This window comes from Rhineura floridana, chromosome 3 (assembly GCF_030035675.1).
Source record: "Rhineura floridana isolate rRhiFlo1 chromosome 3, rRhiFlo1.hap2, whole genome shotgun sequence".
Lineage (NCBI taxonomy): Eukaryota > Metazoa > Chordata > Lepidosauria > Squamata > Rhineuridae > Rhineura > Rhineura floridana.
In genome coordinates, this window is record NC_084482.1 from 204,998,447 (window position 1) to 205,117,930 (window position 119,484).

A 119,484-nucleotide genomic window follows, 5' to 3' on the forward strand; every position below is an offset into this window, starting at 1 on the left:
CTCTTTATTCAGAATCATAAGGACTGGAATATTGCCTTTTCGGAGGGGGGGGTACAGAAGGACCATAGCTCAGAGGTAAAGGACATGCTGGGCATGCAGAAAGTCCCAGGTTCAATCAAAAGCAGCTCTGTGTAGTGCTGGGAAAGACATCTGTGATGCGTCCTTCCCTGGCTCTCCCTGTCAGGTTCCTACCTGCTCGTAGTTACTGCCTGTCTCTAGGCACCACCAGGGACTCCACCAGTCCGGACCGCACTCTCTTATGGTTTACCTATCCGCTCTAGCACAGATCTCAACAGATCCCCCTGCTAGGCAACCACCAGTAACGTCCCAATACTAGTATTCCCAGAGACTCTGAATACTGGTATTGTTATTCTCTTCACCGCTGCCACCATTTGTTACAGTTCCCCTTCAGCCTTGGTCATTACCTTACCCTCCCTTCTGGTCTGTGAAACCCCAGCCAAGGATCAGGCTTTTGGTAAACCAAATTAAGTATTTATTACAGATAACAAAGCTAACAAGATTAACAAGATTTCTTCTTAAGGCACATAAGCATATGGTTTTACTCAATACTAATCCGAACTCCACCTCCCTCCTTCTTCACTCTCTCCTGACAAACAACTCTCTCAAACCCCACCAAGCAATCCACTCTTTCTCTTCTCCCCCCAGATTCCACAATTCACCACCTCACATTCACCCAGATTTACCTGTCATCCTTTCATTTATACTGTCAGCCATTTTAAACATTCAGCCAATCATCAAGCATTCTATTGCCCATTCACTCCCCCTCCTCTTTCACTACTTACCATGTATACTCTAAACAACCAGCACTTACCATATATACACTAATATATAGGAACATCACAACATCCTATCTGAAATCTCGGAGAGCTGCTGCCAGTCAGTGAGGGCAACCTGGATGGCCCAGAGGTTGAACTAGGTGTCCTACATTCCTCGGTCTTCACTCAATATTCTAGCTGGTAAGTTCCCACAACACACTCACATACAGACACACCTAAGGATCTGCTGCCTCCATTCACGTAAACTTCGATCGTTACCTGCGAGTCTGCTCCTATCTGCCCTACTCCTCCTGGCTATCAGATGTGTGGTTAGTGGATGGCCCCCAGGCAATGGAAAACCCTCCTGAAAGAGGCTTCCCAGCCACAGCTCAGTGACGGAGTACAGGTTTTGCAGGCGTAAGGGCCCAGGTTTGACCTCCTGGCGTCTCCAGCTTAAAGGATCTAAGGTGACAGTGGCTGGATAGGAAGGGGAGGGGGTGATGGGAGCTAGAGTCCATCAACATCTGGAAGGCCAAAGATTTCCCCACCTGCCAATCTACAGTCAAAGGGATCCTTACCCAGAGAGGCCACCATCCCATAATTCTTCAGCATGACCTCCCTGTACAAGGCTCTCTGGCCTGGATCCAGCAGGGCCCACTCCTCCTCCGTGAAACGCATAGACACCTCCTCAAAAGTCACTGGGCCCTGAAAGAGATAAACACTCAGACAAGAATGCAAAAGTTGCCCTGCTTTCATCGCACCCAAAATGGAGACAATAAAATAGTGGGGAGGGGTTCTCCCTCTCCCTCTCTCTCTGACTAGCAGGGACAGGGGAACCTGTATGGCCCTCCAGTTATTGTTGGACTCCAACTCTCATCTGCCCCAGCCAGCAGAGCCAATGGCCAGGGATGATGGGAGTTGCAATTCAGAAACACCTGGAAGTTCCCCAACCCTGCGGCAAAAGCTTCCTATTGCCAAAAGTGGTTGAACTCTTTCCTTGTTGGTGGCTTTGATGACCTTGAACGGGGATGGGGATCCTCACGCCCAGAGGCCAAATGCAGCCCTCCAGGCCTCACCGTCCGACCCTCGGGACTCTCCCCAGGCCGTACCAATCACCACCCCTGCTTTGCATCCTCCTCGAGTGTTTTTAACTGGCCGGTATGAACTCTGATAATGTCTCCTGCGTACCTGGATGAAGGACGGAGAGGTGTGTGTGCATGCATGTACAAATTAGCCTATTGTACAAAGGTAAAATTAACATTTCTTGCTCCACCCATTTTTCCTCTACCCCCGCCCACCGATGGCATGCGGCCCTTGGAAGGCTGTCCAGAAGAGAATGTGGCCCTCAGGCTAAAAATGGTCCCCCATCCCTGATCTTGAAAAATCAAAAAGGGAGGGAGGGAGAGGGGGAGATTCTTCTTGTGAACAGTGATAATCACAGTAATAATAACAGAAATAGCAGCAGCAGCAGCAGTGGTAGTAATGATAATGATAATAAGATTCTGTAGGGAATTTTGATTATTTATTTTGCTTGTATATCGCCGAAGAAGTCAAGGGATATAAAAGGTGTCACCCCAGTTGTCCCTAGCATGTCTCCCCGATGATCTTTCTCCTACCTGAGCTGGCTGGCTGGCAGCTTTTTCCCCTCCAACAGAAAAAGGAGAGGATTCAGAATGTCCCTCTGATGCCATTTCACTGCCTGTGAATGAGACAGAGGAGTGAGAAGCCTAGGATCAGCATCCTAGCCAATCAGGGTTTATTTTTTAATTAGCTTCCTAGCCTTGCATCCGTACATTTTCCCCAGTTAAAAACAAGGGTTTATTTTTTAATTAGCTTCCTAGCCTTGCATCCGTACATTTTCCCCAGTTAAAAACAAAACACAAGACCGTGTTATGAACTGCTGCCCCCTGCTGACTCATATTCAGTTTGTGATCCACTACGACAGCTAGATCTTTATCACGTGTACTGCTGCCAAGCCAAGCCTTCCTACACCACCACACTCCCACTCCCTGCACCACACTTGCGCCAGTGATACTTTGTACCTAAGTGCAGGACTTTACATTTATTTCTGTTGAATTTCATAGCTCCGGTTTCGGCCCAGTGTTCCAGCCCGTCAAGGTCGTTCAACAGAGTTTTCTTTGCCTCAGAGAAATTATCGGTCACCTCTATGACTGGCTCTTGCACCTAAAACAGGAGAGAGGATATTAGGCCGTACGAAGAGCTCTGCTGGATCAGGCCCAGGGCCCTTCTAGTCCAGCACTCTGTCTTCCCAGTAGCCAGCTAGAGTGCATTCCCCGGCAACTGCTATCTAGAGCCATACTGCCACCGACAGAGAAGCAGGACATGGCCATCGTGGCTAGTAGCCATTGACAGGCTTACTCTCCATGAATTTGTAATTACAGTGCTAAGATGGGAAGCCCAAAAGCAGGACCAGAGCACAACAGCACTCCTCACACTTGCGATTCCCAGCAACTGGCATTCAGAGACATTCTGTCTCTGACACAGAGATGAGGGAAAAAATCATTTAAAAATGTTCCCCCATTTTTTCACTTTTTTCCTTGAAAAAATGAAAAACAAATGGACCCCCACTCCCAATTCCCCTCCCCCCAAAATTTCCAGTTTGATTATCTCCCCTCCAACAGTGAAGGCAGAGCATAGCCATTGTGGAGAGTAGACACTGATAGCTGTGCCCTCCATGAATTTATCTAATCTTTCAAAGTCACTGAAGTTGGTGACCTTCACTACCACCTTCTGGGAGCAAATCCCACCGTTTATCTCTGTGCTGTATGAAGACATCCGTCTGTCCTTCTGTCCTACCCTGAATCTTTCTACATTCAACTCCACCAGATGACCCTGATTTCTAGTAGTGTTCGATGGCAGGGAGAAAAACATCTCTCAATCCGCTTTCTCCACTCCATGCAAACATTTTTACACTTCTGTCATGTCCCCCTCACTCGCCTTATTTTTCCCTAAACCAAAACTCCCCAAATATTGTAGCGTTCCCACATTGATTACCTATTGGTATTTCGTGACTGTATTTCCTTTGCATTCCTGTGAATTTGGGTTGGGATTGATGACAATTTCTTGAGCTCCTCAGAGGAATCATTGAGCTCAGAGTTCTGAGAAACCCTGGTCTACACTGAGGCTCTGCCGGGTTTCAGGCAGGGAACATTCCCACCCGGAACTAGAGGTGCCAGGGATTGATCCCGGGACCTTCTGCATGCAAAGCAGATGCTCTTCCACTGGGCTGCAGCCTCTTTCCAAAGGACTAGGACAGTGGTGGGGAATCTTTGACCCCCTGGATGTTGCTGTCAGCCCTAACAAGCATGGCCAGGGATGATGGGAACTGCAGTTCAGGCAAATCAGGAGGGCCAAAGGTTCCCCACATCTGGACTACGAACCTTCTTTATATTATTAATTATTATTATTATTATTATTATTAGATTTATATCCTGTCCTTCCTCCCGGCAGGAGCCCAGGGAGGCAAACAAAAGCACTAAAAACTTGAAAACATCAAAAAAAAAAAACCACTTGAAAACACATTAAAACAAAACAGCTTTAAAAACGTTTCTTAAAAAAGCTTTCAAAACATCTTCTAAGATTAAAAACATTTTTAAAAAGAAGGTTTAAGAACATATTAAAAAGCAATTCCAACACATAGAGTCAGACAGAGTCAGATCGGAACGATAAGGAGATTGCAGAGAAGCTAAATGAATTCTTTGCATCTGTCTTCACAGTGGAAGATATAGGGCACATCCCTGAACCTGAACTAACATTTGCAGGAAGGGATTCTGAGGAACTGAGACAAATAGTGGTAACGAGAGAGGAAGTTCTAAGCTTAATGGACAATATAAAAACTGACAAATCACCGGGCCCGGATGGCATCCACCCGAGAGTTCTCAAAGAACTCAAAGGTGAAATTGCTGATCTGCTAACTAAAATATGTCACTTGTCCCTCGGGTCCTCCTCCGTGCCTGAGGACTGGAAAGTGGCAAATGTAACGCCAATCTTCAAAAAGGGATCCAGAGGGGAGCCCGGAAATTACAGGCCAGTTAGCTTAGCTTCTGTCCCTGGAAAACTGGTAGAAAGTATTATTAAAGCTAGATTAACTAAGCACATAGAAGAACAAGCCTTGCTGAAGCAGAGCCAGCATCGCTTCTGCAAGGGAAAGTCCTGTCTCAGTAACCTATTAGAATTCTTTGAGAGTGTCAACAAGCATATAGATAGAGGTGATCCAGTGGACATAGTGTACTTAGACTTTCAAAAAGCGTTTGACAAGGTACCTCACCAAAGGCTTCTGAGGAAGTTTAGCAGTCATGGAATAAGAGGAGAGGTCCTCTTGTGGATAAGGAATTGGTTAAGAAGCAGAAAGCAGAGAGTAGGAATCAACGGACAGTTCTCCCAATGGAGGGCTGTAGAAAGTGGAGTCCCTCAAGGATCGGTATTGGGACCTGTACTTTTCAACTTGTTCATTAATGACCTAGAATTAGGACTGAGCAGTGAAGTGGCCAAGTTTGCTGACGACACTAAATTGTTCAGGGTTGTTAAAACAAAAAGGGATTGCGAAGAGCTCCAAAAAGATCTCTCCAAACTGAGTGAATGGGCGGAAAAATGGCAAATGTAATTCAATATAAACAAGTGTAAAATTATGCATATTGGAGCAAAAAATCTGAATTTCACATATACGCTCATGGGGTCTGAACTGGCGGTGACCGACCAGGAGAGAGACCTCGGGGTTGTGGTGGACAGCACGATGAAAATGTCGACCCAGTGTGCGGCAGCTGTGAAAAAGGCAAATTCCATGCTAGCGATAATTAGGAAAGGTATTGAAAATAAAACAGCCGATATCATAATGCCGTTGTATAAATCTATGGTGCGGCCGCATTTGGAATACTGTGTACAGTTCTGGTCGCCTCATCTCAAAAAGGATATTATAGAGTTGGAAAAGGTTCAGAAGAGGGCAACCAGAATGATCAAGGGGATGGAGCGACTCCCTTACGAAGAAAGGTTGCAGCATTTGGGGCTTTTTAGTTTAGAGAAAAGGCGGGTCAGAGGAGACATGATAGAAGTGTATAAAATTATGCATGGCATTGAGAAAGTGGATAGAGAAAAGTTCTTCTCCCTCTCTCATAATACTAGAACTCGTGGACATTCAAAGAAGCTGAATGTTGGAAGATTCAGGACAGACAAAAGGAAGTACTTCTTTACTCAGCGCATAGTTAAACTATGGAATTTGCTCCCACAAGATGCAGTAATGGCCACCAGCTTGGATGGCTTTAAAAGAAGATTAGACAAATTCATGGAGGACAGGGCTATCAATGGCTACTAGCCGTGATGGCTGTGCTCTGCCACCCTAGTCAGAGGCAGCATGCTTCTGAAAACCAGTTGCCGGAAGCCTCAGGAGGGGAGAGTGTTCTTGCACTCGGGTCCTACTTGCGGGCTTCCCCCAGGCACCTGGTTGGCCACTGTGAGAACAGGATGCTGGACTAGATGGGCCACTGGCCTGATCCAGCAGGCTCTTCTTATGTTCTTATGTTCTTATCATTGGTCCATCTGGTTCAGTAATGCCCACACTGACTGGCAGAGACTCTCCAGGGTTTCAGGCAAAGGGCATTCCCATTCCTACCTGGAGATTCCGAGGATTGAACCTGGAACCTTCTGCATGCAAAGCATGTGCTCTACTCCTTGGTCCTTTCCCTAAAAAAAAAATATCCCAGTCCTCATGATTCTGAATAAAGGGGTGATTTAATAGGAACGTAGGGTAGCTACTGAGTCAGGCTACTGGTCCATCAGGCTCAGTGTTGTCTACTCTGACTGGCAGAGGCTCTCTGGGATTTCAAGTAGGGGACATTTCTAGCCCGAACTAGAGATGCCAGTGATTGAAATGGGACCTTCTGCAATCAAAGCAGATTCTCTTGGCACCGAGTTATGGCCCTTCCCCTTTTCTGCTCCTTTCCCAGCTCTGTGAGAACCATTTTGGGGTTTTTTTCCCCCTGATGAGTGGCCAAAAAAACAAGCTGCAAAATAATTTCCTTGGAGAGGGGGAAAAAAAAGGTAAGCCAGGCTACTGGGTAGTGAAAATGTTGGAACAGAGCAGAGATGGCTCCTTCCAGATATTGCTGGACTACAACTCCCCTCACCCCGACCACTGGCTGTGCTGACCAGGGCCGATCTGAGCTGGCATCCAACAGCATCTGGAGGGCCACAGCTTCCCTGTCTCTGGCCCAGAATTTCCTTGCGCACACAGCTGATCCCCTTGGAACCAGCAAGATGTAACTTGCTCACCAGCAATAACCGCATCCTGTCCTCTTGCTGTTTCAGCAGAAAATCTTCAGCTAGGGTTACAGCCTGGACGCAGCTCCCCGGGCCACCTCTCCTGACCCAGGTCTCCATCTCCGGGGGCAGGACAGTCAGAAACTGCTCCAGAATCACCAGCTCCAGGATCTGCTCCTTGGTGTGCTTCTCCGGCTTCAGCCACTGACAGCAAAGGTCCCAGAGTCGGCTGCAAACCTTGCGGGGGGCCCTGGCCTCCTGGTACCTGAAACGCCTGAACCGCTGGCCTCCCACGCCTGAATTTACAGGGTCTTGATATGGGATCTCGGGCACCATTTTTCTCCAGGCTTCTCTGCCACGCACAGCCTGGCTAGCCTGAGCACTTTCCCCTGCCCTCCTCTTTGCTTCGCCTGCCGCATCTTGCTGTCCCAATCTCTCTTCCTGCTCTAGCGTAGCCTCGAACTCGAGACCCAGGGCCAAAAGATCGGCTTGCTCTGCTGCATCCATGTTCTCTCTCAGGACTGGAAACGGGGCTACCTCTCAGTACCACGATTCAATGGCTTTCGCTCTGAGCCGCAGCTTAAAGCCCTCCAGTTAAGGAAAGACTTGACAAACAAAATCGGGCTATATCTCGCTCAGGAGAGGAGATTCTCCCTGCAAAAGAGAAAAGCCACATTCTGATGTTCTCTTCAAATTGAGAAACTGCAGGCATGCGCACTGGAAAGTGAGAGGAAGAGGAGATGAGCCCTCCTAAAAATTATGAAAGACCCAAACCTTCATGCAGGTTGACAGGCACAAGACAAAGCACCCTTGTCTCTGCTATCTCCTCTGGAAATCCGGGGAAGGAGTGTAGCTCAGTGATAGAGCATCTGCTCTGCGTGCAGAAGGTCCCAGGTTCAATCCCTGGCATCTCCAGGTAAAGCTGGGAACCTCCCCTGCCTGAAACCGTGGAGAGCCACTGCCAGTGGGTAGACAATACTGAGCCAGATAGACCAATGGTCTGGCTCAGTATAAGGCAACTTCCTCCGGTTCCTAACTCTGCAAATACGTTTTCTGTTCTCCACGGAGCTTTCTCTCATAGCCAGCTCATTCGCATACATCTGGAGAAAACAGCAGTTCTTTGGGCCGCCACCTTCACCTCAGTGTGCAATCGCACTTTGCACAGTTGTTTCAAAGTTGCTTTGAAAGGCAGCTGGATTCAAAGTGGGTTTGGAAGCTGGGTCCCCAAGTGGGTAGCTTGGGCTGGTAGGCTATTCCTGGACAGGGAGGACTTTACCACAGAGGCGCAGGCCTTGGCCATCTCTGGACTGGACTACTGCAGCACACTCTACACACTTCACATAAGTAGATCCTGACTGCTGGATCAGACCCCAAGGCCCATCTAGACCAGCATCCTGTTCTCACAGGGGCCAACCGGATGCCCCAATGGGAAGCCCCCAAGCAGGACTTGAGCACAACAGCACCCTCCCCACTTGCGATTCCCAGCAGTTGGCACCCACAGAAATAACCTCCCTCCGACAATGGTAGTGCCACAGCAGTACATTACACTGGTGCTGAAAGCTCTATGCTGGCTGCCAGTACATGACTGAGCTTGGTTCAAGATATTCTTGTTAGTGGATAAACCCCTAAACGGCCTAAGACCAGGTTATGCAGAAGAGCATCAATCAATCCCTCTTCCCTGGGGAAATCTGGGAATTGTAGCTCTGTGAGGGGAATAGGGGGATCTCCTAACAACTCTCAGCACGCTTCACAAACTACAATTCCCAGGATGCTTTGTTGGAAGCTATGACTAACAGTGGTATAATAAAATGTAAATGTACTGCCTTCAAGTCGATTCCGACTTATGGTGACCCTATAAATAGGGTTTTCAAGGTAAGCAGTATTCAGAGGTGGTTTACCATTGCCTTTTCCTGAGGCTGAGAGGCAGTGACTGGCCCAAGGTAACCCAGTGAGTGAGGATTTTAGCTCTGGTCTCCCAGGTTGTAGTCCAACACCTTAACCACTACACCACACTGGCTCTCGTGTGGTATAATAATGCTGTAAATATAAGCTGCAGATGTGACCTCACCCAGTCACCCAACAAAGCTCATGGCTAAGTGAGGGGCTTCGAACCTGGGTCTGACTTGTCCCACTCCAACACTCTAACCACCACACCACACTCCCCTCTCAGTTTTAATATCTGGATGCTTGTCATCCTGAGTTCTGTAAAAACTCAAAAGCTTGCTGGCTGATTGGTGACCTTCACAGCGCAATCCTCCTAGCATGTCTACTCAGAAGTCCCAAAGCATCAATGAGATTTTATTCCCAACTAAGTGCATATAGGACTACAGCCTATAACAAAGGTGCCTTTATTATATTTTCCTCCCACCCCTCAACAGACCAACCTGAAATTTCTGTCGCTTCTCTTTGTGACAGTCCTTCCTAGGTCTCCTGAATCTGGGCTGCAGTGCCTCTTGATCGCCATTGGACCCTTTTCATCCCCAGCACGTTTTGCACTCACTAGATCTCTCTCTTTTTCCCTGGAGAAATTTTAAAGGCCCTAAAGGGGGTGGGCGGGAAGGGAGAGGCAAAGTTGGCAGGAAGCGCCTCGAGCAACGCATCCACCCCTTTTCCTGCGGGGACCCTCTAGGAATGCAGCACTCGGTAACATTAACCCGTAACATGGAAGAAAAGGAAAGGGGAAAAAAACTAGGGAAGGGACAAGCAACGGGCAAAAGGCAGATTTAAAAGAAAACAGAACAGAAACCGTTTAGAGCACACATGTAACACAACGGGAGAGAGGATGTCAAGAAGTCAGTGAGGGAGGGGACAGCTTAGCAAACTGCTGGATGTGAGGCAAAAAGAGTAAACAGCCCCAGACGGTTCGGGGAATAGAGCGGATAGAGGGGAAGGCTTAGGGTGCAATCCAGTACATGTCTACTCAGAAGCAAGCTCCACTGGGTTCAATGGGACTTACTCCCAGGTGGGTCTGTATTGGATTGCAGCCTTAATGTTTCGGAGCTTTGCTGTCAAGCAATAGCATAGTGCCAAATTCAGCAGTGCAGGGCCTCTTCATGATAGGCCACCCTCAGAGCCACGCCCCATCGCTCACTCACTTGCCCTCCGTTGTCATCACCACACGCCTCAGTTCTTCCCACCTGCAACTTCTGCCGCCACAACGGTTGTCCCTAGGAGCCAATCAGCGTGAAAGGGGAGTGTGTTGGAGAGTGTTAGCTACTGAGAAGAGTCTTCCCAGTGGCTGACTCACCTCCTTTCGCTCTGATTGGCTCCAGTCAGCAGAGAAGGACAAGGAAGCACGTCAGAAGTCTCTTCTCAGTGGCCAACACACTCCTCTTTCATGCTGATTGGCTCATAGGACGCTGGAGACAGGGGGACCCTGCTGGGACCTTGCTCCCTAAAACGTAAACGGTCTAAGACCCTATGAGACCCTGGACCGCCCTGCTGTCGAGTGTGTAGAAACTAGAAAGATCACTGGAATCGCACCAGATCACGTAACAGTGCAATTCTTTGTGTGAAGCGGAATGATTCAGGCCCGACAAAACAAAGTACTTTCTCGCAGAGCACGTTGTTAAGCAAACTTGGAGCACAGGAAGCTGCTTCATACTGAGTCAGACCATTGTTCCAACTAGCTCAGTATTGTCTACACTGAATGGCAGGGGCTCTCCCGATTTTCATGATGAGATGGGTCTCTCGAAGTGGGAGATGCCAGAGATTGGACCTGGGACCCCCCTGCATGCAGGATAAATATTCCACCACTGACCCTCTTAAATAGAAAGATAGGAAGCTGCCTGTTTTAAGTCAGATACCTGAGTCCATCTAGCTCAGTGTTATCTGCACTCACTGGCAGCTCTCTAGGGTTTCAGATGGGGAATCAACTCAGCCCTATCTGGAGATGCCAGGGGTTGAACCGGAGACCTTCTGCATGCAAAGCAGGTGCTCTACCGTGGAGTAACGGCCCTTCCCAAGCCAGCATGGCCAATGGTCAGGGATGATGGGAACTATAGTTCAGCAGCATCTGGAGGGCGGCAGGTTCTCCAGCCCTGGTGGGACCCAAGACATACCTACTAGGACCAGCCCTACCTGGAGATGCCATTGGAGACTGAACCTGGGACCTTCTGCATTCAAGGCAAGTGTCCTGCCACCGAGCTGTGGCCCTTTACCAATTCATCATATTTTGTCAATGTTATTATGCCTACTTCCTTTCAAGTTTGTGGATTTGACTGGTATATCCTTATGTACATTTTATATCAACCTTTTAGAGCGGTGTGTTTTCATTATGAAGCGTTAGATCCACCTTCTGAAATAAAAAATAAAAATTGCTACAAGACGCAGTTCTGGCTACCAGTCTGAATGGCTTTGAAAGGGGTTTAAACTAATTGAAGGCAGATAAGGCTATCAGTGGCTGTGTTCTACTTCCACTGTCGGAGGCAGTATGCCTTTGAATACCCGCTGCTGGGAATCACAAATGGGGGGAAAGTGCTGTTAAGCTTGGTCCTGCTTGTAGGCTCAGTTGCTTCACTCTCCCTAGCGGTAGGGCTGGCATTAAGGTCAAACTATTCATACGCTCGCCTAGAGAGGACCAGTTCCCAGCGGGGTTGGGGAAGTCAGCAACATGCCTTGGTGCCCACCCTTCTTCTCATCCTCTAGGCAGCACAGTCAGTCTTCTCCCCCATGCCACCAGGAGAAGGGGGCAAACAAGCAAGCAGAGGTAGTTGGTTACACACCCTCCCTCTCTGGGCAATTTTACACATGCTCCCTTTGTGGGCCATATGGGAGGAGGATCAGACCAAATGATACGCACGTCTGTGACTTTTTGTCAATGTGTAACCGGCCAGCCAAATGTGCAAAGCTGAAATGAAGAAGATGAAGCCTCTGAGTACGTGCAGAGTGCTTAACCGGATTTCTTTTGATTTTTTTCTTCTGCAGTACTATCCAATGCCAGCTGCGGTGTGTGCCTAAGCCACACCTGTGGCCCTCCTGATGACTGAGGGACTCTAACTCCCAACAGGCCCCATCCAGCATGGCCTAGGATCAGAGGATGATGGGAGTTGTAGGCCAGCAACCTCCAGAGGGCCACAGCCCTTTCCCATTCCGGGGGAAACCCACTGGACTCAAGTGCACAGGTACACCTACCTCTAGAAAGGATCACACTTTTAATTTCATCGTAGCTGTTTATTGAGAGGCTTCAAAGCTTCTGTGCAGGATTTAAAAAACCAACAACCACCTGAAGTCAACATAGTTTATTGAAGTGGAGCCTCAGAACCTCATTTTTAACATCAGGATTCATATCTCCCCCACATCTTGCGTTTCCATTTTTTCTTTTCTGACTGACACTCAACACTGGCAATATTCACACATCACGCTAAGTCAAACCGTGACTTAGTGTGAACACGCTGGCTCTGGAGAAGACCTCAGCTACTTTGCTTCTCTACTGGCTTTTTAAGGGAAGGGCCGTAGTAGCTCAATGGGAGAGCATCTGCCTTGCATGCAGAAGGTCCCAGGTTCAATCCCTGGTATATCCAGGTAGGGCTGGGAGAGACTCCCTGTCTGAAATCCTGAAGAGCCACTGCCAGTCAGTGTCGACAGTACTGAGCTAGATAGACCAACGGCTGACTCAGTATAAGGTAACTTCCTATGTTCCTAGGTCAGCACAGTGCGGCAGCAAAGTGACGCTTTGGCTTGGTGTGTCATCCAAACCGGGGATTGTGGTTAAGTCACTCCTCATTAAGGACAACATACTGCTAAGTCAAACCTTGGCTGAGCTGTCGTTCCGCACTGACCTAAAAAGCCCCGGGAGGAGCAAAACGGGTGGGAGTTCACACTGTCCCGGTAAGCCATAATGGGCGAATGAGGCCATTTAGTGGCTACCGACCATGCAACAACACTCGGCTGTTTTTGTGGATATTAATACTGTTAGGTTAATACGGTTAGGCTCCTTCTTTTAACTGTACTACAAACCTCTCTGTGTTCTGCAGAGCACACTGTTACTTACCTTTTTGTATCTCGCTAGTCATATTCTGTCAGTACTCACCACCCGCGTTCAGTCTTGGAAGGAATGTTTTTTTCAAATTGTATTTTAATTTTTTTTAATGCATACAACAGAAATAGGGCAGAAACCATTGCCCCATATACAAAACAATAATGTAATAAATTGGTCTCTTTGCAATCTAGGGAATGTGTCCTAAAGTCGCCATTCAGAAGGATCAACAAAAACAAAAAAAGGGGGGGAGGAAGGAGAGAGCATCATCAGTAGAGTCCATGAGATAAGTGATGGTCAACAAAGGAAGCCTCTCCAGACTCCCTGTGACAGTCCTCTCATGGATTGGCAATCACTCGTGGTCGAATAAGATTGTCTTCCAAGATAAGGTCTTTAACAGTGGGTCTGTAAGTGACTCTGGAGGCCAATCCTGGATCCACACAGCTTCCCACAGTGAGGACATAGGTTTCCAGATGGAAGATGGTCGCAGTGAGGATTTGTTTGACATGCCTTCCACTTAGCTCATTTGTCCCGTTCGCCCTGTACTTGTGCTTCTTCGAAGTCCATAGCACCTTTGATAATAGCCGACCTCCATTTGGGACGTTAATGGGCCAAGACTTCCCAGTTCTCAATGTTCGCGTTACATTTTTTTAGATTCGCTTTAAGAACATTTGTAAACCTCTTTTGCTGTTCACCGATGTTCTGTTTTCCATCCTTAAGTTGGGAGCGCAGTAGCTGCTTTGGAAGACAGTGATCAGGCATTCGAACAACATGGCCGGCCCAGCGAAGTTGATGTTGAAGGATCATTGTTTCAACACTGGTAGTCTTTGCTTCTTCCCAAAAGCTAACATTAGTCCATCTGTCTTCCCAAGTAATTTGCAGAATTTTCCAGAGGCGGCGTTGGTAGAATCTTTCAAGAAGTTGGGAGTGGCGTTTATATATGTTCCATGTTTCACAGGCATACAGTAAGGTCGGTAGTACAATGGCTTTGTAAATAAGCATTTTGATCTCCCTGCGAATATCCCGATCCTCGAACACTCTATGCTTCATTCGGGAGAATGCGGCACTCGCAGAGCTCAGACGATGTTGAATTTCAGCGTTGATGTCAGCTTTTACAGAGAGATGGCTGCCAAGGTAGGGGAAGTGATCAACGTTGTCCAATGTCACACCATTAAGCTGGATCGATGGTGCTACAGAGAGACTAGTTCGTACCTGTTGAAGGACTGTGGTTTTTTTTAATATTGAGAGCCCAAGCTTTCCATATGCTTCTGCGAAGACATTTAGGATAGTTTGAAGATCTTTCTCTGAATGTGCGGAGACTACATTATCATTGGCATATTGAAGTTCTACGACAGAGGTTGACATTACCTTACTTTTTGCTTTCAGCTTACTGAGATTAAAAAGCTTTCCATCTGTTCGATATATAATTTCCACACCAGTGGGAAGTTTCGCCTCAATAAGGTGTAGAATCATAGCAATGAAGATAGCAAATAAGGTCAGAGCAACGACGGATCCCTGTTTTATGCCTGATCCGACTCTGAATGGATCGCTCTGAAAGCAATTGGAGAAGGGAAACCATATATGTTCAAAGGGGCTTGGTTTAGGATGGCCCCTAGCTCCTCTCACCGAGTCAATTTTTCCAATAATGCAAGTGACCATATGCGAGCGAACCAATTCTCAATCGTGAGGTCCAAGGACATTTTCCTGGCCCCTGCTGTAGTCTTAGAAGCAGCAGTTGATAGAGAAACAATAAGGTCCATATGGACCACATTCAGTCCTGGCTATAAAAATAGCGCTAAGGTAGGGGATTTGGGTACCACCTTGTGCATAATTTTTGAAAGTATCCCAGAAAAACAGCATCCCAGATATTGGCATTGCCACCAAATGTGCAAAAGGGTGTCCTATGTCCCACACCCCCTCAAGCAACTGAGAGACATGGATGGATTCGTATAGCTCAGCATGGCTATCTATGTACCATCTTGAAGGTGGCTTCCCTTACCACTGGCAAAAAAGTCTTGAAAGACGGTTGTGCCCACTGCCCTTTCTGGGCAGTCACCGGTATCTTTCCACCCAGGTCTCCTTCCCATATTGCACACAAGCCAACCCCTGGAGCAGATTTTTGAAGGTGCATGGAGGGTTGTAGAGTAGAGGAAGGGGAAGCTGTGCAAGTCTGTTCTACACGCTGAACAATAGTACTGGATACACCCGAGTCTCTCACTGTTTATATGCCTCCTCAAAGCATTGTTGCCGAAAATGTAGCTGCATGTTGCTCTTTGGGGGCATTTTATAAAGAACCTTAGGATGGGCATGTCTCTCACACAAAGCCAGATTAGAAAAATGGGGACCCAGCAGGAATTTCCCCTGAACTATTTTGTTAACTCTCACTAGGGAAAGCGAGAGGGTGGGGGAGGGAGACATACACTGAAAAACAGAGCATAGCAAGCAAAGACCACAAGATCAGCTATTGTGCAGATAGTGTAACTTTATTTAGTCAGCGATCCAAAATAATCTCTTACCAATATACAAAAATAGTTACAAGCATTTGGAGCAGTGTCTATGTTTAAAGAACATGACTACAAAGCAGTTTTTTTTAAGTCAAATCAAACAAGGGCTGGCAAATTTGCTGCTAGAAGTGGTTCAAACTGGAATTGAGCAGGGGAGGTGGAGCAACTAGTAGCTGCATATAAACTGATTAAATGGTTTCCAGTTAAACGAGAGCCCTCTTTGGGCTTTAAATCCCCCCATGCGATTAACATCACCTAAGGGAGAATGTGCTGGCAAGCCACACACCCCTCTGCTGCACCCCCGGCACCTCAGTCCTGAGCCCTGCGGCCCTCCAGGTGTTGGGGGTGAACACTTGCAGCAGAAATGTCTGCCGAACTCAATCGAAGACTGCATATGCACTACACATTTAAAGAATTCTTATGCCACTTTAACAGTCATGGCTTCCCCTGCACGGAATCCTGGGAACTGTAGAGTTAAGGGTGCTGAGAGCTGTTAGGAGACCCCTATTCCCCACACAGAGCTACATTTCTCAGAGCAGTTTAACAATCAATCCCTTTTTCCAGGAAACTCTGGGAATTGCAGCTCTGTGAGGAGAAATAAGGGATTTCCTAACAACTAGCAGCACCCTTAACAAACTACAGTCCCAGGGTTCTTTGGGGGAAGCCATGGCTGTTTAAAGTAGTATAATAACGTTTTCTGTGTTTAGTGCAGATGGGGCCTACATCATGCAGGCAGCCTCCACAGTGGAGAAGGAACACAACTGAAGGGGCAGAGCTAGCCAACTCTTCCCACCTTTCCTCCCTCATTGTGTAAGGAATAGAGCTTATAAAAAGGTGAGATATGCCAAGATAATTCTCTCTGGTGTAGTTACACAACCAGGGCAAAGAGGTTCTGCAGTATGAGATGCAGTGGGCTGCCATAAGACTGAGATGGGATCTCTTTCTGGAACCTTCTATGCAAGTAAGTTCATCAGGTGTCCTTCTACTGGCTTTCTGCAGGGGTGTGTGTGTGTGTGTGTGTATATATATATATATATTATATTTATATCTTACCCTTTTAAAGATGCTGAGGATATCCCTCTGCCCGCCCCCAATATTTTATCCTGACAGTAACTTTCACAAGGATAGTAAAGGTTGACAGACTGTGATGGCTAAGATCAACCAGCCGAGAACTATTTCATTCCAGAGAGCTTTTATTTAAATTATATTTTTCACTATTTTCCTCCCATTCTTGTTGGCATTTATCAATATACTGTTATATATTGCATTTTTTAAACGATTTTGGGGCTTAAAAAAACAAACCCACAAACCAAACCTGTACTTAACGATGAACCACTCACAGAGGGCTTTTGGCCATAGAGCAGTATAACAAAAACATAACACACATATGAATAAAGATGAATGTTCTGATGAATATTCCATTTTCAGGTTGACCATCTTGATTGTGGAACCTGCAAAAGAAAACGAACATCTATTCATTTCTAAGCTCAGGGCAACATACGTGATTTTTCTCCCTGCTCCCCATTTTATCCTCACAATGATTCTGTGAGGTAGGTTAGGCTGAGAGTGTGTCTGGCCCAAAATCACCCGGTGAGAATTCTTCCATGGATGAGTGGGGATTTGAACCAGTCTCACCTGTCCTAATCCGACACTCCAAGCACTTTTACCACACTGGCTCTCAATAATGGTAACAACCACAATTAACAACTTCAGAGGGAAAAAAACTCAAACTGGGGAATGAACAGGGTATTTGTGTCTGTCTCTTAACACAGCCTCAATACTTTGATGCAAGATACCCTCTGGGGCCTTTTTCAATTTAATCCAGCGTTCCCCAACCTGATGCCCTCCACATGTTTTGGACTACAGCTCCCATCAGCCCCTGTCAGAGCCAGGTTGAAGAAAGCTGGTTTAATCCATAGAGGTATGTAATGAAGGTGGCTTAGGCTGCAATCGGAGCCCTGATCTATCTGGTCCAGTGCTGACTCTGGGGATAACAGCTCTTGCAGGTTCTTGGGCAGAAAAGGGTATTTCCCAGTTCAGCGATCTTAAGCCCTTTAATGGGAGATGCTCAAGTCCGGGCCCGGGGCCTTCTGCATCCAAAGCAAGCCCTCTCACACCTGCTGACCTATGGATGCTCCTGATGAACTAAAGAACCTGCCTTATGTCAAGCAAGGCCGTGGGGGTCTGCCTAGGCAGCAAAGGTGGGATACAGGGAGCTACAATCCAGCCTTAGACACTGGAAATTTGATCCAGCATCCTCTGGACCACACTATTTGCCTCTAAGTTTGCTTCTCTTGGACATGGAGAGCTGACGCAAGTTTCCTCTGTGGAAGACTTGTCAATTTGTTTGGTTTCGTGATGATTTTATTGGTCAATTGTTTATTTGATGTATGGTTTGTTTTTATGTACACCACTTAGAAATGTGAATGATTAAGTACATAAATGTTTTCAATAAAAAGAAATATGATAAATAAACAGAACTCCCCACCCCCCATGTACACCTTGTCCTAATGGTGTGTGCATCGATAGTCTTAAAACATATATGCTAATAAATTTGAGGTGTTGACCTTCCACCTATCATGTGATTCTAGCAGCCATCTCAAAAGAACAAAAAACAAAAATAGATGCTACGGCTATCACTCAATTATTATTATTATTTAAAAAAACACAATGCTATGAATTTTAATTGAATCTGCACACATTCACACAAAGGCAAAAACAATGGGGTGTATTTGATTAATTTTTACTCAGAGTAGACCCACTGGAACAAATGGACGTAAGTAAAGCAAGTCCATTCATTTCAATGGGTGTACTGAGTAAAAGATAGTTGAATACAACTCAGTTAGTTGTATCCAGTGTTAGTCAGAGCAGACCCATTGAAATTAAAAGGCCTGCATTACTTATGTTCATTAAATTCAGTGGGTCTACAAATACAATTTAGCTGGATACATCCCAATATTTCTAAAGCACGCACCCTGTTTTCATTGTTTTTAAAATGATTTACAAGCAGATCACAGCAGGCATGATTTTAGAAAAGGCATTCCCTCCTTTACAGGAGAGAATTTGTAATGCCTTTTAAGACTGGGCGTGCCATTTGGAGGCTTTTTTTTAAAAAATAAGTACCTTAGTGGTTTAAACCAGGGGTTCCCAAACTATGGTTCTTAGGCCCCCAGTGGCCCACAAGTTTCATGCAGATGGTCTGCAGCATATACACATTAAATATTAATACTTTTAATTTTAATGGATTTTTATCCTAGTCTGCTTCTGTATTAGAATTGTTTTTAAGATGTTTTCAAAAATGTTTTGTTTGTATGATTTTTTAAAGGATGTTTTTAGTGTTTTATCACTTGTTTGCCACTCTGGGCTCCCTTTGGGAGGAAGGCAGGAAATAATGATAGTAATAATGATAGTAATAATGATAGTATTTTATTGCTTCTTTTATTTCTTATATTGTATTTTATTGTATTACAAATTGAATTCTATAGAAGGCAAATTGTAATACTACAAAATAAACTGTAAGAAATAAAGGAAGCGATAAAATTACAATTAAGAACCGTACGGCATCTAGCACAGCACATTACAAGTGCTGCAACAGGCAGAACAATCATTAAGTGGTGCATCAAGACCATCAACAATTTTCAAGCGGTTTGTGAACCCCTGGTTTAAATAAATAAATAAATCTGCAACAGCAGGCCCCTTTTACGTTAACGCTTTTTAAAAATTGATTAAACATTAACCTAATTATGGATACAATCTGTAATGGACAAGCCAAGAATATATTCAGAGAATCTAATTTCCAAAAGGATGATTTCATCTCACGTATTACTTCTATACAAGGAAAGTTCTGGAGTCATAGAGTGAGAGGGTAGTTGTCTTACCTAAGCTTAGTTCCCTGGTGGAGACGATCCAAATCTATGCAGTAGTTTGCACAAGATATAAATCACCATCTACGCTTATCTGGAATGAAAATTAGAATAAAGCACTCTGTCGTCTCCTGGAAAGAAGTGACAACTTAGGGAGCGCTAGCTTGTTTTACCATTCAGCAAACCAGTTACAGAGACTTGCCTTCGAACTGAACGGAGAACAAATGTTTGGAGGAGGAGCAGAATTGCATCAGCTCGTCCTGATGTCACATATTGGGTCAAATAAGAACAAGGAGATGATAGAGGTGCATAAAATTATGCATCGTGTGAGAAAGCACCATGTTTTTTTCTCTTTCTCATAACACTAGAACTCTGGGACCGCCAATGAAGTTGAACGCGGGAAGATTCAGGACAAACAAAAGGGAAGGACGTCTTCATGCAGATCACAGCTGAAATAATGGAATTTGCTCCTACAAGAGGCAGTGATTGCCACCAACTTGGATGACTTTAAAAGAGGTTTAGACAAATTCGTAGAGGAGACGGAAGAGGACAAGCCACAATGGCTATGATTTACCTCCACTGCTGGAGGCAGCATGCCTCTGAATACCAACTGCTGGGAACAACAAGTGGGAAGAGTTGTGTTGTGCTCATACCCCACTTGTGGGGTTCCCAAGATGCACCTGGTTGGCCAGTGTGAGAACATGATCCTGAACTAGATGGACCACTGGCCTGATCCAGCAGGTCTTTTCCCATGTTCAAAGAACATACACTACCAATGAACTAGGGTCTGTCCAACTTGACACAAGCAGGCCTAGTTTATATAACAGATTATGATCTTGACTGTGCAGAACAGCATCAGCAGCGCAAAAGGGGCTTTCCCCACATGAGGTGGGAGAGTCAAGCGGCAAAATCCCTGGAAAGATATTTTATGTCCCAGAGGGCACACTGCAGGCATGAACATCCCCATGAGCCAATGCGCATCTACTCATAAGCAACTCCCAAAGATTTCTTGCTTCCAGGAGTACATAGGAGCAGAGCATTAAATGTATTTTGTAGCATTACAATGACAATGAATTACAGTTCCCAAAAGGGACACAACATTGTTCCAGATATTAAACTCTAACTTCTAAGAACAGGTGCCTAAGTTTGTTTGTGTCTTCCCCCTCCTCCATCCTTTTGTGTCATGTCTTTTGAGATTGCAAGCCTGTTTTTTCCTTAATTGATCGGTAAACTGTTCTGGGACCTTTTTTCAGTTGAAGAGCAGCGTGAAGACGCCTTAAATAAAAAGAAATAATGGCAATCAAGATGAAGCTGGTGAAGAAATTGTATCAACAGACACATCCTTTCATGTTGCCATAAAGGTTGATGGGACTTCATCACAGTGAAAGAAGATAGCATCTTGTCTCTAGTGAGAGAAAAAGGAGAAAATAATGTCTTCCTTACCACAGCAGTGCTTATTGTTTCCACAGGAAATTCTGTAACTTCAGCAGGTTCAATCACCAACTCTGAAATGGACAAGGGTTTGATTTGTATGAAAACATGTACATCTAGACAGAAGTATGAAATGCCCAGAGATTGGCAGTTCCTAACCTAGGGTACGCAGTCCATCTGCCACTTCCCTCTGGGGTGATTTCAGGTGGTCCATGAGACCATGATAAAAACAGTTAGAGGACAAGTGACCTTCTCATTCAGGCAGGCATTTCACCTATTCAGTGTGCTCATGTTTATTATTATTATTATTATTGTATTGCACCTTTCCTTCAAGGAGCTCAAGCCAGCATCCATGGTTCTCTCCTTCCTCATTTTATCCTCACAACAACCCTGTAAGGTAGGTCAGGCTGAGAGACAGTGACTAGCCCAAGGTCACCAGTGAGCTTCATGGCTGAATGGGGATTTGAACCCTGGTCTCCAGGGACCTAGTCCTACACTCTAACCACCACACCACACTGGCTTTATCTGTTCTTGTGCAACTTTTAACTCTCGTCCACTGTTATTGATAGAGTATTTTATCTCCTTTTTTAATCCCACCCTTCCTCCAAGAGCTCAGGGCAGCAAGCACGGTTATCTTTCAAACAAAAAACGGTGATGGTAGAACAAGGATAGCCAACATGGTGCCCTCCGGATATTGGACTACCACTCCCAGCATTCCTGATCACTGGCTGTGCTTGCTGGGGCTGATGGGGGTGGTAGTTCAGTAACATCAGGAAGGCACCACGCTGGCGATACCTGAGTCAGAGTGTTGGACTAGGACAGGGATGTGCTGTTTTTTCTTTCAAGGGCCACATTGTCTTGTGGGGCTGCATGGCAGTGGTGGGTGGGGCCATACCATGTTCCCTTTCTGACATCCCCTTCTTCTGCATCCTCTTCCTCCCTGCCCAGCAGGCTGCCAGAAAAGGTGAAGTCTCTCTTGCTGGAAGTCTGAACAGATGGCTTCCAGAAGGCTTTCGAAATCAGCCAGAGGGCTGTGGGCTGCCCACCCCGACATAAGTGATCCAAATTCAAATCCCTGCTTGGTCATGACGCTACTCCCAATCTCTCATCTTAGCCTACCTCACACCCATCCCTGTCCTAATCCAAGATAACATTACCAAAACAAAAACTCAACCATTGAGGGAATCTCCTTCCCTTATACCATGTGCATGGGAACTTTGGCTCTGTTGAGGTTGCTGAACTACAACTCCCATCAGCCCCAGCAAGCATGGCCAGTGGCCTGGGATAATGGATGCTGTAGGTCAGCAACATCTAGAGGGCCAATGTTGCCCACACCTGCCTTACACATTCATGTCACTTCTCACCTGTCTGTGTCATGTGCGTCCTTTCATGCCTTCTAAGCTGGGAACGCCTAATAAAACTTTTCCCGCACTGTGAGCACTCGTAGGGTTTCTCCCCTGTGTGAGTTCTCTGGTGCACAAGGAGGGACACCTTCAATTTGAATGTTTTCCCACAATCCAAGCATGAGTACGGATTCTCTTTGCTGTGGGTGGCCTTGTGCGCGTCCAGGGAGGCTTTCTGATTGAAGGTTTTCCCACATTCAGGGCATGCGAACGGTTTCTCCCCTGTGTGGATTCTCTGGTGCCTTGCCAGGTTACTTTTGTTATGAAAGCGTTTCCCGCACTCGGTACACAAAGACGGCTTCTCTCCTGTATGGACTCTCTGGTGCGTATTGAGGGACGATTGTTGACTGAATCTTTTCCCACACTCTGAGCACTGATAAGGCTTCTCTCCTGTGTGGGTTCTCTGGTGCATAATGAGATGACATTCGGAATGGAAGCTTTTGCCGCACTCCAAGCATGGGTGGGATTTCTCTTTTGCAGGGGTTTTTGTGTCCATATTGAGAGGTTCTCCTCCATTAACACTCTTCTTGGGGCTTTCACGTGGTATATCCCCTCTATGCATTCTCGCATGCAAAAGGAAGCCTCTTTTTCGCTTGAACCTTTTCCCACACTCAGAGCAGACATAAGGTTTCTCTTTGCTGTGGGTTGGCTGGTGTTCAATAAGACATACCTTCTGAATAAAACTTTTCCCACATATGGGGCAGGTATATGGTTTCTCCCCTGTGTGGATTTTCATGTGTCGAATTAGGTTACCTTTGTTGGAGAACCTCCTCGCGCACACAGTACATAAATATCTTCTCTCTCCTGTATGGACTATACTGTGTTTACTAAGGGCCTGCTTATTAATGAACTTCTTCCCACACTCAGCACACTGATAGGGCCTCTCTCCTGTGTGGACTCTCTTGTGAACTATCAGGGACACTCGGCTCATGAAGCTTTTCCCACATTCTGGGCATTTATAGGGCTTCTCCCCCGTGTGGGCTCTCTCGTGCAAAATAAAGCTCCGTCGCCAGCGGAAGCTTTTGCCACAGATTGAGCACTGATAGGTCCTGTCTCCTGTCTGAATCGTCTCATGTGTGTTCCTTTTGTGCTTTGTCAAATTGTTTCTGTACCGGAAACTCTTCCCACACTCGGGGCATTGATACGGTCTCTCCCCGGTGTGGATTCTCTCATGTAAAATAAGGCGATGTTTCCAGTAGAAGCTTTTGTCGCAGTGCGAGCATTTATGGGGCTTCTCTCCTTTATGACGTTTCTCATGCCCAGTCAAGGCACATTTGGTTTTGAAGCTCTTGCCGCAGTCAGGGCACAGAAATGGTTTCTCTCCAGCATGGGTATTTTGGTGTACAACGAGGGCTGCTTTCCCATTGTAGCGCTTGCCACAGTCAGAGCATTCATAGGGTCTCTCATCTGTGTGCATCCTCTGATGTTCAATGAGAGAATATTTAAAAATGAAGGTTTTGTCGCAATGCACACATGCATGTGGTCTCTCTCGGGTGTGAGCCCTCACCCTGTGCGCATTCAGGTATTTTTCAAGAGTGAAGCTCTGGTCACAATCAGCGCATTTGTACAGCTTTTCAGCTGTATGAATTCTCTTGTGTATCCTCAGTAAAGACTTTTGATTAAAACTTTTCTCACAGACAGGACATGTGTAGGTCTCTCCCGCATGGATTTTCTGATGTACAGCAAGGGACGTTTTCCATGGGTAGCTTTTACCACATTCAAGGCATTCATATGGCTTCTCTCCGGTATGGGTCCTCTGATGTGTAACAAGGGACGCTTCCTGGCCAAAGGATTTCCCACAGTCAGGGCACTGATAGGGCTTGTCTCCCGTATGAGACCTCTCATGTGCAATGAGGCGCGCACGCTTATTGAACCTTTTTTCACATATGGAACATCCATATCGTGTATCTCCTGGATGAGATCTTCTGTGTTCAAGAAGCAACGATTTACAACTGAAGCTTTTTCCACACTTGGAACATCCATAAGGCTTCTCCCCTGGATGAGATCTCTCGTGTACAGTGAGGTTCGGACCCTGCCAACTGTTCCCTTCAGTGTCTTCTAGTGTCACTCCACTGCTGTCCGCTTGTTCAGGTCCTTCTGGCTGACAGCTTTTGTCTTCATTCTCCTGCGCTTGGACATTTCCTGCTGGATTAAATCAAAGAATTACAATAAGGATGGGATGTAATTAAGTTTTTATAAAAAAAAACAAATAGAAACACTGAAATCCTGTGCCCAAAAGTTCTCTAAAACTTCTATAAGGAGTTTGCCACCCATGTGCTATGACTATGAGAAATAATTGTTTCAAGTGAACATTCCCATTGACAGAAGCTACAGCTTGGCAAGTAAATTGTCCTCTTACAATTGTCAAAAAAAATACACAGAAGTGTAATAAAATAAATAAGGGATTTCTGTACAACAACATGAGGTTTTCAGGGCAGTTTACAAATATTGAACACTGTGGACTTCCCATCTGGTTGGCCACTAAGAGAACAAGGATATTGGACCAAATGGGCCTTTAGTCTGGCCAGCACAGCACTTCTTACATTCTTATGCTAACAAGTCAGTACAAATATAACGCCATTTGCCTGCTCCCCTCCTCAGCTGTCGTTTGTCAGCAGCTATTGTGGCTGGTAGCAGCAGAGGGTAAGAAGGGACATCATGGTCCACTCCACTGGCTCTGCTGAGAGACACGCTGCCTTTTGGCTCCTCCCCTACCTGGACTGTTTCCATTCCAGCTAGTCATTAAAATAGGGATGGGGAACTTTTTTCCACCCAAGGACCGCATTCCCTCCTAGGAAACGAACTGAAGGCCACATGGTGGTGGTGGGTGGGTCCAGAGGGAAAAGCCAGAGAAACAAAGAACATAAATGTTATTTTTGTACAGTAGGCTAATTTTTACCCAGAGTCACACACCCCTCTCTGTCCTCTATGTAAGCAAGCAAGAAGTGTTATCGGAGTTCAAGGACACATTCAAGCCAGGCAAAAACATTTGGGGTACAGTCTGGGGAGAGTTCTGAGGACCAGGCAGAGAAGCCTGGAGGGCTACATTTGGCCCCTGGGCCAAAGAGTTTCCATTCCTGATCTATTTATTATTTATTAAATCTATATCCCGCCCTTCCTCCCAGAAGGAGCCCAGGGTGGCAAGCAAAAACACTAAAAACATTCTAACATATCTGACAAACAAAAGACTTTAAAACATATTAAAACAAAACATCTTTAAAAACTTCTTAAAATACCTTTAAAAACATATTTTGTTTTTAAAAAAGCTTTAAAAGTATGTTAAAAAGCAATTCCAACACAGATGCAGACTAGGATAAGGATCTAGGGGAAGGGTAGTTCATGTGATGCAATCTATCGGCTCTAGTACAGAACCAAAAGTTGTATATAGTTCCTCATTCCCACACTTTGAAGCTGTCCAGCATCATTTATCTCAAGTCGTGGCTTACAAGCTAGATGAACTACATTTAGATGAAAGATCCTCCGTGGTGCAGAGTGGTAAGCAGCGGTAACGCAGCCGAAGCTCTGCTCACGGCCGGAGTTCGATTCCAACGGAAGGAGGAAGTCGAATCTCCGGTAAAAAGGGTCGAGGTCCACTCAGCCTTCCATCCATCCACGGTCGGTAAAATGAGTACCCGGCATATGCTGGGGGGCAAATAAAGGTCGGGGAAGGAACTGGCAAGCCCACCCCATATATACGGTCTGCCTAGTAAACGTCGCAAGACGTCACCCTAAGAGTCGGAAACGACTCGCACTACAAGTGCGGGGACACCTTTACCTTTACCTTTTTACTATCAGGAAAGAATTTTGCAAGACAGCTCTTTTATATTAAATAATAAAATGGAAGAGAGCAGCTTGGTTTGAAGATTATACCCTGCCTTTGCCTTGTCACCACTTTTATTTATTTATTTCAGATTTATCCTCCAAAGAGCTCAAGGTGGCATATATGGCTCTCTCGCTCACTCCCATTTTAACCGCACAGAGATCATTTAAGCTGGCCAGAGTTCATGGAGTTTCAGAATTTGAATCCATGCCCCAACCTGTCGTACTCTGACATTCTGGCAGTGTTTGCATGTCACTTTAAACCATAGCCAAGCTTAACTATGGTTTTAAATTGGATGCACAGTGTGCTAGCAAAAGGGGTGAAAATTGCAGGTGCTTCACTCCTCTTCTAGTCCTGCTGCTGCACTGCCAGGAGGCAAGCTATAGTTTGGCCTAACATTTCCCCTCAGAGAAACCATGAGTAGTGAGCCCAGAACTTGGTTACTGTCACTAATTTCTAATCAGTACCTGTCATTTCCTTGTTCCCTTTCTCAGTCACTTCTTTCTCTTCCATGTCTTCACCCTCACCTCTGCCTGGCAGGTCCTCACGCAGCTCCCCCTCATAGTTGCTCCCCAACATGTCACCTGCTAAAAATTTCCAAAGATGCATGAGGGAAGCTGAGCCTAAATTAATTTACGTTTTGCATTCATAACCGACCTTCCCCCTCCCCTGCTCCAAGGAACTCAAGGTGGCATACATTCACAACAACCCTGTCAGGTGGGTTAGGCTGAAATATAACGACTGTCCCAAAATTTAGCAATATTTAGCAAGCTCTTGTCATGATTGAGTTGGGATCTGAGCCAGGGCCTAGTCCAGATCTCTAACTGCATCACTGCATTGTCTTAAACCAAATTCACAGGTGTGGAGGATGTTGGAGCAGGGAAGAATTTCTGCCTGCTAATAAATGGATATTTTCAAGGGTGTGAACATTCATTCCCTTTGCCCAGGCAATCTATGGGGAAGCAACACTAGTATTAACTGATGGTCGTGGGGAATCTTCAGGTGCTGTTGATCTTGCTGCTGAGCCTCCTATTGAGCCACAACTATTTATTGATTATTTTATTTATTTAAAAGCATTTCTACACTGCTTAATTTTTTAAAAAAATCCTAAACAAAACCAACAACATAATTCCTTTCAACAAGCCTTCTAAATGGAAATATCATCCCAGTCAGTATACGTGTCGGATTTGAACTGACCTTATGTATGTGCTGTTGTTGTTTTAAAATTGTTTCTATACAGGCTGTTGTTTTAAATGTGGAATGTTTAATATATGTTTTTACTATATTGTAAATCGCTTTGGGATTTCTCATGGGAAGAAATTCATCAGTGAAATAAAAAATATAATAAAATGATAAGAACAGTTAAACAACATTCTAAAAACAGGAACTGGTAAAATAATAAGGTCCAATCTTATTGGTCAGGGTAAGCCTAGGCAATAATATCCGTCTTTGCAAGACATCTGAAGCAACTAATGGTTGGTGCTTCACATATGGCAGAGGGAAGAGCATTCCACAGTGCAGGGGGAATGGTGGAAAATGTTCATTTTCAGGTCACTGCCCTGTAAGATTCTCTGTCAGGTGCGGTGCCATGTGCAACATTTCCCCAGATGATCTATGCCATCTATTTCTCTGCAGTATGGATGAACACAAGGGATCTGCAGTTCTGTTCACCTATCTTTCCCTCACAGCAAAAGGCCTCTCCTTGGCTTCTTTCCTCTGCACAGCAGATGGGACTGGCCTGACTAATGAAAAGCGGCTAGAAGACCACATGGCTGAGGCAAAAATGTGCATGAAAACTGGATTTATTTGGCTCAACACATTCCAAGCTATACAATGTTTGGCAGATAAGGGGTATATAAAATAAGTAATAATAAATAAACAAACAAACTCTACTTCATGGGCAACTTATTTCAGCCCTCAAAGATATAATAAGACATTATAACTTAAGTTATTGCCATGATTTTGTAGTAAACACCAAATAAAATCACTCAGTACACTCTTCTCCCTTCAGATTTTTCCCCTCACTTTTACCTCAAGGAATTTTACACTTTCACCTATAGATATTAGGCAGGTGACTTCACTGTATTATTTTTGACACCTGCAAAAAAGTTTTGTTGTTTAAGCAAACCCACCCAGACACGTAAATTTGACATGCATTTTAACATGCAATTTTGTTTTTAAAACTGCTGATTTTATTTTGAAATATTTTTTGGTTAACTGGTTTTCTACATCTGATTTTAATCAGTCATTTTAATGTATATTTGATATTTTAGGTTAGTCGCTTACACATTTTGGTGAATAAGTGGTATAAATCCTGTTAAATAAATAAAATAAAACAAATCATGGAAGGAGGTAAAAGGTGGCACAATTTCAACTCAATGTCACTCAGTCCCTCCCAAGCCCTGACAGATGTCGGCCTAGCAGACAAGACCTACACAAAAGGGAACACCATCAGACCATTATTTAGCCTAGTGGTATTGTGAATACCAGTCCCCAAAACATTCTATGACAGAAATTTTAAAAAATATAGTCAGATACTAAACACTATACATATACACAAATATTAACAATGTATCTAAGCCTGCTACAGGCCTGGATGCAGTGAAACGTCTTCACTAACTGCTCAAATCTACACATGCCTCCTTAGAAGTATGCCCCACTGAGTTCAATGAAGCTTACTCTGAGGTAAGTAGGAAAAGGATTGCACCCGTAGGGCTATTACTGAAGAAAATGTGAAGTTCACAAAAATCATGGTATAACTTACACTGAGGCCCTGCCTCCCACACTTTTTTTTTTTTTGTTTTACACTGAGGCCTTTTTGGTTCATAGCTTAGCCCATAGACACTTAAAAAAAATGCTTTGCATTACATTTTTACCCCAGTTCTCTTTCAACAAGCTCAAATCAAACACACGTAGTTCTCTCCTCAACAGTTACTTTATCAACAGAACAACCCTGTGAAGCAGGTTAAATTGGCTCAAAAAATTCACCCAGTGATACTTCTTGGGTTAAGCAGGAATTTGAATTCGGGTCTCCCCAGTCACTCTTAACCCAGGGATGGGGAGCCTCCTGTGGCCTCTAGATCAGATGTTGCTGGCTCCCGTCACCCTCAGCCAGCAGCCAGGAACAATGGGAGTTGGAGTCCAGCAACATCTGGGAGACCATAGGTTTCCCCCACCCCTGCTCTAACCACTATACCACATGGGCTCTATTAGTGGAGCCCTCTTCTTTGGCTGCCCCCGCCCCTTTCTCCCAAATGTTCATAATGGATACCCACTTTCAGCAGCCTCAGCCACAGAGGAAACTTTCTCCTGAGATGCTACTACTACTGATGCAGGGACTTCCTCGTGGATGCTCTCTGCCTGGTTGTCTCCCACAGTCCCATCTTCTGGATAAAGAGCAAGAAAGAAAATTTTTAAATGAATTCTGAAATAACCAACAAACCTGTCATTCTTCCAGAAAAGATGTAAATAATTGATCAGGAAAAGGAGGATCTATTTATCTCTACCAACTGAGTATTTTCAAATGGCCTCTGAATAGATCTTTACATTTACCTGTGTATGTGAACATTTTAATAAATGGAGATTAGAGACAAGCATGTCCCTCACACAGGACTAGCAGCTTATGAAAGCTCAAAAATTTCAGCCTGGTGCGAGAAGAGCCGGAGATTAATCTCATGCTAGGAAACGCACAGCATCCCATAACGGAGGCACAAGACATTCTTACCCAGCGCTGTGGCCTCTCTGTCCTCCTTGGCAATTCTCCTGGTATGTGGCATACGTCGAGCACGTGAGGGAGCCTTCTTTGCCTCAGAGAAATCAGCTGCCCACTGGAAGACAAGCGTGAGAGGACAGCTCTGTATAGCCACAGCTATGCTCAGGACCAGCTGCAATCAATGGGGCAGGATGATAGGGGGGCAGTTATCTCCCCTTCTGCACTAATTAGCTAGAACAGTGTTTTTCAGACAGGAGCCACCAGTGGCCAAGAACTTTGGGCCACTTTCATGTGGGCCTCAGTGCCACAGCCTACCCAGCAGCCTCCTCACTTGCCTGCCCAACCCCCTAGCTGTGCCATAGCCATTTGGCTGGACCACTGCCAACACTGTCAACTGCTTGCCTGCTGAATAATGGTGGCCAGGAGACAGTAAAGCTGATGATCATCATCCTCGACAAGAAATAGAAAGGAAGGGGATAAGAGAGGAAAGCTGCTATAGGAGGAAGAAGTGAACGTAAAAGGACCAGGGAGGAGGAGTGAAAGAACCTGGCATTGGTGGTGGCGAGGGATGGAATAAGGTACAAGCAGAGTGTGAAAGGAGACTGGGAGAAAGAATTACAGGAGACAGATAGATGCTTTTTGAGAGGCATGTGGAAAAATATAAAATAAAGGGCCTTCTCCTCTTACAGCCCCTGGGTCAGCAAATTCTGCCTAAAATGAGGAAGCTGAGTCACAGTACAAACATCTGTACATATCCTGAGGAAAGCTGAGCTATGAAATTCCTTGCCACAGGGGGAAAAATTGTGGGGAAGCATTTAGCAATTTCCAAAGATGGATTGGACCTCAACAGAAAATGATGTCACTAGTTGCCAGCTGATTCTGACAAACTCTGCCTCTGCCTGCCACCATTTTGTGACTGGCTCTGCCCCTGCACCACCATATTGTAACTGGTGGGCCTCAGTAACTTTCCACCATCACAAATGGGTCCTGGGAGTTGAAAGTTTGAGAGCCCCTTATCCTGAAAGAGAGGAAAGAGCCTGAGTCTGAGATTCTGCAGCAGGGGTGAGGAACCTTTTGTTCTCCAGATGTTGTTGAACTACAGCTCCCATCAACCCCAGTAAGCATGGCCAGGGATGGTGGGAGATGTAGTTCAGCAACATATGGAGGGCCGCAGGTTCCCCACCCGTTCTACAATTTGAAAATCAGGAACATAGCTCAGTGGCAGAGCACAAGCTTTGCACGCAGAAGATTCCAGGCTCAGTCCCCACCACCTCCAGTTAAAATGCAGCTCTCTATCTGTGATCCTAGAGAGTTGCTGCTGTTTAGAGCAGACAGTGCTGTGCTAGGTCAACTGCCCAACAGATTCCTATATTCCTCCTAAAAAAAGATAGGACAGGCATCTGGCAGCAAGGCTTTATTTGTGATCAGTTAGAATTTTATCCTACTACCCTCCCCAAGGAACACAGGACAGTGTACATGGATCCTCTCACAATTTTATCCTCACAACAGCTCAGTTAGGCTGAAACCTACTGACTAAGTAACCTTCAGGGGATGTGGAGATTTGAACCGGGATCGCCCTAACTGCTGAACCTCGGCCAGGGGGCCAAGTGTGGCCTTTCTGAGTCCCCCTATACAGCCCTCAGCATCCTCCCTAGGCCATGCCCTCACCCCAGGCAGGCCACACTCCTCACTGGCTATACTCCACATTCTCCCCAAGGGATTTTGCTTGGACTCTTGCTTACCTGGGTGGAGGTGTCCATATGTGTGGAAACCCTCTGAGCTTTGCATGCCTGGAGCATAGCCTACTGTACAAATGTTCAGAAGTCACGTCCATCACTCTGCCCACTTTGGCCTCTGGCCTCCAGAAGGTTCCTGACTAGGGAATGCTGCCCTCACACTGAGAAAGGTTCAACACATCTGCACTGCAGCATCCTGGCTCTCTTCAGGACAGGGGAGGCCAACTTCAGGCTTGGGGGCCAAACATGGCCCTCCAGGCTTTTCCATCTGGCCTCTGGGACTCTTCCCAGGTCACACCTCTTCCAGGCTACACTTCTTCTAGGCCGCACACCTTACCAGCCCCACTCCACACCCTCCTCAACTGCCTGGCTGAAATAGGTCCTTGAACTGTGTTAATGCCTCTTGTTTGGAAGATGGAGACACAGATGTACAGAAAACTCCAATTTTTGCATGGCTGGACTGTAGCTAACTGTATGGATTTGTATTTTTAAAAATCTAGTTGCCTTGTTGTAAGTCACCCTGTGGCTTGTGCAGAGGGCAGTATATAAACAAGGTTATCTAAATAAAATGCACTGGAAGCACCAAGAAGAATCGACGGGCTCACCTCTGCCTCTTGCTGACTCTGGAGGAAATTCTCCGCTAGGACCACGGCCTCATCACAGTTTGTTGGCTTGTCTTCCCTCACGTAGCCCTGCATCTCCTGGGGCAGGATGGCCAAAAACTGCTCCAGGATGACCAGCTCAAGCATCTGCAGCTTGGTGTGTTTTCCTGGCTTCAGCCACTGGTGGCAGAGGTCCCAGAGCCGGTTGCAAAGCTCGCGGGGCCCCTTGGTCTCCTCGTAGCGGAACTGGCGGAAACGCTGGAGCTGGGCGTCCGAGTTGACGACGGGCTCCTCTGGGACGTTTTGCTCCGTCCTTTCCCTGCATTCCCTCCTAATCCTAGCCTGGAGGAGGCGAGGGCTTTTTCTTGCCTCGGGGTCTGCGGTGCCTTTGTCCCATATAGATGTCACCCGAAGATCCAAGGCGGAAGAGGCTGAAGGGACAAATTACCAATAATAATAATAATAATAAATTGGAGAGAGGAGTGAGTAGGGCAGTTCTCCAGACCAGAGCAAAAGCTACCCATTTTTAAAAATTCATTCATTCTTCTATATTTGCCCATCCACAAAAAGTTTGGAAGATGCCTTAAACTGAGCCAGACCATCAGGCCATCTAGCTCAGTACTGCCTGCACTGACCAGCAGTGGCTCTCCAGGGTTTCAGACAGGGACCCAAGGCAGCTTACATATGGTTCCCAGGTGGTCTCCCATCCAGGCACTGACCAGTCCTGACCCTGCTTGCTGGCCTCATGTGCCTTCAGACCATAGCTTGGGATCAACAGATGCCTACAGATGCCTACCTACAGATGCCAGGGACTAAACATGCGGATCTGCATGCAAAGCAGATGCTCTGCATGTTGAGCTACAGCCCTTCCCTCTGGATGGTTTACAAAATCATAAAATAGACAAAAATTAAATAGCACAATGGATATTAAAACCGTATCGAAAGAGCATAAAAGCAACATAAACCAGCAAACAACACACACACCATAAACCTAGCACAGCACCAGTATAAAATCCATATAGAACAATGGTGGGGAACTGCACAGGCCTGGGGGTCAAATGTGGCCCTCCATGACACTGTGCCTCAGACTTATCTAATCTGGTGCCCTCCAGATGTTGAGGACTTCAACTCCCAGCAGCCCCAGCTGGCCCACAACATCTGGAGGGCACTAGATATGGGAAGGGCCAAGTTACATGTACTTTGTTTTAGGCCACGTTCATACCATACATTTATTCCACTGTCATTCCACTTTAAACAGTCATGGCTTCCCCAAAAGCATCCTGGGAAGTGTAGTTTGTGAAGGGCACTGAGAGTTGTTAGGGACTCCTATTCTCCTCACAAAGCTATAATTCTGGGAAGAGGGACTGACTATTAAACTATTTGGGAACTGTAGCTCTGTGAGGAGAATAGGATCTCCCAACAACTAATAGGAATCTCCTAACAACTCTCAGCACCCTTCACCAACAACCTTTCCCAGGATTCTTTGGGAGTAGCCATGACTGTTTAAAGTGGAATAAGGGTGAAATAAATGTATGGTGTGAATGTGGCCCTAATTTCAGAAGGATACAAGGGCACTGGGGTTGTTCCAGAGTCTTCACAGGAAAAAACAATGGGCTTTGATCCATTCTCTCCCCTTCCCCCTGCCTCTCACAGCACCGGTCTGCTTAACACTACCCAGCTTAAGGCACAATATCCTTTACAGATGTCCGTCATTTATTATGAACCTTCATGGCATTGACGTGGTGTCTTTACCTGGGCTCACTGGTGCTGAGTAGGAATGTTCCAGTATGACAATGTCACTCTTGGAGGATGATGCTTCTACATCACTATCACCAACCGCCACTGGACTTCTTGGTTCAGGATCAGGGGGCTTAGACCAGACATGGCACCATCTCTTTTTAGCAAGCCCCTTTTTGGTGCCCTGCAGAAGGAAAGTAAAAATGTAGTTTTTTAATCTATTTTATTCAACAATTTTTTTTATCTGCTGCTCGATTGTAATAAAACCTAAGTGGTTTGCACAAAGAATAAAACATCAATAAAAGACACTTAAAAACAAGTATTAAAAACATTCAAAAATAATTATTAAAATCAACAGTAAGCTAAAAAGAGATTAAAACACATATGAACTTTCTACATGTCTGGGTAAGAATGCTTAAACAATAATGTTTTAAACAGGTGCTGAAAAAAGCACAGTGAAGGCTGTTGTCAATAGGCAAGAAGTTCCAAAATGTAGTTCCACACTAAAAGATTGATTTCTTTTTTGTAGACCTGTTATGAAGTATCCCTAAAACACCCACCCACAAAACACACCAATTTTTCTATGGTGGTCTGCAACAGAGGAAGGGAGCTTTGATTTTGGCCTGGAGAGGCCTCAAGACAGATTCCATTATAGGAAGCCAGGCACACACATTTGAGCAAGCAGATTTGCAGCACCTCCTGGTAAATCCATTGATTGTTCCCTTTACTGTAAAACTCTGCCATCCTCCCTGTTGTTGTTACGTGCCTTCAAGTCAATTTCAACTTATGGCGATCCTATGAATCAGTGACCTCCAATAGCATCTGTCATGAACCACCCCATTCAGATCATTTAAGTTCAGGTCTGTGGCTTCCTTTATGGAATCAATCCATCTCTTGCTTGGCCTTCCTCTTTTTTTACTCCCTTCTGTTATTCTAGCATTATTGTCTTTTCTAGTGAATCATGTCTTCTCATTATGTGTCCAAAGTATGATAACCTCAGTTTCATCATTTTAGCTTCTAGGGATAGTTCTTGTTTAATTTGTTCTAACACCAAATTATTTGTCTTTTTCACAGTCCATGGTATCTGCAAAGCTCTCCTACATAGGGTTGCCAGGTTCTTGGCCTGAGACTGATCCTGTATCTTTAGGAGAAGAGAAAGTCAGCCAAGTGCAGGTGTTCTTGCAACTCTGTAATGGGAAAACCCACAAGGTGGAATTCTCCCTCCCTCCTGCACAACTTTTAAAGATACAGGAGACCTCTTGGTTGCAGGTCAGGCCTCCAAGAGGTCTCCTGTATCTTTAAAAGTTGTGGAGGGGGAAGGGAGAATTCCACCTTGTGGGTTTTCCCATTACAGAGTTGCAAGAACACCTGCACTTGGCTGACTTTCTCTTCTCCTAAAGATACAGGATCAGTCTCAGGCCATGGACCTGGCAACCCTACTCCTACAACACCACATTTCAAATGAGTTGATCTTCCTCTTATCTGCTTTTTTCACTGTCCAACTTTCACATACATAGAGATCAGGAATACCATGGTCTGAATGATCCTGACTTTGGTGTGCAGTGATGCATCTTTGCATTTGAGGACCTTTTCTAGTTCTCTCATAGCTGCCCTTCCCAGTCCTAGCCGCCTTCTGATTTCTTGACTATTGTCTCCATGTTGGTTAATGACTGTGCCCAGGTATTGATAATACTTGACAAGTTCAATGTCCCCATTGTCAACTATAAAGTTGCATAAATCTTCTGTTGTCATTACTTTAGTCTTTTTGACGTTCAGCTGTAGTCCTGCCATCTTCCTTATCATTTGTAAATTTAAAACAATCAAAAGAGCATCAGAATCCTTCTGGAAGGGTTAAACCAAAATATGATCATTTAAATTTCAGTACCAACTTGAGCGTAAGTGGTGAAGCTTTTTTATCTTTGAGTAGATTTATGTAACTTTAAAGTTGCCAACAAGTGGTTTCCAAACTCTTCTCCTCACAGACCACGTGAGAATTGCTGATGGTCTTGGGGGACCACTTCATGATTTTTCTGCCTGTTATAGCAATTGTAATGCACTGTGCTAGATGCTGTATGATTTTTAATTATATTTTATTGCTTCTCTTATTTCTTGTATTGTTTTTGCAATCCATAGACTACAAATTGTAATACAATAACATAAAATACAATATAAGGAACAAAAGAAGCAATCAAATATTAAAATCAGTGTGGAGATTTAATGTGGACATGCTGTGGACCACCTGAATGAAGCTTGTGGACTACTGGTGGTCCATGGACCACAGTTTAGGAACTCTTGCCTTAGAGGTGAGGAATCTGCGCTGAGCAGGGGATTGGACTTGATGGCCTTATAGGCTCCTTTGAACTTTACTATTCCATGACTCTATGAATCTTTTGGATGCCCAAGTGACCACCTCTCTCTACCTAGGAACGTTTCTGTGGATTTCCTATGCACCCGCCCCTTCTTTTCCTTATCCCTTTGTTGCTGAAGAGACACCTTCACCCCCAACACTCCAAACCCCAGCCTCACAGAAATAAGGGCAGGTATTATTACATCTCTCTTTTCTTTCCCTCCCCTGGCAAGCCCATCAGCTGGCAAAACCCTCACTCTCTCCCCCTCATTCTCCTATCTTCTGTTTTTGACCCAATCTGGTCCTCTGGAGACTTACTCTCCTTCTCCCCCTTGCTATGCTCATTTCTTCCTCCTTGGCCATTTCACCTCACAAATCTCAGATCCTCCTTTCCTCACAATCCATAGACACCCACTGCAGAAATGGACCTTTGACTCTCAGGCCCCATCTGCACTACACATTTAAAGCACACTTATGCCACTTTCAACAGTCATAGATTCCCCCAAAGAATCCTGGGAACTGTAGTTTGTTAAAGGCTCTGATAGTTGTTAGGAGATCCCTATTCTGCTCACAGAGCTACAATTCTCAGACTTCCCTGGGAAGAGGGGACTGATTTATTAAACCACTCTTGAAATTGTATGTCTATAAAGGATTGGGTGATGAAGGGATTGATTGTTCAGGTTTACCTTTCTCGGTTGACGAAACACAGTCGGGATTGCTCCAGGTTTTAGGTCCCGTCGCCCAGAAGCCACATTGCCCCAAAAATCTGTTTTTCTAAAGTGTTCTGAACACACCACGTCATTGTAAGAGGGAGCGAAGTTCTGACGCCCAATGTTTACCAGCCACTTTTTTAACTGGTCTTCTTTTGTAAGAGGAAACCTGCAACAATTGTTTTGGTTTTTAAAAAGTGGATGCTCACATAGTCAGTTATGGAAAGGATGGGTTTTCTACTAGGAAAAAATGAATCAGTCCAAGGGTAAATCTGGGCCACAGTTGCACTGTACATTTAAAACAGTATCATTCACCCTAATCCTGTGAATGTAATGTGTTTGTTTTAATGGTTTTTAATACTGTATTTAAATTTCTGTACCACACCCTGAGGCTTAATGGAGAACAGCAGGCAAATAAATAAATAAATAAATAAATAAATCAGTCATTGCTTCCCCCTCCCCAAGAATCCTGGAAACTGTAGTTTGTTAAGGGTGCTGAGAGTTGTTAAGAGACCCCTATTTTCCTCACAGAGCTACAATTCCCAGAGTTCCCTGGGAGGAGGGATTGATTTATTAAACCACTCTGGGAATTGAAGGTCTATGAAGGGAATAGAGGTCTCTCATAACAGCTCTCAGCACCCTTAGCAAACTACAGTTTCCAGAATTTTTGGGGGGGAAGCCATGACTGTTGAAAGTTGTATGATACTGCTTTAAATGTATATTGCAGATGGGGCTTAGTTTAGCATCCTATCCCCCTGCAATGGTCAGCCAAATGCTTTGGGGAAGCTCACAAGCATGGCAAGAAGGCAACAGCTCTCCACTGGTGGCTGTCCCCAGTACATTTATTTATTTTTATTTAAGAGAATTTGTATACCTCTTATTTGTAAAAACCTCTAAACAGTTTACATAAAATATGCATTAAAATTATTGATAACAAGAGTCAGAAGTTCAAGACCAGATGACTTTTTCTAAAAAAACAAAATAAAAAAAAGTTCTTATATACAAAAAATACATATACATGTCTTCTTAACATATCTGTGTAGGCTTGCCTAAATAAAAAAGTTTTTAGGAGGCGCTGAAAAGTGTGTTATTTGCCTAATGTCAATGGGCAGGGAGTTCCATAGAGCAGGGGTTGCCACACTAAAAGATTGATTCCTTACAAGTGCAGAACAAACACTGTGTGGCACTTTTAAGAGTGCCAGTTCTACAGAGCGAAGTGGCTGAGTGGGCATATATGGGGTAAGGTGATCTTTCCAGTAAACTGGCCATAAGCAGTTAGTATACTGTATATACTAATAGTAGCGCCTTGAATTTGGCATACAATTTGCAGAGATACAAGTGAGCCCTGCGACAAAATGTTGCAGCATGGAATGCTTTGTTTAGGATTCCAGGCACGCTGCTCTACTCCGCTGCACCAGTAACTCTGATGAATGGGCTTTGGGTAAACAGCCTTTGGGGAAGGGCCACAGCTCAGAGCATCTGCTTTACAGGCAGATGGTTCCAGGTCCAGTCCCCAGTATCACTAGGTAGGGCTGAGAGAGAACCCTGCCTGAAACCTTGGGGAGCCTCTGCCAGTCAGTGTAGACAGTACTGAGCCAGATGGACCAATGGTCTGACTTGGTATAAGGCCGCTTCCTCTGTTCTAGCCGGTCAGCATTCCATGGCCACCAAGCATGCCCATTTCCCATTGGGCTGTTTTTGCCTGCCAATACCTCCTTCTTATGCACAGTTTCCTTGGAAGGACTGCCTGATCCCATATATGCCACTTTGGATCTGCAGAACTGGCACTTTTTTACATGCCACGCAATATGTGTTCTGCAGTTTTAAGAAACTGATCTTTCAGCGTGGCAGCATCTACACTCTAGAATTGACATTAAGGCAGGTGCCTACGCTGAGGTTCCCCAATTCTGCTCTAGAGCGTCACACAATTGCACTATTTTGCAGAGAACAGGGAGGGATTTCTCAGTAATTGCTTCCTACCACCACAATTCCTTCCAGGTGGCCCAGCCTGTTGACCGCTTACCTGTGAAACGTGACGTGAGCGCCACGCCAACGGCGGTTGTTGCAGTTGGGTACCGAGCAACAGCTCGCCATAGTTGCGTGTGGATTCCTTCCGTGGTGGATTGCAAGTTTACTCCTCTGGGTTAACTCCAGTTGTTAAGAGGGTACAGGTAAAAAAAAAAAAAGCCAGATCTAACCTAAAAAAAAAAAGCAAAGTAGAGCCTTTGTTCCACTCGTCCACCTTACAGGAAGCACGCCAGATCCGGGGTGATGCTCAGCCCACCTCAAACACGGTGGTTTTTTTCAGTTGGAAATGTGTTCGCTATGGTAAAGGGGTATATGGGAGCTTTGTCAATGACTGTCTAGGACTTTGACAGTTCACATCTTCGCTTCCTAGACAGCTCTCTAGGAATCTGGAGTTGGTGGCTTTAACCCTTTAGAGGGAACTTCAAGTGCAAGGAATGAGGGGGACGCCTCCTGCCAGGCCCTGGAAGAGAGAAGACAGAAGGGGCATTAAGCCAGATGTGCTTTTTCACACCTCAGTGCATCACTGTGGGTAAAAAATGTAAATGATTCCAACTTATGGCGACCCTATGAACAGAGCTTGGAAAAGTTACTTTTTTGAACTACGACTCCCATCAGCCCAATCCAGTGGTCAAGCTGGCTGGGGCTGATGGGAGTTGTAGTTTAAAAAAGTAACTTTTCCAAGCTCTGCCTATGAATAGGGTTTTCATGAGGCTGAGAGGCAGTGACTGGCCCAAGGTCACCCAGTGAGCTTCATGGCTATGTGGGGATTCAAACTCTGGTCTGTGGGTAGAGTAATAACAATACTTAGCATTTATAGAGATCTACAACAGAAGTGCGGAATCTTTTTCAGCACGAGGGCCACATTCCTTTCTGGACAACCTCCCAAGGGCCACATGCCACTTGTAAAAAGCAGGAGGAGCAACCAGTGTCGATTTTATCTTTTCACAGCAGGCTAGTTTCTACATACAGTCACACGCCCCTCTCTACCTAGGCAAGCAAGAGGCATGATCAGGGGTCAAGGGGACATTCTAGTCAGGCAAAAAACCCCAAGGAAGGTGTGAAGCAGGACTGGTGAGGCGTATGGCCTGTGGGGACGGGGTACAGCCCAGAGAGAGTCCAGGGACCAGACAGAGAGACCTGGAGGGTCGCATTTGGGCCCGAGCCTGAGTTTCCCCACCTCTAGATTGCAGCATTCAAAGCACTTCACAGACATTATCCCAGTAATCCTCGCAACAACTTTAGAATCAGTCAGTCTTCACTGTTTGGACTGTGAGTCACAACACAGGACAACAGCTTTGTAAGGTAGATTGGTACTGTTACGCCCATTTTACAGACTGGGGGCTGAATCCAAGAGAATGGCAGTAGAGGAGAGATTTGAAGCAGGGCCTTCCTGGCTCACAGTGAGTCTTGCAAAGCAATCCTGTGCAGAGCTTGCCATAGTTAAAGCCCTTTGAGGTCAGCCAGGAAGTCCAAAGGACCCAGCGAACCATAGCAGCTAACTCTGAGCAACTATTCAGGAAGCCCCTGGTTCAAATCTTGCCCCTCCCCTGAACTCACTCGGTGGCCTTTGGGAACCATAATGTCTCAGCCTCGTCGCACCCCTCCCAATACGGGGGAATAATAAACACTGACCTACCTTAGAGGGTTGTGGTAAGGCTCACATGCTACAGCTTGTAAGCATTTTGAACAAATCATATATATATGGAGGGGAGGAGCTGGCAGCCCTCCAGATGTTGTTGGAGCTCCAGCTCCCATCAGCCCCACTCAGCCACTCAGTTAATGACTCTGCCAAGGTATTGATAATCCTTGACAAGTTCAAAGTCCTCGTTGTCAACTTCAAAGTTACATAAATCTTCTGTTGTCATTACTTTAGTCTTCTTGACATTCAGCTGTAGTCCTGCTTTTGTGCTTTCTTTAACTTTCATCAGCATTCATTTCAAATCATTACTGGTTTCTATTAGTAGTATGGTATCGTCTTGATAATTTGTATTGATAATTTTAAATTTTTATTTTTATTGCTTCCTTCCCTCCCCCCCCCAATTGTAGTTTATTGTTTTACCATTTTAATTCCACAGAATTCTATAGAATTCAAATTGTGCAAGTCTTTTTCACAAACGTGCTGCAGACCACAGTTTGGGAACCCTTGCTATACCATCTACAAGTATCAATAAACCAGTATCCCCATTGTTAGGCTTGCAGGCTGACCATTCCTTCATTAGGGTGATTCAGGTTTAATAACGAAGGCTGCAATCCAATACGTGCTTACCTGGGAGTAAGTCCCATTGAACCCAATGGAGTCTACTTCTGAGTAGATGTGTATTGGATTGCAGCCCAAGAAAGCTCAGCAGATGGGAGTTAATATCATGGAAATAGCTGAAAATTCCTATATGTGTGCGTGTTTGAATGAGATGCCCCTCATAGGTACTCAGGAAAGGGGCAATCTTGTGGGTGCTTATTCTAAGTTTGCATCCTTCTTAGTTCAGGGGCCTGACTTCTGCCAAGAAAGCAGAAGCAGGAAGAGCAAATTGTCATAGTGGCTGTCCCTAGTAAACAGAGATAGGTGGAGCTATAGACATAAAATTGTAGAATGGTGCATGTTGCTCAGCTTATGGTTTGACCTGAAATTTTCATGTTACATCTTGCTGGGGGTCGGTAGGTGGAGTCCAGTGCAGTCTGCGTGCATATGAATAGAGCACAAGGCTTCTGTGGGTAATTCTGCACTGGATTTGTACAGAGGGTTGGAGGGGGAAATTTCAGTAGGTGTTCTGCATGTTTTTTTTGGGGGGGGGAAGGCGAAGAATCCTAATGAACCATTGACAGAAATAGATCAGTTTCAGGGAGTGGAAGGAGGCAGTAACAACTTGTACTACAATATTTTCAAACAAGACTTCGCCACCTGGTACCCTCTGGACCATAACTCCCAGGCTGTGCTGGTTGGGGCCATGTGAGTTGTGGCCCATCTGGAGGGCACCTTGGTAATGGCTGCTTTAAAAGTATGAAACAATCACTGAAGCTCAAACTACAGAGAGAGAGAGAGAGAGAGAGAGAGAGAGAGAGAGAGAGAGAGAGAGAGAGAGAGAGAGAGAGAGAGATGCAGTGTGTGATAGCAAAAGTGTTAGTGATTACTCCCTCTGCCTTCCCCCAAAACTGTTTTTGTTTGTTTATTTTCCAATTAAAATTGGCTCCTCCAAGGTAAAAATAGGTGACTCCCCTGGGTGGGAGGGCAGGTGTCGCAATTTTGATTGCAAAAATGCCCCCCCAACACATACACACAAAGAAAAAGTTAATCATCCCCTCACCCAAGAGCAGTGATGTGATCAGCTTCACAACCCCCACTCCTGTGACTTCATTTCCATTTAATCATTTCTGTTTACAACCCAGGAGACTGCTTACCATCACTGGGCAACACTGCAGGGTTGTCATATACTCCTTCCCTTCCCGCAATATGGGTGAGACAGACTCCACTGCACTCCTACTGTAAACCATTTCCGTGACCCCCCTCACAGGCACCCCTCCAACATTAATGTTAGACTACTCGCAGGTTGTTGTACACTCCTCACGACCCCTCACAACCCGCAGCAACAGGGACAATCCTATACATGTCTACACAGAAGTCAGTCCCACAGAGCTCAATGGAATGTTACTCTCAGGTAAGTGGGTACAGGATTGTTGTCCAAGAGTATAACAGCAGAGAACTCTGCTGCAAGGTTGGTGTAAACCGTTCTCTTAATCCCCCCACTATTAGAAGTGGGCAGTGTAGAAGATGGCAATCCCCTTTTCTAGATAACTGTTAAAGGTATCAGAACCCTGTCCTGTTTGTGCACCTGGGCTGCCCAGCAGGGTTGCTGTGAGCCACACTTCCCTGCTGCCCGAGCCCCAGCCTGCTACAACGGGGATAGTGATGAAAGTTTCATTTGGAACCTATGAAACTGCTTTATACTGTACTGAGTCCATCTAGTTCAACACGCACAGCTCAGTATTGTCCACACTGACTGGCAGCAGGTCTGCAGGATTTCACGTAGGGGTCTTTCCCAGCCCTACCTGGAAATGCCAAGGCCTCCTGGGACCGACTGCATCCAAGCCATCCCCTATGGCCCTTCCGCTGTAGCCTACCGCTAAATTTGCAATTAGTTGGGCAATCGTTCAAAACCAACACGTATACACATATATATTTTAAAAAAACATTTCCCATAAGAAATAAGACCTAAGTTAGAAAAAACACCTGTCTTATTCGTACCTTCCCCCCTGCCCACCAAACCATAACTCTGTTCAATCCTACATATGTATTCTCTATCTGTATTCTCTATCTGTTTTCTCCTAGGCAAAGCTCTGACTTCCGCGGAAACAAAATGGCTTCGCAAGCGACTGCGAAGTCTCCTCTGCGGACAAATGGGCTTCTCAGTCTAGCCTTTTTAATAAGTCTACGGTTGGAGCGCGCGCTTCCAAGACACCCAAAAATGCAAAGAGGCAACCCCGCCGCTCTAGATCGTTGTTGCATATTTAGAGGAAAGTAGAAAACAACAATAATACACAAACACACTCACTGCTCCTTTCCAATCCATGCAGCACCCTCTTTGCAAGGAAACTCACCAAAGCTTCTCTCTCTCTCTGTTTTCTCCTCTCTCCTTTTGCAGACGCGTAGTAGCTCAAAAGAAGTCGCGTTCACACGATTTCCATGGTGGGGGTGGGAAGGAAAAGCCCTCCTTTTTCCTTTCTAGGAATCCACCCTTTGCTGGTTTAGCTATTGAGGAAGTCGTCAGGTGAAGTCTGGTTTAGGCCTTGGTCTCTCCCTCTTTTCTCCCCCCCCTGGACCGGGGTGGTAAAATGGTCTGTCCCACTTCAGATTGGCCAGCGGGACATACCATTAAAAAAAAGCTCCTCAGATGAGAAAAAAATGAAATAAAACCAGTCCTTGAAAGTAGGAAACCAGCATAGCAGTGAGAAAGATTCCAGTCCACCTTTTTTTTCTGCAGTACTATATTTCGACTTGCGAGATTTTTTTCTTTAAAGGATTTAAAAAATATCTCCCCCCGTAGTCTGAAATGGTGCAATCTATTCTGCCACTGCTTCCCGCTTCGTGTAATAAGATCAACCCTAAAGAAAGGACGAGAAAAAAGGAGCGCGTTGTGGGTTGCTTATGCTTCCTGACCTAAACTACTGTACGTTAATTAATCACGCCTCTCTTTTTTTTGCAAATTAATTGCATTAATTTCTGTCCTCATCTGATACTTTTTCAAATTCACTTTTTTCTCAAAACGGGCGTGGCTTGATTGAACGGGTCTGCAGTTTCTGTGCATGTTTTCCAGGGAGTAAGTCGCATTTAACGCAATGACTCTCCCTCTACAGGACTTCATGCTCTAAGGCGTGGGGAGCCATAAGGGTGATGTTGGAAAGCATAGATACTTGCCCACTGCAGATATGAAATTGTAAGCTGCTTGAGGGCAGGGAACTGTGTTTTGGCTCAGACTAAAATGTCACAACAGCGTGGCAGGCTTTGTACCGGAGCCCTGGGCTCCTGCTGGGAGGAAGGGCGGGATATAAAACAAATAATAAATAAATAAACTCTTCATCAAGCAGGGCTTCTTTGGGAGAAAGGGCAGGATAAAAAAAATAACAAAGCAGAGGGATGGGGGGCAAGGAATTTTTCTTGTAAGTACAAAAATTAGGCTGGATGTAGTACCCATGAGGTCAGCTTTATCCAGAAATACTGTTATGTGCATGGGGGTTGGGATGGATGATTCCTGCGGGTCACCTTTCCAGCCTCAGATCTGGAATCCTGTGCCTTGGAATGAGGAACTCTGCTGGTCAAATGAGGCTTTTATTAACCAAATAGATTGGCCAGGTAAGATAATGGGCCGATCAATTGTCTAGCAATGGTGAATGGGCCAGGAAGACCCCTTTTGTCATTTAAACTCTGCAGGAGAGCCTCCCCCCCACTCCTGGCAGCAAGCAGAAGTTGTGCTTGTAATTTTTAGTGTGTCTAGAGAATTGCTGGGAACTGGAAGGCAGGCAGAGACTGGCTCTCCGCACCATGGCATTTGGGATGCCTCCTGCAACCCAGATGGAAAAGCTGGTTATTGGACTGCTGATGCAGGAACCCCTCCATCCTTGAGCTCAGGTTGGAATGTGTGTAAATAAATAAACCATATTTCATAAAGACACTGCAGTCTCCGCTGACCTTCTTCCCAAAGGAAACCAAACCCTGGAGGAGCGCAGGGATCCCTGGAAATCTCACAGCTCGGAGATTGGGAGAGGCGTGCAACAATACATTGCACTTTTATAGCACAACACTTTAAAAACGAGTGGGGCCTTCTAGATGTTGCTGAACTACAACTCCCATCAGCCCCAGACAATGACCAGGGATTATTGGACTTGGGTTTGGCATAGGGTTGCCAGACTCAGGGCCTGAGACTGGGAGAAGAGCAAGTCAGCAAAGTGAGATACAGGATCAGTCTCAGGCCCTGAACCTGGCAACCCTAGTTTGGCAACGTCTGGAGGACCAAAGTTAACACAACTCATGAATGCGGATAGTGTAATTTACAGTGTGCCTAGGTTTTTGTTGTTTCATATTTTTATTGATTTATTGTATTGTCCTTTTGAGTTTGTATTTGCTGTAATTTTCTTATGGGAGCCTTGGCAAAAAAAGTGGCACACAAGCCAATGGAGGCGGTATACCTTGGAATACCAGTTGCTGAGAATCACGAGGGGCGAATACTCTTGCGCTCCTGTCTTGCTGGTGGGCTTCCTATTGGGGCCCCTGGTTGGCCCCTGTGAAAACAGCATGCTGGACTATGATAGGCTATTGGCCAGATCCAGTGACCTGGTTCTAAGTGATTACTGTGAAGACTGACGGGGGTCCTCCTCCCACCTTTCACCATCCCAGGAGCCAATTCCCTACCCTGGCAAGATATCCTTCTCTGCCAAGGCTGTGCACGCTCACAACAGTCCTGCAGGGTAGATAGCTACCACCACCCTTTTATACTGGTTAACCACCCTGAGCCAAAGGGAAACTCAGAGCCCAGAAAACTTGCCAGAAATTCCAAAGGGCAAGAGCCAAGGAGACACTCCTTGTCCTGGAGCGTTAGGCAAACACTCCAATTTACACAGTAGCTGTGGTCAATGGCCAAGGTACCAGATTTAGAACCGACCTTCTCCTGAAATGAACACACACTGGCAAAGAGAAGTTTATTAAAGAATAAAAGAGGTGCACAGTTACAGCAGCAAAATGGTTCCTTAATATCCACACCCAAGAGGGGCAAGGTAAAACAGAGAGAGTCCAATCGCAATGGAAAAACAACAAAGACTGCTAGCCTAGTCTAATACTTACAAAAAGGCTTTAATAATAATAATACATTTATTATGGTCAAAGACCAGCATATAAATATACAACCTTAAAACAACAGGGTATAATTAAAATTCAAACATCCACAAAACTATACAGATTCTGATAAAAGGTAAAGCCTGTCTGTGATGTTGATTTGTCATTGCTCTCTGGCATATAAGGGCCGCTGCACAAAAACTGGCCACTTTAACTGTGACCTGAGGATTTCTGTCAGACAAAAGATACTCCAGATAAAATGCATCATCTCTATCAGGAATTTTTGGTAGAATCGGGGTAATGAGAGAATCAAAGGTCACGATAAAAGACACAATAAAGTAGAACATGGCCCACTGTCTCACTCGCTCACAGTAAGGGATTTTTTTGAATCTACCTTCCAAAAGTGCCGATGGTAAGACATTAAACTTGGCTAGTGTGAATGCTTTTCTAAATTTAGTAATGGTCAGATTAACCAAATAATGAACCGGAACAGAGTATCCAAAATGCAGCACGACAAGATCTGAGCAGGGTGGTTCATGACAGATGCCATTGGAGATCGCCGATTCACAGGGTCACCATAAGTTGTAGTCAACTTGAAGGCACATAACAAAAACAAATGCCCCTATGTTATCTCCAAAATCAGGGTGGGATGCTGCCAAACTTAAATGATTTTGGAGTTCAATATCCCGAATTCGCTGGACAATGCTCATTTTTGCTTTGGTGTAACCTAGCGTTAGAATAGTGCTGTGAGAAAACCCTAAACTTAGTAATTTCATATTTAGGGTCTTTTTCCATTTTGACCGGAAAGCATCGGTTAGCATGAGTGCAGCCAGTCCCACAAGTGAGAAGATAATTTTTAACCTGGACTTTAATTTTGCACATTCATATGTGAGCCTCTACTGAAATTAGCCCTGCCTCTAATTGTATGATTGCACTGGGGACACAGCTTAGAAATACCAAGTATTGATCTCAGAAATTTGGTTTGCACAGTTTCAAAGGAGGCATAGTTGTCATAAGCACATAGTTGTGAGCCATGCAGCATTTGAGCTACAACTTTAGCAATAAACACCTGAATGACAGATGGAATATGCTGCCCCCCTTTAGTGTAGAAAAAGGAGAGGAGAGCCTTTGTACTCCTCTGCACATTAGCAGTGGCATTTTTTGCTTGAGGACTCCATGTTCCTGATGAGTGAAATGTCACTCCTAAATACCTATAGATTGTTACTTGTTCGATTGGGTGATTATTTACCTGCTGTTGGTGCTTTACCCTCTTCCTGGTAAAAACCACAACCTTAGATTTGTCATAATTAATTACCAGTAGTTCTTTTTTTACAGTAACTATCTAGGGTGCTCAGCAAGTGCCTCAGTCCAATACTTGTCAAAGATAGGAGAACTGCGTCATCTGCATAAAGAAGAATATACAATCTAGGCTGGTGAGACCATACCAGCGCTAAACTTTTAACCAGGGAGTTAATGTAAAAGTTAAACAAAATGGGAGCTAGGATGCACCCCTGTTTAACTCCCTTGAAAGTGGGAATAGGCCTAGACAGATGGCCAGCACTGTTACATCTTACTCGCAATTGAGTATTTTCATACAGGCATCGTATGAGTGATAGCAAACGTCTATCAATATTAGTGGCCTCAACTTTTCCCCAAAGTCTATCTCTTGATATCAGGTCAAAAGCTGATTTAAAGTCAATAAAGCCTGCATTCAGACCATGGCTTTTCCGATCTCTATGTATGGATGTGAAAGTTGGACAGTGAAAAAAGCTGATAAGAGAAAAATCAACGCATTTGAAATGTGGTGTTGGAGAAGAGCTTTGCGGATACCATGGACTGCAAAAAAGACAAATAATTGGGTGTTAGAACAAATTAAACCAGAACTATCACTAGAAGCTAAAATGATGAAACTGAGGTTATCATACTTTGGACACATAATGAGAAGACATGATTCATTAGAAAAGATAATAATGCTTGGAAAAACAGCAGGGAGTAGAAAAAGAGCAAGGCCAAACAAGAGATGGATTGTTCCATAAAGGAAGCCACAGACCTGAACTTACAAGATCTGAACAGGGTGGTTCATGACAGATGCTCTTGGAGGTCATTGATTCATGGGGTCGCCATAAGTCGTAGTTGTCTTAGAGGCACATAACAACAACAACAAAGGCTGCATATAAGGCTCCCCCAGGGTTAGCTGTATATTTTTCCACAAGATGTTGTAATACAAGTCCATGATCCAATGTATACGCTCCCCCCTGAATCCAGCCTGCGCGTCTACCAAAATATTTTCTTGCTCCAACCAATTCTGCAATTTCTCATGTAGATGACTAGCATATAGCTTGCTAATAATGTTCAACAGGCTAATGGGTCTGTAATTAGCAGTATCGGATCTTTTACCTTTTTTATAAATTGGGATAATAATGGCAAGCCCTCAATCCTCTGGGATACATGGTGAGTGGTCGCTGCTCGTAAATAACGCTGCCAATACTAATGGTATTTGTTGACCTATGCAAATGCGCCTTTAAAAAAAGTGAAATACATGTTTTTTGACATATAATATTTGCACAAAATAACATTCAAACATTGAAAAACTATGTGTGTCGTTCCAAGCCAGGCAGTGATTTGGAGTCACTCGCGTAAAAAGCTACTGCTTCCTCTACCTGAAAGGGCACTGAACAGGGTGGTTCACAACAGATGCTGTTGGAGGTCACTGATTCATAGGGTCGCCATAAGTCGTGATCGACTTGAAGGCACATAACAACAAAAACAGCTGTTTTGTATAGAAGCTGTCAGCAAAAGATTAAAAAACATTACCACAAACATGCCTTCCAAAACAACTGGTGAAAGAAGGCAGGCTGCATCCTTTCCTTTGGGTTGATGGAAACAAAATGGAAATAGGGGGTGTGGCGTTCAGGGCCGGTTCTAAAGGGCAGCCAGGTTGGGCACTGGCCCGAGGGCCCCTGGAGCTACAGAGGGCCCTTTGCTCTCCTTCCGCGATCTGTGGAAGCAGGACAGGAGCCGTGGATCGCAGGACAAGAGCTTCCGAACCGCCCACCATCCCCCTGCTTCACTTACCTTTTTCTCTGCTGTTTTTTGCGGTTTGCCATCAATCAAGATGGTGGCCGAGGTTTCCCTAAGGGGCTGAAGCCTCTGCTGCCATCTTGGTTGATGGCACGCATGCGTGCTACATGCGCGCATTGCTGCCATCAACCAAGATGGCAGCAGAGGCTTCAGCCCCTTAGGGAAACCTCAGCTGCCATCTTGATTGATGGCAAACCTGTGCGCGCACTGCGCGCAGCCGCAAAAAAAGCAGAAAGGTAGGTGAAGTGGGGGGGATGGGATGGGACAGGACAGTGGGCGGCTCAGAATCTGCTGTCCTGCAATCCCTCCCGCAGCTGTTTCTGTGGATTGCGGAAGGGGAGCGGAGGGGCCCAGGGCACGCTGGTGCCCAAGGGCCCCATCATGCCTGGATCTGGCCCTGGTGGCATTAGATGGCACCCAGCAGAATACCATCACAGTTGCAGAAAAACCTACCAGCACAGTCCCTCCACAGTAGGTTAACATGTAATTTTCCATGGGATTTTTTTCCCCTATCAGGTTATCTGTGCATTGGGGAAATCTTAATTTCAGCCAGGAAGGGGGTGGGAGGTGTCACTTAGAGGAGCAGGTCATTGTGTTGATGACACACCCACAAAATAGACACAAGCAGCTTCAAGTCCACATTAAGTGCTTGCGTGGAGAAGTCTCACTTCAAGGCAAATCTTCAAAAATTCACCACAAGGAAGAAACCTATATATGACTCCAAAGAACTCTTCAGGGTATTTCTAGATCTCCCTGAGCTGGTAAAGCTATGTGTGGGCACTGACTTTTTGCCTAGGGGCTCATATGACTGATTATTCCTCTCTATTAACATAAATAAATATATCTTTATACACTCTTGTTGGTTGCTGATTTGTTACCAGGCCAAGTTCAAGCTAATACCCTGGACAACAGAAAATTCAAGGTGACGTTGATGGGCTGGGCTGAAAACAACAGAATTAAATTTAACAGGAATAAGTGCAATTTTCTACACCTAGGAAAAAGAAACTAAATGCACAGCTGTAAGATGGGGGATACTTGGCTCAGCAATACTGCATGCAGGAAGGATGTTGGAATTGTTGATCACAAGCTGAATATGAGCCAACAGTGCTATGTGGATGCAAAAAAAGGCAAATGCTATTTTAGGCTGCATTAATAGAACTAGTTTCTAAATTGTGTGAAATATTAGTTCCCCTCTATTTGGCACTGGTTAGGCCTCATCTTTAGTGCTATGTCCAATTCTGGACACCGCTCTTTAAGAAAGATGTAGACAAACTGGGACAGGTTTGGAGGAGGGCAATAAACATGATCAGGAGACTGGATACAAAGCCCTATGACAAGAGACTGAAAGAATTGAGCATGTTTAACCTTGAGAGGAGACGACTGAGGGGAGGTATGATAGCACTCTTCAAGTCCTTGAAAGGTTGTCACACAGAGGAGGGCCAGGGTCTCCTCGATCATTCCAGAGTGCAGGACACAGAACAATGGGCTTACAGGAAGCTAGGTTTCGACTAAACATCAGGAAAAACTTCCTAAATTGTACAACAATGGAACCAATTGCCTAGGGAGGTTGTGGGCACTCCAACACTGGAGGCCTTCAAGAGGCAGCTGGACAACCACCTGTCGGGTATGCTTTAATTTGGATTCCTGCATTGACCAGGGGGTTGGACTTGATGGCCTTATAGGTCCCTTTCAACTACTATTCTATGATTCTATGAAGTACCTGTGGGCACCATTACATCCTCAGACACCCCCCCTGCCCCTCCAAATATTGCTTTTTAAAGTGGGAGGAGGTGGTTCACGTTTGCTGCCTGTATTTTGAGTTGGTGGGTGTTTCTTGTGTGTGTCTGTTTTAATTCAGAGAGAGAGGTGTCTAGGCATTTGGTTTGCCTGTTTTGTTGGGGTGGGGTGGGGTTTGAGCATCACTAGAAATAGGTAATTTGTGGTGCCTACAATTCCTTAGATTTCCAAAAAAAATCTGAGGCGTTCCCGAGCTTGTTTAATAGTATCTATACGTCTATTTAATGGTGTCTATACATAGACAGACACACAATCTTTTGATTAAATATATAAAATGCTTGTGCTTTTGTGTGTGTGTGTTGTGTGTGTGTGTGTGATCCAGAAAAGAGGCTGCTGATAGTTTGCCATTTGGTCTTGTCACGGGTTAAGGCCACCAACAAACTTGGCTTTCCTAGAGAGGGAGGATATTTTGGAGGATCAGTCTGGCGCATGTGGGGGGAAGGAATAGCGGGTGCACCTTCCTGTCCCGCTTCTCTGCGGCAACGAGGGAAGTTGCATTTCCTTGGAGAGCAGCTGGAAGCTGGTTGCGTGGAGGGAGCAGCCAGGGAAAGGTGCAGTAATGGGGGATTTAAAAAAAAAGGTGGAGATGCAAGTTGCTGGGGATGGAGGTGGAAAGTACGTGGGGGGATTGGAAGGGTTTGCAACGGCTCTAAACCCTTGTGCTCTGACCCAGGAAGTCCCTGGTTCAAATGTGTGAACTAGGGACATAGGAAGCTGCCTTATACCAAGTCAGGCCGTTAGTCCATCTAGCTCAGTGTTGCCTACACTAAATGGCAGCTGCTGTCCAGGGTTTGAACCAGAGAGTCTCCCAGCCCTACCGGGAGATGCTGTTGGGGACTTAAGCCGCATGCAACACAGGTGCTCTTCCACTGAACTACAGCCCTTTCCCTAATGCAGGGGAGGGCATACTTAAGTCTCGTATGATCTACCTAGTTTGTTTGTTTATTATACTAGAACTCAGATCCACCACATGGTGGTGGTTGTTGTTATGTGCCTTCAAGTCGATTACGACTTATGGCGACCCTATGAATCAACGATCTCCAATAGCATCTGTCGTGAACCACCCTGTTCAGATCTTGTAAGTTCAGGTCTGTGGCTTCCTTTATTGAACCAATCCATCTCTTGTCTGGTCTTCCTCTTCTCCTAGTCCCTTCTGTTTTTCCCAGCATTATTGTCTTTTCTAGTGAATCATGTCTTCTCCTTATGTGTCCAAAGTATAATAGCCTCAGTTTCATCATTTTAGCTTCTAGTGATATTTCTGGTTTAATTTGTTCTAACACCCAATTATTTGTCTTTTTCACGGTCCATGGTATCCGCAAAGTTCTCCTGCAACACCACATTTCAAATGAGTTGATTTTTCTCTTATCAGCTTTTTTCACTGTCCAACTTTAACATTTGTACATAGAGATCAGGAATACCATGGTCTGAATGATCCTGATTTTAGTGTTCAGTGATACATCTTTGCATCTGAGGACCTTTTCTAGTTCTCTCACAGGTGCCCTCCCCAGTCCTAGTCTTCTTCTGATTTCTTGACTACTCTCTCCATTTTGGTTAATGACTGTGCCAAGGTACTCCTTGACAAGTTCATTATCCTCATTGTCGAGTTTAAAGTTACATAAATCTTCTGTTGTCATTACTTTAGTTTTTGACGTTCAACTGTAGTCCTGCTTTTGTTCTTTTCTCTTTAACTTTCATCAGCATTCATTTCAAATCATTACTGGTTTCTGCAAGTAGTATGGTATCCAGGGCCGGTTCTAAAGGGCGGCCAGGTGGGGCACTGGCCTGAGGGCCCCGGAGCTACAGGAACCCCTGAGGGGCCCTCCGCTCCCCTTTCACGATATCATCCACCTGCCCGCCATTCCCTTGCCTCACCTACCTGTCTCCTGCCTTTTAGCTTTGCCCTGAATGAAGATGGCGGCCACTGCTTCCCTAAGGTACTGAAGCTGCAGCTGCCATCTTAGTTGATGGCAGAGATGAGCGCGCATAGCATGCAAACATGCCTTCAACAAAGATGGCGGCAGAGGCTTCATCCCCTTAGGGAAACCGCGGCCGCCATCTTCATTAAGGGCAATGGTAAAAGACAGAAGACAGGTGGGTGTGGGTGTGGGGCCCCCGCGTGCAAGCCATGCATGTTTGTGCTCACGCACACATGCCGGGGCCCAGGGCAAGCTGATGCCCAAGGGCCCCAGGATGCCTGGAGCCGGCCCTGATGGTATCGTCTGCATAGCTTAAATTACTGATATTCCTTCCTCCAGTTTCCACACCTTCATCTTTGTTCAATCCCGCTTTCCATATGATATGTTCTGCGTATGGATTAAACAAATAGGGTGATAAAATACACCCCTGTCTCACACCCTTTCCGATTGGGAACCAATCGGTTTCTCCATATTCTGTCCTTACAGTAGCCTCTTCTCCAGAGTATAGGTTGCACATCAGGACAATCAGATGCTGTGGCACCCCCATTTCTTTTAAAGCATTCCATAGTTTTCCATGATCTACGCAGTCAAAGGCTTTGCTGTAATCTATAAAGCACAGGGTGATTTTCTTCTGAAATTCCTTGGTCCCTTCCATTATCCAACATATGTTTGCAATATGATCTCTGGTGCCTCTTCCCTTTCTAAATCCAGTTTGGACATCTGGCATTTCTCGCTCCATATATGGTAAGAGCCTTTGTTGTAGAATCTTGAGCATTACTTTACTTGCATGGGATATTCAGGCAATAGTTTGATAATTACTGCATTCCCTGGGATCCCCTTTCTTTGGAATTGGGATGTATATTGAACGCTTCCAGTCTGTGGGTCATTGTTTAGTTTTCCATATTTATTGACAATTTTTTGTCAAGATTTGGACAGATTCAGTCTCAGTAGCTTGGAGCTACTCTATTGGTCTGCCATCTGTTCCTGGTGGTTTGTTCCTTCCAAGTATTTTAAGAGCAGCTTTCACCTCACATTCTAAAATTTCTGGTTCTTCATCATATGGTTCCTCTGTGAATGAATCTGGCATCCTTGCATCTCTTTTATAGAGTTCTTCAGTGTATTGCTTCCATCTTCCTTTTATTTCATCTCGGTCAGTCCGTGTGTTCCCCTGTTGATTAGTCAACATCCCTATTCTTGGTTTAAATTTCCCTTTCATTTCTCTAATCTTTTGGAATAGGGCTCTTGTTCTTCCCTTTTTGTTGTCCTCTATTTCTATACAGTAACTATTGTAATAGTTCTCTTTGTCCCTACATACTAGTCGCTGTATTGTTGCATTTAGGGTTCTGACTGTGTTTCTATCTCCTTTTGCTTTTGCTTTCCTTCTCTCTTGAACCATTTTCTTCAGTCATCCATTGGGGTCTTTCTCTCTTTTTAACTAGAGGTATTGTCTTCTTGCATTCTTCCCTGATAATGTCTCTGACTTCACGCCATAATTCTTCTGGTTCTCTCTCAGCTAAGTTGAAACCCTCAAACCTGTTCTTTATTTGATCTTTTATTCTTCTGGGATGTTATTTAAATTGTATTTTGACATTATGATGGTTGTTCTTCTTTAGCTTTACTCTGATTTTCGATACTACCAGTTCATGATCTGTACCGCAGTCTGCTCCTCGTCTTGTTTTTGCAGATAGTATGGAGCTTCTCCATCTTCTGCTACCAATTATATAATCAATTTGATTCCTATATTGACCATTTGGTGATGTCCACGTGTACAGTCATCTTTTCGGTTGCTCAAAAAATGTGTTTGCAAGAAACAAATTATTGGCTTCACAGAGTTCAGTAAGTCTTTCTCCTGCTTCATTTCTGTCACCTAAGCCCCATTTCCCCACAATTCCTAGTTCTTCTTTGTTCCCTACTTTTGCATTCCAGTCCCCCATGATTATCAGCACATCTTGTTTGGGTGTGTGATCAGTTTTGTCCGGTACTTCTGCGTAAAATCTCTCCAATTCCTCTTCTTCTGCTTTTGCCACATGGAGCCTGGTGCAAACGACAGAATTAAAAGAGCAGGCTGCCTCTGAGCATCTGTTGAACATGGGGGGGGGGGTTGAGTGCCAGAACTGGGTCCTTCGACATGTAGGAAGCTGCCTTATACCACATGAGGCCGTTGGCCCATCTAGCTCAGTGCTGTCTACACAGACAGGCAGCTGCTCTCTGGAGTTTCAGGCAGGAAGCCTTTCCTCACCCTACTTGGAGGTGCCCTTGACGACTGAACCTGGGACTGTTTGCTTGTAAAACAGATGCTCTCCTGCGAAGCTACAACTACAGATAGATGCTCATCTGTATCAGCTACCATCTATCGTCATGTGTGTATGCAATATCAGGGATATGAAGTCCTTTGAGGACTGCTACAATTAAGGTTCATATAAACCTTTTTTTAAAAAATCTTATCCTTCCTGTCATCCAAGAAGCTTTTTTTGGTTGTTTTTAAGGATATCTCTGTAAATTGCTATGCAGGAGGTGATTCACAAATAACATAATAATGTATAGGTGGTGTCCCACTCTCCATCTTTCAGTACTTGCAATAATATTGTGGGCCTAGCAAAAGTAGGAAGGTATGAGGGATTTGGAGTGTGTCCTCCACCTCCCAAAAGCAACATGTGATGCCGGCAGCAGAGCCGTGTCAGTTGTGGAGCCATGTAGGCATGCTAGGGTGCTATTGATGTGTCGCTTGGTCATATGCCCCCACACACACACACCCGACTGTTAATTTTTTCTTTACCTGCTGATTTGATTTTTGTTTGTGTTGCATTTCATTATTTTCTTGGATGCACTTTGTACATTTTTGTAAACTGTGGAGAAATTTTGGATGAGCAGTACAGAAGTACTGGAGGACAGGGCTATCAATGGCTACTAGCCATGATGGCTGTGCTCTGCCACCCTAGTCAGAGGCAGCATGCTTCTGAAAACCAGTTGCCGGAAGCCTCAGGAGGGAATAGTGTTCTTGCACTCGGGTCCTGCTTGCGGGCTTCCCCCAGGCACCTGGTTGGCCACTGTGAGAACAGGATGCTGGACTAGATGGGCCACTGGCCTGATCCAGCAGGCTCTTCTTATGTTCTTATGTTCTTACTTTAAAATAATTCCCCACCAGCCAAATGCTTTACAAAAATACATCCAATGCAGAGGTTCCCAAATGTTTTTCCCCGTGGACCTCTTGAAAATTGATGTAGGTCTTGGCAGACCGCTTCAGGATTTTTCTGCCTGGTGTAGCAATCGTCATCCTCTGCGCTATGTGCTGTATGGTTTTCAATTACATCTTTATTGCTTCATTTATTTCTGTGGAATTCAAACTGTAATTCAGTGAAATACGATATAAGAAGTAAAAGTGGCAATAAAGATGCAATTTAAAAACCAACATGAATGTTTAATGCAATGGGTGTGCCATCTCCCATCTTCAACCACAGATCCACAACCATGCCACGGACCATCTGAATGAAGCTCGCGGGCCACAGTTCAAGAACCCCGACCTAATACAGTTAAATCACATATAAAGGTCTTGTGCATAAGGAAAGCAGAGATTATTCATGTTTGATAAGTGAGCACTATTAAGGTAAGTGCTATTAGAGATACTTTATATTTGCCAGAATGCCAGTAGTATATAATGCAAGATGATCTTTGTAAACTGTAGTCCGTATTATTAACCACTCTTTACCTATATCCCTTGCAGTTCTTTCATGGAATCTGTATCTCTGCAATCATGGTCAAATCATGCTGTGCAATTAACTGCAACAACAAATTTTTGCTTGGCAACAATATCTCATTTCACAGGTAAGCTGTTTAGTTTCCCGTTGGGGACTATCTAACATAAGACCTGGGGGCCCTGATGAAGCGTTTTGGCTTGAACAGAATTCTTCTCCGTATGAAGCCCTTTGGCTTGAATAGCATTCTTCTCCATATCAAATATATCCCAACCTCCACTGTCGGAGGCAGTATGCCTCTGAATACCACTTGTCGGGAATGACGAGTGGGAAGAGTTGCTGTCCCACTCAGGTCCTGCTTTTGGGCTCCCCACTGGGGCATCTGGTTAGCCATTGTGAGAAAAGGATGCTGGCCTAGATGCCCCTTAGGAAGAGCCTGCTGGATCAGGCCTCTGTTCGTATAATCCCTGGGTATAGAAAAGTAGTGCACAAGGGAGGGTGGGCAGTGAGCAGTCTGCATCTGATCTTTGGTCTGATCCAGCAGGGCTGTTCTTACATTAATATGTCAGGGAGGGTGGTTATAACTCAGTCTTCTCCCTGTGCAGGCAAGGTGGGAGCACATTCCATTGCATGAGCAACAAAATTATGTGAGCCCTTGTCATTTGAGGATCTTTTCTAGTTCTCTCATAGCTGCCCTTCCCAGTCCTAGCCTTCTTCTGATTTCTTGACTATTGTCTCCCTTTTGGTTAATGACTGTGCCAAAGTATTGATAATCCTTGACAAGTTTTACCTTACCTCAGATGGGGGAACCTTTGGCCCTCCAGATGTTGCTGAACTGCAAGACCTATCATCACTGCCTATTGACCATGCTCTCTGAGGCTGTTGGGACTTGTAGTTCAGCAACATCTGGAGGGCCAAAGGTTCTCCACACCTGCCTTACCTCCTTTTTCCTCATTTCTTAATTTTTTTAATATTACTGGCTATAGGTTTCCTCTAGGGAAAAAAGATCTGTTAAAAAAGTGGGTTTGGAACATCCGCCGCAAGAACTTCACTCCTACGCGACACCATGTGATCTGCTCAGAACATTTCCGTGAGGCAGACTACCTCGAAAATGTGGCTTCTGGGAGGCGGTACTTAAAGCCTGAAGCGATTCCAACAGTGTTTAATATACCTGAGCGGCAGAAGAAGGTAAATCTCATGGGCAGGCCCCTTCACCATCCTGTTTTTGGCACCTGCTGAAAGCTTTTTTGTTTAAGCAAGCCTACCCATACGCATGTACACTTGACATATAATAATGTGATTTAATTTTCTCTAGGTTTAAAACTGCTTATTTTATTTTGAAAAAAATTGGGGCCAGCTTCTTTTAAACATCTGGCTTTTATCAGTAATTTTAATGTATGTTTTATAATATATGTAAACCGCTTAGAGGTTTTGACGATTAAGCGGTATATAAATCCTATTAAATAAATACACTAAATAGACCACCAGATCTGAGGCTGAGGCTTCCAGTATCCTCTGGGCATCATTCAGAGGTGCTTGTTTCGAATCTCATCAGCCTGGGTCACCCACCATACCTTCCTTTGCCTGTGTAAAACCCACATTCTTTGAGAACTAAAAGAGGATTAGACAAACGGATGGAGGATAAGGCTGTGGCTGTGTCCTTCCTCCTCATAATGTCTCTGAATGCCAGTGGCTGGACACTGCAAGAGGGGAGAGCACTGTGGCACTCAGGTCCTGCTTGCGGGCTTGCCATTGATGCATCTGCTTTGTCACTGTGAGAACAGGATGCTGGACTAGATGGGCCACTGGCCTGATCCAGCAGGCTCTTCTTACGTTTTTAACTATATATGAAGAGGCCTGCTGGTTCAGACCAAAAGTCCATCTGATCCTGTATCCTACTGGGCAAATTATATCTGTCTTACCGCTCGTTCTATTTCTGGCTTTCAGCTGTGAGCGCTGTTGTTTATGTAGCCAAAACTGCACCAGCACAAGGAGTTATCAGCAGCGTTGGAGCCCTGGTGGAATCCAAAGTTTCCTATAGCACAAAAAAAACTGCCCAGGGGGAAAAAAAGCTCTAAGGGGGGACTTACCCCCCCCAAACAACCCAAGGAGGGTTGAGCTCAACTCCGCTATGAGGAGATGTTATAATTTTGGGGACTCTATAGTTTAGAGAAAGCAGAGTAAGGCATGATAGAGGTGTATAAAATTCTGCATGGTGTAGAGAAAGTGGATGTGGAGATGTTTTTCTCCCTCTCTTACAATCCACATTTAGTGAACCTGAATGTTGGAACATACAGGACAGGCCAAAGGAAGTCCTCCTTCACACACTGCATTATTAAACTATGGAATTTGCTCCCGCAAGAGTTAGTGATGGCCATCCTCTTGGATGGCTTTAAAAGAGGGCTAGACAAATTCACGGAGGATAAGGCGATCCACGGCTACTGTGTGTTATGTGCCTTCAAGTCGATTTCAACGTATGGTGACCCTATGAATCAGTGACCTCCAATAGCATCTGTCATGAACCACCCTGTTCAGATCTTGTAAGTTCAGGTCTGTGGCTTCCTTGATGGAATCAATCCATCTCTTGTTTGGCCTTCCTCTTTTTCTACTCCCTTCTGTTTTTCCCAGCATTATTGTCTTTTCCAGTGAATCATGTCTTCTCATTATGTGTCCAAAGTATGATAACCTCAGCTTCATCATTTTAGCTTCTAGTGACAGTTCAGGTTTAATTTGTTCTAACACCCTATTATTTGTCTTTTTTGCAGTCCACGGCATCCGCCAAAGCTCTCTTCCAACACCACATTTCTTTTAAAGCATTCCATAGTTTCCCATGATCTACGCAGTCAAAGTCTTTGCTGTAATCTATAAAGCACAGGGGGATTTTCTTCTGAAATTCCTTGGTCCGTTCCATTATCCAATGTATGTTTGCAATATCTAAATCCAGCCTGGACATCTGGCATTTCTCACTCCATATATCCCTTACATACTGTCTTATCCCTTACATACCCAGTCGATCACTGCGCTCTGCAGGTGCGGGCCTCCTGCAGATACCATCTTATCAGGAGGTTCATTCTGTACAATATAGGAAACGGACCTTTAGTGTGGCAGCACCTACCCTGTGGAATTCCCTCCCTTTGAATATTAGGCAGGCGCCATCTCTGCTATCTTTTCAGCGCCTTGTGAAGACTTTTCTTTTTCAACAAGCCTTTTAAGTTGAGACCTATCGCAGTCTGCGTCTGTGTCAGAATTGCTTAATATGTTTTTTAATAATGTTTTTAACCCTTTTTAAAAAGTTTTAAAAATGTTTTTAACGCTGTTTTATCTTAATGCATTTTAAGATTTGTTTTTATGATGTTTTAAAGTGTTTTTAGTGCCTTGTTTGCTGCCCTGGGCTCCTGCTGGGAGGAAGGGTGGGATACAAATTAAATAAATAATAATAATAATATATGGTAAGAGCGTTTGTTGTAAAATGTTGAGCATTACTTTACTTGCATGGGATACTGAGGCAATAGTTCAATAGTTATTCAACATCCCTACTCTTGGTTTGAATTTCCCTTTGATTTCTCTAATCTTTTGGAATAAGGCTCTTGTTCTACCTTTCTTATTATCTTCTATTTCTGTACAATAATTGTAGTAGTTCTCTTTGTCCCTACGTACTAGTTGCTGTATTATTGCATTTAGGGTTCTAACTGCTTCTGTCTCCCTTTTGCTTTTGCTTTCCTTCCATCTTTAACCATTTTAAGAGTTTCTTCAGTCATCCATTGAGATCTTTCTCTCTTTTTACTTTGCATTCTTCCCTGATAATGTCTCTGACTTCAGTCCATGGTTCTCTGGTGTGTGCTTTTCTGATTTTTTTTTTAAATGCAGGGTGCTAAAAAGAGGCGTCCCCTTGTCCGCCGCAAGCCACCTGATCCTCCACTGAGCCGTCCGTTGAAAGCCAAGGAAAGCAATGCAGAAGCCCCCTCTCCTGGGAGTGATGTTGTTGGGCTGGAACACTCATACTCTCTCCCGGCCAGTCCAGGTAGGCAAGCGAGTAAATTTCACAAACGGAGCTGCTGGAATACAAGTTTCTGTGAAAGTGACCAAGTGGATGAGTTTCAGTTTATTATTAAGTCAAGGAATTGATAGTCAGATGTCCAATCCTAGTTTTTATTTATATACTTTGGGTTTTTTTTAATGTATGCTCTGCTTTTCACACGTCTCAAAGTGCCTCACCAAAAATATTAAAACACAAACATATGGCTGACCATTAGTTACTGGGCCAAGTTCAAGGTTCTAGTTTTGGTGTACAAAGCCCTATACAGCTTGGGCCTGGGATACCTGAAAGACCGTCTTATATACGCAGTTGACCACTGCACTCTGCATGTGACGGCCTCCTGCAGATACCATCTTATCAGGAGGTCTGTTCCACACAACATAGGAAACAGACCTTTAGTGTGGTGGCACCTGCCCTTTGGAATTCCCTCCCCTTAAAAATTAGACAGGCGCCATCTCTGTTATCTTTTCAGCAGCTACTGGACTGCCTTCATGTCAATCCCGACATATGGCTACCCTATGAATAGCATGTTCATGGTAAGTGGTATTCAGAGGAGGTTTACCCCACTGAGGCTAGTCCTCCCCAGCTGGCTAGGGCCTGCTCAGCTTGCCAAAGCTGCACAAGCCAGCCCCTTCCTTGTCCGCAACTGCCAGCTGGGGGGCAACTGGGCTCATTGGGACTATGCAGCTTGCCCACGGCTGCACAGGTGGCAGGGCATGTAACCCCTGAGCCACTCACTGTGGGGGTGATTTTTAGCTGGCCCTTGACACCCAGGAGACACGAACAGGGATTTGAACTCACAGACTCTGGACTCCCAGCCAGGCTCTCCTGCCCACTGTGCTATACCAGCTACAAGCCTTTTAAGTAGAGATCTCAGTCTGCATCTGTGTTGGAATTGCTTTTTAATTTGTATTTAAACCTTTTTTAAAACAACATGTTTTTAAACCTTTTTTTAAAAAAGATGTTTTTTAAAGCTTTTAAAAAATGTTTTTATAGGTGTTTTGTTTTAATGTATTTTAGGGTCTGTTTTTATGATGTTTTAAAGTGTTTTTAGTGCTTCTGTTTGCCACCCTGGGCTCCTGCTGGGAGGAAGGGCGGGATACAAATAAAATAAATAAATAAATAAAGAGTTAAAATCCTAGAAGAGTAGAGTTGGAAGGGGCCTCTAAGGCCATCGAGTCCAACCCCCTGCTCAATGCAGGAATCCAGCTTAAAGCATCCCCGACAGGTGGCTGTCCAGCTGCCTCTTGAATGCCTCTGGTGTTGGAGAGCCCACCACCTCCGTAAGTCATTGGTTCCACTGTTGTACTGCTCTAACAGTCGAAATCTAGCTTCCTGTAACTTGAGCCCATTATTCCTTGTCCTGCACTCTGGCGCAATCGAGAAGAGATCCTGACCCTCCTCTGTGTGGCAACCTTTCAAGTACTTAAAAGAGTGGTATCCTATGTCTCCTCAGTCTTCTCTTCTCAAGGCTAAACATGCCCAATTCTTTCAGTCTTTTCTCACAGGGCTTTGTTTCCAGTCCCCTGGTTTCTTTTTCTATTACTTGGGTATATCTTTGCCAAACACCAACTATATAACATCTGTAGGTCTTTCTGTAATGATTAGGGTAATGATTAGGATTGCCTTTAGCCCACTTTGTTGTTGTTGTTTTTCCTCCTTTGATTATTAATTGTTAGGTTATTTTAATTGTTATTGGTGTCTATATTGATTTTCCTTTGGCCCCTTTTATTATAGGCTTTTATTAAACATTTTGTATGGTGCTTTGAATCCCTTTGATGGAAAAGTGGCACATAAATAATAACATTAACAGGAGGAAGAGTTGTATCCAGTGGTAGTCCTACTTAGAGTAGGCTCATTGAAACTATTCTATTTTTAATTATTTATTGATAACATTCATATCCTACCATTCCTCCAAGGCTCTCAGGGAGGGCTACGTGTTTCTCCTGCTCCCAATTTTATCCTCACAACAACCCTGTGAGGTAGGTTAGGGTGAGAGGCAGTGACTGGCCCCAAGGTCATCTCCAGTTAGCTTCATGGCCAAGTAGGGATTTGAACCCTGGTCTTCCCCAGGGCCTGGTCCAACATTTTAACCACTACACTACAGCTAATGAACCTAAGTTAGGCCCCATCTGCACTCTGCATTTAAAGCATTATGATACCACTTTAAACAGTCATGGCTTCCCCCAAAGAATCCTGGGCACTGTAATTTGTTAAGGGTGCTTGGCCCCGGCCAAGTCTGTTAGTCATCCTATCTTTATGACTATAAATGCTATGGAATTCAAATTCTGATAAAATACAATGATACGTACATGGAAAATGTGCAATAAACGTAGAATTACGAATCATTCAGCATTTAGCAAAGCACATTACAATTGCTACACCTTGCAGAAAAGTCATTAGGTGGTCTGCCAAGACCCTCAGCAATTTTCAAGTGGTCTTTCGGGGGAATAGTTTGGGAACCCATGTCATATCCTGTAAAACCAGGCAGACTGTGAGGAAGGAGTAATTAGAGGGCCTTGTCAGTTGTAGCTCCCCATCTGTGGGATACGCTCCCCAGTGAGATCCGCCTGGCTCCTTCATTGGCATCTTTTCGGTGCCAGGTACTTAGGTTTTCCCCCCAGGCATTTGACAGACTGAGATGATGTTGTTTTGTCATTAGCGTGCTGCCAAAGCTTCCTGTTGCTGTATGGGGGTTGATGGCCTTTTGTTTTTATGGTATGTTATATTTTTGTTTCTAACTATGTTGCAAGTTGCTTGAGGACCTCAGGTAACAAGCAACGAACAAATCTAATGATAATAATCAATGATAAAAATACCCCCCTCAAATATTTAGAAATTGATACTTTAGCTGATGTCAAAAGTATTGTAATCATTTCTATATCTGCTTCCTCTACTGATATCTCTGTGGTCTGTTTTGTATTATATACCTCCACTGATGGAGGCAGCACGTCTCCTAACACCAGTTTCTGGAAGCCGCAGAAGGGGAGTGTGGTCTTGTGCTCAGGGCCTGCTTGCAGGCTCCTAGAGGCATCTGACTGGCCATTGGGAGGACAGGATGCTGGGCTTTGCTGGGTAAATCATTGGCCTGATCCTGCAGGGCTGCTCTGACGTTATTTGAACTGCTGGTTTTATTTACAGTTTGGATTTTTTTTTAGGTCAACTTCTTAACTCCAGGCTTTTATCGATGATTTTAATGTCTATTTTATGTAAGCCGCGTGGAGGTTTTTTTACAGTTAAGTGGCATAAATATTTATTTAATAATAAATTTAATAAATGTTGTGTTATAGCTTGGGGAGGGGATTGTTGTTTCATCGTTCAATGTGATTTTTCTTTTTTTTAAGCGTGCAATAGGGGATGTTTTTGTATCAGGTGACAAATAAGTCGAATAACATTTAGAAACAATATCATTTGCTTCTTGCCTTTGGAAATGGTCAGCCCGGGATCTTCAGCTGGCATCTGCAAGGGAGCAAGCCCCAAGAAACCCAACCACAGGAAAAAGTCCTCTTCTCCTCCAGACGAGGATTAGGAGGGAACACAGGGAAAGGACGGGGCAAAACATCCCAGAGGAGCCTGTCATCAACTCAGACGCCCAGCGCCAGCATTTCCGCCAGTTCTGCTACGAGGAGACGGAGGGACCCCGTGAGCTTTGCAGCCGGCTTTGGGAACTTTGCCACCAGTGGCTGAAGCCGGGAAGGCACACCAAGCTTCAGATCCTGGAGCTGGTCATCCTGGAGCAGTTCTTGGCCATCCTGCCCCAGGAGATGCAGGGCTACGTCAGGGCAGAGGAACCAGCAAACTGTGACTGTGCTGTAACCCTGGCAGAGGATTTCCTACAGAGAGGGCGAGGGGAAGAGGTGGGTTCATTTCCACCCCCGTCCCCAACCCTGGTGGTTCCAGGTCACTGAGACCAGGAGCACAATCTGACAACACCCAATCTCAACAGAAGTAGCCATCTCAAAGGGAAAGGAGGCAAAGCTTGAGCACAGAGTCATGCAGAGCTGCAGTGGGCAGCCTCCTGTATGGGTGGTGTGCATACGAGGGTGTCCTGGCCTTTCCTTGAAATCTTAGAGCAGTTGTGGGGAACCTGCAGCCCTCGAGATGTTGTTGAAGCACAACTCCCATCAGCCCAGTGAGCATGGCCAATTGCCAGGGATGATGGGAGTTATAGCAACATCTGGGAGGGCCAGAGGCTTCCCCATGCCTGTCACAGTGAGAGAAGACTCTCTATCATAAGAATCCTGCTGGATCAGACTGAAGGCCTGTGGAGTCCAACATCCTGTTTCCACAGCGGCCAACCAGAAGCCTGTGCGATTCAGTCCCACAAGAGGTAGTGCTGGTCAGCAACTTGGATGACTTATAGGAGGATTACACCAGTTCTGGGAGGATAAGGGTATCAATGGATCGTAGCCATGATGGAAATATAGTGAAACCCACAGTTAAACTATGGAATTTGCTCCCACAGGAGGCAGTGATGGCCACCAGCTTGGACGGCTTTAAAAGTTTAGACAAATTCGAGGAGGAGGAGAGGGCTACCATTGGCTACTAGCCACGATGGCTATGTTCTACCTCCCCTGTCAGAGGTGGTATGCTGCGGAGTACCAGTTGCTGGAAATCACAAGTGGGGAGAGTGCTGTTGCGCTCAGGTCCTGCTTGGGGGGCTTCCCATTGGGGCATCTGGTCAGTCATTGTGAGAACAGGATGCTGGACTATGATGGGCCATTGGCCTGATCCAGCTGCCAGGCTCTTCTTATGCTCTTCATCCTGTGTCATTGATTGCAGCTGGCTTGCCACCAGGCGTAGAGCAAACCTGATAGAGCAGAATCCCCCCCCCTTCTTGGCTCTGCTGCTTTCTCCTTCATGCCTCCTCTCTCTTGTGTATAGTTGCCGAGGCCACTGGTTGAGACGGCGGCCGTTTTCCCAGAGTCAAAGACGACTCCTTCAGACACTCGGCGTTCACCCCGGTTCAGGAGGAGCACCAGGAAAGGGGATGGAAATGCTACTGTGCTGGGTAAGAATTTTTTGTGCTTCCTTTTTGGAAGCAGGCATGTGGGGAACCTTTGGCCCTCCAGATTGTGCTGAACTACGACACCCATCATTGGCTGTGCTGGCTGGGGCTGATGGGAGTTGTAGTTCAGCAACATCTGGAGGGCTAAAGGTTCCCCACACTTGCCTTACAGCATGCTCTGTGGTTCCTAGTAGAGATTGATTAAAATATTCCTATCCCACCCTTCTACCCTAAAATAGGGCACTCAGGGCGGCTTACCATAAAATCATACACAAACATAATAAAATTATACACAATAAAAACACAGAACATTACAGTGAATTAAAATACATAACGTACAATTAAAACACATAAAACACAATATGCATATATATACAGACAGAGCTATATACATGTATACATATGCATACATAAATGGGGGGGTGATACTAAAATGCGTCAGAAGATAAAAATTAAAAATAAAGAGCGTCAAAACAGTGTCAGGCTCACCCATCAGTCCCAAAGGCCTTCCGGAATAAGATAGTTTTCACAAGTTTCCGGAAAGGGAGGGGGCAAAGCGGGCTTCTTAAGGCAGGGAATTCCAAAGCCTGGGAGCCACAACTGAAAAGGCTCTCTCCCGCGTGCCTGTCAGATGCAACATCTTTCATTCCAGGCATGCAAAGTAGACCAGAGGCAGATGATCTTAAATCGAGGGCAGGAACATATGGGCGTAAGCGGTCCCTCAGGTACACTGGTCCAAGGCCATTTAGAGTTGTGAAGGCCTGGGGGGAAATTCGGGGGGGTGGGGAAAGGTTTTTCTCCCATTCTGGAAAAAACAACAACACTCCCCCCCCCCCGAGCCTTTACACCTCTAGTATTTCCTGAGAGAAGCTTTCTCTCTGGCTTCTCTTCTCTCATCTAGCTGACATTTTGAGGGCTGTTGTAATAATCCCCTAGTTCTGCGTGAGGAGAAATTCTTCTTCCCAGCCTCTGTCAGTTAATAATTCAGGGGCAACTGATGCCTAAGAAATTGAGCCCAGCAATTAGGCTGCTCAAGACAATGGCATGGTTTGAATGAGCCAAATCATGGCTTAGCATGACTATGTGAGCGTGCCGACTCCTGGCGAGGAGATAACTGCCCTGGTTTAGTTTAGTGTGTCATCCAAACCTGAACTCGCGGTTTAGTTCTCTCCAGACTAACCACATGCTGTAACCAAAGGTTGCCCTGTGGTTTATGACTCATGGTTTGAACAATCTTTAAATGCCTGTTCCCCAAGTTTTTCTGGACTCTTAAGTTTTTGTTTTGTACACTGCTCAGATTTATATGTGCTATACAGTTGCATTTTGTTTTTAATCTCATTTTTTTATCTCTAGGTTTTATGTGTTTTTATTTTTTCTTGTTCCTATGTAAATCGCTCAAGGGTTTTTATTAGGCAGTATAAAAACTGCTTTTTTTATACAGTGGGTTGTAGCTTAGTGGTAGAGCATCTGCAGATTATTGCTGGGAACGTTGCGGTTAAGGGAAGGGGCCACAGCTCAGTGGCAGACCAAGTGCTTTGCATGCAGAAGATCCCTGACTCAATCTCCGGCATATCCGGGTAGGGCTGAGCGTGCCCCTTGTCTGAAACCCTACAGAGTGTGGCTACTAGTCAGTGAAGGCAATACTGAGATGGACCCAATGGACTGATTCCACAGAAGGCAGCTTCCTTTGTTCCTATTTAAACAGCTCTTCATTTAGAACCTTGAGGACTGGGATCTTATCGTTAAGGAAAGGGACCAGAGCTCAGTGGTAGAACATCTGCTCTGCATGCAGAAAATCCCAGGTTCAATCCCTGGTGTCTCCAGACTGACCTGGGAGAGACCCCAGCCTGGAATCCCAGAGAGCCACTATCAGTCATTGCGGAAAATCGTGAGCCAGATGGGCCAGTGGTCTGATTGCGTACCAGGCATCTTCCTGTGTTCCCAACTAGCAGTGCAGTGGAAAATTCGGACGTGCAGGGTCTCCCTGCATGATAGTCACACCACACCCCCTTGCAGCCATGCTCCCAGGATACATTGCCTCTTCTGCAATTACAGGATAACACTTCTGTGTGCTTAGGCTCCCCGCCCCCACCCCAAATCTCTCTTTCTAGGGGCTGAATGTTGCCAGAAACCTTTTGATTTTAAGAATTCTGAAATAAAGCCAAGTGTGGAACTAGGACTGGAAGACCAAGGTATTTTGCCATGAAGCTCACTTCTCACCCTGGGAGCCAATCTGCACGAGAGGAGAGGCGTGTGTTAACTGTCGAGAAGAGTCTTCTCAGTCACTGACTCACCTCCTTTCACTCTGATTGGAGCTAATAAGCACGAGAAGACAAGGAATCATGTTGACAACCAAGTGAGAAGACTCTTCTCGGTGACTAACATGCTCCCCTTTCATGCTGATTGGCTTGTACACACGGACCCTTCTGGGATTGAAAGCCTGCCCCTGTTGAGAGTGAAAATTGGATACTTGAATGGTTTTTGTTCCTCAGTTCAGAGATGAGAGAAATGTCATTGCCTACTATGTTGGAAAAAGTGGTTTCTGTACCCCCGGGGTGAGAGTCTAGTAGGGATCGTTTCTGCCCCCTTGAGTGAGAGACAAGGGGGAGTGTTTGTTATGAATGTTTTATTTAGTGTGTATGTGTGCCTTATTTGGTTGTATGTATGTAGATTTGAAGGGTTCTAATGGTATAGATATGTGAGTGCTGTTTTTAGGATGTGAGGTTGAATTATGTGAGTGCTTGGAATGTTGATATGTTTGAACTCATGTTTGATACTCATTTTTCAACTGTAATTAGATGGTCTAAATAAGATCTTGCTCCCAAAAAAGTAAGTGATCTACAACTCCCGCAACCCCAGATGACTACACCCCTATCAAACTGTGCAGCCAGAATTTGAAATGGCTAATTTTTTAGGATATCTTAGTTTCCCTTTAAAGCAAACCAAATAGGGCACTGCCTGTCCTTTCGGTCTTTAAGTATTTTCTTCCTTTTGGGGAGGGTGACAAGTTTTTGTCTTCTTCAGAATTCTTTATTTTTCCTCTCTCCTTGTTTATCCTCCAGAAGACGGGACTGTGAGCCACAGCCAAGCAGAGAGCATCCAAGTGGAAGTCCCTGCGTCGAAAGAAATCGTATCTCAGGAGGAAGTTTCCTCTGTGACTGAGGCTGCGGAAAGTGGGTGCCCATTATTTATATTTGGCGGGGAGGGGGGAGCAGCCAGGAAAGAGGGTAAAATCTAGTCATGGGTGTCTGCAGGGCATGGGAGGCTCCTGGTACAGGGCAGGTTGTGCACCACCCATGTTTGTAATTTTTTTCTGAATGCCAAAACTCCCCCACAAAGTGTGGTCCTTTCTCTGTTCCTCATAATTATATCCAATACATTTCCTCACGTTTAGAGATATTCTAGACTCTGTTCTCTCCATCTCATGCGCTGACCAATCATCTCTGGACATCACAGCCAATCACAATCATCCTTATTTCTCCACCCTCATCTCCAGGGATATAAAAACATTGATAATCAATTGAAAACCATTCCAAGTAGGAGTGGTTTATTTGGGGGCGGGTGGCTTCAAATCTCCATTTTGATTTTATTTCCTCCTCCCCAACCTCCAGTTAAACACTAGCCAATCAGGAGTCCTGAAAAAATGCACCAAATGTTCCATAGAGTTTGGGTAGGATTATGAACCACCTCCCCAACCAATCAGATGCATACCTTTCACTCTGGGCCAAGCAGAGGAACGCATTTGCAATCCACGTCTGTTGGTCTTCTTTGAGGCTGTGCTCATGTTCCCTGTTTTTTTTGCAGGCAGCATGGCCTTTCCTCAATCCCAGCCAGATCTCTCTGAGTTCATTGTTCTACCGTTCTTCACTACTATTTATCTCTCTGTGTGTCTGTATGAGAATCTGCTTTTATTCTTGGCCCCTGGCCTCAGGGAAAGGCAAGGCTGGGAATGCATAAACCTGGGTTTCTGTTTTGTTTTGTTTCTGAGGCTCCAAGTCTCTCTCTCTCTCTCCCTCTCATCTTGATAGTTATGCCAGCCAGTGACAGGTGGCTGAGTGACGATGAGGCGGAGCTGTGCGAAGGGAGCGAGGGCGTAGAAGCTGAGATCATCTCTGGGAATCTGGATGGGACAAAGATGAGAGAGAGAAGCGAGACGGATGGGCCGAGAAGGAAGAAACTGGCAGGTAGCTGCTTAGACACGTTTGGCGGGACCTTTTATTGAAGCCCTTCCCCAAGCTTTGGTCTCTAGATGATGAAGTTGGACTGCAACCCCCATCATTCCTGGCAGCTTGCCACCTTGGCTGGGGAAGATGGGAGATGTAGTCTGACTCAGTGGGCGGGATGCTGACCCTGTGACTCCCCCATCCTCCTTTGTGTTAGTTCAGAAATGCTTTCCGCCTCCTTCCATTTTCCTTTTTTGAGATACCTGCAGAACAGAGTCTTTACAGGAGCAGAGGAAGAAAAGCTGTGGGAAGGGAAATGCCCCTTCTCTAGTAATATGCAGTCTCTGAAATGCCTACAAGCCAACATAATCCAGAAGGCAAAACAGGGACATCCATAAGGGGTTTTTTTGGGAGGGGGGAGGCAGGCAAAGGGTGGTATACAGTGCTAGTCTTACTTAGACATGACTAAGTTAGGTTCATTAATTTATTATTTGTTTATTACAGTTATATCCTGCCATTCTTTCATCATGGAACCTAAGGTGGCATACATGTGGGTGCAGGCAGTCTCCCATCCAGGCACTGACCAGACCCAGACCCGCTTAGCTTCAGGAAGAGGGTGGCCTCATGTGCCTTCAGACCATAGCCTGGGTCTGAGTAGGACTTAGTTGAATGCAACCCAAAGTAAAATGCTGAAAAAGGAGCAGGCTAGTTTCTCACCACACGCACAAAAAAGAGTACATTTTGTCTATCTCAGGTTCCACAAATGCTAGAAACCTACTCTTTTTTTAAAAAAAGAAGAAAAAGTGAAAGCTGGCAATCTGGGGGTTATGATTTCTCTGGGGAGTAGCTCCCCGCCCCACCCCACAGATGTCTATGACGAGGAGGAGCATGGCAGCAAATGTGTGAAATTAAAATCAAAGGGTTGCTGGTGAGATCGTAAGCTTGTGTCTGTGCCAATCTTTAGCCTGATTGGTGTCCAAAAGACTGAGCAGTAAGTAAAAAGACATCTTTTATTTTTTTAGGTAATGGGTGACATATCGCAAAATATGCAAGATTGGAGATACAGTTTGGGGAAGTAGCCAAAGCGCCCTCCTCCCTCCCTCCACTACAATTGTTCCTAGTTGGATAGATGTATGATACTAGAGAGCCGCAAAGGAGGTATATTCAAAGCCTAGTCACGATGGGCCCAGAAATGGATAAGAAATTAAGGAAGGAGCTGGCATTAGAGGTGCAGGGCATCAGCTTGACTTGGAGGGAGGCTTTAAAACGACCTGCTTTGCAGGGGAAGCAATCAAGAGAAAGGAGACGGTTGCGCAACCCCTTGATTCCCTTGGAGAATTCATGGTTGCATACGCAACCCAAATTGCTCTCCTGCAAGCCTAGATGTCACGGGAGGAACGGCAAGTACCGCAGACAGATCTGGGAATGAGGAAGGAAATGTTCCACTTGCTCCGGGGTGGCGCCTGCCAGGGCCGGCTTCTCTTGCCACTGGGCCCCACCCCTCAGTGTATTTTGTTCTTGCAGAGGCAAATGGAGAGCCCCATTGCCAACAGCTCGGTGAGGCTGACCCCTGCACAGACGCCAAGGATGGCGTGATAGTTCTCATGCAGCCAGTTCTGCATGGCTGCCGCACAGCCCTTCTTCCTCACCGGCCAGTCGTCAAACGTGTTGTTGGAAGAAGCGGCCAATGAGCAGAAGCCCATGTCTTTCGGGGAGCCAGTTGCGTTAACGCCACAAGAGCAAGGGTAGGACGTCCACTTGCTGTCCTGGAGGAAGGTGTTGTTTTTCCAGTTTTCCGGCCCAGTCCAGCCACAGCAAGACATCTGGGTCTGGAAAGAGTCCCAGGCAATCATCGCGGTCCTGTTGCTTTCGTGCCTCAGGTCGTAATTCTGGATGAGGTGGATGACGTACGTGGACGCTTCTTCCTTGAGTTTGTTTGCGCGGACGTAGATGAGCATGCCGGCGACTATCTGGGCTGTGAGAAGGAGCAGCAGGCCGGTGAAGTACAGTCCCAAGAAGCACCGGATCCCACTGAATGCCCCGATGCAGCCCAGGAGCCCCATCACCATTGTGATGGCCCCGACGCTGATGAGGACATAGGGCCCGGACCGGAAGGAGGACAGCGAGATCTGCTGGATTGAAATTAAGTTCTTTTTGTCGGCCAGAATCCATATGCCGCTGCCCAGGATCATGGCGCCCAAGACAAAGAAAAGGTGGTTGAAGAAGAAGAGGGAGTACGTGGTGGCTTTCCGCCAGTGCTGCTTCATCTTTTTACGGAGACGTCTGCTTCTGCTTCAGAACTTGGAACCCCCAGTTTTAAAAAAAATAACCGACAGAACTGCTGCACACAGGCATACATACACCCTCCCCCCCCAGTGGAACAGCTGAACAGTCTCCAGGTGTAGATGAGACTCGCATTTTCTGTTACCGTCCACATGGGTTGCTCTAGTCCTTCTGTGTGTGGGGTTTTTTTTCTTCCTCTTTGTAATGTCTCCTCCTCCATGTGTTTTCCCTCCCCTAACCCCACTTGGCAGTGGAGCGTTCAAAAGGGGCATTTCTCCCCTCCTCGTAGTGTGAAGTGGTACAATCCATTCTACCTCCTCAGTTCCTCTAACGTGGTGGATTCCAACTCCTAATGGCCAGCGGTCGAGTGATGGAAGTTGGAAGCGCAGCAACGTCTGCAAAAAAAAATGTTTTACAAAAATATATTTTAAAAAATCAATCTACCCCTTTAGATAAAGGATGGATGGATAGATTTTTTTAAAAACATAACAATTATTTCTACTTATAGCCCGCCTTTCACCAAATGGTCCTAGATGCATTACAAGAATATAACCATTAAAATAAATACTTTTGACTTTCACGTGTCTCTTGAAGACTTTTTTTTTATGCCAACAAAGCTATGAGGAGGTTTGAAAGTTTCTTGAGTAGCCAGTCGTTTTCATTGTGGTTCTGCCCTGCTTTTAAAGGTTGATTTTGTTGCTGTGCCTTGCGCTGATGTTTTTGTGAGGGCAGCATATAAATACTTTTATTGATAAATAAATTTAAAAAGAAAATTCCACCAAAAAACAACCATTATCAGACTAACCAAAGAGTAGCACAGGGCTGCCAAGATGAAATATCTCCTGGACTCTTTTAAATGTTAGGCCTTTTAACTTCTTGCCAATTGTTCAGAATTATCTGCTGGTGGTATTATGTGGTTTTATTGTGCTCTGACATTTTAATTGTGCAAACTGATCTTGGACCAATTTCAGTCAAGGTCAGCATCTAAATATTTTAAATAAGTGACATAGGCATAGCCTGGCTTGTACCCTAAGTCATTGCTTTTAAATTTGTATGTGAGCAAAAAGAATTGCTTTTGAACAAAATGCATTCTTTGTAGCTGAAGCGTGCATGTGTCTTAGAAGAGGTGTTCCCTCCTGGGTGAGTGAAGGAACGATGCCTCTTTCTGTGTGGAAAAGGAGGAGGAATGCTTCTTTTGAGATAGTTTTGAAAAAGGCATTCCTGTCTGTGTGTGAGGGAAGGGGGGATGTTGTCCTAAAGTGGTGCAGTTTTTCTATTACCTGTATTGAAAAAGGAGACATTTTAAAAAATCTGTATCCTTTTTAATCAGGGGACCTTTTTGGTTGATCTTTTTTAAAAAAAATAATAATCTAAGCGATTGTTTTGACATTAGTCCTAGTCATCATCATTTAATACATGCATCATATCTACTATCTACTAATAGCAATCTGAATGATCTAAGTAGTAGGTAGCCACAATGGCACCTCCCACACATAAGAAGAAGGTGTCAGTGGGCTTGGTGGAACCTCGAGGCTTGCAGAAGTACAAAAACTCTTTAGGGAAAAAAATCCCTAAGGTGGGAGGAATCTCCCCCCCAAAAAAGCCCAACAAGAACTTATCATTCTGTGCCCACTGATCATACTTGACTGTTGGGGGGGACAAAACCAGGTGGGAGAGGGAATGGAATGGAGTATCAAAGAACAAGGCATGGCTGGCTGGCTGAAATAGCGAACAGGACACTCCCCATTTTAATATTTTTGTTGCAGGGCCCACTTGTAATTCTCTCTTTGTTTTTTTTTTTCCCCCAGCAGGCAATGATGAAGTGCAGGGGAATCTAGAGGGGAGTCAGCTGGAAACAGCTGAGCAAGGAGGAGGAGAAACTTTGGGGAAAGTCGGTGGGAAATCTCTCCAAAGTCTTAAGGCTGAAGAGACGTCTGGAAGTCTGCAGGGTGCAAAACGCTCCCAGGAAACTTTTCAAGAGATACCAGCCAAAGAGAATCCATATAAATGTTCATACTGTGAGGAAAGTTTCCATAAGCGGTCTCAGCTGGTGATACACCAGAGAGGACATGCCGGAGAGAAACCTTATAGTTGCTCCCAGTGCGGCCAGTCTTTCTCTTCCCGCCCTGAACTTCTCGGCCATGAAACAAGCCACACAGGTGAGAAACCCTATCAGTGCTCAGACTGTGGGAAAAGCTTTCGTGAACAAGCGTATGTTCTCCAGCACAAGAGGATCCACACGGGGGAGAGGCCATATGCCTGCTCTGAGTGTGGGAAGAGCTACTTCCGCAGAGGGTCCCTTATTCTGCATGAGAGAATCCACACAGGAGAGAAGCTGTATAAGTGCCCAGACTGTGGTAAAAGCTTCAATCGGAAGCCACACCTTGCCGTGCACAGGAGGATCCACACAGGGGAGAAACCCTACGAATGCTCAGACTGTGGGAAGAACTTCACTGTGAAATCTGCTCTTAATGTGCACATGAGGACCCATTCTGAAGAGAAACCATACCAGTGCTCAGACTGCGGGAAAAGCTTCCGTGAGAAAGGCACCCTCAACATACACAAGCAGAGCCATACGGCGGAGAAACCATATCAGTGCTCTGAGTGTGGGAAATGCTTCCGTTACACAGCATCATTTAGGAGACATAAGAAAAGCCATTCGGTAGGATCAGTCTTGAAATCATACGAATGCCCCGAGTGTGGGAAAAGCTTTGGTCGCAAAGATTACCTTATCACACACCGGAGAATTCACACGGGAGAGAAGCCTTACATGTGCTCAGTGTGTGGGAAAAGTTTTAATCACGGTGCAACCCTTGTCACACATAAGAGGACCCATACAGGAGAGAAGCCATATGAGTGCTCTGAGTGTGAGAAAAGTTTCAAGCAGATTTCAGGCCTTATTACACACCGGAGAACCCACACAGGAGAGAAACCATACGAATGTTCTGACTGTGGCAAACGCTTCATCCTGAAATCATATCTTGATGTACATAAGAGAACTCACACTGGAGAAAGGCCATATCAGTGTTCACATTGTGGGAAAGGATTCTCATGCTCCTCTTATCTTTTGAGGCATGAGAAAACCCACACCGGGGAGCGATCACACACATGCTCTGACTGTGGCCAAAGCTTCCATTGGAAACGCTCCCTGATCATGCACATGAGAAAACACACAGGGGAGCAGAATCTACATGAATGTGCAGTCTGTGGCAAAAGCTTCAGTTGGTCATCAGCTCTTAATGTACACATGAGGAGCCACACAGGGGAGAAACCATACGTGTGCTCTGAGTGTGGGAAAAGTTTCAGTGGCAAATGGATCCTCATTCAGCACAAGAGAATCCACACAGGTGAGAAGCCATATGAATGCCCTGAGTGTGGGAAAAGCTTCCATGTGAAATCTTCCCTTCTTGCACACCAAAAGACCCACACAGGAGAGAAGCCGCATGAATGCTCCGAGTGCGGGAAAAGCTACAGCGTGAAAGCAAATTATGTTGCGCACCTGAGGACTCACACAGGGGAAAAGCCATACGAATGCTCTGAATGTGGGAAAAGCTTCTACAAGAAAGACCGTCTTATGACACATAAGAGAACCCACACGGGAGAGAAACCGTACCAGTGCTCTGAGTGTGGGAAAGGGTTCAACTGGAAAGTCGGTCTGATTAACCACATGAGAATCCACACGGGAGAGAAGCCCTACGCGTGTGCCTCGTGTGGGAAGTGCTTCCATAAAAAAGACCACCTTGCGAGGCATGAGATCATCCACACGGGAGAGAAGCCCTACGCCTGCTTCGACTGTGGGAAAAGCTTTAATCAGAAAGTTGCCCTCCTTGTGCACAAGAGGACTCATACGGGAGAGAAACCGTATAAATGCTCCGAGTGTGGGAAAAGCTTCAGTTGGAAAAAATCCCTGATTACTCACAAGGCAGCACACACTGGAAAGAAGCCGTATCAGTGCTCTGAGTGTACAGAAAGCTTCAGCAGACGATCCCACCTTGCCGAACACGAGAGGACCCACATAGGTGAGAAGCTGCAGGGAAAATGTGGCTTGTAAAATCAGAAGCCAGTCCCTTCCTGGTGCTAGCTGTTGGGGCCAGTAGCCTAGGGATGGGGCACCACCTTTCTAGGTTCTACCCTCGGCATCCCTGGTTTAAAAGGACCCCTGATAGCACGCCAAGGAAGGGCCGTAGCTTAGTGGAATAGTGCATGCTTTGTGTGGAAAACATCCCAGTTTGCATTTCAATCCCTAGAGCTTGCAGAACGCAACACTTTCTCTAGGTGCAAAATTTGGATTGCCTCGATGCAGAAATTTCACTGATGTTGTAGAGAATGCTATGGTTTAATTGTTATTGTGAACAAAGCTGATCTTCAGCGGCAGAGCACCTGTTTTGGTTGCTGAAGGTCCCAGGCTGAATCCTCGGCATCTCCAGGTAAGGCTGGGAATGTGCCCCGTCTAAAATTCTAAGAGAGCTGCTGCCAGTCAGTGTAGACAGTACTGATGTAGATACACTGCTGGCCTGATGCACAGCTTCCTATGTTCCTAGGAAGATCTCTTGGCTAAGACCTTGGATGTCTCAGGTAATACTGGGCTAGATAGACCAATGGTCCAATAATGAGATGGGAAACGAGTGGCTCTCCAGATGTTGCTGGACTCCCAACTTTCATCAGCCCCAACTAGCTTGGCCAATGGTAAGTATGAGGGGAGATGGAGTCCAACAGCATCTGGAGGGCCACAGGTTCCCTTTCCCTGTATTAGACCAAGCTAAATGCCCGTCTAGTCCAGCATCCTCTCCCCCACAGGGACCATCCGGATGCCCTTAGGAAGCCCACAAGCAGGGCACGGAGGAATCAGCCCTCTTTTTTGCCCTCCACCAAATTGTTATGCAGAGGTATACTGCCGCTATATGCCGAGGTTCCATATAACCGTCATGAATTGTAGCCATTGATAGCCGCCGCCTCCTTGAATTTGTCTGATCCCCCTTTTAAGTCATCTAGGCTACCACTCCATCTCGCAGCAACGATTCATTGTGTATTTATGTTTGCTTCTTTTGAACCGACCTTCTGTCAATTTCATTGGACCACCCAGAGTTGTATGGTAAAGTGCGAGTGGAAGTATAACTTTGCTTTGTCTGTTTTAACCACCACATAATGGGACTCCACCAGTCCGGACTGTCCTTTTTTATGGTTTGTCTCTCCGCTCTAGCACAGATCTCACTAGATCCCCCCGCTAGGCAGCACCACCAGTCACATTCTATAACCAATGTTCCCAGAGACCTTGCCTGAGTCTCTATCCGGTTACATTTGTGACTGCGTGCTTATGCTGTTCCCAACCCCTTGTATCAATGTAGATAACTCATATAACTCGGGGTTGCTCTGGATACTTGTAATGTTATTATTCTCCTCTTCACCGCTGCCACCATTTGTTACTGTTGCCCTTCAGCCTTGGTAATTACCTTACCCTCCCTTCTGGTCTGTGAAACCCCAGCCAAGGATCAGGCCTTCGGTAAACCAAAATAGTATTTATTAAATAACAGAAATAACAAGATTACTTTTCTAATGGTACTTAATAATGGTACCACATAATGTTATAAGCCTCCACCCTATATGTTGTCCCCTCTCCCCCATTAATATGCCCCACTGAATTATTTTTTGTCCATTTCAGGTTTTGTTGCGGAATCTTCAGAACTCACTGTGGAAGAAATCAGCACCGCCGTGGTAAGGAAGAACTCCGCTCGTCTTGCTTTGCTTACAGAAACTTTTAACGTGAAGTGTTGGTTTTCCTCTGTGACAGGGATGGGGGGAACCTTTGTTTGGAGCGAGGGCCGCGTTTCTTTCTGGACAGCCTTCCAAGGGCCGCATGCCTGTGTTGGGCAGGGCCACAAGCAAAAGTGGGCAGAGCAACGAATGTAAATTTTACCTTTGCACAGGGGGCAAGTTTTACACCTGCTCCCCCTCAACCTTCCATTGAGGCATGATCAGAGTTCAGCGACACGTTCCAGCCAGGCAAAACCACCCAGAGGGTACAAAGGAGGGCTGTGAAGTGGGGGGAGGGCTGAGGAAGGTGTGTGGCCTGGGGAAAGTTCCAAGGGTCAGATAGGGAGGCCTAGAGGATTGCATTAGGGCCCTGAGCCTGAAGTCCCGCCCTCTGCTCTGGGACATTGTCCCTCTATGATGAAGTACAAGATTGTATTTAAATGCTCAGGGAATTGCATGCAGACCTGTGAGTGAGCTGCCCGAGGAGGGCCAGAGCTCTCCATCCCTCCCCTGTGCACAGCACAGCAAGCAAGTGCAGCTTTGGAATTGGTGGTTAAAATCAGTGTAGTTTCGAAAGGGTCAGACAGCCATCTTGATTCAAAACGGCATCCAGCTGTATCCAAACATAGATGACAGCCTGCTCCACGAGCTAGAGGGAGCCCCAGCTGACAAAGCGTCAAGGCGAGTTAAGCAGCAGAGCGAGTTCGGCAGCAGGGCGAGGAGGCCAGGGCCCCCCACTCTGCCCGTCTGTTCCCTGACCTCAACTAAACCGCAGTCTCCAACCCATTGACGTAATAAACCTTAAACAAAACTATGCAGGTAAGAAGCCAGCAGGGGTGTGGGGGCTTTCCAGTGTTTTGCACCGCCTGCAGCATGTACGACTATCTGCCTGTTGGACAGAAGTCGTGGGTGTGCTCTCGGTGCAATGAGCTCCTGGCTCTCCGGGAACGACTTCATTTCCTTGAGGCCAAGGTGGCGGACCTGGAAAAGCTGAGAGAGGCAGAGAGGTGTGTAGAGGAGGCCTTCAGGGACGTTATAGCTGTGTCCCACTCCAAGGATGATAGCTCTCCTGCTATCATGGAGAACGATGGTCTCGGGGAAGGAGAGCATCCAGCTGAGGAAGAGGGAAACGATCCCTTAGAAGGGACCCATTCCTTGGGGGATGAGCAGCTATCCTCTCCTGCCGAGGATATATCTCCAGGGGGTGGAGGGATCCTTGTAGTGGGTGATTCGATCATTAGGAACATAGACAGTGGGGTGTGTGATGGGCGTGTAGACCGCAAGGTGTTTTGCCTGCCTGGTGCGAAGGTTGCGGATATCGCCCGTCGTTTAGATAGTTTGGTAGACAGTGCTGGGAAGGAGTCAGTGGTCGTGGTGCACGTTGGCACCAAGGACATGGGGAAATGCAGCCGTGAGGTCCTGGAAGCAAAATTTAGGTTGCTAGGTAGGATGCTGAAAGCCAGGACCTCCAAGGTGGCTTTCTCTGAAATGCTACCGGTTCCACGCGCAGGACCAGCCAGACAGGCCCAGCTTCGCAGTCTCAATGCGTGGATGAGACGATGGTGTCGGGTGGAAGGGTTCGGATTTGTTAGGCACTGGGGAACATTTTGGGACAAGCCGGGCCTGTACAAAAGGGACGGGCTCCACTTGAACCAGAATGGAACCAGACTGCTGGCACTTAAAATTAAAAAGGTAGCAGAGCAGCTTTTAAACTGACTGAGGGGGGAAACCCAACAGGAGCTGAGAAAGGACCGGTTCGGAATAAACCTCCCCCCTGGGATAAAAACCAAAGAAATGATGAAATTTTAAAAGGGGTAGGCCTAGAAGTAGGCATTGTGAGAGCAGGGGCACAGGATATAAATTCAGAAGAGCAAAATTACCACAGGCCTAACCACAAGTGCCAAAGACACTTGAAGAGAGACACTGCTTACAAGTGCCTGTACGCTAATGCTAGGAGCCTCCGAACCAAGATGGGAGAACTGGAGTGCTTGGTCTTAGAGAAGAGCATTGATATAGTGAGCATAACGGAGACCTGGTGGAATGGAGAAAACCGGTGGGATACGGTTATCCCTGGATATAAACTATATCGGAAGGACAGGGAAGGACGTATTGGTGGCGGAGTCGCTCTATACGTGAAAGAAGGCATTGAATCCAGCAAGCTCGAAACCCCAAAAGAGGCAGACTCCTCCACAGAATCGTTGTGGGTGGTGATACCGTGCCCCAGGAGGGACTTAATACTGGGAACGATCTATCGTCCCCCTGATCAAAATGCTGAGGGAGACCTGGAGATGAGATATGAAATTGAGGAAGCATCCAAACTAGGAAATGTGGTAGTAATGGGTGACTTCAACTACCCGGACATAGACTGGCTGCATATGTGTTCCAGTCATGACAAAGAAGCAAAGTTTCTAGATATTCTAAATGACTATTCCCTAGATCAGTTGGTCATGGAACCGACCAGAGGGACGGCAACTCTGGACTTAATCCTCAGTGGGGACCGGGACCTGGTGCGAGATGTAAGTGTTGTTGAACCGATTGGGAGCAGTGACCACAGTGCTATTAAATTAAACATACATGTAACTGGCCAATTGCCAAGAAAATCCAACACGGTCACATTTGACTTCAAAAGAGGAAACTTCACAAAAATGAGGGGATTGGTAAAAAGAAAGCTGAAAAACAAAGTCCAGAGGGTCACATCACTCGAAAATGCTTGGAAGTTGTTTAAAAACACTATATTAGAAGCTCAACTGGAGTGCATAGCGCAGATCAGAAAAGGTACCGCCAGGGCCAAGAAGATGCCAGCATGGTTAACGAGCAAAGTCAAGGAAGCTCTTAGAGGCAAAAAGTCTTCCTTCAGAAAATGGAAGTCTTGTCCGAATGAAGAAAATAAAAAAGAACACAAACTCTGGCAAAAGAAATGCAAGAAGACAATGAGGGATGCTAAAAAAGAATTTGAGGAGCACATTGCTAAGAACATAAAAACCAACAACAAAAAATTCTATAAATACATTCAAAGCAGGAGACCATCTAGGGAGACGATTGGACCCTTGGATGATAAGGGAGTCAAAGGTGTACTAAAGAACGATAAGGAGATTGCAGAGAAGCTAAATGAATTCTTTGCATCTGTCTTCACAGTGGAAGATATAGGGCAGATCCCTGAACCTGAACTAACATTTGCAGGAAGGGATTCTGAGGAACTAAGACAAATAGTGGTAACGAGAGAGGAAGTTCTAAGCTTAATGGACAATATAAAAACTGACAAATCACCGGGCCCGGATGGCATCCACCCGAGAGTTCTCAAAGAACTCAAAGGTGAAATTGCTGATCTGCTAACTAAAATATGTCACTTGTCCCTCGGGTCCTCCTCCGTGCCTGAGGACTGGAAAGTGGCAAATGTAACACCAATCTTCAAAAAGGGATCCAGAGGGGATCCCGGAAATTACAGGCCAGTTAGCTTAACTTCTGTCCCTGGAAAACTGGTAGAAAGTATGATTAAAGCTAGATTAACTAAGCACATAGAAGAACAAGCCTTGCTGAAGCAGAGCCAGCATGGCTTCTGCAAGGGAAAGTCCTGTCTCAGTAACCTATTAGAATTCTTTGAGAGTGTCAACAAGCATATAGATAGAGGTGATCCAGTGGACATAGTGTACTTAGACTTTCAAAAAGCGTTTGACAAGGTACCTCACCAAAGGCTTCTGAGGAAGCTTAGCAGTCATGGAATAAGAGGAGAGGTCCTCTTGTGGATAAGGAATTGGTTAAGAAGCAGAAAGCAGAGAGTAGGAATCAACGGACAGTTCTCCCAATGGAGGGCTGTAGAAAGTGGAGTCCCTCAAGGATCGGTATTGGGACCTGTACTTTTCAACTTGTTCATTAATGACCTAGAATTAGGAGTGAGCAGTGAAGTGGCCAAGTTTGCTGACGACACTAAATTGTTCAGGGTTGTTAAAACAAAAAGGGATTGCGAAGAGCTCCAAAAAGACCTCTCCAAACTGAGTGAATGGGCGGAAAAATGGCAAATGCAATTCAATATAAACAAGTGTAAAATTATGCATATTGGAGCAAAAAATCTGAATTTCACATATACGCTCATGGGGTCTGAACTGGCGGTGACCGACCAGGAGAGAGACCTCGGGGTTGTAGTGGACAGCACGATGAAAATGTCGACCCAGTGTGCGGCAGCTGTGAAAAAGGCAAATTCCATGCTAGCAATAATTAGGAAAGGTATTGAAAATAAAACAGCCGATATCATAATGCCGTTGTATAAATCTATGGTGCGGCCGCATTTGGAATACTGTGTACAGTTCTGGTCGCCTCATCTCAAAAAGGATATTATAGAGTTGGAAAAGGTTCAGAAGAGGGCAACCAGAATGATCACGGGGATGGAGCGACTCCCTTACGAGGAAAGGTTGCAGCATTTGGGGCTTTTTAGTTTAGAGAAAAGGCGGGTCAGAGGAGACATGATAGAAGTGTATAAAATTATGCATGGCATTGAGAAAGTGGATAGAGAAAAGTTCTTCTCCCTCTCTGATAATACTAGAACTCGTGGACATTCAAAGAAGCTGAATGTTGGAAGATTCAGGACAGACAAAAGGAAGTACTTCTTTACTCAGCGCATAGTTAAACTATGGAATTTGCTCCCACAAGATGCAGTAATGGCCACCAGCTTGGATGGCTTTAAAAGAAGATTAGACAAATTCATGGAGGACAGGGCTATCAATGGCTACTAGCCATGATGGCTGTGCTCTGCCACCCTAGTCAGAGGCAGCATGCTTCTGAAAACCAGTTGCCGGAAGCCTCAGGAGGGGAGAGTGTTCTTGCACTTGGGTCCTGCTTGCGGGCTTCCCCCAGGCACCTGGTTGGCCACTGTGAGAACAGGATGCTGGACTTGATGGGCCACTGGCCTGATCCAGCAGGCTCTTCTTATGTTCTTATGTTCTTATGTCCTTGATCTTGTTATTCGTTAATTAATCGCCTTCCACACAAGCATCTCAAGGCAATATGCCATAAAAAACCCTAGGAGATTTAAGACACAAAATAGGCACCTATAGACCCATTCATCCAGCTAGGAAAGCCCGTTGGAGCAAAAACATCTTCACTTGTTTCTGGAAAGTTGCGGGTAGTGTGTGCCTGTTGTATCTCAGGAGCCATCATGCAAAATTTGGCTACAGTATCTTAAGAGGCTTCCAAATGCATAGCGAACAAACGACTTTCCAAAATGTAGAGTAGATTTGGTGGTCTTGCGCAACAGAACTGCTTCCTCGAAAGACTGGACTTTTTCCAAAAAGGTAAATAATAGAAAATTACTGATGCAGGGTCGTTTAACTTTCCCCAAAACAAATAAAAATGTATGCTATTGAAATAGCCAACATTGGCTATCTCCCTGCAAACAAATCAGGGTGAATCTGCAGAACAGAGGTCATCTGGAAGCACCCTTAAAACACTACATGGGGCACATAGAATGCTGTCATTGCAACATGCTGTGTGGGGCTGCCCTTGAAGACCAGTCGGGAACCTCCGTTGGTTCAAAATGCAGCAGCCAGATTACTGGCTGGGATTCCATTTAGATGTCACATAACCTATTTTAAAACAGCTGCGTTTGTTGCCAGTTCGTTTTGGGGCTCAATGCAAGGTGCTCACGTTAGTGTTTTAAAGTCCTAAACCACTTCCAGAGCTTGGAAAAGTTACTTTTTTGAACTACAGCTCCCATCAGCCCCAGCCAGCATGGCCACTGGATTGGGCTGATGGGAGTTGTAGTTCAAAAAAGTAACTTTTCCAAGCTCTGCCTGAGGTCCCAAATATCTGAAAGACCGCCTCCTTCCCTATAGACCCTCTGGAGTGTTGAGATTGGTGAAAGGGGCCCTCTTGGTTGTTTTGGCACCTTCAGAAGGGTGGGGTGGGGGTGGCCAAGGAGAGGGCATTCTCTGTGGCATCCTCTGAGCTCTCCCCGCAGAGGCGCATCTGGCACCTCCATTGTACAGCTGCTTCCTCTTCTTCTTCTTCCTCTTGTTGTTGTTTATTTTGTATACCGCTTCATACTTGAAAAGAAGCCTCTATGCATTTTAGCGTTGAAAAAAAATCAAACCAAATTACACATTTAAAACAATACAAAGTATTTGAAATAAACCATCTTAAACATTAACATCTTAACATTAACAATAAACGTCATAAAAACCAAATTACACCTTTAAAGTAATACTTAACTTTTTTTAAAAAAACCTGAAACATTAATATAACCTAAAATAACTAACATAATAAATAATAACTTAATAATCAGATTATTATTAAGATAATGCAATTCTGGCCTGGTGTTGCGTTTAAATCAGGAACCAAGTCTGGAGATGCAAAACTGCCTTTCCTAAACTGGACTGTGTAGATGAGTGTTTTCTTACTTTTCGCCCTCTTAATTGTTCCAGATGAGCTTGGATTGCAATGCCATTATTTTGACCACTGCCGTGTAAAGCAGGATCATCAGAAAGCTAAACTTGGGTAAGACGAACAAGCACCAGCGTGGTGTAGCGAGTGGTGTGTTGGACTAGGACCGGGGAGACGTAGATTCAAATCCCCTGTCCAGACATGGAGGTCACTGTGTGAGGATAAGCTAGTCACTTTGTCTTAGCTCAACCTACCTCACAGGGTTGTTATGAGGGTAAAGTGGGGTGGAGCACCATGCAGGTCCCACCATGAACTCCATGGAAGAAGAATGGGTATTAAATGCAGTAAATAGCGATAATTCCCAAACTCAGTCCTGCTGTATTACTTTTAAATCCCTGGATATTCTGGGACTTGGATATCTGAAGAACCATATTCTCCCTTAAGAATCTGCAAGCCATCCCAGAATAAACTCTGGGAATTAGCTCTCACATCAAAATTAACATACTATTTAAGATCAAACGACAAAAGTTATGAGCAGAAGATATGTACAGAAATATGGTCTCATTTTAGAATTCAGAGAAATCTTTGCCTCCCAAAGGCTCAGTACGGTTTTGATATGTGGTTTTGATATGATCTAAAAGAATAAACAATCCAAGACCACATTGACAATCATGGCTTCCCCCAAAGGGTCTTGGGAACTGTAGTTTGTTGTATGGTGCTGAGACTTGTTAGGAGGCTCTCTGTTCCCCTCACGGAGCTACAATTTCCAGAGTGGTTTAACAGTCAGCCTCTCTTCCCAGGGAACTCTGGGAATTGTAGCTCTGAGAGGGGAATAAGGGGTCTCCTAACAGCTCTCAGCACCCTTCACAAACTACACTTCCCAGGATTCTTTGGGGGAAGCCATGACTAAAGTGGAATAATACTTTAATGAATGTATGGTGTGAAAGTGGCTAAACTGTTTCCAGCACTCATCAGAACAATATGTTGTTAGAAAAGATGTCAAAAGACAGTGTAACAGGAAGTCCAAACAAGCAACATAGCTGTGCAAATTAATAATAGTTTTATTGAATGCCAATACTATTTCCAAATTATTCACTTATTTTCTTTTGTACAGTAATGGTATGTTCAAATGACAGAAGTATACTTACTTTTCATTTGCTGTCTTTGTTTTTCTAATCCGTGCAATCAGACATACTGTGAAATTTTGTTGGGAAAAGTTTTATCTATAAAGGGAACCTACTCGTGTACTCAGATCAACAAGGCAGACCTGGTTTTGTGTCATTCCACTGTTGGAAATACGGGTGGGCCTTCCCCAAGGGTCGCAAAACGAGGACAAGTTTATATACCTTACAGGAATGCAGAATAAATTATGTAAATTAAGGCTGCTTTACCTGATAATTCATGCAAGGCTCAAAATACAGGTTTGCCTAGTGCACAGATTAGATTTTCTAGGTGCAGAAATCTTAAGTGGTTTTAAAAAAACAAACAAGGCATTCACAAGGCTATGGATACTAACCTACAAGCATTGTAGCAGATTGTTTATTATTTGTGGAAAAGATTCTTACGTTTTGACAACCTATTTTAGAAAGCAGATGGGTTTGTAGACTCTCTCACTCTCTCTTCTCCCCCTAAGAGAGTCCTTGTGATATCATTTTATTTTCTCTCCCTTACAGGATTCTGGAATCCAGCCATTTAAACTGATTTAAAACCTGATTTTATTTTTAAAAAAAACTTTTTTCATAAGCCGCAGCAGAGTACCTTTTAACATTGTGAAGAATTGTGTGGGAAACACATCCCTTTCCAGGGTTCAGTTATCTTTCACCTGCTTCAAAATTCCTGCCATCTCTCCTAAGATTATCTCTCTCCCCCCCCCTCAATTCTCCGGACCATTCAGCTAAAGCACCCATCCGAGACTCATATCTGTTAACGTAATATGGAAACCATTGTCTTTGTTTTCATTTTCCGAAGAACATAGCTCTGAATAAAATTCTTTAGAATTGAACGAGTACATTGCACCTTCTGATTTTGTTAAAATGATCCCTTTTTTTAGCTGTGATGGTTTGTTATGCGTCACAGAGCCTGTGTATAGAAACCAATATTTGTGGCCTTATTTACTCTACTCACCTTTTAAGTCAGGGGTGGGGAGCCTCAAGCTCAGGGGCCAAATGAGGCCCTCCAGATCTCTCTCTCTGGCTCGGGGCTCTCCTCAGGCCACACCCCCTCACCAGTCCTGCTCCATAACCTCGAGTGTGGGGGTTTTTTTTGCTTGGCTGGAAAGTCCCCTTGACCTGTATTAATGCTTCTTGGATGGAGGATGGGAAAATGCACTCTGGCTTTTTGTGTGGCTGGAATTTAACCTGCTGCACCGAGGTAAGAGACACACCTGTTGCCCCGCCCACTTACATCTCTGGCTCTGCCCACCACTGGCATGTCGCACCCCCCCCCCCAAGCTTTCGTTCTTGAGGGAACGTGGCCCTTGGGCTGAAAAGAGGTTCCCCAACCCAGACATAAAGAGACAAAGTAAAGGGGAGGAAAGGAAAGTCCAACAGGTAACAGAAGACTTGAATCATTGGACCTTCTGTTTTAAAGATTTCATGAGGCACAACGGGAACGTAGCCATGACCAGAATAGGTTAGGGATACCCATTCCCCAGCTTATGTGCACTTACTTGGGAGTAAATCCCATTGAGCTCAATGGGAGACTTACTTCTAGCTAAAACACACAGAGAGCAGAGTTTGGCTGCGTACACGCCATGGAATCTAAGCAGATGCCTTCCCCCAAAGAATCCTGGGAAGTGTAGTTTACCCCTCACAGAGCTACAGTTCCAGCAACCTTAACAAAATGACAGCTCCCAGATTCTTTGGGGGAAGTCATATGCTCCGTTATTTAGATGTATGGTGTATACATAGCCTTTGTCTTTCTGTTTGCTCCTAACTCGCCCTCTAAGGTCCTATGCCAGCTGCATCTGGTCCCCAAAAGGGTTTTTTTGCCCCATCTCCCTAATTTGTCATTTAATTTTAAAAAAACAACTAGGTATTTCCCCCTAATTTATTGACTGCTCGGGGGGGGGGGTCACTGTAATGCCTAAAAGCTTCAGATGCCCCCCATGTGCCCATTTCTGTGATGCCAAACTGATTTTGAAACACACAAAAGACCCTCCCCAAACATTGCCCCTCCTTTGTTTACTGAATGAAATAATGATAAAAAAGTGTTTTAAACTACCTGATGGGAATGCCTTAGAAGGCATCTTTGAGAATTGCAGTTACTGCCTTGTCCACCTTTGCTCTCTGGCCACACTCACGCTGACAGGCAGCCCCCAAAGAGTTGACCATGGGTCTATGCAACTCTGAGCCCAAAAAAGGTTAGCCATTCCTGTCCAATGCAGATTTATGGATTGACCACAAATCAGAACCCAAGAAGAACCTGCTGGATCAGGCCGGTGGCCCATCTAGTCCAGCATCCGGTTCTCGCATTGGCCAGCCAGATGCCCCAAGGTGAAGCCTACAAGCAGGACCTGAGCGCAACAGCACTCTCCCCTCCAGCAACTCATATTCAGGATTATTGCCCCTGCCAGGGGAGGTAGAGGACAACTATTGGGGCTAATAGCCATTGATAGACTTATCTTCCATTTGTCTATGTGAAACCTTGGTTTAGAAGTGAGTTTGCCAAATCATGCTAAGACACATGGTAGTGGGTCAAAGTTTTGCTTTTAGCCCTACACAACTTGGGACCAGGTTACCTATGGGACTGTGTACTTAGAATGCATTTGAACATTTGTGGGGAACCAGTGGCCCTCCAGCTGCAACAGGACTCCCAACTCCCCTCATCCCCCTTGCCTCATGCTGGTTGGGGTCTGATGGAGACTGGAGTCCTACAAAACCTGGAGGGCCATAGATTCCCCATCCCTGCACTAGAAGTTGGGCTTTTAGTATTGCAGATCCAGCCCTTTGGAAGCAGTCATCAACAAAAATGCGACAATCACCTAGCATTTTGAGATATAGGTGCCTATTGAAAGCCTTCTTTGTTCAAGAAGGCCTTCCCTAAAATTGCAGTCCAATCATTTGATGAAATAACAATAACTGCAGAAACGGTTTTAATACTTTCAGTTTACTGAGCTCGTAATCTTTTGTACTTTAAATTTAGTCTTGTTACTGTACATTGGCAACATTTGTTGTGAAATAGTTTACAAAACTGCAAATCAATAAAATAAATAAAAAATCAATTACAGGTCACCAGGGCAGAAAAACTCAAAATATGTAATTTCTAAACTTTATTAAAAAAAAAACACCTTGCAACTTATAATCTGCTTCTTTACCAGAGAATTGGAAGGCAGGCAATGTAACACGTTTAAAAAGGGATCCAGCAAATTTACAGGTCCATCAGCTTAACTTCTGTCCCAGTCAAATTTGTAGAAAACAAACATATTGGCTACATTGGCACAGAATGCTAAGCCATGGTTTGTTTTAAGAGTGGTTTGATCAACAACAAGTTTGTTGCTCTTGCCTTGTGCCTTTGTAGCATGATGACTCTCTGGGGTGTGGTGATCAAACAAATCATGGTTAAGCGAGGCTGTGGGGTTTCTGACATAACACAAAACCATGGTTAAAACAAGATATGGTTTGTTACCTAACAAGAAACTGGCTTCACACTGGTTTGTTCCCAGAAAACAAACCATGGTTAGTCTGCTGAGCTTAGATGTTCACACAAAATACACTTTTGACTAAAACAAAACAATGCTTAGTGTTATGTGCAAACCAGGCTACTGAAGAATAAACCCTGCTGAGGAGGCATCAGCATGGATTCTGCAAAGTCCTGCCCCATCAACCTTCTTAGAGTTCTGGGAGAGCGTCAACAAGGAACATAAGAAGCTGCCTAATACTGAATCAGACCATTGGTCCATCTAGCTCAGTATTGTCTACACGGACTGGCAGCAGCCTTCCCAGGGTTTCAGGCAGGAGTCTCTTCCAGTCCTACCTGGAGATGCAGAGGACTGAACCTGAGACCTCCAGCATGCGAGACAGATGCTCTACTACTGAGCTATGGGCCTTCCCCAAGCACGTGGATCAGGAATGATCCAGGAGATATTATATACTTGGGACTCCAAAAAGAGCATCAAAGGCTCTTGAACAAACTCAGCACTATGGGATGGGGGGAAAACAGGTCCTCTTGTGGATTGGGAACTGGTTGTGAAACAGGAATCGGAGCCTAGGAATAAATGGGGCAGTTTTTGTAACTGATGAGAATAAGATGTCGGGTCCCCTGAAGATCTATTTAACTTGTTCATTATAAAGTATTTAAATGATTTCTATATGTCAACCTCTATCACAAGTTCCCCATCTCTGGGCTAAAGTGTTTGGGAGAGCAGCCTTCCCCAACACGATCCTCTCTAGACATTGTTGGACTCTAACTCCCATCATTCCTGACTATTGGCCATGCTGGCTGGGGCTGATGGGAGTTGAAATCCAACAACATTTTGAGGACACCAAATTGGGAAAGGCTGGTGGAGAGACGGCAGAGAGGGAGAGATTCCACCCCCTCTCAAATAATACTAAAATCTGGGCTCTCCAATTTAGGGCAGTAGATTCACAATAAACAAGAGAAATTATTCAAACGGTGCATAGCTAACCTATTGAATTTGGTGCCACAGAGGTGTGGTGAGCAACCTCAAGAGGACTTTGAAAAAGTGGGTTAAACCCTAGTCACAAACAGGATAGGTTCAGCGGCAACTATTTACCATGACAGCAAAATAGAACTTCCAAGTGGAGGCAGTATACCTCAGACGTCCAAATGCTAGGAAATACTACCGAGGAGGGGAGGGGTTGTTGACTTCCTACCCTACTTCTTGAAGACATCTTGGGGCCATTACTGGAAAACAGCACGTCAGAAGTGTCTGTTCAATCAGAAGATATTCCAATGGTTGGGTCTCCCCTATGTGGTTCTGCTGTCAAATTCCTTTTCAGCTCCGCACAAGACTTCCCTATTGTGTAAACCAGGTGTAGGGAACCTTTGGCTCTCCAGATGTTGCTGAACTACAACTCCCAACATCCCTGGCCGTTGGCCATGCTGTGGCTGATGGGAGTTATAGTTCAACATCTGGAGAGCTAAAGGTTCCCCTGCCCTGGTCTAAACATTCATAATGCTGTAGCTCCACAGTTTTTTCAATATTCTAAGCATCCTTAAGAGTTTTACATGGATTTTCTGACATCTTACAAATGTCAGACTGGGGGTGTGTGCTTCTCCTCTCACTCCTCACATTCTGACCATGCTATGGCCTCTCTCCCGTGTGTGTTCTTTTATGTGCGGTCAGGTGGGATGTTCGACTGAAGCTTTTCCCACAATCCGTGCACTCGTATGGCTTTTCTCCAGTGTGAGTTCTCCGGTGTGTAATAAGGTAGCCTCGGTCGTTGAAGCTTTTCCCGCACTCTGAGCATTCAAACGGCTTCTCCCCCGTGTGGGTTCTCTGGTGTGTGACGAGGGATCCTTTCTGATTGAAACCTTTCCCACAGTCCAAGCACTTGTGCGGCTTCTCCCCCGTGTGGATCTTCTCATGCCTCAGGCGGTCAGAGCGGTGTGAGAACCACTTTCCGCACTGTGAGCATTTGAACGGTTTCTCACCCGTGTGGGTCCTCTCGTGTCCTACGAGGTATGACCTCTGGCTGAAGGTTTTCCCACACTCGGAGCACTCGTATGGCTTCTCCCCCGTGTGCACCCTGTTATGGCGTACGAGCTGAGAGCTGGTGCAAAAGCTCTTCCCGCAGTCCAAGCACTCGTATGGCTTCTCGCCAGTGTGGACCCTTTTGTGACTTATAAGCTGGGAGCTGATGCCAAAGGCTTTCCCGCAGTCAGAGCATTCGTATGGTTTTTCGCCTGTGTGGGTTCTCTGGTGTTTCAGAAGATTGCCTCTCTCTGTGAAGCTTTTCCCACAGCTTAAGCATTTATACGGTTTCTCCCCTGTGTGCACTCGTTTATGATTGATCAGGTGGGAGCTGGTAGCGAAGTGCTTTCCACACTCGGAGCATTCAAATGGCTTCTCTGTCGCAAAGCTCATCTTGGACACGTTGCCGAGAGATTCTTCTTCTACCTCAGGCACTTGCAAAAATTTCCCAATGATGACATCTTCCAACAACATTCGGCTGGAGTTCATGTGCTCTGGTCTTTCCAGTTGAAAAGCTGTCTCCTCATTTTCCCCATCAACTTCTAGAACAAACAAGAAATTCAAAGGTTGAGTCAAACTCCAAAGCAGAGAGAGAAAGGAGTTCAAACAAAAGACAACACTTCTTCAAATACTGCATAATTTAACAGAGAGAATTTGGTCCCGCAGAGTGTAGTGACAGCCACAACGAGTTTAAACAAATTCACGGGGAATGAGAGATCTATTAAGAGCCATTAAGCCAAGTGGTGACACCTCCAGCCCATAGGCCTAATTGGGTCCACGACACTGTTTTGGCCAAACCACACCCAGCTGCCCTACCCCTGATGTTATATATCATTAGACAGGCACCATCTTTTCGGCGCCTACTGAAGACTTTCCTCTTTCAACAAGCCTCTTAAGTAGAGACCTTATCCCAGTCTGTGTCTGTGCTGGAATTGCTTTTTAAAGATGTTTTAAAATATTTTTTCCTAAAGATGTTTCTAAAGATATTTTGTTTTAATATGTTTTTAAAGATGTTTTGTTTTAATATATTTTAACGTCTGTTTTTATGATGTTTTAGAGTGTTTTTAGTGTTTTGTTTGCCACCCTGGGCTTCTACCAGGAGGAAGGGCAGGATATACATAATAATAATAATAATTGGCAGCAGGTGTGAAGCAGGTAAAGATGCAGCTGGACTCAAAGAGGCTTGCAGAAGCACTTTGCATGTGATGGCAATCAGCTGATCTTCAGGGCTTGTAAATCCCCAGACATCCAACAATTTGGCCTTAGGTGTCTTTACCTAACAAGCCAGCCTCCTCCTCATCTTCATCGTCCTCCTTCTGCTTGTCTTCCTGCAGCTTCATGACATCTGGAAGATTCCGTCCCAAGAGCCGAGGTACCTGGAGGGGGAAAAACACTGGAAATGGGAAGCATCATAGCAGCAGAGCTCCTGCTTTGCGTTCAGAAGGCCCCAAGTTCAATCTCCAAGTAGGGCCGGGGAAGACCTTGGAGAATCACTGCCACTGAGCATAGACCAGGGCTGGGGAGCCTTTTTTCAGCCTGAGGGCCACATTCCCTTCATGGTAACCTTCTGGGGACCACATGCCAATGGTGGGTGGCAGTGGAGGCAAAAGTGGGCCAAGCAATGAATATAAATTTCACCTTTGTACGGTAAGTTAATGTCTCCACCCACTCCTCTCTGTCCTCCATCCAGGCAAACAGAGTTCAGAGTTATCAGAGTTCAAGGACACTTTCCAACCAGGCAAAAACACCCAAGGAGGGTGCACCGCAGGGCTGGGGAGGGGTGCGGCTCGAGAGGATGTGTGGCCAGGGAAGGGGCCCAAGGGCCAGATGGAGAGGCCTGGAGGGTACACTTCATTTGCCCATGGAGGCTCCACTGAGCAATGAACAAAGTCGGCTTGGCTAAATGGAACTTCCATGTTCAGAGGAAGTATATCTCTGAACATCTGTCCAGGTGGGGCAAATAAAAGGAAAGCCGATGCCTCCGTGTACTGCTTACAAACTAAAATAAATAAATAAATAAATCCCTAGCTGTCTAATGTTAGAAGGAAGATGCTGAACTAGACGGGCCTTCATCTGATGCAGCCAGGCCCCTGTTGCTTTTATTATTTATTTATTTTATTTATTTATTGTATTTATATACCGCCCCATAGCCGAAGCTCTCTGGGCGGTTTACAGTACCTAAAAACACTAAAAACACATATACAAATTTAAAACACATCTTTTAAAAACAATTTAAAACACAATTTAAACATTTAAAACAATTTAAAAACACATGCTAAAGTGCCTGGGAGAAAAGGAATTATTAAGAATGGACCATTGGTCTCACCTGAAGGGTGATTTTCATATGATAAACAAACATTCTCAGATAGGTTCCAGATTTGCTTTTCTATTCTGAAAGGCAAAACAGCTAGCTCTTCCCCAAACAGATCACATAAGATCAATTCTTCAGCTACACTGGTTGCCTGAATGCTTCCAAACCCAATTCAAAATGCTGGTTTTGATCTATAAAGTTCTTTATGGCTCAGGACCCCAATATCTTCTCCCAATATAAACCTATCAGGATCTTTAGATCTTCTTCTGAGGACCTTCTCTGGTCAGGGAGGCTCAGAGGACAATGACATTAAGTCACTTGATATTGCCCCAAACAATCTTACATTTTGCACTTGTCTGTCAGGCTTCAGGAGGAAATCCTCGGCCAAAGCTACCACCTGGGCACAGAGGTCTGGGCCAGAATCCTTTTCCCAGGTCTGCATTTCTTGGCACTAGATGGTCAAGAAGTGCTCCCTTCTCTTTCTCTGAACTGTAAAGGAAAATCAATGTTGAGAAGCACAAACACCCTGGGCAAAGATACCAACGGCAATCAACATCAGGGTTTAACAAGCAGACCTACAGCAAAGTGTTGAGGCATGGAGTGCGCCTCTTCATTGTTCCAGTCAGCCAGCCAGCCGTGCCCTTTCCCACACTACTCCATTCCATGCCCCCTCCCACCCAGTTTCCCTTTCTCCACCCAGTTAGCCAGTCAAACCAGCTATGCTGTCCTCCATTCCAGCCCTCCCACCTGGTTTTCTGGCTTTGCCAACACTAGCAGGCAGCATTCCATGGCCCCTGAGCACACTCAGTCTTTGCTGAGCTGTTTTAGGGGATTTCCCCTCCCTTAAGGTGTGTATGGGTTTTTTTACCTGTATTTTGGAAAACTCTGGACTGGCTTGTTGTTATGGGCCTTCAAGTCGATTTTGACTTATGGCGACCGTATGAATCAGTGACCTCCACAAGCATCTGTCATGAACCATCCTGTTCAGATCTTGTAAGTTCAGGTCTGTGGCCTCCTTTATGGAACCAACCCATCTCTTGTTTGGCCTTCCTCTTTTTCTACTCCCTGCTGTTTTTCCCAGCATTATTGTCTATTCTAGTGAATCATTTCTTCTCATGATGTGTCCAAAGTATGATAAGCTCAGTTTCATCATTTTAGCTTCTCGTGACAGTTCTGGTGTAATAATTGGGTGTTAGAACGCATTAATTCATAGGGTCACCATAAGTCATAATCGACTTGAAGGCACATAACAACAACAAAGCAACTTGTGCTCACAGTGGCCAACCAGATGCCCCAATGCGAAGCCCTCAAGCAGGACCTGAGCGCAGCAGACACATTCTTCCCTTTTTATTCCCAGCAACTGGTTTTTAGAAGCAAGTGCGCTGCCAGAGTTCTCTGTTTAAATCAGCCATTGTGGTAATTCTAACTATCATAATTTATATCCCTTCCTTCCTTCCTTTTATTCTCATTGCAACCCAGTGGGGTTGGAATGTGTTCACTGGACGAGAATGACTCAACAAGATATGGTGTGTTGTGAAGATGGCAGGCCTTACAGTTAGTGGAACTGTTACTCTTTCATTTCGCTTACGTGAATCGTTCCCCATAACACAACCCAAAGGGATTTAACAATAAAAACATATATATAAACCATTTCAAATCCAAAAACGAGAGAAGACAGGAAAAAAGAGAACAGGTTGAAAAACATGATTCCCCTTTGTCAGCTATATGGAGGAAACTATTAATTTTCACTGTCAAGATAAAAATTTATAGAAGGTTTTTAATATTTGTTTAGCTATTTAAAACAATTTATTACAGATTTAAAATAAATCTACAGATGTGTGTGTACATACAGTTTTGATTTTGAATAGGATGAATGTCTTATGCGCTGCATGGCTGTACATCCAATATTATTTAAAATAAAAAATTACTTGAGGGGAAAAATGAGAGAGAATTGTTAGTCCAGCAAGCTTTGTGGCTGAGTGGGGATTTGAACCTGGGTCTCCCAAGTCTTAGCCTGACACTATAACCCACCACACCATGCTTGATTTGGATTCCTGCTTTGCGCAGAGGGGTGGACTTGATGGCCTTATAGGCCTCTTCCTATTCTATGATTCTATCATTCTATGCTATCGTCTTATAATGATTGTCTATTGCCTCTTTTTTTAAAAAGTACCTTATTTTATGGTTGCTCCCTGCTATCAGATGCTGTAAAGATCGAAAAGCATGGTTCTCCCTCCACCCTTCCCATTTTATCCTCGTAACAACCCCGTGAGGTAAGTTAGGCTCAACGAAAGACAGAGAGAAGGAACTAGCAAAAAGGCAGCCAGTTAGCTTTGCAGGTGAGGGCAGAGTCACGCTTAGGTCTCCCCAATAATGGTCCAAGGTTCTTAACCACGACACCACATGGCCTCTTTCACTGGATGCTGAACTCAACACCCAGTGTTCTGCTTCCAGCCTCAGCAAAGCCAGTTCATAGACCACCGCTCATGGGGGAGCTCCCTTCATTTTACTAGTTTGTATTCAAATAACTCCTACTCAGAGTAGATCCACTGAAATTAATGAAGTCCATTGATATCAATGGGCCCACTCTGAGTAAAGCTTAGTTGAATACAACTCATGATGACTTATTATTACATTTATATCCACTTTTCCTCCAAGGTGGCCGACATAGTTCTCCTCCTCCTCATTTCATCCTCACAACAACCCTCTGATGTAGGCTAGGCTGAGAGGCAGTGACTGGCCCAAAATCACACACCCCTGGTGAGCTTCAGGGCTGAGTGAGGATTTGAACCCCAGATCTTCCAGGTCCTAGACTCACACACTAACCACTGCATCACATTTATTTATTTATTTATTTATTTTATATCCTGCCCTTCCTCCCAGTAGAAGCCCAGGGTGGCAAACAAAAGCACTATAAACACTTTAAAAATAAAACATATTTAAAAACATTTCTTTAAAAAAGCTTTAAAAACATTTTTTTTTTAAAAAAAGAAAAGAAAAAGCAATTCCAGCACAGATGCAGACTGGGATAAGGTCTCATCTTAAAAGGCTTGTTGAAAGAGGAAAGTCTTCAGTAGGCGCCAAAAACGTAACAGAGATGGCGCCTGTCTAATATTTAAGGGGAGGAAATTCCAAAGGAATTCCTCTTGAGCGTACTCTGCATTGGAAGGGCACTGTTGGAAACTAGGACACTGGGTGACAATAATGGAGTGGCAAATTCAGAAGTGCAGGGTCCCTTCAGGATAGTCACAGCCACATTCCCTCCTCCCCCCCCTTTTTTCTTTGCTGCTGGTTTGAGTACAAGATCCATATTAATGCCTCCTTCCACAACAACAGGCGTCCCTGGGAGCCAATAAGCATGTTACCTACTGAGAAGAGTCCTCTCGGAAGCTGATTCGCCTCCTTTCACTCTGATTGGTTCCAATCAGCAGAGAGGACAAGGAAGCATGGGGCTAGCACACTCCCTTTTCATGCTAATTGGATCATGATGCTGGAGACATGGGGACGCTGCTGCCAAAAAAGTAAAGGGTCTAAGACCACCACCACACAGCTCCTGGACGACTACACCCGTGCCAGTTGAGGGAGATCCATTATCTGATCCAGTATGGGGTCTCTGGTGCTCTGAAGCCCTGTGGTTGTGATAAAGAGGGGTGGTGGGGACCCTGGGCTCCCCACCATGCAGCCATTTCTGGGAGGGGGCTCAATCCTTCCAAGTTTGCACCTTGTTCTGGCGGCTCCTTCCAGGTACCGACCTTCGGCTCCGCTCGCAAAAAAAACAAAACCACAAACACCCCCCAAGGCCACCCTCGGCTTCCCATAAGGGGGGCGGGACAGGAAAAGGTGCAGCATCACTCCCCCATTGCACCGCCATTTCCTGCCCCTCTAGGAACACGAAACTCCACACTGCCATTAACTCTGAGAGGCCCAAAAAAGGCCAGAACGGCCGCCCGCCCCGGTTTAAACTGCTTTAAGACATGCCTAATTTCAGAAGCAACGCACAGATTGTCTGGGGTTTCTGTGACTGCAGGTGGTTATTATTAGTATTAGTATTATTCTGTGTTTCATTTGCATTTTTAATTTAAATATATTTTGGACTGGCTGCCTTTGCGGGGTAGGTGCGGTTGAGAGATGCTGATTTTACTGACTGGCCCGAGGTCGCCCCAGAGACCTTCAAGGCTGAAGCAAGGATTCGAACCTGGAGCTTCCCGGACGTAGCCTGACACTCCGACCCACCACACCATGCTGCTGGCTGGCTGTTTCGAACAGATGAAACTGCCTTATCCTGGGCGATCGCTCACTCTTTGCCATGTTAGCTGCATGGATCCTCCATGTTTAGGGGCAGGCTATCTTGGAATACCTCCATAACATAGGGGTCCAACTCTCCAGCCTGCTTTTGGCCCTGCTTGTGGACTTCCTGAAAACATTTGGTTGGCCAATGTGGGAGAAAATTAGGCAGGACTTTAGTCTCATCCAGCAGGGATATGTTAAGGCTCACATGACTGAATGCTCTTTTATATAAAAAGAACTATTTGCTGCACAGCAAAACAAAAAGAGAGAAAAAAAGCCACTTGAGATTATAGATGAAAGCTGACCTGATGGCATGTTTGTCCATACAAATACAAAAACAAATCCTTGCATGTAGAAAACTAGGATGTGAGGGAGAAGGCTGCTATATCATTGAAGCTGCCCATAGTACTGTTGTCCATAGTACTGTTATCCATGTGTCTGTCTTCCAGGATAAGGAGGAAGAAAATGTTCTTAAATCAGGATCTGGTAATTTCTTGTAAGTTAAACCAACCTTCATTTGTGGTTGATAAAAAAAAGAACAAAATATTAGATTTCCCCCCTCTTCCAATAATTTGTAATATACATTTAACCTATCAGATTGGGCCTCTTGGTGTCCAAAATATCTGGAGGGCATCAGGTTGCCAAATACAACAGTAGAACCTTGCTTTCTCTTTCATAACACAACTCTTCTTTTCAATGGCTTACATACAAACAGCAGATGAGGTAGCAAATCTATTTTCTCCTCTTCTGTCCATTTGGACAGCAGGTTGGGAGGAGAGTGGGCAGGGTGTCACATGGTTTGAGCGCTTTTGCAAACAAACAAAAACAACTAGCATGTCATGCAGAAGAGATGTAGCTCAGCATTTTCCCTGATGAGCTAGTTTTTTATGAGTTTTTTTGAGCTAGTTTTTAATGAGCTTTTTACCTGTCTTTTTTTAAAAAGATGAAAGAGCATTCAGCTATTTAACCCCACTGTCCACCAAAACCTACAGTCTGAAACAACATAGTCCAGAAAGATTTACCACCTCATCATGCTGTTCCTTAGGTATCTGTTTGGCCACTATGAGACGGGATGCTGGACTGGACAGAACATAAGAAATGCCCTGCTAGGTCTGGCCAGTAGCCATCTAGTCTCACAGTGGCCAACAAGATGCCCCAGAGGGAAACCAACAAGCAGGACCAGAGCTCAACAGCACTACTCTCCCCCCTTGCATTTCCCTGAACTGGTTACTGCCTCCGACAGTGGAAGGAGAACCGGGCCATCGCGGTTAGTAGCCAACTGATAAGCCTTATCTGCCATGAATTTGTTTACTCCTCTTTTAATCCACCAAGGTCGCTTCCAGGCAACCCGTTTATTGAGCATTCCTCCTGATTTGTTTGTGGGACAATTCGATGAAGTCAGCTATTTCATGCTCATTTGTTCTGATTTGTTTGCAGTGAGACAGTGTTGCATCAAGTGCACTTTCCTGTCATTTCCTTATAGAAAAACGTCGAGCCTTTTGGGGACGCGAGTTTGTTGCGCAAGAGCTCCATGGGCGCTTCCAGACTGCCACTGTTTTCAGGTGGGACTAAAGCACATACAGCAAATTCAGGCTGAGCAGTTATAGTTGATTGGAAACTCTTGCACAACAAACCTGCCCCCCCCGACTACTTTTTCGGCATAAGGAAAAGCTGGTATAGCACAGTGGGGAGGACAGGCTGGCTGGGAATCCAGAGTCTGTGAGTTCAAATCCCCGCTCGTGTCTCCTGGGTGTCAAGGGCCAGCTAAAGATCACCCCCATAGTGAGTGGCTCAGGGGTCACGTGCCCTGACACCTGTGCAGCCGTGGGCAAGCTGCATAAGCCCAAAGAAGCCAGTTGCCCCCCAGCTGGCAGTTGCAGACAAGGAAGGGGCCGGCTTGTGCAGCTGTGGCAAGCTGAGCAGGCCCTAGCCAGCTGGGGAGGACTAGCCTCAGAGGGAGGCAATGGGAAACCCCCTCTGAATACCGCTTATCATGAAAACCCTATTCACAGGGTCTCCATAAGTCAGGATCGACTTGAAGGCAGTCCATCAGCATAAGGGAAGTGTTATACTGGAAACCTGCTGGAAAGCACGAGATAACTTTTGCTTGACGCAACCTCATCTAATTGACTGGCAGTGGCTCTCCATGGTTTCAGGCAGAGAATCCCACCCAGCCCTTCCTGGAGATGCTATTGGGGATCGAATTTGGGACCTTCTGCATGCAAGGCAGATGCTCTGCTACTGAGTTGAGTCCCTTCCCCTCTGGAGCACTTTTTGATGATTAACCTCATGAGGGTGTAAAAAAGAGTGCGTGTTCAAGAAAGGCTCGTAAAAGGCTCTGTTTCTTCTTCTCACTTTGCAGTTTAATCAAGGAGCCATTGGGGCAGAAGAGAGTGGACTGAAATCTGGAGGGAAGCTCAGTGACAGGGCCACTGCTCTGCATGCGTAAGGTCCCAGGTTTGATAGAATCATAGAATCATAGAATAGTAGAGTTGGAAGGGGCCTATAAGGCCATCAAGTCCAACCCCTGCGCAATGCAGGAATCCAAACCAAAGCATTCCCGACAGATGGCTGTCCAGCTGCCTCTTGAATGCCTCCAGTGATTGCTGACATCTCCAGGGAGGCCTGGGATAAATTCCCCTCTGCAACCCTGGAGAGCTGCTGCAAATCAAGGTGGACAATACCGAGCTAGATGGACCCAATGAGACCATCGGACTGTGCCCTTAAGGGCAATAGATTTAAGACAGACCAAAGAAACCCTTTCAGACAGTACATATGTTTATGGAATTTTTTGCCACAAGATACGGTGATCGACGATGTGGGTTTTCTGGAAATGTTTGAATTGGAAAATCTGGATAATTTTTCTGGACGAGTTTACCTCTGCTTCAAGGAAGGAGATCTGGATTTAGCATGTTTATTGGCCTTGGGATTAGTTAAAAACAGAAACCTTCTATGTTTACTTTATACAGCCTGGCTAAAGGTTCCGTGTCCCCATCTTGACCACTTCTGGCTTAGTTTCATCAAGCTATTAAAAGGCACTCCTGAGTCTTCTGCTCAGGTTCCTTTCTCCCCCATAATTAGGGTTGCCACCTCCACCTCCCCTATCTGTACCTTTGCCTTTAGCGATTTCCAGACATGCAAAAATATAGCAGACGAACCTTTTCTCGAATTGGAGATTAAAGGGGAGGGGGAAATGTGCCTGTGGTTTTTCCCCATGCATGGACTGGATTATAAACGGCAGAAGAGCAGGGACATCAAATCAAGCTGGAAAGCCTAATCTCTTTTCACATATTCAAAGGGGAGGGCAGCCAATGGGACTCAAGGCTGAGACAAGGAAGCCAATCAGGATGTGGATTCACTGGAAGCCCAGCCTCAAGCTCTGAGGGATGCTTCTGAGTTTTCGTGCTTGAATTGCTCATTGTGGTTCAGCCTTGATAAAATAAAAACAGCACATTTTTCTCCTCCTCTCACAATACCTTATTTATGTAGGGTTGTACCTGGTGCTGCTCCTATCCAGAGTAGGCCCATTGACATTAATGGACCTGACTCACTCAGTGACATTAATTTCAATTGATCTGTTCTAGCATTAGACAGCTGGTATAGCACAGTGGGAGGACAGCCTGGGTGGGAATCCAGAGTCTGTGAGTTCAAATCCCCGCTCGTGTCTCCTGGGTGTCAAGGGCCAGCTAAAGATCACCCCCATAGTGAGTGGCTCAGGGGTCACATGCCCTGCCACCTGTGCAGCCGTGGGCAAGCTGCATAGTCCCCAGGAGCCCAGTTGCCCCCAGCTGGCAGTTGCGGACAAGGAAGGGGCTGGCTTGTGCAGCTGGGGCAAGCTGACCAGGTCCTAGCCAGCTGGGGAGAACTAACCTCAGAGGGAGGCAATGGGAAACCCCCTCTGAATACAGCTTACCATGAAAACTGTATTCGTAGGGTAGCCATAAGTCGGGATTGACTTGAAGGCAGTCCATTTCCGTTTCATTCTAGCATTGGCTACAACCATTTATTTAGCAAGAGTTATATATGAGAGCTGGTGTGGTGTAGTGGTTAAGGTGTTGGACTACGACCATAGGTTTGAATCCCTATGGGTGACCTTGGGCCAGTCACTGCCTCTCAGCCTCATGAAAACCCTATTCATAGGGTCGCCATAAGTCAGTATATTTTTATATACCACTTATCATTATTATTATTATTGTTATCATCATCATCATCGTTGTTGTCGTTGTTAATCATCATCATCATCATCATCATCTCTAAACCAGTCAGGCCCAGTGCCAGTGGATGGCCAGGGTGGGCATGGGCCCAAGGTCCCTGCAGCCAGAGGGGCCTCTCCTCAGGCTAGGGATGGAGCTCCCGTTCCACAATCCATGGAAGCGTCGGCTTGCTGGGTGTAATTTATGGCCAAGCCAACACTGCTGTAGATTGACGAGCAGGAGCTCCACCTCCCTGGCAACCCCTCTCTCCCAAGCAGCCAGAGCGAACTAAAATAAGCTTGGCAAAGCCCCACCTCCCACAAAACTGCTTCAGTGCGCTAGTGAGTGCCTGCCTACCTTCGCCCCATGGATGCCCCGCCTCCATCCTAGATGCTAGCGCAGCTACATGGGTGGGGCTGCCGGGCCTATTTAAGCCCTTGCCAGCTCCTTGGAAGATGTGTGTGCTGGGGAGCACCACAACGACCTCGGCCCGCAGCAATCTGGTGCCCAAGGGCCCAGTTGTGCCGGCCTTGAAGCCAGTACAGGCTGGTGGAACCTGGACCCGATGAGGCACCTACGAGGTCACATGGGCAGAGCCTGTGAGGTCCCCACCTTTGTCACTTGCAAAGAAACGGTGGACACTTACGCAGCAGAGTTGTACGAATACCGAGCACCTAAAAGTCTCTCACCCTGGTTCAGAAGGGGTTCCTGCTAAGCAGCTTCCATAAAATAATAAAAAATATCAGTTACAAATAATATAATAATAATAAATAAAATTTTATTTGTTAGTCGCCCATCTGTCTGACTTAACAGACACTCTGGGCGACTTACACAATATAAAATACAATTTAAAACATATTCATACAACAGTCACCATATTAAACAACAATACATCTAAACCACCCGTTAGTAATACAACATAATAGCCTAACCCACCCCAGAAATCCCGTAGGCCTGCCTGAATAACAAGGTCTTTAAGGCTCGACGAAAAGCCATCAGGGAGGCGGCATGTCGAAGGTCAAAAGGAAGCAAGTTCCAGAGGGTGGGGGCCACGACCGAAAAGGCCCTCTCTCTGGTCCGCACCAGCCTAGCTGTTTTCATCGGTGGGACCGAGAGAAGGTCTTGTGAGGCCGATCTTGTTTGGCGGCATATTTGGTGATACTGGAGGCGTTCCTTCAGATAAACTGGGCCAAAACCGTTTAGGGTTTTAAAGGTTAATACCAACACCTTGAATTGGTCCCGGTATACAACTGGCAACCAGTGTAGCTCCATCAACACTGGGGTGACATGATCCCGGCGACGGCTTTGCTTTATTAAGCGTGCCGCCGCATTCTGTACCAGCTGCAATTTCCGGACCATCTTCAAGGGTAACCCCACGTAGAGCCCATTACAGTAGTCTAATCGAGAGGAGACCGGGGCATGTATCACTTGTGGAAGCAGATGTATAGGAAGGTAGGGTCGCAGCCTCTGTACCAGATGAAGTTGGTACCAGGCTGCCCGACTTACTGCAGATACCTGGGGCTCCATGGACAATTGAGAGTCCAAAATGACCCCCAGGCTGCGGACCTGGTCCTTTAGGGGCAATCTCACCCCATTAAACACCAGGTCAAAGTTTCCCAACCTTCCCTTATCCCCCACCAGTAACACCTCGGTCTTGTCGGGGTTCAGCTTCAGCCTGTTCTCTCCCATCCATCCACTTACGGACTCCAGGCAATTGGACAAGGTTTCCACAGCCAACTCTGGTGAGGATTTAAACGAGAGATAGAGCTGCGTGTCATCCGCATACTGGTGACACTGCAGCCCAAAACTCCTGAAAACTCCTGAAAACTCCTCCCAGCGGTTTCATATAAATATTGAATAGCATGGGGGCGAGGATAGAGCCCTGTGGCACACCACAATTAAGGGGCCAAGGGTCTGAAACCTCATCCCCCAACGCTACTCGTTGGAGAGATAGGAACAGAACCACCGTAAAACAGTGCCTCCCATTCCCAATCCCTCCAAGCGATTTAACAGGATACCGTGGTGAACGGTATCGAAAGCCGCTGAGAGATCCAGGAGGACGAGGAAAGTATGTTCTCCCCTATCCAACGCCCTCCTCATATCATCCACCAGAGCGACCAAGGCTGTTTCAGTTCCATGTCCAGTCCTGAAGCCCGATTGGAAAGGATCTAAATAATCTGCTTCCTCCAAGTGTGTCTGTAACTGTTTAGCCACCACACGCTCAATCACCTTGCCCAAGAATGGTAAATTGGAGACTGGGCGAAAGTTGTTTAAATCTTGGGGGTCCAAGGAGGGCTTTTTCAAAATAGGTCTTATCACTGCCTCCTGGAGGGCTAATGGCATTGCACCCTCCTCCAAGGATGCATTTACCATTGCCCTGATCCCTTTGCCCAGTCTCTCTTTACAGCTTACAATGAGCCATGGAGGGCAAGGATCAAGCAAGCAAGTGGTTGGTTTCACAGTAGAGAGCACCTTGTCCACGTCATCAGAGAGAAGAAGCTGAAACCGATCCCAGCAGACCGGATTGCAACTGGCCGCCTCTGGACCACTACTTGTAACCACGACGTACGGAATCTTGCCCTTTAGGCACTCGACTTTATCGGCAAAGTGTTTTACAAATGTGTCACAGGAGGCTTTTGAATGTTCCATAGGTTCCTGCGCAACTGGACTGACCAGGATAAGATCGTGGATGAGCGATGTTTTCTGAACGACAGACCTGGCGTTACATAACAGCAGTCGAAGGTTGGATGGAGTCTTACATCCCCCAGTTATCTTCTGGTTTTGGGCAGGCCCGTAACAAGGGATGGGTATAATACATCTATCCCTTGTTCCCCTAAATTGGCGTGGCCTGCCACCCGCGCCCTTCCAGGATCTGCCGCCAAGCCTCATATTGCCACGGCTCCCTACCACTCCCACAATATTCCCTTCCGACCTGCACATGACCTCCTCCCCATCTGCCAATCAGGCAGGCCCCCCACCCCAAAAATTAAAATTAAAAATTTAAAAAATTGCCCCCGTCTTCCTGGGGAGAGACGTTAACTAAGCAGCAGCAACGCAGGCAGGCAGATGGCTCTCCCTCCCTGGGCGGTGATGGTCCTCTTCCCCTTGCAGGCAGTGGGTCTCCCAAGCCCCCTCAGCCAGCCGGCTTATATATCCCCTCCAAAGAGGGGACAGATGGAACAGTATCAGGCACAGCTGGCTGAGTACCTGAGGCCTGGTCCTGCAAGGTGCCCACGTGCAGAGCAGGAGCCCAAGAAGGAGAGAGCAGAGATGTTATCCAAGCAGGAGCGCAGCAGCAGCACAGGCAGGCAAATGGCTCTCCCTCCCTGGGCAGTGATGGTCCTCTTCCTCTTAATGGTTTTAACCATAAAAACACACATTTTAAAAAATTCCCACTCTGCCCTGAAGCTCACTGGTGACTGTGGGCCAGCCACTCTCTCTCTCAGCCTAACCTACCTTTCAGGGATGTTGTGGGGATAAAATGGGGCAGAGGGGGGAAACGTGTATGCCACCTTGATCTTCTTGGAGGAAACATAGTAATGAAAATAAAACAAATAAAAATTATACCGCTAGCTGGGAATTGAAGGTGGGTCTTCACAGACATCTGATAGGCCACTGTGAGAACAGGATGCCGGACTAGATCCAGGGCTACTAGCCGCAGTGGCTGTGTACCCCTTCCACTGCCAGAGGCAGAAGACCCCTCTGAATACCAGGTGCTGGGAACTGCAGGCGAGGAGAGTTGCTCTTGCGCTCAGGCCCTGCATGGGGGCATCTGACTGGCCACTGTGCAAACACAGACATTTGGCCTGACCCAGCAGGGCTCTTGGCAATGTTCGTACCACTATTTTAAATTGTAAATCGTGCTGAGTGCTTCAGCGGAAAGGCTGTTGGGTCAGAGGCTGGTTGCAGCCGGGGCTGAAGCCTGTCTCTTGCCGGAGCGTCACAGCTGTGTGGGGCGCATTTTCCAGCATAATTATGAGAGACAGCAGTCACAGGAACATCGTATACTGGAAAAGAAAGGATTGCCTCAGCAGGAACCAACAGGGAATTCTTTCTGGGTCACACAGCCCAGTGGCGAGGCAGGAAACAAAACGTTTCACAGCAAGGGGGAGGAACCCCAGGGCTGCAGGCCTAATTTGGACTGACAGGCCTCCCTATTTGGCCTGAGAGGCCAGTTTGGCTGAACCGTGCCCACCAGCGCTATATCTGATATCATATATCGCTGTATTCTTTTTAGTGCCTGCTTATTATACCTTTTTTGTTTGGGCAAGCCTATCCAGACACGTCGTTGTTGATGTGTTTTAATCTCTTTTTAGTCTACTGCTGCTTGAAAATGGTTATCCTTAATTGTTTTTAACTGTTGTTGTTGATCACTTTAATGTTTTTGTCAGGTGGAGGGGCAGGTAAAGTTGCAGCCAAAAAGTGCTTTGAATACAAACCGCTTTCTCTGCAGAAGGGAAAATGCTCCATTTTGGGGGCTACAAAGGGGCTCCCTATAATTAACAGTCAGCTGATTGGCGGTTGCAGCAACCTTCTTTGAAATTTGACAAGTGTCTGCCACCTGACATCATTATGACATTGGATGATTGACAGGGTGGGTGGTGGTCCCACCCATCTGTCAACATTCATTGCCCCATGGGGTGGAGGAGATAAGGGCCAGCTAGAGGGAGCCCCAGCTGACGAAGCGTCAAGGCCCCAGCTGACAAAGCATCAAGGCCCCAGCTGACAAAGCATCAAGGCGAGTTAAGCAGCAGAGCGAGTTCGGCAGCAGGGCGAGGAGGCCAGGGCCCCCCACTCTGCCCGTCTGTTCCCTGACCTCAACTAAACCGCAGTCTCCAACCCATTGACGTAATAAACCTTAAACAAAACTATGCAGGTAAGAAGCCAGCAGGGGTATGGGGGCTTTCCAGTGTTTTGCACCGCCTGCAGCATGTACGACTATCTGCCTGTTGGACAGAAGACGTGGGTGTGCTCTCGGTGCAATGAGCTCCTGGCTCTCCGGGAACGACTTCATTTCCTTGAGGCCAAGGTGGCGGACCTGGAAAAGCTGAGAGAGGCAGAGAGGTGTGTGGAGGAGGCCTTCAGGGACGTTATAGCTGTGTCCCACTCCAACGATGATAGCTCTCCTGCTATCATGGAGAACGATGGTCTCGGAGAAGGAGAGCATCCAGCTGAGGAAGAGGGAAACGATCCCTTAGAAGGGACCCATTCCTTGGGGGATGAGCAGCTATCCTCTCGTGCTGAGGATATATCTCCAGGGGGTGGAGGGATCCTTGTAGTGGGTGATTCGATCATTAGGAACATAGACAGTGGGGTGTGTGATGGGCGTGTAGACCGCAAGGTGTTTTGCCTGCCTGGTGCGAAGGTTGCGGATATCGCCCGTCGTTTAGATAGTTTGGTAGACAGTGCTGGGAAGGAGTCAGTGGTCGTGGTGCACGTTGGCACCAACGACATGGGGAAATGCAGCCGTGAGGTCCTGGAAGCAAAATTTAGGTTGCTAGGTAGGATGCTGAAAGCCAGGACCTCCAAGGTGGCTGTCTCTGAAATGCTACCAGTTCCACACGCAGGACCAGCCAGACAGACCCAGCTTCGCAGTCTCAATGCGTGGATGAGACGATGGTGTCGGGTGGAAGGGTTCGGATTTGTTAGGCACTGGGGAACATTTTGGGACAAGCCGGGCCTGTACAAAAGGGACGGGCTCCACTTGAACCAGAATGGAACCAGACTGCTGGCACTTAAAATTAAAAAGGTAGCAGAGCAGCTTTTAAACTGACTGAGGGGGGAAACCCAACAGGAGCTGAGAAAGGTCCGGTTCGGAATAAACCTCCCCCCTGGGATAAAAACCAAAGAAATGATGAAATTTTAAAAGGGATAGGCCTAGAAGTAGGCATTGTGAGAGCAGGGGCACAGGATATAAATTCAGAAGAGCAAAATTACCACAGGCCTAACCACAAGTGCCAAAGACACTTGAAGAGAGACACTGCTTACAAGTGCCTGTACGCTAATGCTAGGAGCCTCTGAACCAAGATGGGAGAACTGGAGTGCTTGGTCTTAGAGGAGAGCATTGATATAGTGAGCATAACGGAGACCTGGTGGAATGGAGAAAACCAGTGGGATACGGTTATCCCTGGATATAAACTATATCGGAAGGACAGGGAAGGACGTATTGGTGGCGGAGTCGCTCTATACGTGAAAGAAGGCATTGAATCCAGCAACCCCAAAAGAGGCAGACTCCTCCACAGAATCGTTGTGGGTGGTGATACCGTGCCCCAGGAGGGACTTAATACTGGGAACAATCTATCGTCCCCCTGATCAAAATGCTCAGGCAGACCTTGAGATGAGATATGAAATTGAGGAAGCATCCAAACTAGGAAATGTGGTAGTAATGGGTGACTTCAACTACCCGGACATAGACTGGCTGCATATGTGTTCCAGTCATGACAAAGAAGCAAAGTTTCTAGATATTCTAAATGACTATTCCCTAGACCAGTTGGTCATGGAACCGACCAGAGGGACGGCAACTCTGGACTTAATCCTCAGTGGGGACCGGGACCTGGTGCGAGATGTAAGTGTTGTTGAACCGATTGGGAGCAGTGACCACAGTGCTATTAAATTCAACATACATGTAAATGGCCAATTGCCAAGAAAATCCAACACGGTCACATTTGACTTCAAAAGAGGAAACTTCACAAAAATGAGGGGATTGGTAAAAAGAAAGCTGAAAAACAAAGTCCAGAGGGTCACATCACTCGAAAATGCTTGGAAGTTGTTTAAAAACACTATATTAGAAGCTCAACTGGAGTGCATGCCGCAGATCAGAAAAGGTACCACCAGGGCCAAGAAGATGCCAGCATGGTTAACGAGCAAAGTCAAGGAAGCTCTTAGAGGCAAAAAGTCTTCTTTCAGAAAATGGAAGTCTTGTCCGAATGAAGAAAATAAAAAAGAACACAAACTCTGGCAAAAGAAATGCAAGAAGACAATAAGGGATGCTAAAAAAGAATTTGAGGAGCACATTGCTAAGAACATAAAAACCAACAGCAAAAAACTCTATAAATACATTCAAAGCAGGAGACCATCTAGGGAGACAATTGGACCCTTGGATGATAAGGGAGTCAAAGGTGTACTAAAGAACGATAAGGAGATTGCAGAGAAGCTAAATGAATTCTTTGCATCTGTCTTCACAGTGGAAGATATAGGGCAGATCCCTGAACCTGAACTAACATTTGCAGGAAGGGATTCTGAGGAACTAAGACAAATAGTGGTAACGAGAGAGGAAGTTCTAAGCTTAATGGACAATATAAAAACTGACAAATCACCGGGCCCGGATGGCATCCACCCGAGAGTTCTCAAAGAACTCAAAGGTGAAATTGCTGATCTGCTAACTAAAATATGTAACTTGTCCCTTGGGTCCTCCTCCGTGCCTGAGGACTGGAAAGTGGCAAATGTAACGCCAATCTTCAAAAAGGGATCCAGAGGGGATCCTGGAAATTACAGGCCAGTTAGCTTAACTTCTGTCCCTGGAAAACTGGTAGAAAGTATTATTAAAGCTAGATTAACTAAGCACATAGAAGAACAAGCCTTGCTGAAGCAGAGCCAGCATGGCTTCTGCAAGGGAAAGTCCTGTCTCAGTAACCTATTAGAATTCTTTGAGAGTGTCATCAAGCATATAGATAGAGGTGATCCAGTGGACATAGTGTACTTAGACTTTCAAAAAGCGTTTGACAAGGTACCTCACCAAAGGCTTCTGAGGAAGCTTAGCAGTCATGGAATAAGAGGAGAGGTCCTCTTGTGGATAAGGAATTGGTTAAGAAGCAGAAAGCAGAGAGTAGGAATAAACGGACAGTTTTCCCAATGGAGGGCTGTAGAAAGTGGAGTCCCTCAAGGATCGGTATTGGGACCTGTACTTTTCAACTTGTTCATTAATGACCTAGAATTAGGAGTGAGCAGTGAAGTGGCCAAGTTTGCTGATGACACTAAATTGTTCAGGGTTGTTAAAACAAAAAGGGATTGCGAAGAGCTCCAAAAAGACCTCTCCAAACTGAGTGAATGGGCGGAAAAATGGCAAATGCAATTCAATATAAACAAGTGTAAAATTATGCATATTGGAGCAAAAAATCTGAATTTCACATATACGCTCATGGGGTCTGAACTGGCGGTGACCGACCAGGAGAGAGACCTCGGGGTTGTAGTGGACAGCACGATTAAAATGTCGACCCATTGTGCGGCAGCTGTGAAAAAGGCAAATTCCATGCTAGCAATAATTAGGAAAGGTATTGAAAATAAAACAGCCGATATCATAATGCCGTTGTATAAATCTATGGTGCGGCCGCATTTGGAATACTGTGTACAGTTCTGGTCGCCTCATCTCAAAAAGGATATTATAGAGTTGGAAAAGGTTCAGAAGAGGGCAACCAGAATGATCAAGGGGATGGAGCGACTCCCTTACAAGGAAAGGTTGCAGCATTTGGGGCTTTTTAGTTTAGAGAAAAGGCGGGTCAGAGGAGACATGATAGAAGTGTATAAAATTATGCATGGCATTGAGAAAGTGGATAGAGAAAAGTTCTTCTCCCTCTCTCATAATACTAGAACTCGTGGACATTCAAAGAAGCTGAATGTTGGAAGATTCAGGACAGACAAAAGGAAGTACTTCTTTACTCAGCGCATAGTTAAACTATGGAATTTGCTCCTACAAGATGCAGTAATGGCCACCAGCTTGGATGGCTTTAAAAGAAGATTAGACAAATTCATGGAGGACAGGGCTATCAATGGCTACTAGCCATGATGGCTGTGCTCTGCCACCTTAGTCAGAAGCAGCATGCTTCTGAAAACCAGTTGCCGGAAGCCTCAGGAGGGGAGAGTGTTCTTGCACTCGGGTCCTGCTTGTGGGCTTCCCACAGGCACCTGGTTGGCCACTGTGAGAACAGGATGCTAGACTAGATGGGCCACTGGCCTGATCCAGCAGGCTCTTCTTATGTTCTTATGGAGCAGGTATTGAAGGAGCAGTGACCCCAGGGAGAGTTTCATAATGACAAGAAGTCCAATCCTCCTACAGTAGGAGCCAGGGACCGGGCAAGACCTCTCTGAAGGAAAGACAAGGTTTTGGTGCTCTGGGAGCACTCACAAGTTGGCTGCTCTTGTCTGGGGCAGATTTCAGAACAAGAAGGATGGTACAGGTATATAAGCAGAATAAATGTATGCATAAAGTTCTGAGCATTTGTCAGATGGGAACGCATGACTGCAAATTCTTTTAGCAAATAGACATTGGCTAAACAAAATCTTCCACTAAGGAAGGGTGTGCCAAAGAAAACAAAGAATGGATCCAGTTCTAGCCATTTTCAAATGTTCCTCTATATATAAAAAAATCCCTTCTGCATAGAAAACTAGCATGTGAGGGAGGAGAATCTCCCCTCTATATACATCAAGAAGACTAAAGTAATGACAACAGAAGATTTATGTAAAAGTCAAAAATGAGAACATTGAACTTGTCAAGGATTATCAATACCTTGGCACAGTCATTAACCAAAATGGGGACAACAGTCAAGAAATCAGAGGTTGGCTAGGACTGGGGAGGGCAGCTATGAGAGAAAAGGCCCTCAGATGCAAGGATGTACCACTGAACACTAAAGTCAGGATCATCAGACCATGGTATTCCCGATCTCTATGTATGGATGGGAAAGCTGGACAGTGAAAAAAGTGGATAAGAAAAATCAACTCATTTGAAATGTGGTGTTGGAGGAGAGCTTTGCACATACCATGGACTGCGGAAAAGACAAATAATTAGGTGTTAGAACAAATTAAACCAGAACTGTCACTAGAAGCTACATGATCAAACTGAGGTTATCATACTTTGGACACATGATGAGAAGACATGATTCACTAGAAATGATAATAATGCTGGGAAAAACAGAAGGGAGTAGAAAAAGAGGAAGGCCAAACATGAGATGGATTAATTCCATAAAGGAAGCCACGGACCCGAACTTACAAGATCTGAACAGGGTGGTTCATGACAGATGCTGTAGGAGGTTGCTGATTCATAGAGTCATTATAAGTTGTAATCAACTTGAAGGCATATAACAACAAGAACAATATAGAAAACTAGCACACCAAGGAGGCAGTGTTGTGTACTAGCTGGAGTGTTGAACTAGGACCTGAGAGACCCGGGTTCAAAGGCCCACTAACCCAAGACGTTCACTGGGTGATCCTGGGGCACACTGTCTCTCAGCCTAACCTGCTTGGAACCCCGGACCCACTGCCAGTCGGTGTAGAAAATACTGAGCAAGATGGACCAGTGGTCTGACTCTGCATAAGGCAGTTTTTATGTTTCACTTTATGGGACCAACACCAAATGTCTCCTAGTTGAGGCAAGTCAGGCTTGAGAGATAGGGCACAACTAACAACGTGCATCTGGATGATCTCGGATATAAGGGCTCAGGAGATCCTTAAGGTAGCCAACTCAGCGCATTGTACATTAATACAGGAACCCTGAACCTGGCATGCTAGTGCAGACATTTTAGCAAAGAAGTCACATGCTGTCGGCTGTCTGCCTCCATTCTGCACTGCCTGGAGCATCCAGACGAGGACCAAGGGCAGCGCCACATAGAGCACATTGCAGTAATCCAGTCTCAACGTCACCAGTGCATAGACTACAGTGGCCAGGTTATCCCAGTCCAGATACGGCCATAGCTGGCATACCAGATGAAGACACTGCAAGCCATAGAGGGCACTTTTGGCTCGAGTGACAGAGATGCTTCCAGGAGAAACCCTAAAACAATGTACCTGCTCCTTTAGAAAGAGTGCAACCCCGTCCAGAACAGGCAATTACCATTACATCAGACAATTCTTTCTTTTTTTTTTACACAGTATGTGTGTCGATTTCATATGTTTTTCTTTCAAAGAAGCACCTCTGACTTTCAAACCTGACCTAGTCACTCAGAGGGAGGGAGGCAAAGTCATCATGGTCCAGGGCTCTGCAGAAGAGGAGAGTGTGATGTTCCTATATTAATGTATATATGGTAAGTGTTGTTGTTTTAGAAGATACATGGTAAGTGGAGTGAAAGAGGGGGAGTGAATGGGCAGTAGAATGCGAGGTGATTGGCTGAGTGTTTAAAATGGCTGAATGTATAAAAGGAAGAGTGAGAGTGGAATCTGGGGGGGAGAAGAGAAAGAGGTGGATGTTGATAGGTGGATGTGGTGTGAATTTGAGAGAGTTGTTTGCCAGGAGAGCGTGAAGAAGGAGGGAGGTGGAGTTCGGATTAGTATTGAGTAAAACCATATGCTTATGTGCCTTAAGAAGAAATCTTGTTAATCTTGTTAGCTTTGTTATCTTTAATAAATACTTAATTTGGTTTACCAAAGGCCTGATCCTTGGCTGGGGTTTCACAGACCAGAAGGGAGGGTAAGGTAATGACCAAGGCTGAAGGGGAACTGTAACAAATGGTGGCAGCGGTGAAGAGAATAACAATACCAGTATTCAGAGTCTCTGGGAATACTAGTATTGGGACGTTACTGGTGGTTGCCTAGCAGGGGGATCTGTTGAGATCTGTGCTAGAGCGGATAGGTAAACCATAAGAGAGTGCGGTCCGGACTGGTGGAGTCCCTGGTGGTGCCTAGAGACAGGCAGTAACCACGAGCAGGTAGGAACCTGACAGGGAGAGCCAGGGAAGGACGCATCACAGAGAGATCAGCAGGTAGATACTTAAACGTGTGACGTGACAGGTCCAGGTGTGGCTGGTGCTCATTGGGACTGGTAAGGCGGAAAGCAGAGAGACCAACAAAGAATCCTGGGAGCTGTGGATTGTTCAGGGTGCTGGGAATTGTAGCTCAGCAAGAGGGTCTCCTAACAACTCTCAGCACTGTTAACAAACTACTGTTCCCAGAATGCTTTGGGGGAAGCCATGACTGTAAAGTGATATAAGAGGGTTTTAAATGTATGGTGTAGATGTGATCTAGCTGTTCAACTCTTTTTCTCTGTTTTCTCTGTCCAAAGTTACATGACAGGCAAGCTGACTTCATGATTACAGGGATCTCCAGCCTTATCAGGATGCTGTTGTCTTTTCTGGAGGACCAGTCCTCCTGACTAGGCAATTTCAGCCAATTCATGCCTTGCTCTTTTGTAACATCCAAGGGAAGCAGCAGACCTCTTGGTTTCTCAAAGGCAAAGTCCTGTTTATTTGAGATAGCCATCAATACCTTTCAGCAGGTTTGGCAGAGCTAATGCCCATTCAGACATTCTCTCAGTCAATCAGTGCATGATTGATGACATTAAAAATAGTAATATTATAAGGACAACAGAAGCATATGGGTTATTATCATCATCAATAACAACAACAACAACAATAATAATAAATCAATGCTTTTTTGATTACAAAATTAGGTGCCGGTACTCATATCTTGATAAATTGCCATGGGTGCCAGCACAAAATGTTTCCAATGGGAAACAAAAAAAGGAATGATACTACTCCATACTGGTGAGTACCATCACACAAGACAACAACAACAACAATAATAATAATGCCCTCTTTCATTCCAGTAAGAAATATCAAGGCGGTTCACAAACAAACAAGCCAACCCCAAAATCATAAGAATTTTTAAAAAATGAAATGGACTGCCTTCAGGTCGATTCCAACTTATGGCAACCCTATGAATAGGGTTTTAATGGTAAGCGGTATATAAAAAAGCTACCCGTAATTAAAATACATAGTAAACCAACCATATTAAAACACACATAATTAAAATATATAATAAAGAAGCCAATTAAAGCAGCATGATGATTAAAAGAGTTAAAACAACAATCAGAGCAGGAGATTCAAGTCATCAGCTGCTTGTGTCCGTCTTCAAGAGCCATCGGGATGCCGATACCGCTATTCAAGCAAGGAATGCATGAGTCTATGCACAAGATGTTCAGACTTGTTTTGTAAAATAATATCTGACTTAATATTATGCACCATAATATCTCTCCATGGAAGAAATGGAGGTAACCATCTGTACACTTCTTCCTGTGTTGTCAGATCACCTGGTCCTAAGAGCAGCCCCCAAAATGAGAAAGTAGACGCAGAGCACCATATTTTTAGGGAGAAATGGACTCGGGGTTTTTTTTAGGGGGGGTTCAATGCAAATCTGTCTGCCTGATTTGTGGGTGAGTCCTCTCATGAAAAAAGTCATATCTTGAAAGGCACTACAGTACAGAGTTTATTCTAAGCTTTTATTCCTACTGCACACTGCCTAGGCATTTTTGTGACAGTGCTCACCAGCAGGGAGCAATGATATACAAGGCAATCCATTTCTTTCTTGACTAAGGTTCACCAATCCCTTCCAAGACCAACCACAAGCGGAGAGCCAATTTGTGAGCATTTCTTCTCCAAGACTTCTTTTGCAAAGAACCGCCGGCTTGCTGGATGAACAGGCGTGTGAACTTGGAAAAATCATCAGTGCGAGCAGATTCAATGGATGACTGAAGAAACTCTTCAAATGGTTAAAGACAGAAGGAAAGCAAAAGCAAAAGGAGATAGAAACACGGTCAGAACCCTAAATGCAACAATACAGCGGCTAGTACGTTGGGACAAAGAGAACTATTACAATAGTTACTGTATAGAAATAGAAGAGGACAACAAAAAGGGAAGAACAAGAGCCCTATTCCAAAAGATTAGAGAAATGAAAGGGAAATTTAAACCAAGAGTAGGGATGTTGAATAACCAACAGGGGAACACACTGACTGACCGAGATGAAATAAAAGGAAGATGGAAGCAATACACTGAAGAACTCTATAAAAGAGATGCCAGGGTGACAGATTCATTCATGGAGGAACCGTATGATGAAGACCCAGAAATTTTAGAATGTGAGGTGAAAGCTACTCTTAAAATGCTTGGAAGAAACAAATCACCAGGAACAGATAGCATACCAATAGAGTTGCTACAAGCTACTGAGACTGAATCTATCCAAATTGTGAGAAAAAATTGTCAACAAATATGGAAAACTAAACAATGACCCACAGACTGGAAGCGTTCAATATATATCCCAATTCCAAAGAAAGGGGATCCCAGGGAATGCAGTAATTATTGAACTATTGCCTTAATATCCCATGCAAGTAAAGTAATGCTCAAGATTCTACAACAAAGGCTCTTACCATATATGGAGCGAGAAATGCCAGATGTCCAAACTGGATTTAGAAAGGGAAGAGGCACCAGAGATCATATTGCAAACATATGTTGGATAATGGAAGGGACCAAGGAATTTCAGAAGAAAATCACCCTGTGCTTTATAGATTACAGCAAAGCCTTTGACTGTGTAGATCATGAAAAACTGTGGAATGCTTTAAAAGAAAGGGGGTGCCACAGCATCTGATTGTCCTGATGCACAACCTATACTCTGGAGAAGAGACTACTGTCAGGACAGAATATGGAGAAACTGAATGGTTTCCAATTGGAAAGGGTGTGAGACAGGGGTGTATTTTATCACCCTATTTGTTTAATCTGTACGCAGAACATATCATACGGAAAGCGGGATTGGACCAAGATGGAGGAGGTGTGAAAATTGGAGGGAGAAACATCAATAATGTAAGATATGCAGATGATACCATACTACTAGCAGAAACCAGTAATGATTTGAAATGAATGCTGATGAAAGTTAAAGAGGAAAGTGCAAAAGCAGGACTACAGCTGAACGTCAAAAAGACTAAAGTAATGACAACAGAAGATTTATGTAACTTTACAGTTGACAATGAGGACATTGAACATGTCAAGGATTATCAATACCTCGGCACAGTCATCAACCAAAATGGAGACAATAGTCAAGAAATCAGAAGGCGGCTAGGACTGGGGAGGGCACCTGTGAGAGAACTAGAAAAGGTCCTCAAATGCAAAGATGTGTCACTGAACACCAAAGTCAGGATAATTCAGACCATGGTATTCCCGATTTCTATGTATGGATGTGAAAGTTGGATAGTGAAAAAAGCGGATAAGAGAAAAATCAGCTCGTTTGAAATGTGGTGTTGGAGGAGAGCTTTGCGCATACCATGGACTGCGAAAAAGACAAATAATTGGGTGTTAGAACAAATTAAACCAGAACTGTCACCAAAATGTAGGACTGATAATGTGTTAACTGCTTTTAGCCTCATTCAAGTGGACGCAGCTTCCAGAACAGCTGTAGGGCTCTGAATATGCAAACTGGAGCTTCATTTGCAAAAAAAGAGAAACAGCACTTAAACTTCAGCCCGCTTCCAGACTGGCACAATTTTCTGGTGGGATTCAGTTGCATACTGGCAAATTCAGATTGTGCGGTTTAGAATTGAAGAGGAGGTCTTGCTCAGCAAAACCACTTCTCCCTCCAAAAGATCAGACTTGTCGTGATAAGGAATGTGATGGGAAAATGCACCAGAACGTTTTGTGTCCCCAGATGTTGTCGGATGACAACTCCCATCAGCCCCAGCCAGCGTGGCCAATGGTCAGGAATGGTGGTAATTGTAGTCCAGCAACATCTGGGGACTCAAAGGATGGGAAAGGCTGGCATAGGATAATACTTGCTCTGACGCGACGTCATCTAACCTCTCCGCAAACAAACCAGAGCGAATGCTCATGAAATAGCCTAAGTCATCTAATCTTCCCGCAAACAGGAGGATTGCTCAATAAACAGGCCGCCTGATAGCACCCAGTGTGACCTTGAGTGAATCTCTGTCTCAGCCTAACCTACATTGCAATTCTGGAAAAGACCCTGCAGAGACAGATAGTGCTGGGCAAGATGGATTAATGGTCTGGCTGACTATAAGGCCAGTCCAGAGGTTCCCCATGGATATACTGGTGCCCTCCAGCTGTTTCTCCTTCCACTCTAGGAATCTTTGCTCTGTTGTTGTCTCAACTATCTATGATCCCGGGGGAGGTGGGGAATCCTCTGTCCCAGTTCACACAAGCTTGGAAAAGTTACTTTTTAAAAACTATAACTCCCATCAGCCCCAGCCTGCATGGCCACTGGATTGGGCTGATGGGAGTTGTAGTTCAAAAAAGTAACTTTTCCAAGCTCTGCTGAGAGCCGTGCTGGTGCTGGTTCAGACCAAAGGTCTATCTCTAGTCCTGTTTCCCACTATGGAGAACCAGATGCCTACAGGATAGCATTGTGAGGTTGTGAATCTTTCTGGATTGTATTGTTTCAGACCACTGGGGGGAGGGAGAGTGTTGGTGGATAGTGGGGTCAAATGGCTGAATTAAAAACATTAATAATAAAATTAATATCCCTGCACTTAGAAAACTAGCCCATTAGGGAGAAAGGCTTAGCTACAGCCCTACTTTGTGACATACTAGTTTTCTCTATTGAGGACTTGATACCATGTGATACCCTGGACCCTCTGCCCCCCCCCCAGTTTGTAATCCAAATAGATAACAAGTACAGAAAAGAGATTTACTTCTTCATCTGCCATTGAACACGGCTTTTGTCCATAAGTCACTAAAAAGCAGAATGCTGTTATGAAAGGGATAACTGCAGTTTTCAGCAATCTAGTGCCCTCCAGATATTTTGGACTACAGCTCCCATCAGCCCCAGCCAGCTCACCTATGCTGCCTAGGGCTGATGGGAGATGTGGTCCAAAACACCTGGAAGGCACCTGTTTGTGGCCAGACTTTGAACTCTTTGCTTCCACTACTTGTTTTCTTTTTTTCACCCAGTTACAATTTATTACATTTCATTTATTTATTTTATTTTGTATCTATACGTTTTCTATCCCACCCTTCTTGTTCACTGTCGCTTAATAACAGTTTAAAATCACAGCATAACAAAATATATTTCTTAAAATGCAAGAATGAAACATGTAAAATACACAACATTAAAAAATACATTTAAAAACAACAACACAGATCACAGATAAAAACAACCTTCTCAGCCAAATAGCATTCAAAAGCCTGCTGGAATTTTAAAAAAAAGTATTACCAGCCAAAAAAGGAGAAATAACTATAGAGATCAGCATTGCACAGGCCAACGTGTTCCATAATATTGGTGCAGCCCCTAAAAAGGCTGTGCCCCTTGTTGTCCTCAGCCATGCCTGCATCCTAGCTGGGATGCAAGAAAAGGCCTCTCTCATTCTGATCTTAGGAAGCTGGTAGGAATATGGGAGGAGATGGACCCTCAGGTATCGTGGCCATTTAGGCCTTTAAAACAGGAGTGGGGAACCTTTGCCCCTCCAGATGTTGCTGAACTACAGCTCCTATCCTCCCTAGCCATTGGCCATTCTTGACGGGGCTTATGGGAGTTCAGCAACATCTGGAAGGCCAAAGGTTCCCCACACCTGCTTTAAAGGTAATAATCACCAACATTTTGAATTGTGCCTGGAAGCAAATGTCGCTTCCAGAAGACCTGTTTATTGAGCATTCCTCCTGAACTGTTGGCAGGCAGAACAGCAGAGGCTGTGTCAATGAAGTATTATCCCACACTTTCCAGCATATTTACCTGTCACTTTCCTTATCTCAAAAAGTCCAATCTTTGGGGGTTAGTGGGTTTGTTGCTCAAGAGCTCCCAATCAGCTTCAGTTGCACAATGTGAATTTGATGGCTTGTGATTGAATCCTTTCTGAAAAGAGTGACAGCCTAGAAGTGCCCAAATTGACAACCAATGCAGATGTGGCATGATAGAGGTAACCAGCAGAGGCTGGCCCATTCGGGCAACTGGGGCACTGCCCAGGGCTGTGGAGCCAGAGTCGTGGAGTCGGAGTCGGAAGCAATTTT

The 119,484-nt window shown here is 45.4% G+C and overlaps 5 protein-coding genes across 23 annotated transcripts in view; 1 reads left to right on the forward strand and 4 right to left on the reverse strand.

The window, feature by feature from the left end:
• The window catches only part of LOC133381225 (zinc finger protein 879-like), a 15,431-nt gene extending 5,161 nt beyond the window's left edge, over positions 1 to 10,270 (reverse strand). The window contains exons 1-6 of one of the 4 annotated variants that reach the window (XM_061620014.1): positions 10,145 to 10,270; positions 9,434 to 9,588; positions 7,062 to 7,703; positions 2,819 to 2,960; positions 2,393 to 2,475; positions 1,355 to 1,481 (exon numbers count right to left, since the gene is read on the reverse strand). In XM_061620014.1, the coding sequence (XP_061475998.1) occupies positions 1,355 to 1,481; positions 2,393 to 2,475; positions 2,819 to 2,960; positions 7,062 to 7,556 (847 nt within the window). In that variant the 5' untranslated portion in view covers positions 7,557 to 7,703; positions 9,434 to 9,588; positions 10,145 to 10,270. Of the gene's footprint in view, positions 1 to 1,354; positions 1,482 to 2,392; positions 2,476 to 2,818; positions 2,961 to 7,061; positions 7,704 to 9,433; positions 9,604 to 10,144 lie in introns of those variants that run through there. The other 3 variants (XM_061620015.1, XM_061620016.1, XM_061620013.1) reach the window with 3 other exon arrangements.
• A 5,220-nt stretch (positions 10,271 to 15,490) lies between these two features.
• Positions 15,491 to 43,776, reverse strand: LOC133381209 (zinc finger protein 585A-like). 8 transcript variants are annotated; one of them, XM_061619963.1, is made up of 12 exons: positions 43,510 to 43,776; positions 38,915 to 39,379; positions 36,868 to 37,060; positions 33,850 to 34,018; positions 32,101 to 32,528; positions 29,772 to 29,874; positions 29,323 to 29,430; positions 26,515 to 26,634; positions 22,189 to 24,372; positions 20,837 to 20,898; positions 19,409 to 19,487; positions 15,491 to 16,981 (listed from the first exon to the last, which is right to left on the reverse strand). In XM_061619963.1, exons 2-11 carry the CDS (start codon positions 38,983 to 38,985, stop codon positions 19,443 to 19,445), a joined length of 3,483 nt encoding a protein of 1,160 aa, XP_061475947.1. In that variant the 5' UTR covers positions 38,986 to 39,379; positions 43,510 to 43,776; the 3' UTR covers positions 15,491 to 16,981; positions 19,409 to 19,442. The 8 variants fall into 8 exon arrangements, with proteins under 8 accessions (XP_061475947.1, XP_061475944.1, XP_061475946.1 ...); XM_061619960.1 differs by having other exon boundaries at positions 26,515 to 26,631; positions 29,323 to 29,433; XM_061619962.1 differs by having other exon boundaries at positions 22,189 to 24,369; positions 29,323 to 29,433.
• A 7,774-nt stretch (positions 43,777 to 51,550) lies between these two features.
• Positions 51,551 to 86,338, forward strand: LOC133381208 (zinc finger protein 585A-like). 6 transcript variants are annotated; one of them, XM_061619953.1, is made up of 13 exons: positions 51,551 to 51,666; positions 56,490 to 56,635; positions 56,753 to 56,853; positions 57,710 to 57,911; positions 60,591 to 60,744; positions 64,198 to 64,616; positions 65,644 to 65,770; positions 68,830 to 68,940; positions 69,796 to 69,951; positions 74,025 to 76,232; positions 77,873 to 77,925; positions 80,401 to 80,480; positions 84,378 to 84,450. In XM_061619953.1, the coding sequence occupies exons 3-12, from the start codon at positions 56,783 to 56,785 to the stop codon at positions 80,446 to 80,448; spliced, it is 3,549 nt and encodes a 1,182-aa protein (XP_061475937.1). In that variant the 5' UTR covers positions 51,551 to 51,666; positions 56,490 to 56,635; positions 56,753 to 56,782; the 3' UTR covers positions 80,449 to 80,480; positions 84,378 to 84,450. The 6 variants fall into 6 exon arrangements, with proteins under 6 accessions (XP_061475937.1, XP_061475938.1, XP_061475936.1 ...); XM_061619954.1 differs by having other exon boundaries at positions 68,833 to 68,940; positions 74,022 to 76,232; XM_061619952.1 differs by lacking the exon at positions 80,401 to 80,480 and adding an exon at positions 86,010 to 86,338 and having other exon boundaries at positions 51,552 to 51,666; positions 74,022 to 76,232.
• Positions 71,359 to 72,339, reverse strand: LOC133381266 (CD82 antigen-like). Its single transcript, XM_061620160.1, has one exon. The coding sequence runs from the start codon at positions 72,195 to 72,197 to the stop codon at positions 71,433 to 71,435; it is 765 nt and encodes a 254-aa protein (XP_061476144.1). The 5' UTR covers positions 72,198 to 72,339; the 3' UTR covers positions 71,359 to 71,432.
• A 2,074-nt stretch (positions 86,339 to 88,412) lies between the features above and the next one.
• Positions 88,413 to 97,123, reverse strand: LOC133381262 (zinc finger protein 436-like). Of its 4 annotated transcripts, none has more exons than XM_061620149.1 (4): positions 97,024 to 97,112; positions 93,646 to 93,791; positions 92,268 to 92,367; positions 88,413 to 91,533 (listed from the first exon to the last, which is right to left on the reverse strand). In XM_061620149.1, exons 2-4 carry the CDS (start codon positions 93,742 to 93,744, stop codon positions 90,602 to 90,604), a joined length of 1,131 nt encoding a protein of 376 aa, XP_061476133.1. In that variant the 5' UTR covers positions 93,745 to 93,791; positions 97,024 to 97,112; the 3' UTR covers positions 88,413 to 90,601. The 4 variants fall into 4 exon arrangements, with proteins under 4 accessions (XP_061476133.1, XP_061476134.1, XP_061476132.1 ...); XM_061620150.1 differs by lacking the exon at positions 97,024 to 97,112 and adding an exon at positions 96,672 to 97,017; XM_061620148.1 differs by lacking the exon at positions 97,024 to 97,112 and adding an exon at positions 96,668 to 97,017.
• Between the last annotated feature and the right edge of the window lie 22,361 nt (positions 97,124 to 119,484).

Excerpts from the sequence above, each read along its gene's own strand:
- LOC133381266 (XM_061620160.1), bottom strand. The coding sequence starts at position 72,197 with ATGAAGCAGCACTGGCGGAAAGCCACCACGTACTCCCTCTTCTTCTTC.
- LOC133381209 (XM_061619955.1), bottom strand. The coding sequence starts at position 38,985 with ATGGCGAGCTGTTGCTCGGTACCCAACTGCAACAACCGCCGTTGGCGT. Across the intron at positions 29,434-29,771 it reads CAGAGAGGCCACAGCGCTGG|AAGATGGGACTGTGGGAGAC; the intron begins GTAAGAATGTCT and ends CTCTTTATCCAG. Across the intron at positions 24,373-26,514 it reads AGGGAACAAGGAAATGACAG|CAGGAAATGTCCAAGCGCAG; the intron begins GTACTGATTAGA and ends GATTTAATCCAG.
- LOC133381208 (XM_061619949.1), top strand. The coding sequence starts at position 56,783 with ATGGTCAAATCATGCTGTGCAATTAACTGCAACAACAAATTTTTGCTT. Across the intron at positions 56,854-57,709 it reads AACAATATCTCATTTCACAG|GTTTCCTCTAGGGAAAAAAG; the intron begins GTAAGCTGTTTA and ends TACTGGCTATAG. Across the intron at positions 65,771-68,829 it reads TGGAAATGCTACTGTGCTGG|AAGACGGGACTGTGAGCCAC; the intron begins GTAAGAATTTTT and ends TTTATCCTCCAG.
- LOC133381262 (XM_061620149.1), bottom strand. The coding sequence starts at position 93,744 with ATGCAGACCTGGGAAAAGGATTCTGGCCCAGACCTCTGTGCCCAGGTG. Across the intron at positions 92,368-93,645 it reads CTGACAGACAAGTGCAAAAT|GTACCTCGGCTCTTGGGACG; the intron begins GTAAGATTGTTT and ends TTCCCCCTCCAG. Across the intron at positions 91,534-92,267 it reads GGAGGAGGCTGGCTTGTTAG|AAGTTGATGGGGAAAATGAG; the intron begins GTAAAGACACCT and ends TGTTTGTTCTAG.